The sequence below is a fragment of the Podarcis gaigeae genome, assembly GCF_964106915.1.
Source record: "Podarcis gaigeae genome assembly, chromosome: 14".
In the NCBI taxonomy this organism is placed as follows: domain Eukaryota; kingdom Metazoa; phylum Chordata; class Lepidosauria; order Squamata; family Lacertidae; genus Podarcis; species Podarcis gaigeae.
In genome coordinates, this window is record NC_139690.1 from 28,180,730 (window position 1) to 28,302,625 (window position 121,896).

The 121,896-nt window shown below is 49.4% G+C and overlaps 5 protein-coding genes and 1 long non-coding RNA gene across 11 annotated transcripts; 1 reads left to right on the forward strand and 5 right to left on the reverse strand.

Annotated features, from left to right (window-relative positions):
• Positions 1 to 27,336: 27,336 nt before the first annotated feature.
• Positions 27,337 to 28,681, reverse strand: LOC310830948 (uncharacterized protein). The gene is made up of 2 exons (XM_083710788.1): positions 27,951 to 28,681; positions 27,337 to 27,463 (listed from the first exon to the last, which is right to left on the reverse strand). The coding sequence occupies exons 1-2, from the start codon at positions 28,653 to 28,655 to the stop codon at positions 27,401 to 27,403; spliced, it is 768 nt and encodes a 255-aa protein (XP_083566914.1). The 5' UTR covers positions 28,656 to 28,681; the 3' UTR covers positions 27,337 to 27,400.
• A 10,934-nt stretch (positions 28,682 to 39,615) lies between these two features.
• On the reverse strand, positions 39,616 to 71,973 carry ANPEP (alanyl aminopeptidase, membrane). Of its 4 annotated transcripts, none has more exons than XM_083713108.1 (21): positions 71,791 to 71,973; positions 58,195 to 59,008; positions 56,949 to 57,091; positions 55,621 to 55,757; positions 55,325 to 55,451; positions 54,169 to 54,323; positions 53,702 to 53,815; positions 52,621 to 52,764; positions 52,219 to 52,284; positions 51,853 to 51,918; positions 49,188 to 49,360; positions 48,875 to 48,951; positions 47,443 to 47,582; positions 45,638 to 45,693; positions 44,398 to 44,545; positions 44,041 to 44,132; positions 43,100 to 43,210; positions 41,978 to 42,145; positions 41,237 to 41,377; positions 41,056 to 41,137; positions 39,616 to 40,194 (listed from the first exon to the last, which is right to left on the reverse strand). In XM_083713108.1, exons 2-21 carry the CDS (start codon positions 58,827 to 58,829, stop codon positions 40,045 to 40,047), a joined length of 2,925 nt encoding a protein of 974 aa, XP_083569234.1. In that variant the 5' UTR covers positions 58,830 to 59,008; positions 71,791 to 71,973; the 3' UTR covers positions 39,616 to 40,044. The 4 variants fall into 4 exon arrangements, with proteins under 4 accessions (XP_083569234.1, XP_083569232.1, XP_083569231.1 ...); XM_083713106.1 differs by having other exon boundaries at positions 58,195 to 59,001; positions 71,787 to 71,904; XM_083713105.1 differs by lacking the exon at positions 71,791 to 71,973 and adding an exon at positions 62,696 to 63,306.
• Positions 71,974 to 77,706: 5,733 nt separating this feature from the next.
• Positions 77,707 to 90,237, reverse strand: LOC310831943 (arpin-like). Of its 2 annotated transcripts, none has more exons than XM_083713288.1 (6): positions 89,947 to 90,237; positions 85,017 to 85,092; positions 81,125 to 81,257; positions 80,455 to 80,661; positions 79,889 to 80,052; positions 77,707 to 79,693 (listed from the first exon to the last, which is right to left on the reverse strand). In XM_083713288.1, the coding sequence occupies exons 1-6, from the start codon at positions 90,138 to 90,140 to the stop codon at positions 79,685 to 79,687; spliced, it is 783 nt and encodes a 260-aa protein (XP_083569414.1). In that variant the 5' UTR covers positions 90,141 to 90,237; the 3' UTR covers positions 77,707 to 79,684. The 2 variants fall into 2 exon arrangements, with proteins under 2 accessions (XP_083569414.1, XP_083569415.1); XM_083713289.1 differs by lacking the exon at positions 89,947 to 90,237 and adding an exon at positions 85,579 to 85,862.
• On the forward strand, positions 85,996 to 108,290 carry ZNF710 (zinc finger protein 710). 2 transcript variants are annotated; one of them, XM_083713145.1, is made up of 6 exons: positions 85,996 to 86,281; positions 89,237 to 89,408; positions 104,573 to 106,028; positions 106,456 to 106,647; positions 107,052 to 107,226; positions 107,459 to 108,290. In XM_083713145.1, the coding sequence occupies exons 3-6, from the start codon at positions 104,604 to 104,606 to the stop codon at positions 107,626 to 107,628; spliced, it is 1,962 nt and encodes a 653-aa protein (XP_083569271.1). In that variant the 5' UTR covers positions 85,996 to 86,281; positions 89,237 to 89,408; positions 104,573 to 104,603; the 3' UTR covers positions 107,629 to 108,290. The 2 variants fall into 2 exon arrangements, with proteins under 2 accessions (XP_083569271.1, XP_083569270.1); XM_083713144.1 differs by lacking the exon at positions 85,996 to 86,281 and adding an exon at positions 87,068 to 88,703 and having other exon boundaries at positions 88,762 to 89,408.
• Positions 96,008 to 98,484, reverse strand: LOC310831961. The gene is made up of 2 exons (XR_014558063.1): positions 97,251 to 98,484; positions 96,008 to 96,361 (listed from the first exon to the last, which is right to left on the reverse strand). It is a non-coding gene; the product is annotated as an uncharacterized lncRNA (long non-coding RNA).
• Positions 108,291 to 108,436: 146 nt separating the features above from the next.
• Positions 108,437 to 118,207, reverse strand: IDH2 (isocitrate dehydrogenase (NADP(+)) 2). The gene is made up of 11 exons (XM_083713210.1): positions 116,520 to 118,207; positions 114,861 to 114,952; positions 113,875 to 114,040; positions 113,321 to 113,481; positions 111,833 to 111,976; positions 111,518 to 111,654; positions 111,138 to 111,289; positions 110,257 to 110,369; positions 109,583 to 109,680; positions 109,007 to 109,099; positions 108,437 to 108,878 (listed from the first exon to the last, which is right to left on the reverse strand). The coding sequence occupies exons 1-11, from the start codon at positions 116,632 to 116,634 to the stop codon at positions 108,794 to 108,796; spliced, it is 1,356 nt and encodes a 451-aa protein (XP_083569336.1). The 5' UTR covers positions 116,635 to 118,207; the 3' UTR covers positions 108,437 to 108,793.
• Between the last annotated feature and the right edge of the window lie 3,689 nt (positions 118,208 to 121,896).

The window sequence follows — 121,896 nt, forward strand, 5'->3', positions numbered from 1 at the left end:
TGATAAGGGTCTGTGTGTGTGAGCTGTGCAACCCCTACTCCCCCGGTCTTTTGGGACTCTGCCTGGATGGAGCCTTGCGCTGAGATGGTGGTCTGCAGGTGTGGGGCAAGGACTCCTGCAGCCCTTGGTGGTAAACAGTGTGTTTTCCTTTGGTTCAGAAAGTGAGATTCCAAGGCAAGCAATTTTCTTTTCCTAATTGTTGGGGAGCCAGAACTATATTCTCCTTTTAAGCACCCTCATGCCCCTTTTCCCACAACAAAACAGTTACGGTAGCAATAATTATTTTAACGTTTTACAAAGAACAAAGACATTGGTGGTATTAGAAACATAGACAGACAGAAAGATAGATAGATGATAGATAGATAGATGATAGATAGACGATAGATAGATAGATAGATAGATAGATAGATAGATAGATAGATTAGATAGATGATAGATAGATAGATAGATGATAGATAGATAGATAGATATAGATAGATAGATGATATAGATAGATAGATAGATAGATAGATAGATAGATAGATAGATAGATAGATATAGATGATAGATAGATAGATAGATAGATAGATAGATAGATAGATAGATAGATAGATGATAGATAGATAGATAGATAGATAGATAGATAGATAGATAGATAGATGATAGATAGAGATAGATAGATAGATAGATAGATAGATAGATAGATAGATAGATAGATGATAGATAGATAGATAGATAGATAGATAGATAGATAGATAGATAGATATAGATAGATAGATGATAGATAGATAGATAGATAGATAGATAGATAGATGATAGAGAGATAGAGATAGAGATAGAGAGATAGATAGATAGATAGATAGATAGATAGATAGATAGATAGATAGATATAGATATAGATAGACAGACATAAAATATTGTCCTTAGGTCCCAGGGCAAGTTACAACATTAAAATATATAATATAATTGTTATGTTATGGAAGAAAGTTTTGTGGAGTTGAATTTATTTTATTAGATGCAGAAAATGTTCTCTGAAATTGGCAGCTACCTGTATATGAGTGGCAGGCTGGGGTGGAGGGAGTCAGCTCTTGCATTCTTAACCATTTGCTGGTTTTACTGGTGTTGCTAATTCTGCTATAACTTCCTTGAGATTCAGGCTGTTGGATTCAAATATCAACCTAAGGTCTCCTTAAGCGATCTTAAACATGTTGTTTTAAAATATGCTCCATCTTGAAAGAGCAGTGCTATTTAGAATGCATTCCCACTGCAAAATCCACTAAACAATGAGATCGGAACAGCAATTCAAGAAACAATCAAAGAAAAACTGTCCATAACTGCAAACACTCACATGTGTGCCTAGGTGGTAGTGGTATCAGTCTAGCTCTTAGACAGACACAATAGGCAGACAGACTTGCCAGTGCTTGGATGAATGTATGTGCTGCCAACTCCATTCTGAAATCAGGGATATCCCAGCAACAAGCCTAAAAATTGCATTTACCATGAACAAACTCCAGTGAATTTCTGAATGTTGTATATTGTAGTTTTATATCTGTATATTGGTCAAAACAAAATATGAACATTAAATATTTTTTGCTAGTCTAAAAAGAGCCCTGCATGTCATGAACACACAGAGAATACTCCATATGAATATTTTCACATTTGACTTCAAAGCGCGCACACACACGGTTAATATTTTTCCTTCCCTCTGCATCTCTTCTTCAGCCTCTCCCTACCAAAAAACCCAAAAAGGAGGGGGCACAGATTTATTTCAGCTGGAGACTCTTCCTCTAGCTTCAGGGTAACAGCTCTGTGTTCTTGGTGCCTGAAATGCTCAAAGAAAGTCAAGAAAACTTTTCTTTCTATCCATTCCACTGAATCATATCAAAAGTGATATTCTCAACCTGGTTTTTATTTCACCCTCCTTCCAAAAGCTCAGAGCAGAAAGCATAGCCAGCATCCTGCCCCCCCCCCAAAAAAAAATTACCCTTGCCAAAACATTACGGAGTCATGTAGCACCTTAAAGACAAACACACTTATTACATCAGACGCTTTCATGGATGAGAACCCTTTATTTAATGAACTAGACTCTATACTATGGAAGTTTAAGGTGCTCCAAAGTTTCTTCTTCTGTGAAGCTAGATAGAGGGATGTACCTTAACTTGCTCAGTAAGATTAGAAGGCGAAGGGGAGATTCAAACCCAGATCTCAGTCCAATGCTCTTAGTCACTACACCCAGGCTCTCATGTTTACAACCGACCTTTTCTAAAGCTCTCCAAGTATCATCTTCCCTTTGTCCTCACAACAACCTTGTAAAGTAGGAGACATAGCAAACAGAGAGACAGTTTTCACTGCATCAAATATTAGGGGGGTAGCAGTCATTCTGGGTGTATGGAAGTCTTCTTTGAGCAATGAGAGAGGCAATGCTGAAGCCAAGTTTGCAAACGATTCCTACTTTTTAATGGAATAACTTTTTCAGCTGAATGCACTGAGGCTTGAATGTGTAGCTGATGTTCAAGAATGTACAAGAGGGAGAATGGTTTGAAGGCAAAAGAGGGAGCCAAAACCTAGTTGCCCCTGCACTGTGGTTTTAGTGAAAAGTCAGCAGAGCTCACAGCCAGATCTAAAGTGGGAGGCAATTCATTCAGTCCCTTTCTGTGACCACTTGCCTGGACCATTTGTCGGAGTTGAATGACTTTGCTTCTGATTTTAAAACTTGTGTGCTTATGATTACAAATCTTTAAGCAAAAAATGTGGCAATAGATGATAGATCGATGATAGATAGATATAGATAGATGATAGATAGATAGATAGATAGATAGATAGATAGATAGATGATAGATAGATAGATAGATAGATAGATAGATAGATAGATAGATAGATAGATATAGATAGATGATAGATAGAGAGAGAGAGAGAGAGAGAGAGAGAGAGAGAGAGAGAGAGAGAGAGGATAGATAGATGATAGATAGATATAGATGAAAAAATCCAGGCCAAAAACTGTTTGCTAAAGATGGATCACTTCTTACAGATCAGAGAGAGGCAAAGTAGTATCGGTGGAGTGTAAACTGGGAAACTGAGCAACTGAATACACCCCCCCCCCCCAAAAAAAATATGCTCTATGTCAAACAATTAGGTAGCCAAGTGGAAACAACACTGAGGAGGAAACAAGGTTGTGTGTGAGAGAGGGTGCTCGGGTGTTTGTGCGTCACAGCTGAAGACCGTTGCTCCAAAGCGCCACAAAGCCACAATCTCTGACAAACATGCAGAGAGATGGGATAGAAGCACAAACTGACAACAAACACAGATGCAGAGCTAAATATCCACAAATAAACTAAAATTATTGTTCCAAACCTGCATATTCTCTTACAAGTCTAGAAGCAGATTGATGATAGGTACAAACGAGGCAAAAAGCATTCAGTAGCATCTGAAAATCTTATAAATGGAGTCTATAAAAAAGAGGGATGTCCATTATCTAATGCAAAGGAAAGATATGTATTTATTCATTTATTGCATGTATATCCAAACTTTTTCTCCAAGGAGCTCAAGGTGGCATATATGGCATTCCCCCCCCCCATTTAATCCCCACAACAACCCTATGAAGTAGGTCATGCTGAGAGGCAGTGACTGCTCCAAAGTCACTCTGTGAGTTTCGTGGCTGAGGGGGGATTTGAACCCTGATTTCTCCCAGGTCCTAGCTTGATGCTCTAACCAGTACACCACCACCGGCTCTAGTTTCAAGCTACAAAAAACTCTGTTATTAATTACAGACATCAATCCCACCCAGTAATATACCCTAGGACACAGCACCTTGAAAAGCAGATCAATATTCTTATCTCTTTTATTAATATAGTAGGAAAGACCAGAGAGAGAGAGAGAGAGAGAGAGAGAGAGAGAGAGAGAGAGAGAGAAGGCTGTCCCAAAGGAACTCAAAGCCATAGAGCAGGAAAGAAGGGGAACAAAATGTGCCAATCACTTCTGGCCTGATCTACACATGCCCATGAAACCCAGAGCTTCCATAATCAGTTTGCCCCCTTGAAGTCCCTACTGGACCTCGTATTCTGGCGTACATTTTTTAAAATGTGGAATTTCGTGTCCACTCCCAGGTTTTCCATTATTTGTTCCTTCCAGCAATGCCCGCCTGCCCCCAACACTTGTGTACCAACTGCCCACATAGAAGAAGCCAGGCAAAGGCATCCACATCCCCCATTCAGCAGTGGTTCTGAAGTGGGCCAGGTTTCCTTTTCAGATTTCCCAAGGCTATAGAGAATCTGGATTTAGATGAGAGACGGGAGAGCAGCTGTTTTCAAGGAACAACGTATGGATTGAGGGAATTCAAGGGTGCAAAGGGGGCACACAGTTCATTTTAAGCAGAAATATGGATGGGCCCCGAGAAGGCTTAAGATGTGAATCGAAAACAGTTGATGCCAAGGACCTCTGCACTAGAGCTATCTTGGCATAAAGGCATTCATCACAGCAGAACACATAAGAATTGTTGGGATAGCATGGCAACACCAGCAGACACTCCCACACTGCCCATTACAATGTTGTTCCCACCCATCAGTCATAAAGTCATGAACCAGAAAAACACCAACCACCCCAGTTGGCATCACACATTAGCCATTCCGGGAGAGTTCTAATCAGCAAGGAGCAATGGCAGAATTGCCACAATGACATCACCTTCCCCAGGCGATATCCACTTCCACACGGTGGACAAGCATGGCCCCAGGAAGAGCCCAATTCACCCAGCAAGTTGGTGAGCAGCACCCAATGCAGAAACGTGAGCCTCTAGCTCCACTAGCTGTGGCTTCTCTCTCCGGCCATTTTCTGGGACAGGAGCTGGGGAGGGGAGAGGGGCTTGTGCCCCAGCATTCCTGTTGGAGAAGGTGGTCCTCCGAGTACCTGTCGGAGGCAAAAGGAGGAGTAAAAGGGATGAGGTCCCAAAACCTTCACACACAAAAACCCCACTCCTATTTTCTTTTCTCTTCTTCCCTCCACTTTCCTCATCCAAGCAATTAATTTACAAAAATGATATGTATTTCATCAACAACCTTAATAGCACAATAAAGAGGGTGTGTTTATGCACAGCGCAACAGAAAGGCTGCTGCTTATCAAGGTGACAGGAGGTTGGGGTTTTATTTGGATGGTGGAGCTCGGAAGGAACCTAGAGCTAGGCCAGGGGTAGTCAACATGGTGCACTTCGGGTGGGTTGAGATCCAGTCCCGTTAGCCCTAGCCAGCATGCTCAATGGTGAGAACTGCAATCCAAGCACGTCTGGAGGGCAAATTGTTGACTGCCCCTAGTCTAGGCTTCCTGATTGCCTAGTCCTTGTGAGGCTGGAGGCTAATCTCCTTCTCTCCCCTCTGACGTCTGTGCTTTTTATCAGGCTCTTCTGGAGAGCTGCCATCACCTTCCTGAAAGGTGCAGAGAAAGAGCCACAGAAAAGGCACCAACCTCTGCAAGGAGAAAGTTAGCCTTTCACCTAACAGAAAGCAGAAAGAGTCAAACAATCAGGAGGCCGAGACAAGAGTCAGGATAGTGTGCTTTTAAAAGCAGTAAAATAGATCAGTGATATATAAAGAAAATTTAGAAAGGGACCTGAGAATAAAACGCAAGGAGGGCGTGAGATGAGAAGGGGTGGAATGAGTTTGGGCAGCTTAAGAATGGCAGTCTTAAAGATCACTGAGCAGATGTTTCAAGAGGGGAAGCCCAGCAAGATTGGTGCCCCAAGTTAGCCTCCCTACACCCATCACTGCCCTGCCTGTCCAAACAAGGAGGTTGCCTTTGTGTGCCAACATGTGCCTGTTTTGTTAACCATGAAAGGGTGGATTATTTCAAGCAGGGAAAGGCCTGAGGCAGCAGAACCATTGAGGCCAGCAGCCTGGCAGTGCCTGGGAGGGACAAAAAAAAACCTCCCATCCCTCCCTCCCTCCCTCCCTCCCATTCCCATTCCTCTCCCTTGCTGAGCACACAGTCTGACTGCTAAACCCATCAATAGGAAATTACACCTCTTTTGAAAGAGGGCAACAACAACAAAAAAGCAAAGGGAGTCCGGATATTTCATAAGTATCAAAGCCAGGCCAGGAAATTTCATTCCACTGCAAGATATTAAACAGGGGTGAGCTGGAGACAAGATGCTCTTTCTCTGAAAACAGTTGACTTCCTCTCAACTACTTAGAATCATAGAATTGTACATTTGGAAAGGACCCCCAAAGGTCATCTAGTCCAACTCCCTGCAGGGCTGGAATCACTTGCAGAGGTCCATCCCTCAACTTCACCTCTGAGGCCATGGCTGGCCTTATTGAGGGGAGCATTCGAGAGCAGAAGAAACCTGATGAGCCTCAGGCACATACCTACATATGGCAAAAAGGGTGGAGGAGTGAAGGTCAACCTCAAAATGTGGATCTTTTGGGTGCACTGCAGTGGTTCCCAAACTTTTTCAGGTCACTGCCCCCTTGGCTCCATAAACTCATCCCCAGTGCCCCCTACCCTATAAAAAGCATTATCCGGAATAGTGGTTTGCACAACCCTCTCAGGACAGTAATAAAGCAATAAAATTCAAAAGTGTAACAATTAAGTGCACATTCATTCAAAATCCAAGTAAATCTATTTACTTTAATTGATTCAGCAGAATGGATGCACTTGATCCAGTGATACCAGCTTTTCAAGGCTTGTATTCAGCAAGAGTCTTCAATACCACATTTAGGAACTTTTTCCCTGTTCAGTACATTCTTAATGCAGTGAATGGGCTTTACACGCTGATACCAGTTTACCAGTATCTGGTTTAAAGTCATTTTAAAAAGGTAAAGGACCCCTGACAGTTAAGTCCAGTTGCAGGCGACTCTGGGATTGCAGCACTCATCTTGCTTTACAGGCCGAGGGAGCCAGTGTTTGTCTGCAGGCAGTTTTTCCAGGTCATGTGGCCAGCATCACTAAGCCACTTGTGGCGCAACAGAACACCAAAACCAGAGCAGAGCACAGAAACGCCATTTACCTTCCCACCAGAGTGGTACCTATTTATCTACTTGCACTTTTTGGCGTGCTTTTGAACTGCTAGGTTGGCAGGAGCAGGGACTGAGCAACGGGAGCTCACCCTGTCATGGGGCTTCAAACAGCCAACCTTCTGATTGGCAAGCCCAAGAGGCTCAGTGATTTAGACCACAGCACTACCCACATCACTTAGCAGATGCCTTAAACCACCACCTCCAATGCCAGCCTGCCACCCCCTTGCCTCTTAGCACCCTGCTAGGTAATCCCCACCCAGGGAGCAGTACCACCAACTTTGGGAACTACTGTTGTGGTGCATGAAAATGGTCTACATCAGCCTTCCCCAACGTGATGCCCTCCAGATATTTTGCATCAGCCCCACTCAGTATGGGGGCTGTAGCCCAACAACATCAGGAGGGCGCCAGGTTGGGGAAAGCTAGCTTAAATCATTCCAGCCCTCTCACCAGAAACTATCTCCAACACTTGACTAGGCATAGGCAGAACTTGCCCTGAGTCTGGGCTGGGCATGGCAGGGGCCTGAGCAACCATTCTCGGCTTCTGCCCAGGGTGGAGCAGCAGAATGGTCGCGGAAGGATCCCAGAGGCTAGTGGAAGAATTGCTCATCTTCACGGAGGCAGCGTGCGAGGCTGCTCTCTCTCCCTCCGCTCCGGCCAGCCCCTCTGCTGACTGCGCCCCGGAGGCAACGGAGCTGGATGGCGAAGCCGCCTGTTTGCATAACCTCTGCCCGGGGTGTATAAACAGAGGATCAGCTCAATGTGGCTCTCATTAAAATGACCAGACAGCTCAGCCACTGAAGCATCAACTCTGCAATTCTGGGATTCCTCAGCTCGGCTGACTCAGCCCTTCGGCCCCACCTGCTTCCCAGTCGCTCTGTGGCAGGCAGCTCAGGGCTTCGCATGCAACAACCTGCGCAGGGTAGCTGCCCCGCTCTCTTCTACCCAGAGTCCTAGTCTGACACGCTAGCTGCAGCACCACACTGGCTCTCAGGTTGTGCCCACAGAGTTAGAACATGGCCAGAGGGGACCTGCTTATTGGCTGGATAGGCAACATTCTGGCTTATCTCAAGAATCACTTTTTAGATGTGCCAAATTGACTGCTGAGCCGTCCACAGTGGAAAACCCCAGATTTTTGCACAGATGTGACTGGGCACCAGCATGAGCACCCTCCAACAAAACTGTTATGTACTGAGTTGCAGTAATGGGGTGGGGGTGGGAGGCCAGTTTTCAATCCTTGCCTAAGGTCTCTGACTGGCATATAGGCTTGCCACTCATGGGGAAGGGCAAAAATATCCTCCCCCCTTGATCAATGGATAGACAACAACTCTTGCAGCCCACGAACGGGTCATTTTCAGATGACGATAATGCAAGGACAAATGTAATGTATTTGGAACGTATTTATTGAAACCACGGTGACCCATGAACCAATGTATACTTGAGGGAAATAATAAATTTATCTACTGTACTTACATACATACTACATAGTTATGTAACCTTAATTATATTGTAGTGTTACTTTGTTGTCATTTCCCCTTGCATTTAAAATGGTTTCTTCTTTTCTTTTCTTTTCTTTTCCTTATTTACTTGAATTCATTGTAATACTCTCAATAAAATATAAATAAATAAATATAAATAAATGATTGTTCCTCTTCTGGACAGGTGAAAGATGCAGCTTAAAAATGACTCTTGCACTCTACTGCCCCCTGCTGGCCATGACTCTGCCCTGCTTTAGTTGTTTGACAGGTATTGCTATCACAGGGCAGAATCTTCCTTATTCTACCGGCATAAAAGGGCTTGCACTCTTCCTATGGCCCTTCTCTCTCATTCATTCACTCTCCCTACCCGCAGAAGGCAGTGATGGCAGCCAACTTGAATGGCTTTAAAAGAGGACCAGACAAATTCACAGCTCTACCTCCACAGTTGGAGGCAGCAGTGCTTCTGAATGCCAGTTGCTGAAAGCCACAGGAGGGGAGAACAGGATGCTGGGCTAGATGGACCATTGGCTTGATCCATCAGGCTCTTATATTGAGTCAGACCACTGGTCTATGTACTTCAGTGTTGCCTACCCTGACTGGCAGCAGCTCTCCAGTGTTCAGGCATGAAATATTCCCAGTCCTACCTGGAGTTGCCATTGGGGATTGAACCTGGGACCTTCCACACAGCAGCACAAAGGTGTGCATTTTTTCGCCTTTCCTCCTCACCTTGCCCTCACGCCAGACACTTTGAGGACCTGGATCAGGTAAAATGTAGCAATTTCTAATGTGGCTATTGCAGTAAAGTGATTTGGGGCGGGGGGTTGCCAAGGGTGCAAGGGACTCCAGGTACACCTCTGCTGAAAAGCTGCTGCTCTCCCTCTGCTTCCTCAAACTGGGTTAGCTAAACAGAGACATGCTTCCCCAGGGACTCGAAGCTGCTGTCGCACAATTCTATTTTAGGTGGGATTTCTTTCTCTCTCCCACCTCTCCCCCCCCCCCCCGCCCCCTCTACTGCTGCATCTGAAGGGAAGTTGCTATGTTTGGAAACCTATTCTGGCTGCCTCAGCTGCCCCCAGCAACTAGGCAGGAATCAGTTTCTCCTGCAGGAAACAAACGGCCTTGCAAGAGCCATCCCTATTCCTCCCTGAGCCAGCAGCCTCCAGACATGAGTAGAGGGTGATCAAAGAGCAGGAGGGGACTAAAAGGGACAGATACAGTCAAGATGTCAAATGCAGGGCTCTAAACTGCTGTGCAAAGCATTGTGGCTTAGAGGGATGCTGTTCAGACTCCTCTTGGGAGCAAAACCAGTTCCACCCAGTTTACATGACTGTGTCACCCTCAGCTCCAGCCTGAGAAGTCCACGGGAAGGCCAGGTACTTCAAGAGGAAAGCATTAACTGTAATCTCTGTGAGAATGCCAACTCCTGTTGTTGTTGTTGTTGTTGTTGTTGTTGTTGTTCCTTCAATGAGCTCAAGGTGGCATACATTGTCTCCTCTTCTTCCTTCAACCTCTACAACAATCCTCTGAGGTAGGTTAGGCTGAGAGGAAGCGACTGTCCCAAGGCTGCCCAATGAGCTTCATGGCCAAGCAGGGATTTGAACCCTGGTCTCCCAGGTCCTATTGTGACCCTCTAACCATTACACCATCACTGGCTCTCTGCTTGACCCTCTGCAAATCTTTCCTGCTAAGGTCATATCCAGGATGCCAGGGAAATCTCCCTCAACACCCTTTGCCTAAAGAGGTTGACCTTCAAACTCTGGCTGCTCGACTGAGCAGTCTCCTTCACAACTTTGCACTTGCTCCATCTCAGCCTGAAGATCAATGAGAGGGAGGAGACTTATCCAGACAGCAACCAACCCTTCAAAGGGCACCAGGCAGGTCTTGAACCTGGGCGCCTTAGCCCAGAAGACCACAGGCCCACAAAGGATTTATTGAGAATAAGCCAGCTACACTTCCTGGAGCTCACTGCAGGAGCATAGCTCAGTATGTAGCTTGGTGGGGAAGCAGGGTGGTGGTGCTAATTGTGGGATGTGAAACACAAGAGCAGTCAAGTACAACATTCCTAGAGTGAACATGTTTACACATGGGGAGGAATGTTTGTCCAGCCAGCAGGTAAACTTACTGTTTCCTTCTGTGCTGGGACAGACTTCCTCTGCATGTGACTAGAGGTGGGTGTGGCCTCACCTGTGCAGGTAACAACAAAAGCACAGGGCACGGCAGCCATCTCTCTCTTTTTGACTACATGCATCGAAGAAACATCTGCTTATCCAAAGATGCTCTCTTGGCTCCAGACAAGAGAGGACAAAGGGACTGTCTTCTTATGGAATAGTTTCCAAGTGTATGTTACTTTTCTAAGCTAAGTCTGCCTTCTGGGATCCTATTGTGAACAGAATGATATTTGAGTAAACTTTTTTTATACTTTTTATAGAAGACTGTGTCGTGTCTTATCTTTTATGAGGGAATAAGGTGAAAATACCAGACAAGTTATTATAGAGGCTTTAGCGAGCCTGAGCAAACGCATCCGCTGCAAGTTTAAAAAGGGGAATGTTACTCTGCTAAATTGTGGAACTTGTTAACACAAGTTGGAAAACAGATATAATCAGATCATATATCCTCTCCTGCATCCCTGAACATTCCCACACTAGTTGCCTCTCCCCTGCCCCCTCCAGAGCACAGGCTTCTGGTTGGCCACTGTGAGAACAGGATGCTGGGCTAGATGGGACACTGGCAGGGCCGGCTCACCCATGACGCAAGATGAGGCAACCACCTCAGGCAGCAGATCCGGTCCCCAAGGAATGCATTTCCTGCTGCTTCTGCTTCTGCTATGGTGGCAGCAAGAGCTGCAGCATGCTTCTCGTTCATCACATTGATACCAAAATTGGAAACTGAAAAGACTCAACTTAAGAACTACCGCCCCATCTCTCTTCTAAATGTGGATTACAAAATATTTGCAGACATTTTAGCAAGTAGATTTAAAAAAGTTTTAAATCAGGTAATTCATAAGGATCAGGCAGGCTTTCTCCCAGGTAGACATTTGTTTGCTAATACAAGGAATATTATTGATATTTTGGAACTTTTGCAAACAAATATCAATACAAAAGCAGTGTTAATTTTTATAGATGCGGAGAAGGCCTTCGATAACATTTCTTGGAGATTTATGAAGGAAAATTTGGAAGGGATGGGAGTGGGACGGGGTTTTGGAAATGGGATAGACGCAATTTATTCAGAACAAAAGGCTAAATTGATAGTCAACAATGTGATTACAGAAGAGTTTAAAATTGAAAAAGGAACACGACAAGGCTGTCCTATCTCCCCATTGTTATTCATTTCGGTCCTGGAGGTGCTCTTGAACATGATTAGAGGGGACCGGTTGGTTGAAGGAATCCAGGTCGGAGCGAAACAATATAAACTTAAAGCATTTGCAGATGACCTAGTTTTGACCCTACAGGAGCCAGAATCTAGCACGAAAAAAGTATTACAACTGATTCAAGAGTTTGGTCGGGTAGCGGGATTTAAATTAAATAAACAGAAAACTAAGGTACTGGGGGAAAAATTGACAGTTACAGAGTCAGAACGGTTTCAGAAAGAGACAGAGTTAAATGTGGTTAAAAAAGTAAAATACCTAGGGGTAAATATAACAGCAAAAAATCTGAGTCTATTTAAAGATAATTATGAGAAATGCTGGTCAGAAATTAAGAGGGACTTAGAAAGTTGGACAAGACTGAAACTTTCCTTGCTAGGCCGAATCGCTGCTGTAAAGATGAATGTATTGCCAAAAATTATGTTTTTGTTTCAAACATTACAGATTGTGGACAAAACAGAGTGTTTCCGAAAGTGGCAGAGAGAGATTTCTAAATTTGTCTGGCAGGGCAAAAAGCCCAGAATTAAGTTTAAGATACTAACTGATGCGAAAGAAAGAGGGGGCTTTGCCCTGCCAGACTTAAGGTTGTATTATGAATCAGCAGCTTTCTGCTGGTTAAAAGATTGGCTGCTTCTTGAGGACACTGACGTTTTAGATTTGGAAGGTTTCGACAATGCGTTTGGTTGGCATGCATATTTATGGTATGACAAGGTTAAGATTCATAAGGCTTTCAAGAACCATATTGTCAGGAAGGCAGTGTTTAATGTCTGGACAAAATATAAAGACTTATTGGAAAATAAAACTCCAAGGTGGCTTTCACCATTGGAAGCTAAGGCCCGGAAAAGGCTCAATATGGAGGCCAATTGGCCAAAGTATTGGGAAATATTAGAAAAAGATGGGGACAATTGGAAATTGCAGAGTCAGGAGAAAATGAAAGACAAAGTCCGAGACTGGTTACATTATGCTCAGATTAAAGAAGTTTTTAAACTTGATAAAAAGTTAGGATTCCAGGTGGAAAAATCGAAGTTAGAAACGGAACTGTTAGAGCCTAAGACTAAGATACTTTCAAGAATGTATAACTTGCTGTTAAAATGGAACACAGAAGATGAGACGGTTAAATCGGCTATGATAAAGTGGGCACAGGATATTGGGTATAATATTATGTTTGAGGACTGGGAAAGGTTGTGGACTACTGGACTGAATTTTACTGCATGTAATGCTTTGAAAGAAAATGTAATGAAAATGATATATAGATGGTACATGACCCCAGTCAAACTTGCAAAAATATACCACTTGTCTGATAATAAATGTTGGAAATGTAAGGAAAATGAAGGAATGTTCTTTCACCTTTGGTGGACTTGCCCTAAAGTGAAGGCTTTCTGGGAAATGATATATAATGAGCTGAAAAAGGTATTTAAGTATACCTTTCTTAAGAAACCAGAGGCTTTCCTTTTGGGCATTGTCGGCCAAGGGGTGTCAAAGAAGGATCGAACATTCTTTATGTATGCAACAACAGCAGCAAGGATACTCGTCGCTAAGCATTGGAAAACTCAAGATCTACCCACTCTGGAAGAATGGCAGATGCAACTGATAGACTATATGGAACTGGCTGAGATGACTGGCAGAATCCGAGACCTGGGAGAGGAGACGGTAGAAGAAGATTGGAAAAAATTCAAGATTTATTTGCAAAAATATTGTAAATTGTACGAATGTTAAGCAGGATGTTTGATCATAACCAATTTGGCACCATTGAATCAGACGAAGCGAAGTATGAAGATAAGTTAAATTTATGAAAAAAACAAATTTTTAGATAATTATTAGGCTAAGTTTAATGTTTTAAAGAGTGAATTAAATCTATCTAAAATTAGGACATAACATTGGAAAATTAGATTTTAAGGTGGGGATAAGGGGATAAATTGCTGGTTAAATCTTTATAAACCTGGAACGCAGGAGCGGGAGATGTGAGGAAGTCCAAAGAAGATAAGAAAATATGTTATGATATGTAATATTTTTATATGTTTTTCTTTGTGCATTTTAAGCAAAAAATCCTTAATAAATATAAAAAAGAGCTGCAGCATGCTTCTTAGAGGCTGGATCTGCTGCCTCCTCACAGCTCCCCATCCCATGCCGCTTCTACCATGTCCTCCTGAAAAATAGGAGGCGCTGGTGGTCTCCTCCCACCCTTGTTCCCGATCTAGCTCTTTACTCGACATTTCTTCCTTAAGGCAGGTGCTGTTTTGTGGTTTGCCTCAGGTGCCAAAATGTCTTGGGCTGCCCCTAGCCGCTGGCCTGATGCAACTGGCTTTTCTTATTTTCCACGTTCCCTTCTCCTGGAACAGACAGCGCCACTGAAACGGTACAGCCTAGCCCAGGGAGAAAGAGCTGTTCCAAAGGGGTTAGGAGAAAAACCAGGGGGCTGCACAGATTTCGAGGCTTGCTCTGAATTATCTGCAGGGCTCAAGGTTTGAAGGAGAGGAAGAAAAACTCTGCCGTCTTCCAAGGACCATCTGAACATTCAAAGGGCTGTGAACCACTTGTGTTATATTGCATTTCATTTAGATTTTTGCTCTGCTGTTCAGAACATCCAAAACATGCTGAAGATATTTGTATTTTCTTATAAAAAGAATGGATTTGTAGCTGTACAGCAGTAGCAATCAGGTTGTTTTAAAAGCACTGGGGGTTATTACTGTCACTTAAGTGCTTTTGTTATACAAAATATGCTGCATTCACTGTAAAATATTTAAACTTGACATTTGTTGTTATTTCCCTTCCATATTATTGCAATTCTGGGCTAAGCTAGCACAAACGTCAGTGGGAGTTCTGCTGTCAATGCAGACTTAATCCACCCACTCCTCCTGCCAAGATGGGGATGATGGTGGGTTGAGCATGCTGAGTGTGTGTGGAGTAAGAGAGAAGAGAGAATAACCACCTGAGGACTCATGCCTCTGCCTCTGCCTCCGCCCCCGCCCCCCCCCGCCCAACACACCATGGGGTGGGGGAAGGCTTCAGTGACTGGGAGCACACTCACTCTGTCCTCCCTTGGAACTCTCTGGAACTCTCAGGTATGCATTGACAGCTTCTTCTTCTTCTTCTTCTTCTCCTCCTCCTCCTCCTCCATTAATCCAGCCTGAAGGGCAAAAGTCCTCCTTGTGGGGATTTGTGGTCAAAACAACAATACTGTACACCCAAACTCGGCCCTCCAGCTGTTTTGGGACTACAGTCCCCATCATCCCTGACCACTGGTCCTGTTAGCTAGGGATGATGGGAGTTGTAGTCCCAAAACAGCTGGAGGGCCGAGTTTGGGGATGCCTGCTGTACGTTTGCAAAAGAAGAATATGAAGGGGTTAAGACTCACAGAGTTCCTGATTACTAGAGAAAGCACTGCATGAGGTCATTTCCCTTGAGTTGCGGGGGGGGGGGGGACAAAAGGGTTTAATCTTTGTGCCTCTCACACAGGGTCCTTCACCAGCCAGCCATCACCTTCCTCTGAATTGATCCACCTCCTCGTTGACCCAGAGTAGAGGACATCAAAACACAAAACAGGAGCAAGAGCAAAGGAAGGGAAGTCAAAGTAAAAGAAAGAGAAAAATAATAAAGGAATGGAAAAGAGAAAAAGGAAGGGATAGAAATAGAAAGGACGTCCAGTTCTCCAGCTGTCAGATAGAGATAGAGAGATAGAGATAGAGATAGAGATAGAGATAGAGATAGAGATAGAGATAGAGATAGAGATAGAGATAGAGATAGAGATAGAGATAGAGATAGAGATAGAGATAGAGATGATAGAGATGATAGAGATAGATAGAGAGATGTGTGTGTGTGTGTTAATTATTCAAAATATTCAAGGTGTTTACTCCAGGGTGGTATCCAGCTGTTCTGTTGGGTGATGTACTTCCAGCCCTTCAGATTCGGACATCTCAAGTTCATTCATTTTTCCTTCCAAACCAAAAGTCTGAAAGAAGTTCTCCAGCTACTGTACTATTATCAATAAAAGTCAACAATAGTCTTCCTCCAATGTTGAAAAGCAATAAATCCTTGATATTTATTCCCACAGGAGTCTCTTCGTTGGGGTCATATATTAAAACAGTAATCCACAGTTATTTACTTACTGTATGTTCATTAATTCACACCCAGTTCCATATCTTCCGGTCCCATTGCCTGTTGGCTGTGCTTCTGAGGGGCTGCCAATGCCCCAAAATATCTCTGTGCCACCCCACCCCATGGCATACGGTAAGAATTCCCTCTGTGCAGAAGTGTCTGCTACAGACCCCAAGAGGGAGCTCTTTGCAAAGGACTTGCCACAAGCCATCTAGCTACTCAGCATTTATTTTTGTGTCCCTGTGCTCTTTCTCTGTTGGCAGAATAAAAACTCAGGTTCCACACAACATTTATTGCAGTGCAGTGGTAACCAGCTAGGGTCTTCCCTCTGACCAATATCCTTCTAGCTCATCTCAGAAAAAGAATTCCATTTGGCAAAAGTTCCCTGGAAATGTCAAATACAGTGGTACCTCGGGTTACATACGCTTCAGGTTACAGACTCCGCTAACCCAGAAATAGTGCTTCAGGTTAAGAACTTTGCTTCAGGATGAGAACAGAAATAGTGTTCTGGCGGCACGGCAGCAGCAGGAGGCCCCATTTGCTAAAGTGGTGCTTCAGGTTAAGAACAGTTTCAGGTTAAGTACTGACCTCCGGAACGAATTAAGTACTTAACCCGAGGTACCACTGTAAAAGCTTCTTGCTTACAAGCTCTACTATTTTTATTACTTCTTTATTAGCCCTGGTTGTTATATTAGTGCATAACTAAATAGAAAGTGAATTGCCATGGATCAGTTTCTATTTGTATGTCTTTAATTGCCAATTTATTTTCATTATTATTATTTTTAATGGCATTTTTTATTTTTGTTAAGCTATTATTTTTGAATTAAACTATAAAAATGAGAGGGGGAAGACTCTGAAATGGAGCAATTCAAGGAGAAAGGGATCAATTAAAATCTGCAAAATAGGCTGAAAGTGCAAAGAGGAAGGGCTTAATTTAAAGGGCCAGGAGCCCTGAAAAGCCTTTATAAGAATTGACTGACGGGTGGCAATCCCTAAGGAAAGGGCTTGTGTGGATGAAAAGAATCTGGTTCAAAAGTCACCCCCAATTCCACAATGATGGGTGGTTGCTGCAGCAGTAGCAAAGTCTGGAGCAGAGAATCCATTTAAGGAAACCCAATGAGAGAGTAAGCAGCAGAGAGCCGACAGGAAGGCTATTTTTCTCATTTCCTGCACTACCAGGAAGGGCCTCTAGCAACCAAAGAACTAGGATAAGGACCTTGGGAGCTCAGGATTCTTAATTATATCAAACAAATAATGCTTTTTGAATTGGTATTCAAGGTAAAGGTAAAGGGACCCCTGACCATTAGGTCCAGTCGTGGCTGACTCTGGGGTTGCGGCACTCATCTCGCTTTACTGGCCGAGGGAGCCGGCATACAGCTTCTGGGTCATGGGGCCAGCAAACCAGAGCAGCGCACGGAAACGCCGTTTACCTTCCCGCTGGAGTCATACCTATTTATCTACTTGCACTTTGATGTGCTTTCGAACTGCTAGGTTGGCAGGAGGAGGGACCGAGCAACGGGAACTCACCCTGTCGCGGGGATTCGAACCGCCGACCTTCTGATTGCCAAGTCCTAGGTTCTGTGGTTTAACCCACAGCACCACCCGCGTCCCTTAACAACAAATGTATACGCTACTTAATGCCAGACGTATACAAAACAGGAAAACCAATGACACAATTAAAGACACAACAGAGGGCCTTCGCTGTGGTGGCCCCTCAGCTGTGTCATCCCCTCCCCATAGAGATGTGTCTGGCGCCTTCATTGTACAGCTTTTGGTGAAGGCTGGAGACACACCTCTGTACCCTGGCTTTTGACACGGGAGCAGCATTCGAAATTCGCCAGGCGCACATGCAGCCAAATAAAGATGCCCAGGCACCATGATGGCGCCTGACCTCTCCACCACCTGGAGGTGTGTGCCTGGGGATCCTTGGATCTTGACTGTTTCCACACACCACATCCTGTAGAATTTCTACCTGTTATATTTTATCGGCAAAAGCAGAATAAATTTCAGGAACCAAAAAGTCGTATTGAAAAACACAACTTTTGAGCTGTGTCTCTGGCCCCCAAATGGCAACTAGGAATTCTGTTTTGGCGACTGTAACTCTGGTTTAAGAAACCATTTAGCGCCTAGCCTATATGCGGTATCTGAGTTTCTAACACTGCACTGGAGGTGCATGTTTGTAGCACTTACCTTATTCTTATGGATGTAATGTGTTTTAAATGGTTTTCGATGTTGTTCTTAATGCTGTAACCCACTCTGGGACCTTAGGGTGAAGGGTGGGTATTAAATGAATAAGCAATACACCATAATTAAAATACACAACAATCCCATGCAATAAAACAATACCACGACAACCTTTTATTTCATGGAAAGGGGGAGGCATGCCTCTGCGACAAGTGGGGAGGAGAAGAGCAGCAAGTGGGGGAGCCCCTGCAAGAGCCCCCAGAGAGACTTTGCTCATCAATTGCAGGGGAAGCAAGCTGTCGGCAGTGCCACTGACCGCCCTCACTCACAGGGTGCTTTGCTATTTACTCTTTACAGTCCTCTCTAGGAGAGAGATCGCTATTATTCTGATTTTGCAGATAGAGAACCGAGGCCAAGGGTCACAGCCAGCTTTTAGCAGGACTCACTCCAAACCAACCCTGCACCTCAAATTTTGTCTTGGACTGCACAGCGAGGGCAAACTGGCTTTGAGCACCGAAAAGCAAGGACAAGACCCTCTACCATGAAACTACATTTTCCAGAGTTCTTTGCACAAGTTACTGCTGGGAGTAGCTCCGTACTTACCTTAATTTCTAAGGGAACATGCCAGACCTCAGCCATGCTTATAAGTCAGAAGCCCCCACCATGACCCACCGCCTTTCCCCCTGATGGGGGGTGTGTGCCTAGGATGAGGAAATGGCAAGAGATGTCTCAGCTTGAGCCCTCCACTCCTTTACCTGCCCACTCATGATCTCCAGCTGCACATAGGAGAGCAGCGGCTGGAAAGGGCAGCAGTCAAGGTAGCTTCAGAGAGAACAGGGAACAGCAGGTTCCAGGAACAAACGCTCTGGGATTAAAGAGGCAAGAACAATGCTGCCCCCCCCACAGGAGGGGGTGGGTACTCTCGACTGCAGGGGCTCACAGCTGCTGTGCTTGGATTTCTGCAGCAGGCAAGGCCATTGTCAGAAATCCAGGCACCCTACAGGACCTACGAGGGGTGAAGGCAGGACCTGCAAGACATCTTTCCTTAGTCTTTCCTGAGCTCAAGAGGGCCAGGGAGATGCGGAGAAGGCAGCTGCAAGTCCCTAGCCATGGAGAAGGCAGGATGAGTGCAGTCCCACCCTTTCAAAATATCCCCATTGCATTGACGCATCAATCACACCCCACAGAACCTCTGGCCTCCAAGCACCAACGCACCTGAAATGACACCTTAAACCTTAAAGTTTATTCTGAGAAGAACTACATATATACTCTGGGATGCTACTGGGAATTAAGCCAGGCTTCCACAATGTAGGCATTGGACAATATTGGCTACATACATATTCATTTCACATGTAATTCTGTCTTACTATTTAATAAGTAACCAAACAAACCCCTGTGTTGCCAAGAAAATGTCAGCAATGTCTAGGCAACACGATGACCATCTTTATAGAATTCCTTCAAACCATAACATGTACAAAATGAAATCTAGAGTCCCAAAGTCTCTGAAAATCTTTAAATGAAGTGAGGTAACAGACTTTGTATGATGAAAGAGAAGCTGGGAAGCTTTGTGTATTCAGCAAATATGATGTTCAACACTTAACAGTGCCACTGTATTCTGCTCTGGTCAGACCTCACCTGGAGTACTGTGTCCAGTTCTGGGCACCACAGTTCAAGAAGGACACTGACAAACTGGAACGTGTCCAGAGGAGGGCAACCAAAATGGTCAAAGGCCTGGAAATGATGCCTTATGAGGAACAGCTAAGGGAGCTGGGCATATTTAGCCTGGAGTAGAGGAGGTTAAGGGGTGATATGATAGCCATGTTCAAATATATAAAAGGATGTCACATAGAGGAGGGAGAAAGGTTGTTTTCTGCTGCTCCAGAGAAGCGGACACAGAACAATGGATCCAAACTACAAGAAAGAAGATTCCACCTAAACATTAGGAAGAGCTTCCTGACAGTAAGAGCTTTTCGACAGTGGAATTTCCTGCCAAGGAGTGTGGCGGAGTCTCCTTCTTTGGAGGTCTTTAAGCAGAGGCTTGACAACCATATGTCAGGTGTCCTCTGATGGTGTTTCCTGCTTGGCAGGGGGTCAGACTCGATGGCCCTTGTGGTCTCTTCCAACTCTATGATTCTATGATTCTGGATATTGACTACTGTTTCATAGAATTCTTCGTCAGCGTAGTGGGAGGATATAGAATTGCTTCATAAACCCATCTTATTTTGATTGAATGTATGTAAATGAAAATATCAAATGCTGTGGAACAGTGCTCATGTAATAATGTAGTCACTGCTCATTATTACATTATAAGATGAGTTTATGAAGCAATTCTATTACTATTTAATAAACCATAGAATTGTAGGGTTGGAAAGGATGCTAAGGGTCGTCCAGTCAGTGGCGTAGGAAGGAGGGTGCAGTAGGTGCGGGCCGGCCCAGGAGTAATCACTGGGCGGGGGTGTGTGTGACAAAATGGCAAAAATATGTGTTTTTAAAATAAATTTTAAAAAATTGGGCTCACAACACTTTAAAAATAAATAAATAAATAACTCCCGCACCCCCCTTTCTACGTCACTGTGTCACTGGTAGCTAGGTGAGGGCAGTGGACACCACACCGCAGGGCCTGAGCCATGCATCTCTCCTGAGGGGGAGATGGCAGGTGGACAGCTTGCAAGCTCCTCACTACTTTTTCAAACAGTGTGGGGCTTATGTCTGCCCACCGTCTCAGCCACCCTAGAGCTGAGGGGGAGGCTGCGGAGAGGCTCCACACAGCCCTGCCCACACTGAGCACCCAAGCTGCTAGCTACACCGCTGTGTCCAGAACAACCCCCTGTGATGCAGGAATAACAACTAAAGCATCCCTGACAGCTGGGCATCCAACTTCTGTTTACAAACCTCCAGCGCAGAAGGTTATCTGCCATTTTCCTTCTCCTGTGACTTTGCATTGCACATCCAGGCCGCTCTCCAGACAGAGGACCCCGTGTTTGTGCTTGGGAGCTGGCTCTATCCCATTAAATACATCCCCCAAAGCAGCCTTCCTAAGCCTGGCCGCCTCCAAGTGTTCTAGGCTTCAACACCCACCATCCCTTGGAACCAGCACAGCTAGATGATGCTGAGCAAGTCGAGTGGGTGTCATAGTCCAAAACAGCTGGAAGGAGCCAGGTGGAGGATGTTGGGATACTGCCAGGGAGACAAAGGCCATCACTGCCTCCAGCCGGACTCCGGACGTCCATCGATCTCCCGTAGATACAGTATCAGCGATTAGCAACACCAGCTCCAAAAATAGATTGCCACATTCTTAGGCTGGTGCACACTCTGTCAGCAGAATTCACACAGCAAAAGTTGCACTCAGGAGGGTATCATTTAGAATGTTTATTCAGCGTTGGTCAGAACAAAGAACAAACATGACTGCCTGCCAGCGTGTTCTGGTGCAGAGAGAGAGAAAACGAAAGCAATAGCAAACATAAACATCCTGTGAACAGGAAATACGCAGACTCTGTGACTCACAAGCCTGCTCCCTTTTAAGGTGGAACGGAAATATCCTAACATCCTCCCCCTTTCCGTGTAACCTGTAGTACCTGTGGTTCAACCCAATTGCAATCTCTGTACGTAAACCTTAAGTTGTTCTCTGTTAACAACCTTAGACAACAGATCAGCAGGAATTTCATTTCCTGCCATGTAGGACACCTGAATCAGTCCTTTCTGAATACACTCTCTTGCACGATGTAGCTTAATCTGCAAGTACTTGGTTCTTTGCTTGCAACTCTCTGAGTTCAGCAAAGCCAAACAGGATCTATTGTCGTTGATACACTTGTATAGGACATTTCACAGAAACTCCGATGTCCTTAAACAGTTGCATCAACTATTCACAATCCATGAGTGAAAATGACAGAGCATTGAGTTCTGCATTGAGTTCACAGGAACTTAGGCTTTCAGAAGTATCTACTTGGCCAAAGGATGCAGGACGAGATGGGCCCAGCAGGCTGTTCTTATGTTGCTATACCACCACCGCCAGTCTTACAGGTACAACCTCTGAGACTAGGAGAAAAAATGTGTCTGGGGATTTTTCTCCTTCAGACTTCAATTCTTCCAAATCTTCCACGAGTCCCTCCTTTAGATGCTCTCCTGCTCACCTGAGTAAACCAGTCAGCAGCAGCTGTCGAGACTGCACCAGCTCCAACAGAAATCCCAGCAGTGACAGAGAAAGAGTGACTATCCAATCACCTGGAGACAGCTTTTACCAACCTGGTGCCCTCCAGCTGTTTCAAACTACTACTCCCAACAGCCCCAGTTAGTCCAGGTGGATGATGCTGGGGCTGCCAGCAACTGTAGTACAAAACATCTGGAGGGCACCAAGTTGACGAAGACAGCATCAGAGGCAGGCCTTCCTGGTGCCTCTTGACCAGGCCTGGTTTCAGCCCCCTGGCCCTCCCTTTAAAAATGCACACACACCCCCGCCCAGCAATGGTGGGAGACTGGGTCAGGGAGCATCACTCCAGGCCAATATGGGAAATGCTTATGTCACTGTTAAGTAGCTTCTCATGAAATATCTCAAAGTGATGTTGGTTGGCAGCTGTCTTGGGAAACAGAGGAGTGCATCTTTTGGGGGGAAGTCAACTTGTTGAAAGGTTGCAGTGCCTGAGACCAATATGGGAGAGACATGTTTTGTTGCAGCTGGGGCAGATGAAGGCATCCAGTTGTGCTGCTGCAGATGCACCATGGCATGTCTTCTCTCTGTGTTCCTCTCAGGGGCCATTCCTCCTCTGGTCACTGCTGTAGATACATGACCTAACTGCCCGTCTCCAGGCACTGCTATGATCTGCAAGGGATTCCCACAGAGCAGGGTTGAAGTTGCCAGCCTTCATGTCATGTTTGCAGACATCTTTGTAATGCAGAGATGGTCTGCCAACGGGTGGCGTCCCTGAAGCCAGGGCCCAGTAGAGCAAGACCTAACAATCAGTCATTAAAAGTGTGCACCAGTGAGGGTCCTGCTGCTGTTTGCTGCCACCAAGGGGAGCACTTTCGCATCTTGGTAGAAAATGAGGAACGATGCCAGGATTTGAGTAGAGGGACCCAGGCAGCTGCCTTCTGTCCAGGCAGACCCAGGGCTCCATCACAGCCAGCATGGTGTAGTGGTTAGGGTCTCGGGCTTGGACTCAGGAGAGATCAGGGTTCAGGGTTCAAATCCCCACTCAGCTAGGAGGCTCACTGGATGTGACCCCCCCAGCCACTGCCTCTCAGCCTAACCCACCTCACAGGGCTGTTGTGGGAATTGAACAGAGAGGGGTGGCGCACAGACACCACCTTCCGTTTCTTGGAGATAAAGAAGGGATATAAACGTAATAATAATAATAAATAATAATAACAGTAATAATAATATAGCATGGGATAGCCAGGGGGCAGGGGGGCAGCTGCCCCCTCTAAATCAAGTAAATAAACAAAAATACTTAACTAAATGACCAATTGTATCACAGATAACTTGGTTCTGCCCCCCAACCCTAAAATAAATCCTGGCTATGCCCATGCTATATATTATTATTATTATTATTATTATTATTATTATTATTATTATTATTATTATCCGTCTGACAGGCAGCGGCTCCCTAGGGCTGCAGGCGGGCCAAACGGAAACATGATTGTTAGCGAGGGTCTCTGGAGCCCCCGGGGGCTACCCTCACGCTGTGCTGAGAAGCGGAGGAGCAGCAGAGAAATGAGGCGACGGCCCGCAAGCGGAGCTGACTCCGACGGGGCGGACACGGCACTCTGCATCTCAAAGGCTCCGCCAGGACGATTAGCAAGTCCCTGCGCAAGGAAGGTGGGTTCATTAGGGGGCGGGGGAAGAGGTTCAAGCAGCCGCCAGGCAGTCGCCAGCAGGGGCGGGGTGCCGGGGTGAGCAGGACTCGAGAGCTCACGCAAATCCTGACACGCGGCGGCAGCAGGAGCACATGCCGCGGACGTCCAGCCCGCCCCGTCGAGTGTGGCTGCTGCTGCCGGGCCTTTGTTATGTACGGTGAGGCGAGGGGCGCCATCGGGCCGCCCTCCTGTCTCCCTCTGACTGGGGCCTGGCTTCTCTTCCCTCACCGCAGAGCAGAGCCCCCACCCCCATGCCTCCCATTCCTGCCCAGGATTGTGTTCATACGTGCAGCTTCTCTGGTTCTTGCAAGTCCCAGGAAGCCGAGGGCTTTGGTTTGCTGTCTTGTTTACAAACTATTGTATTGATTTTGTACTGTTCTAATCTGTTCCGAGACCTCTGGGGAAAAGCTGGTAATAAATATGCTAAATCTAAAGCGGATTTTATGTTTTGAGGGTTTTACAGAAGGGAAATAACGGGACTCCTCCTGGCTGAAATTAATAAATTCTGACTGTAAAAACCTTCCCTCTAGGTCTGGGGTGACCCTGGCAGGGGCACTGGGTTTGGAGGGGCAGAAACAGGCCTTAATTAACCCATTCACCCCAACTCACAAGGCCTCACCCAACTGCCTTTGCCTTACTGCATAGGGTGTTTTTTTCATTCACAGGATCTGTATATCGCTTTTCACTGTTAAATATTCTCTAATCAGTTTGCAGAATTAAGAGTTGGAACCAGTTAAATAAACCTCTAATAAACAAATAGGTTAAATTGGGATTGTTTATTTACAGTCATTTGTATCACACATGTTCTCTCTGGGTAAAAGCTACAACCAGAGGAGCTACAAAAATATTTAAAACATCAATTAATATAATAAGTATTGAAACAATATCATTATTAGAGACTCACAACAAATCAGGTGGAAAAAGCAGTAAAAAGAACAGCTCAAACTTATGTTTGCAACAGGAGCGGGAAACCTGATTTTAAGAAATTGTATTAAAGCAATTCAGTTTGATTTGTAATAATTTAGAAAATTAATAAAAATAAATGGGGGAAAACAGCTCAAGAAACATCCATAAAATAATGCCCTCAAACACCTTCACCTCCCTCTAAAAAGGAAGCAAAAGAAGAGGGAGGGGCCTCTCCAGGGTCTTGGGGGGGTGAACTATAAGTAAGGCCCTGTTAATCTAGATTAGAAAGCAGCACAACTTCATGTTAGATCTCAGAGTTGGGTGGGGTAGAGATATCAGGTGGAAGGCCAATTAAGGCTTCAGACAAGAGTCTTGCTGGACCTGGGAAGGAACTGGCAACCTGGGCAAAGCCTTTAGAATATGCAAAGTAAGTTTGCCACCACCTTATTAGCTGTGATTCCTGCATTTCAGAGTGTTGGACTTTGTTTCCCAACCTTGGGCCTCCAGCTGTTTTTGAACTACAATTCCCATCCTCCCTGACCACTGGTCTTGCTAGCTAGGGATGATGGGAGTTGTAGTCCAAAAACAGCTGGAGGCCCAAGGTTGGGAAACACTGGACTAGATGACCCTTGGCTTCCTTTGAATGCTACAATTCTATGATTGTATTATTCTACCCATCAGTAGCCTAGCTGTGTTCAGTACCAGGTTCCAGATGAAGCTTCCAGACCTTCAAGGGCATCATGGCCCATCACTTTGCAGCCATGTCATTGAGAAATTGCCAAAGAACAAATAACTCTGACCACGTGGGCTTACATCTTCCAGCAATGCAGCCAGACCAACCCCTAAAAGTGGACTAACAGACTCCAGGCCATATCCATTGCTTCCTAGGAGTCCAGAGAGTCATAGGAATTTCCAGGCCACAGAGTCCCCCAGATAGCCAGTGAGCCGAGGTGGCCCAGCCTACTCCACTCAAGATTTAGTCTACATTTATTCACCTCCGTCTAGTTCAGGGGTCAGCCAACTTTTTCAGCAGGGGACCGGTCCACTGTCCCTCAGACCTTGTGGGGGGCCAGACTATATTGGGGGTGGGGCAGGAAATGAACAAATTCCTGTGCTCCACAAATAACCCAGAGATGCATTTTAAATAAAAGGACACATTCTACTCATGTAAAAACATGCTGATTCCCGGACCGTCCATTGGCTGGATTTAGAAGGCGATTGGGCCGGATCTGGCCCCCGGGCCTTAGTTTTCCTATCCATGGGACTCTATTTCACCACTGGTCTCACATACAGAGAAGCCACTGCCACTTCTCTTGGAGAACAGAGCAGGGTGCCACCAGCAGATTCACGACACAACACTTCCTGACCCCAGATAGCCTTGCCCACAAGTGTCATGGAGATGTGGACTTGTGACAAAACAGATTCATGCATTGGAGGGGTTGAACTAGATGACCCCTAGAGTCCCTTCCATCTCTACAATTCTACAAAGGGCAAATGAAAAGCAACAGGGTTACCCCACCGACAGCACCAGCAGTCCATAGGGTAACAAAGGAGGCTTCTGTCCGCCAAAGCACCCAAAAAGACAGACAGGAAAAGATCCAGATAGGCTGTTGTGAGACAGAAATGCTGGTCTAGGCTCCTTGGGGAAGACATCAATAATTAACGCTAGATGTAGGGGGGGACGGGACTTGTTAGGGTCAGTGGAAAAAGAAAGCTATTCTGCACTTGCTCAGAGGCTCTGTCCCGACATCTTGCCCCCATGTATTGTTCTGACTTGGAGCTTGATTGAGTCATTGATTCACTGCATCTATATCTCCAAGGAGCTCAAGGTGGCATACATAGTTCTCCCCCCCTCCATTTAATTCCCACAACAACCCTGTGAGGTAGGTTAGGCTGAGAGGCAGTGACTGGTCACCCAGTGAGCTTCATGGCTGAGTAGGGATTTGAACCCTGGCCTCTCAGGTCCCAGTCCAGCGCACTAACCACTTCACCACACTGGAAGCAACGACCTCTTCTGCCCTACCCACAAAGCCAGCCCACAAAGAGCCAAGCTGGCAAAGGACAGAACACATCAGAACACAAGAAGAGATGTCCTGCCTCCATGGAGGCAGAAGATAGCTATTGTGGCTAGTAGCCACTGACAGCATTCTTAATCTTGAAACAGCACTGACAGTCTTAATTTTTTTAACCCTTTCCACGTTGGTGGCAATTACTGCCTCTTGTGGGAGCCATGCCAGTGACTCTTCCTTTTGTCTATCACAGCAGGGATTAGGGCAAAGTTTGTTCACAAATGCCACAACCTTGCCAGCTGCTCTTAGACTTCCAAAGCAACATGGAGTGAGGGAAGGCAGGGGCAGCTGGCAGCAGAGCTTAATTGGCACCTTGCTTCCTAGAAGGTCCTTGCCTCTAGGGAAGAAAGAGTCTTTCAGTTTGGGAGGGGTCTTTCTGCTCCAGAGCGCTTCTTGCCATGGTGATGTCCCCACTGGGCTCCTGAGCTTCCAGATGCCAGTCAGGCCAGTTGGCACAGGGCAGGCAAGGGGGTGTGAAGGTCAGCCTTGAGATGCCGGCGGAAGGAAGCCCTCCAGGAAAGCCACCAGCTCATCGGGGAGAATCTGGAAAGAGGCAAGAGAGAGAGAGAGCAATGTAGGGGGTCAGCATCAGTCAAGGGCAAGTGGTCAGGGAGGGGGCAGAAGGAGCACTCTGTTCTTGGCTGTCCCCTGCTTTGCCTTATGCTCAGCTGCCGAACAGGAAACTAAACATCTGAATTAGACCCACTGGTCCATCTAGCTCAGTATTGCCTGCACTGACTGGCAGCAGCTCTCCAGGGTTTCAGGCAAGGGTTTCTCTCCCAGCCCTATCTGGAAATCCCATCGGGATTGAACTTGGGACCTTTTGCATGTGTAGCTCTGAGCTGCGACGGTCCTTCCCGTTTTAAGGCTTCCCTTGAACCTGCCCAGGGGAGCAGAGAATAGCCGGAGTCGGAAGGGCCGTTTGCAGCTGGAGGAGGTCCAGAGCTGCATGCAAAAGGCCACATGCTCAAGGCGCTGCCAGTCCGCGCTGGACGGAGCTTGCTGCCCAGGTGTGGCTCGAGGGACGTACCTGCGAGGAAAGATCCAGCTCCGCGAGCTCCGCAGTCCAGGGCGGCTCTGTTCGCCCGCCTCCGTCGGTGGAGGACTCGGCAGGGGCCCCGGTTCCGGAGCAGGACGGAGAACCCAGCAGCCAGGGGGCCGACGGCGAGGCAGGGGAGCGGCAGCAGCAGGAGGAGGCGTCGAGGGGGTCCCGCTGGAGGCCGCGAGACCAAGCTAGGGGATCGGGCGCCGTCGGGGGGCGTCGGGCACCGCGGGCCAGCGCCTCTTCGCTGAGACCCAGCTGCTCGGAGAGGTGCGCGATGTAGCGGCTGGCCAGGCGGAGCGTCTCGATCTTGGTCAGGCTCTGCCCGGCAGGCGCCACCGAGGCCGGCAGGTAGAGGCGCAGCGTGTGCAGGGCCTGGGCCAGGCGCCGCATGCGGTGCTTTTCGCGCTGGCTGGCGCTCTGGCGCTGCCCCAAGCCTAGCCGGGCCCGACGGCCGCTGCTGCTGCTGCTGCTGCCGCCGCCTTTTCTGGCCCCGAGGCCCGCGCTGCTCCAGGGGCAGGGCGAGGGCGAGAAGCCGCAGGAGTCCGGAGAAGAGGCCGGGGAGGCGCTGCTGGAGCCGTCGGGCCAGCCCCACGTCGGGTGCTGGGGCTGAGGTTGAGGCTGGGCGGCCCAGAAGGAGGGCAGCTCCAGAGCTGGGCTCCCGAGTGGGGCAGTGGGATAGCCGTGGGCCATGGCTGCAGCCGAGCTGGCTCTGGGAGGACGCCGAGGCGGCCACCAGCCTTTATGCCGGCCCGAAGGTGTGAACTGGCACCTCCGCGAAGCCCAGCGGCGCATCAAAGCCGGGCTCTTTGAAGGGGGGGAGTACCACCCCGGCCGAGGGGGGCTCCTCTTTGGGGACGCCCCTTCCCTTCTCTAAGAGACCCTAATCCACCCGCAACAAGTTTCAGGAGAAAAGTGATTATTTTTTTCACGCAGTGCCTAATTAAAACTGTGGAACTACCTCCCGCAGGAGGCCCTCGTGACCACCAACTTTCGTGGCTTTAAAAGAATAATAGAATCATAGAATCACAGAGTTGGAAGGGACCCCAAGGGTCATCTAGTCTAACCCTCTGCAATGCGGGTATTTCAGTTAAAGCATCCATGACAGATGGCCATCCAACCTCTGCTTAAAAACCTCCAAGGAAGGAGAGTCCACAACTTCCTGAGGGAGTCGGTTCACCGTGGAACAACTCTTACCAACAGAAAGTTATTCCTGATGTTTCGTTGGAATCTCCTTACTTGTGACTTGAATCCATTGGTTTTCGTCCTAGCCTCCAGGTGCCACATGCAAAGGCAGGCATCAGGGTTTGCAGCAGCCCCCTGCCCCGCCACAGGCCAGGGACAAAATGGAGCGCCTCCTCAGGCAAAGGAGGACTAGATCAGCCTCCCTCTATCTGGTGCCCTCCAGAGTTTTTGGACTACTACTCACATCAGCTGGAGGGCGCCAGGTTGGGGAATCCCAGGCTTGGTCCAAGGACTGATAGTCACATGGTTTGTGCTCCCTGCCCCTAAGGAGTGTGATGCAAAGCAAGTTTCTCTCCTAACTAGTCACTCTTTGGCGCATGTGATTTAGCCTTTCCTTTTTCAGGGTAGAGTCAGCATAAGCATCATTTGCCCTTCCAACACCCTTGCAAGGTAGGCCTCCCAGTGATCTGTATGGCTCTTTGTGCATGGCACACACTAGGCCCCCAAGTCACTTATGTTCTGTTGTGGCTGGAAAATGCCTCCAGTACCAGGAACCTGCACGGTATCTAATCCAGCCTGAGGGCCTCAGCTGGACAGTGCCAGGACGGATTCCCCTCCAGAAGCCCCTCTTTGCTCACTGGGAGGACCTACCAGCCACTTGCACAGGGACTTCTCTGTAGTAGCCCCAACCACCTCTGCATATATAGAATGCTCTCCTCCAAAGAGGCCCACCTGGAGCCAACCTTGCCATTATTTTGCCATCAAGCAAATACATCTTTTGTGTTCTTGGGCAACACCAACAATATTTGGATATATTGTACAATCTGTTTCTAATCTGTTTTTGTCATTTTATTATTGTATTTTCACCTTGGTTGTAAATCAGTTCAGGACTTCTTTATTGGGGAATGGCATACCGATTTGCCAAACCAGAATCAGCCCTGACCTCAAGAATCAGGCCTCTTCTTATCCAGCGTAGTTTCCCAGGCTGGAGACCTGGCACCACCAGGGAGGTCAGGGAGAGGCCTGAGGAATGTGCCCAGCAGGCCAGTCACACCCTCCCTCTAATAAACCTTGGGTCCCCTCCTCTGCCAGCCAGCGGAGGAGCAGAAGGATGCCTGCTGGTTGCCCAGCTCACAGGGTAAAAAGGTTTGCCACTGGCATATGGGCACATGCACTCACTCAACCCAAATCTTGAGGGGCACCAGGAGGTAGCAAAGCAGCCTCTAGCATACCCAAGGGTTCAAACTTCAGGTGGCAAAAGGGAGAGGGAGAGAGCTGGAGTCTCCTTCCTCAAGGTTGTTGACTTGTTAGGAGTTTCCTTCAGTTTAGTATCAGTTATTGCATAGTATTCATCCCCAGCCCAGATGGATGGATGCCGCTTGTTAGGAGGATGTGGAATGAAACTTACTGGCCTCTCTGTGGAGCGAGATCTCATGATAATAGTGGCCATCAAGCTCCTCTGGGTGTGAGCCAGAGTGCGGGTGTCTGTAATACCCCAGATGTGAAGTAGGGTGGGCCCCTGGATCTATGAAGATTGAGCCTTGAGTCCAAGCAGTGTGGTGTAGTGATTAGAGAACTGAACTAGGACCCGGGAGACCAGGGTTCAAATCCCTAGTCAGCCGTGAAACTCACTGGGTGACCCTGGGCCAGCCACTGTCTCTCTCCACCTAACCTGCCTTGCAGGGTTGTTGTGTGGATTAAACAAGTAGAGGGAGAACCATGTACACCATCTTGAGCTGCTTGGGGAAAAGTTGGGATAAAAACACAGTAAAAAACCTGTTGGAAATAGATGCATCTAGAGCAATGTGGGAGATTTGTACACTAATTTTTATTTCTTTGTTAGGCACAATCTTATCTCTTGTTTAGATGTAAGCTGTTAAATTAGGTTGGTTTATTTGTATTGTTTTATGCAAACTTGTGTGGATTGATTTTTAAATATTATATATATTAATAGTTGATGTCATTCCTAATTTTTGCTAATCTATCTATTGAATGGCTATACTTGTTCCTTTGATATGTTATGAGTCGCTTTGTGAACAGTTTTGTGGGAAAGTGGGATTCAAATAAACAGATGATGGTGTTGGTGACTTTCCATTGCAGGCCTGATTGCACTGAGTTTTCCAAACTGAGCAACACACACACACACACACACCCTGCTCCCCCATTCCCAGCAGATTCTGCCTTGAGCCCTGGACTAGGCTCTGGAGCCCTCAGTCCCAGATCCCAGAGTGTGAAACAGCTGGACGGACTACGGCGGGGCCAGGGGAGGGCAGCTTTCCCAGGCCCTGCCCAGGAGGCCCTTGACACCCCTGGTGTAAAGGTTGCCAGGGAAACACAGCCTTGCCGTTCTGGGAAACAGACCTTTTGGGGAAAGATCCAGAGGGAACACAGAGCAAAGGCAGCTTCTAAAATACCGACGTGGGCGAAGTGTGATGAGACAACAAGAGCTGAACACAAACACCAGCACACCTGGGCAAGCACTGGTGGGCTCAGGAGAGACCCCCATGCAAGCGTTGCATCCTGGGAGCTGGATGACGGGGGGGGGGTCCCTTGTGGAGGATGGAGCATAGGGCATCTTTATGGTGGTGGCTGCTGCCACATCAGGTATCTGATGAGTGACAGCCTCTTACCTGCACAGGAGGGATGAGCCCAACACAGGGGAGCAATGGCGAGATATTTTCTCTCTCTCTCATAAGCCTAGAGCCCAGTGGGACGATCCAATGATGCTGAATGTTAGCAGGTTTAGAGCAGAGGGGGACCGCTTCACACAGCACAGAGGAGGACGGCTTTACTATTCGACAGTTGTGCATTACTAGAACTGGTGGTTATCGAGTATTGGACTAAGACCTGGGAGAACAGGGTTCAAATCCCCACTTGGCCATCGACCTCACTGGGTGGCCACGGTCCAGTCACTGCCTCTCAGCCTAACCTACCTCACAGGGTTGTTGTGGGGATTAAAGGAGGAGACCACTATGTACACTACCTTGAACTCCTTGGAGAAAAGGTGGAATATAAATGAAAAATAAATAAATGCCCACCATGGGATCTTCTGGTGAAGGTCGGGACAAGGAATCATACGAATATAGTTCTATGAATAAAAGTAATGGAACTGTGGGATTTGCTACCATGGTCATAGCATGGAGAGTCTTCAAGGGGTATTGGGAAAATTCCTTCCTTCCAGTAGCACCTTAGAGACCAACTAAGTTTGTTATTGGTATGAGCTTCTGTGTGCATGCACACTTCTTCAGATAAGGTGCTACTGGAAGGAATTTTTTTATTTTGTTTAACTATGGCAGACCAACACGGCTACCTACCTGTAACTAGGAAAATTCATGTTGTCTTTAGTTACTCATTTATTTATTTTATATTTATTTTATTACTTTTATATCCCACCTCCTTTCCTCCAAGATGAAAGCATAGATCTCCTTTTCCCCATTTTAACTCACAACAAGCCTGCAAGGCAGCTTAAGCTGAGAGTGAGTGACTGGCCCAAGGTCACCCAGGGAGCTTCATGGATGGGCAGGGATTTGACCCCTGGTCTACCAGGTCCTAGTCCAACACTATAACCACTGCACTACCCTGGTGCTCATAGAATTGTAGTGTTGGAAGGCACCTGACCCAAGGGCCATCTAGCCCAACCCCCTGCAATGCAGGAACCATGGCTAAGCTGTCAATCATGAAGGCTGTGTCATACCATCACCAGCAGGAACAGGAGGCACCCCCAGTGGCTGGGAAGCAACAACAGGAGATGGCTATAGCACATGCGTGGAGTTACGTACTATTAGGTTGGCCACCATGAGCCCAGGATGCTGAGCAATGTGGGCTTTGGCCTTGTTCCAGCTGCAGGACTCTTCTGAACCCCTTCACTTTGGACCTCTGCTGCCTGCCATTGCCAGGCAATCTGCCTCTGCCCTCCTGCAGCAGCAGGGCCCACGGATTCCCCCCCCCCCTTCACACCTTGAATATCATTAGCTGCGGTGCAGCTAAACTGATCCAAAGCTGGGATTGAAATCTGCCCGGGGGGCCTCTTCACACTTCCCCAGGTCCTTATTTGGACAAGTGGAGGAGAGAAGGTCTTCACACTCAGCCCCCTTGCCCTGAGAAGCTGACCCACAAACAGATTTCCCAGCGCTTGGGAAAAGCTGCCAGAGATTGGGGTCCACAGTGTGGGAGGTGGTGTGGGAGAAAGCCAGGGGACAGGGGACGGACCCATACTCTGCAATGATCACTGGAGGCCTTTTCATCTCCAAATTGGACATTCCAAGCTGCTCTTTATCTGAAAAACCTTGGATTTGCACATCTTTAGCTGTTCCTTAGCCTTAGTCTTTTCTATAATCAAAATGTACCTGCATTGCAGGGGGGTTTGACTAGATGACCCTTGAGGTCCCTTCCAGCTCTACAGTTCTATGATGACAAGGCCTCCCCAATTCAGCAGTGTCCAAACCCTGACCTTTCCTCCTCTATACAGAACACCATGGCATAGGTGCCAACTCCCTTGGCCCCTGGATGCCCAGGCACCCACAAGATTCCTCATGAAGGGGCCAGGCACCCACAAATTTCAGTGCCAGGGCCGTGCATGCTCTCACATTCCACAGCAGGTAGAGGAGAAACCAGTGACTGACAGACGAGGTGACACGGGCATGTGCTCTCAGGAAGGCAGTGGAGAAGTCCTCTTTAACTTATTTTCATGTATTTATATGTCTCTTATTGAAAATATTTGTATACTGCTGGGTCATGAAAAATATATCGCGGCAGTTTACAGCAATAAAGCCATATAAGGAAAAGTTAAAAACAGACATCAGTTAGCCTGGTGGAACACATAGGTTTTCGCAGGCATTTAAAAGTTGGCACAAAAGGCGCCTGCTGACTCACAAGTGGCAGAGAGTTCCACAGGACTGGACCTAAGCGCTCAGTTGCTTGTTTTTGCCAAATAAGCCTAGCCAATTTGAGGAATGACCAGTGATGCTTCTGCAGATGATCTCAGTGATCAAGCTGGGATATAAGGGTTCAGGCAATCCCCAAGGTAACCAGGACCAGTCTCTCTGACCCCAGCACCAGGTGCTTCCCAAACAAAAAGATGGTGCTCCTATAGACAACAGCAACACCCCTGACTCAAACCCCCAGTCTGGCTTGGGGTGGGCAGGTGCTGGGTGACGTCAGGTTTGCCCGGCTTCCTCGCCTAAGCCAGATCAGCCCGCTCATCCACAATCACAGAATTGTGGAGTTGGAAGGGACCATGAGGATCATCTAGCACAACCCCCTGCAATGCAGGAATCGTTTGCCCAACGTGGGGCTCAAACCACAATGCTGAGCTCAATCTATCCCAACATCAAATTGTGAATGAGCATGGATTTATTACAGATTGATTTGGCGTACAGCAACAGCATCACCAGGCCAGAGGGCTCGGCAGATATGCTGCCAGTAACCTCCGGTGGAGTGAGAGGGCTAGAACGAGGAATGGAGGCCAAACACCCAGGCCTCTGCCCCAGATGGTGGTCAACCCCACCACTCCCACTGTGCCTTCCCCTGCCCATCACCACCACTGGAACTGGGGCACCATCTTGAGCACTACCTGCTACTTGCCCACCTAGAAGCATTAATTAACACACCACCATTCATCTGCTAGGTGGCGGAGGGAAAGAAAGGTCCAGTACTATATGCATCCCACATGATGTTACTCTCCGGAATACAGTGGTACCTCAGGTTAAGTACTTAATTCGTTCTGGAGGTCCGTTTTTAACTTGAAACTGTTCTTAACCTGAAGCACCACTTTAGCTAATGGGACCTCCTGCTGCTGCCGTGCTGCCGGAGCACAATTTCTGTTCTCATCCTGAAGCAAAGTTCTTAACCCGAGGTACTATTTCTGGGTTAGCGGAGTCTCTAGCCTGAAGCGTCTGTAACCCAAGGTACCACTGTACAGTACTATACAAGGAGAAACAAGAGACTGGGAACAGCATTTCTCCCTCTCCCATGAAGGCCATGCTGTCTGGGGCTGATAGGAGGGAACCAAGTCAGGGAAGGCAATTTCTCCCTCTCTCTGAATTTGTGGAACCTTCCTGGGAAGAGAAATCTACAAGTCCTGCAGCAAACAGCTTTGCACATTTTGGGGTGCTGGGTAAGTAACTGCAGGAGGGAGCAGGATGGGTCTCCTTGGAGGCAGGTCAAGGTCCCCTCATATTCGCTGTGAGGGCAACTACTCAGGTGCCCTGGCCAAGGAGGGGAGGCAGTAGGAGCCAAGAGAGGCTTGGAAAGAGAATTAGCAGCTGACAGGACTGTGTGAATTGCCTTCTGCACACTTCCCAAGCCCAGGGTGGCAACGATCAGGAGCAGAGCAGCGAAAAGTCACACCTTTGCAAATGAGGCTGCCTTTCCCACAGCTCAGGGCTGGGGTCCCCCCTGTGGCCTTTGACCCCTCCCACAAACCTGCGAGGTGCCACTTCACACCTCCCAGGGCAGCATAAAGAGGACCCCTCACGCGTCCAGGCCAAAGTGGCCGCTGTCCTCCACTCATGTCCGGCTCTCCAACCCATCTCTTTGGCCAGGACCTCCTTGTCCCCAGCTGGGCCATGACGTGGGGCCAGGCCGGCTCCTGCTCTGCCCCCTACACTGCTTACAGCCAGAGCCTGGTCCCAGAGCAGGCCCACCGCTGGCTCCCAAAGGCCAGGGCACCCCAGAGGGCATCATGCCTCGCTGCCGGCAGCCAGCGCCAGAGTGCCAGCCAGAGAGAGAAGCACCGCATGCGACGCCTGGCCCAGGCCCTGCACACCCTGCGCCTCTACCTGCCCACCTCGGTGGCACCCGCTGGGCAGAGCCTGACCAAGATCGAGACGCTCCGCCTGGCCATCCGCTACATCACCCACCTCTCTGAGCAGCTGGGCCTCAGTGAGGAGGCGCTGGTGCAGAGGAGGGCAGTGCTGGCGCGGCCTCAGTGCCCCCTGTGCTTCTCAGGGTTTGGCTGCTGCCAGGCAAGGAGGTCAGACCAGGACACCACTGAGTCCCCGGCCCAGGACCGACCAGCCCCTGAGACTTGGTTGGCCTCCCCACCCTGCCTGATCGGAATGGGTCAGGGGGTCCAGGTCCCCGACTCTAGAACCTGGCCATTGCCTCCTTGTGGCCTCCAGGATGAGACTCCTGCTGCCGTTGCAGAAACCTGGGTGCCTCCAACACCCTCTCTTCAGATCCAGGCCTCTCCTGAGCTGCAGAGGACTCCTTGCCCTCCCTCACCTTGCATGAGGTCGCCCATGGACAAACCAGGCAGAGTCTGGCCTGGGCCACAAACAGCAGCAGATACCCCTGTTGTCACCTGGGAAGGGCCAGCCTGGGACCTTGAAGAGCCACCTGGCTGCAAGGTAGGTGCTGCATGGGGGTGCCTCTCCTCCTGTCAAAGTGTCCCCTCCCAACCCCTGCCAGGGCCTGTTGTCCTTTTGCCTCCGTGGGGCTTCCTCTTTACCCTGCTCAGGACCACATTCCAGGATGCTAGACTTCCTGCAAGTCCCAAACTGCTGCTCACCTTGGCACCAATGCTTTTGAAAAGCATCTCCCCAAGACTGGCAGCACATGCACAACCCCCACCCCCCTATCAGGCACGGGAACCTGCCTTATGGGACTGGGGAAGGGGGTATAGGAGCAGCCCAGGGTGCCTGCAGGCAGGCAGGCTGGCTTTGGGAGAAATCGGATCCTCCCAGATTGTGTGGCTCTGCAGTGGTACTCAGTAGGGAGAGAAACACACTTACTGTCAATGGACAAGAACACCTCATTTCTCCCTTTTCTCCACCATTGTATCTCGTTGGCTTTGTTGATTTTTGCACACAAACGCTGATTTGTGCATTTGGCTCTGATGTTGTTTGTCAGCTGCCCTGGGTTGCAATACGAAGAAGGCTGCTGGGATGTATTTTTAATCAATTAATATGTCCAAAGACATTCTCTCTTAGTGCCTTCCAGATGTTTTCAACTGCAAGTCCCATCAGCTCCAGCCAACACGGCTGTAGGATGACCCAGGGGCTGACGAGAGATATAGACAAAAATATTTGGAGGGCTGCAGGGTGGAGAAGGCTGGCCGGAGACACCCCCCCGCCGCGCGCGCGCGCTGGTTTATTTGCTGTAGCAAAGAGAGCAGGCTGCCCCCTTTTGGGGGGGAAAGTCCTTTGCATATCCTGGTGAGCGGGCGGACGCTGTTGCGCCAGGCGGTGATCGCCACGTGGCTTTTGACCTCCTGCGGGTTCCCCAGCTCTGACTGTGGGTTGCATATGACACGAGTGCCCCACGGATGGGAGTGGGAGGCTGCTAGATCTCTCTGAAGCAGGCAGAGGGTTGCTACGGCTTTACTTGTTTTCATTTCGTAACTGGATACCGTATCGCTGGAAACCCACCCTTGGGAACAATAAAAATGTTAATTAATTAAAGATACAGCCAAGGGGAGGGGGATTTGGCTTCCCTGCCTCCCAGGTGCAGTCCCTGAACTACATTTGAGCCAGGACTGGCTGGGATTTGAATAAGAAGTTCCAGCTCTGGAATATATGGAAAACATGCATTTCCCTGAGCAGGTGCAGAGTAAACCAGGCCTTGATGGTTTCTAAATCCAGTACGTGTGAAATGATGAAACCCTATTTATGATTTGCATGCACCCTTTTTTATAAAGGGTCTTTAGCCATGCCTTTCTTAAGATGAACAGTCCTGATCTTTTTCTATTCTCCTTGAATGAAAGAGCCCTCAATAATGGTTCTTACCCTTCTCTGATATATATATCTAGTTCTATGTTATTATGTGTAATGGAACAGTCCATATTTTATAAGGTATTGACAACTTGGTGTGCTTTTTGATTTACTTACTTTTCTGGCGAGTGCATCTTTAAAAAGCATGGAATATTACTATACACTGCAAAGTGCTCAGTATAAGGAATGTAGAGGGAAGATGGATAAACAACAAAGGGTCCTAGTAACTGCAGTGCATTTCTATGCGCAGTGTGCATACCCCAGTGTAGGATAATGGTGGAAGTGTCAGACTGGGACCTGGGAGATCAGGGTTCAAATCCCCACTCAGCCATGAATCTCATTGGGGGACCTTGGGCCAGTCACTTGCTCTCAGCCGAGCCTGAGTGCTGTTGTGGTGAATAACCGAAGGAGAGAACCATGTACGCCTCCTTGGGGAAAAAGGTGGGATATAAATGCAATTAATATATATTTATAATTTATAAAAATAACATCAATAGGTCCCAGAACTAAGTTCACCCAAAAGAGTGCTGCCTGATAGCCAGTGGCGTAGCGTGGGGGGTGCAGGGGGGCCGGGACGGGCGCAACATCTAGGGGTTAGGGTTAGGGGGCGCAAATCCACGGGTTAGGGGGTGCAAATTACTTGCCTTGCCCCGGGTGCTGACAACCCATGCTACGCCACTGCTGATAGCTGCTTTTCCCTACCCATCTGTGACTCCTTTCTTGGCTTCCTCAGGACGGCACCTACAGAGCTACTTGGGACCTCCCCACCCAGCACCCTTCCTGTGGTTTCCTGTGGAGCAGCCAGACCTTAAGAGGGTGAGCCTGCTGGGTGAGAAGCAGCCACAGAGGAGAAGCCACAGCAAAGGAGGTGGTCCTGTGGTTGTCCTGAGCACCCTCCACCTGCCCTGAAGGCATCCTCGTCCCCATCAGCAGGAGATCCTCTTCTTCAGAGCTCCCAAACGCTGGGGCACGATCAGGACAGTAGCATCTTCTCTCTCTGGAGGTTTCCAGTCCAAAGATCCGCTCTGACTGCAGCAAGCGCAGTTGGGGACTTGGCTCCCAGGGACCTGCTGGGTTCTTCAAACCTTTGCTCAGCCACAAACTCATTGAGCCCTCTCTGTCTGGCCATTGCCCTACCTCACAGGGTTGTTGTGAGGGTCCACAAGGCCACACACTTAAAAGTAGCAAAAAAAAACCTTGTATGATTAATAAGCGGCAGTCTTCTTGCTTGAATCCAAGGTTATTTTTGTTTGTTTTAGACCAGCGGTTCCCAAAGTAGGCAGAGCTGCCCCCTCCCCAGGGGGCTGCTAAAAGGCAAGGGGGCAGCCAAGGATGCTGGTGGTGTAAATGACGACCAGACTTTGAAAAACTGGTATCACCAGATCAATTTCATCCATTTTGTTGAATTAATTAAACTTAATGGTTTTACTTGGATTTTGAATAAATGTGCAATTAATTGTTACTGCTTTGAATTTTATTGTGTTATTATCTTCCTTTGTGGGTAGTGCAAGCAGCTTTTATAGGGTAGAGCAGGGCACTGGGGATAAGTTTATGGAACCAAAGGAAAGTGGCCTGAAAAAGTTTGGGAATCACTGATTTAGGTTATCTCTCTTTCTCTTTCTCTTTCTCTTTCCCACTCCCCAACCCCAAAGACTTGGTCTCTTTCAATTCACAAAGATATTTTTTTAGGGGGGGGATACACAGAGCTACAGAGAACCCCACCCCTCCCACTGATAAATTAAAGAACAGCCTGGGCATATAATTCAGGATACTATTTTTAATTTATAAAGTTAGGGTTTAAAAATTTATAAAGTTAGGGGTATAAAAATATACAGAGCTTTCTGGGTGGGGGAACATCACCATGGTCGAGAGAGGGACCCCTCTCTCTTTCCCCTCCCTCCCCCCTCCCAGGACCCCTGAGGCAGATGTGGAAACAGGCAGTGCAAGAGAAGGGGCTTCTGGGCAGTGCGAAGAAGCAAGCGTGGCCCGTTTGCCCCAGGGCAGAAAGGAATCTGGGGTGGTGGACGTGGCCAGACCTCTTCAGTGGCCAGGAAGGAGCAGGACGAGGCTCACAGAAGGATGGGGGAGAAGAGACAGCTTTGGCAGTAAAGGGAGACTCCAGAGCACCGTGGAAAGACAGGCAGCAAAACTGCTTGCGGACAACCTCAGCCTGATCCCCCAGACCTTCACAGCTGGCTCTGGAACCACTTCAGGGCAGGCTCCTTGTTCGCAGCCACCCACTGGATGTTGGCCTTCGTCTTCTCCAGGGCCTGCTCCAGTGCTCGTGTCCCCGAGCCAAAGCCCACATCCGCGTTGTCTGCCTTGAACTGCTCCAGCTGCCGGGAGGGAAAGAAAGCAGGCAAGGGGTCGTCACTGTCATCATCGGAGAGTGTGAGGAAGTGGTCAGAATGCTGGACTAGGACCTGGGTGACTTGGGTTCGAATCCACACACATCCACTCAGCCATGAAGCTCACTGGATGACCTTGGGGGCCAGCCCCAGTTTCTCTCAGCCTAACCTACCTTGCAGGGTGGTTGTGCTGAGGAATTATCTATCACATGTACGTATATTCCACCTTGGAGGGGAGGTGGGACATAAACAAGCAATTGTGGATTTTTAACTAAAAAGTGCCATGTGCGTTACACTGGGGTAACCAACACCATCCTTTGCTATATTAGCAACCCATATGGAACAGAACCCATTTTGTTTTGTAAAGAATTGGCCCACTTCTTAACACTTAATCTTAAATTTTTGCAACCTGCCCTGGGACCTGCTAGTGGAAGGCAAGGAATATATTTTAAAAGAAAAAGAATGAACACAACAGTAGCCATAGGGGTGGGCAGAGGGGCAGGGAGGATGGGTGAGCAATTCACCTGAGCAGCCCCTTTTAAAAAAAAACTGTTTTAAAAAAGTCAGTTGTTTAATTTATACTATAACCCTTATTGATTAAAGTATGGCTGCCCAGGGCAGGTTGGAAGGCCCCACTTTAAACAAGTCTGGAACTGGGGGAGGCTGTGGCCCAGATCCATGGGGTGGTCTTTCCAGCACCCCACCAAGCCTTGGGTGTTCTGAGGAGTGCCTGGCATCCTTTGGGTGGCCTGTGAAGGGTCATGGCTTCTGGCTCATCAAGGTGTTTGCCCCCCACCCACACTCCGCATGGGCCTCCCTCCTGCTCATCCGACTGTATACGGTCCTTACCTGCTGGAGCTCAAAGTCAGAAGCAAATCTCTGCGTCACTGCCTGGATCAGGTTGGAGAAGGAGAAGGAGCCTCCACCGTACCTGGTTCGGTGGGTAGGGGGGTAACAGGAGGAAAGGGTGAGCCTGGGCACACACAACCAATGCCCCTCCCCTGTCACCAGCTCAAATCACCCCACTCACTGGTCAAAGAGCGTCTTCCAGTTGGCCCGGACAAAGTCCCACACAAGGCCCTGCCCAACCACGTTGCGGGAGATGCTGATGATGGTGGATGTGGCATCCTGACGGCGGATCTTCGTGGGGTCCAACGAGAACTCAAGGTACCTGTGGAACCGGATGGGGGCAGGTCCTTGAGTTGGCACCACTGGCAGCAACTCCTGGGGGTCTGGGCACCCACAAAACCTCACCCTTGCCCAACCTCCCCACCACCACCACCACCACCGCTGCCTTACCTCTGGCATTCAGGCGCCCCAGTGGCAACTGGGCCAGGGCCTGCAACTCTGCCATGGGCCTCTGTTGGGGCCCACTGCAGCTGTGGGTGGAGGCCGTGTGGCAGACAGAGACCCCACGGTGGAGGCTCAGGCCCTGGTTCAGGTGCTGCTGTGGCTCTCTAGCGCATGTGCTCGCACTGCGCTGCAACGTCATCCCATCGCAGTGAAAGCGGGCCCAAGTTGGCGCCACTGGCTAGCATGAAGAGGCCCTCTCCTGGCTGAAACCTGGCCCTCTCTCCACCTTATTCAGTCCTTGAAGACCACATCTGCCCCTTGCTTCCTGGGAGTGCATCTCCCAGGAGAAAGGGGCCACAGGCCTGACCAGAGGAAGGCTGGCCCCTGCTCATCCCTAGGTTCTGAAGAAGCCTGGCGCATCCTCTCCCCATCCCCACCTCCACCCTACAAGGGTCTTGTCCGGCTGGGGCCACCTCACCTCTGGAGGATCCAGGGCTCCTGGCTGCAGGCCAAAGCAGAACGGAGCTTGTCAGCCTCAGACACCACGGTGGCATTCAAGAACATCTGCCAGCCAAAGTCCCAGGCCTCCTCCCCACCTGTAGAAATGGCACTGCAGTAGATGGCAGAGCGCAGGTTGGGTGCGATCCTGAAGGCGAGAATGAAGAAACGATTCATTTTTTGCATAATTTTTAATAAATTTTCTGTTTTACAATTTAAAATACTCATTTTACGCCCTTAAGATATGCATTTACACCCCAGTGAATATTTTATGCTACTATTTTATTGCTGTTATTAACAGATCCTATTTTTAATGGATTTATTTTTATATATACTGTTTTAATCCTATTGGTGTTTAGTTGATTTTTAATGATTTTTAGTTCTTTTATTTTAGCTTTGTTCCACAATTTTTATTTGTAAGCCACCTTGAGCCCTGGTCCAGGAGAAAAGTGGGATATAAATAAACAATAATAATACTGGTCTGCAAACCACTCTTAGAAATGTATTTGTTTTTGATTAAGCGGCATATAAAACTTGCTAAATAAATAAACTAAATTTATGATTAACTGGCAAAGCAGCAGCTGAGGACACACGGATCACTCTTGTGTCCTGAGATCCCGCAGGAGTGGACTTTCTCTGCAAAATGAAACAGAGATGCAAACTTGCCTGACTGGCCTAAAAAGGCACTGCTGTTTCACTTTGATCTAGAGGATTTGCCTCTCCAATGCAACCATGTGCATGCTTTCTTGGAAGTAAATCTCTCTGTGCTCTGTGGGAGTTACTGGAAATGATGTATCTGATTGCAACCTTTACATCTGGAAAAAGCGATGGTCACTTCCACACTTAAAGCACGTGACTTCCTGCAAAGAATCTTAGGGACTGTAGTTTCTTAAGGGCAGTGGGAATCATAGCTCTGTTGGGGTAAACTACAATTCCCATGATTTTCTGGGGGAAGCAGTGACTGTTAAAGTTCTACAAATGTGCTTTCATTGTTTGGTGTGGATGTGAACCCAAACCAGCCTGAGGGATTGGCCTGCTCAAGGGGTGGACGGCTCCCCCAGAGGTCTGTCCTGGACCATCAGGCACAGCCACAAACACTTACGGGTTATTGCTGGGATTATTCATCCAAGTGTTGAACAAGTCACTGGCCAAGTTCTGGCACTCAGAGATGCCAAAGGAGCAGGCTGTGTTGATGGCGGAGATCTCGTTGTACCTGGGCAGGGAAAGGAAACTCAGGGGGTTGGACTGGATGAACCTTGAAGTCATAGAATCATAGAATATTGGCGTTGGAAGGCAAGTCCACAACCTCCAGAGGGAGACCATTTCACTGTCAAACAGCTCTTAGTGTCAGATAGTTTTTCCTGAAGTTTAGTCTCCCTTCTTGTAACTTGTAGCCATTGGTTTGAGACCAACCCTCCAGAACAGGAGAAAACAAGCTTGCTCCATCTTCCATTGACAGCCCTCAAGGTATTTGAAGATGACTATCATATCTCCTGTCAGTCACCTCTTTTCCAGGCTAAACCTACCCAGTTCCTTTCCAGCTCTACAATTTGGTGATTCTATGACTTGGAGAGAAAAGCAACTCAAGAGGCCTCCTGGCTGCAGCTTGGACCTGGAAATCCCAGCCACAGTGTGTTCCCAGCATATCTGTCAACGTTTCCCATTTTTTAAGGGAAATTCCCTTATACTGAATAGGACTCCTTGCAAGAAAAGGGAAAAGTTGACAGCTATGGTTCCCAGCTTGGAGCACTATTCCTCGGGCACAGAGGAAGCCTCTCAGCCTTTTCCCTGCCACTGTGAAATGATGGGATGGAGGCTTATCTTCCCACCTCCCCCCTGCCCAGGGCCAAAGTGAGAGCTGGAAAGAGGAGCAAGAGGCAACAGACACCGCCCCCACCTGGTGCTGCATTGCAGAGACAGTTGGTCAGTAAGATTAGCCCCCTCCTTTGAGGGTTCTCCTGCCCCAACCAGGCCAGTTGTCAACCCCAGCCTACCCCCTCCAGTGCTCCCCCAACACCTTCCCCTCGGTCCAAGGAAACTCACTGGTCCATCAGGCCATCTGGGATTTTGGTCCAGTTAGCGGTGAGGTTCTTATAATAATTGAACAGAGGAGTGACCTGCTTCTGGATGTATTTCTGCAGAGGGAGAGGAGAAAAACGCAGCGGTCATTAGGCAACGTTCTCTCTAAGAAAGAAATGGGCCGATGCCTGCCTTGTAGCCCCCTGCCCAACTCCATCCCTGATTAGCATTGGCTGGGAATGCCCTTCGCCATTTGTAGGGTGAGGCTGGGGGGGGCTCTCCGAGGGTGCAGGAGTGACACTCTTTCCTCCTCCCTCCCAGCCCACCTGAAGCCCCTCGTCCCTGGAACCCCCACCCATGCCCACCACGACCAGAGCTCACCTGCATGGGCCCATACACCTGGCTGCGGTCGAACATGAGCTGGAAGTAGCCCAGGTTGCTGAGTGCTGCACTCCAGGGCAGGTAGTCTCTCTCATTCCCCAGGTAAAGGGTGGTGTTCAGGGCCAGCTCCGTGCTGGTGTAATTTGCCCTGGAAGATTGAGACCGCTTTGGGTGGAGGGTGTGTGTGGAGCAGGCTGGTGGGGCCCCTCCCATCCCCTGCACAGTTACGCAGCCCTGCATTTAAGGCCACCAAGACCATAGGAAGTAATTGCCCACCCACACCCACAATTCTTGGATCAAAACCTAACCCAGAGTCCTGTTTGCAGTACCAGCAGTAAGACATATGCAGCCTTTTGCAACCTAGAGCCCTCCAGGTGTTTTAGACCAGTAGTTCCCAATGAGGGTGGTACTGTACTCCGGGGCAGGATTGCCTAGGGGGTACTAAGCGGCAAGGGGTTAGGGTTAAGTGGGTGCTGAAGGTGTAAATGACTATCAGAATTTGAAAAGCTGGCATCACTGGTTTGAGTCCATCCATTTTGTTGAATGGATTAAATTAAATAGTTTAGACTGAATTTTGAATAAATGTGCAGTTACTTGTTTCCTCATCACTTCCCTTCTTGCAAAAGGCCAGTTTCTTTTGGGAGGGCAGCTTTGGTTGTGCAAAAGTCCCAGTTAACTAAAATGAGGCAATCCAAATTTGCAAAGATGTGACTGAATCCCATGCAAAGGCTGCAACAGTCTGAAAGTGCCCGTAATCCAAAACATCCAGAGGCATCAGGATGTGGAAGGCTGGCCCAGGAAGATGTGAAGCTCCTGAGCATGGGCAAAGTGCCCTGCTGTCACTATTAGGGGACCCAATGGACCTTTGCAAGGGGAAATTTCTGGGCAGACGAGCTCAGGCACCTCACACTCTTTCGATTTTACACAAGAGCAGCAGTAAGCCTAGGTGCCTTGGAAAAATCAGAGCATGCACACTCCACATAAGTGGGCGGGGGAATGTGCGTCAACCCCAGACTGGCTCACTGGTTCCAGAGGCCAGCCCAGGAAGGACCAGGCAGGTTGGACCTGAGAGCACCGACAATAGCCACTTCTGCATCCAAGCAGCACAAGAACCCTGCTGTATCCTCATACGCCACCAGAGGGCACTTGGACAGAGGTTCGGCCTGAATGGGGTTGCGGGTGTATATGGAGATTAGTGACTCCCAGACACAGGGGAGCTGTAGGTAACCCAAAGTCTCACCTGGCCAGGTTGAAGGAGTCATCGATCAGCTGAGCACGGTTAAGAATTGGGATTTTCTGGAAAACAACAGAAGTTGCTGGTCAGGATGGGAGGAACAGGAGGGAGGGGCAGGCTGGTAGGAAAGGGTGAGGGCAGGAAGGGAGCTGAAACGTAAGACCAGTGGTTTTCAACCAGTGTGCCGTGGCACCCTGGGGTGCCTTGAAAGATGGTCAGGGGTGTCGTGGGCAACACTGGCCTCTGTCTCTCTTTCCTTTCCTCCCTCCTCTGATGCCCTCTTACGTCTCTGCCTCCCAAAGGCTTGCACAGCTGTTTGTTGTAGCAGCCCTGGCTCTAAGCTTCTGGGGGGCACCTCTCTTTGGTGCGGGGGCAGCTCAGAGACCAGGCATGGCAACAGCAGCTGCCCTCGGGACTCCCAAGGAGAGAGGAGAGGAGAGGAGACGAGGCTGAGGGAACGTTCCACAAGGGAGGGTGTGTGAAGAAGGGTGAGAGGCTGTCAGCTCTGCAGGCAAGGGGTGACATAACTGGGCTCCTGAGCCCCACAGGGGTGCCAAAGAAAGAATGTACTGTAGTTGGTCAAGGGAGCTGTGGACTCAAAAAGATTGAAAACCTCTGTGTTAGACCAAGCCAAGTCCAAGCATAGGGGAGCCCTGCCCCACCCGCCTTGCAAGGCCAGGTTCCCACATTCGCCCAAGACTCATGATGAAGGCAGAACACTGCTGACATTTCCTGGTAGTTTGGAGTTGTGGACCAGTCCTTGGTTTAGGGCTCCCAGTCTGTCCGAAACAGCCCATTTCCTTTTGTGCTATGTCACTTAGATTGTAACCCTGAGAGCAAAGTCAGTCTTATAGTACTACTGGTTGTTGTCAGCCACTCTGGGAGCCATTTTCAGCAGAATAATTCCCTCCCACCCTTGATTTTACTGTTTTACCTTTTGTAAACCACTTTGATGGTGTGTGTGTGTGTTTTACTTACTTACTTACTTATCAAACCTTTATTAGGCATTATACAAATAAAACCATAAAAGAGAAAATAACATATAAAAGCCTTGAAATATATATAAAAAGGCTGCAGTTGGCTACATACATATATATATATATACGTCTAGAATCAGTGGTTTTCCTTGTTAACCTGCTCCTTGGAGGACTGCTACCAAAAACTCGGCTACCCCCGCCGTTACCCTTTGGTCAGCGTCGGATAGGTAGAGTCCCACACATTCACCTTGCTGGGGTTCCAGACCAGCCGAAAGAGGGGACAGCACGCGTTGACGGAGCGTACTGTGCAGTGGGCAATGAAAGAGAATATGCTCAACAGTGTCCGGGACATTCATAGAACATCTGCAGAATCTCTTGTTCCTAGGAACGTTTTGATATCTTCCCCTGACAAATGCTGAGGGAAAAACATTCAAACGGGCCAGCATAAAAGCCCTACGTTGGGCTGGAATTATTAATTTAGTGACGTAATTGGCTCTGCTATCTAAGATATTTAAATCATAGAATATGGGGGAGCAAATTTTGTTTACAGCTGCCATACAATCAAGTATTGTATAACTTTTATGAAATAAATAAATAAATAATACTGAGACAGGAACAGTATTTCCCCCACACAGATCTCCATCAGTCACCAAAGCGAATGGTATTTCAAGGGCTGTGGGGGCGGGGGGGGGCAGAGAAACCTTTGCCTCACAGACTCTCCAGTTAGACCTTGGAGAAGTTGAACTGGAGGAAGATGGAGACCTGGCTGTGTTCAGATGAATGGGACCCTGGTTGTGTAGAGAGGGGGAGAAGGGAGTCCAGGTCTGTGGCTACCTGGTGGTCTGTCTTCAGCTGCTCCAGGAGCCTGTCCCAGTTCTCCTGGTCATAGTTCACCCGGAAATATCCTGTGACATTAATGTTGAGGAGCAGCCATGCGGTAGGATCAGTCCGAATTGAGAAGTTGGAGTTCTGAGCTGCAAAAAGAGAGAGAGGGGTGACCTTGCGTGTGCTCTAGAGCCAACTGCCCTCCCCCTGCCAAGGTGGGCTCAGAGTGGCCCAGCTACAATGTGTGGTTCTAGGAAAGATGGCTAGAAAGGCATCTCTTGGCAATGGGGATGGCTGTCCCTCTTCTCTAGCTAGCCAGGGAATAGTATGGTGCACTTTTGCCTACTTGACTACAAAACTTACTTAAAAGCCTCAACCAAGCAAGGTTGGGGTGACCCAGTACTTTGGTCTGGATATAATCTGTATATAAGGCCTAATATATTGTTCCCTACAGACCCTCCCAGGTGCTAAGATCAGCAGAGAGGGCCCTCTTGGTAGTTCCTCCACCCTCAGAAAGTTGTGGGGGTGGCCCAGTGTGTTGAACCAAAGGTGAACTGTTCTGGACGCTCTGCAAACACCATCTCAGTAGTCAAGATAACCCCATAATTTATTGGTAGTTGTAGCAACGAACTCATATATGTTTATATTTTTTGCTAACTGGCTTGCTTTGATGTTATCCTTATCTATGGGCTTGGGTGCTGGGCTCTGAGCCCAGAAAGGGGAACTATCTGTAAGATTTGGGTAGCTGCCACCTGTCGTCTCCTCTAGTCAGGTGAAGGGATGAGAAGTCCTAGACAAAGTGACATATACTGCTTTGTGTATTAAAAAAATGTATGAATATTTGCTTAGGTGAGGACAATCTGTCCCCTTGCTGAGGTGCCCGTCCCACGTCTGTAAAGGCTAGGACACCTGGCAGGCTGATTTGCTGCAAGTCTACACCCTGCTTCTTAATAAAACACTAGAACTGATCATTGGGCATCCTTCTTTGTTATCCTGCACCCAACCACTCCCATGAGGCCTACTTTGGGTCTGCGGTTCAGAACACCTGGGAGAAGAAGGCATTCTCTGTGGCATCCCTTAAGTTGTGAAGTTCCCTCCCCACATGTATGCTGAAGACGAACCTCTTTACTCTGGCCTTTCACACCCAAGATACATGTTTTCGTCGTCGTCGGAGGAGGAGGAGGAGGAGGAGGAGAAGGAGGAGGAGGAGGAGAAGGAGAAGGAGAAGGAGAAGGAGAAGGAGAAGGAGAAGGAGAAGGAGAAGGAGAAGGAGAAGGAGAAGGAGAAGGAGAAGGAGAAGTTGTATTCAACAAACTTTTACCCTTTGAAAATTAATGGTCCTCAGTTAGGTATGGCCATGAATTTCAGTGGGTATATTTTGAGTAAAAGTCAATTGAATGAAATAATAATCCCAGAATGAAATAATAACAGTGAAGGGTACCTGTTCTGCTTGTGAGCCAGTACAAGGGTATTGGATTATCTGACTTCATCGAGGAGACAGGGATGATCCAGGTGTAGCTGCAGAAAGAGACAGACAGGTGTGTCCTCCCTTGTCCTGAATCAAGCAAAAGGTCTCTTGGCTTCCATGAAGGAGGAGGAGGAGGAGAGTGCACTGGCCAGGGAGTCTAGTGATGCCCTCCCAGGAACTGCCAATGGCCACAATGCTCTGGACACAAGCACACTCTTTCCTCCAGGTCTTTCTGGACTGGATGTGGCCCTTCCATGGAGTCTGTGGCTCAGGGCTCCCTACTTACTTGAATTGTGAGGGTCGGTCAACAACAGATGTTTGGTCCAGCAAGAAATGCTTCTGAGTGAGGCTCCCAGTAGAGGTGTCCACAGTCAGCACTGGGAAGCCCATCTGCAAGGTCCACCGGTCCATGATTTCTTTGACTGTGCCAGGGAGTTCAAACCTGTCTTCATCTACTGCCTGTCCAAGGGAGGGAGTGTTAATGAGGCACAGGGATTCATAGCAAAAAATAATAATCAAGAAGACTTGTGGCAATGTCAAGCCTACCAAACGCATTATGGCATCATAAGCTTTGTCAGATGCAATCAATGCAAAACACTCAGCTGTGGCTTCTGGTCACAGTCACACACCCCTTGCCAAAACTCTATGTTGCTTCAAGGTGCCCTCCTAGGGCTGAGCCCTCCAGCCCCACATAAGGGTTTAGCCCTCATAGCTATGGATGGACAACCAGGAAATAACCCAGTTCTGTTGAAAACCCCAAAGGTAATATTTAAGGGGAAAGGGCAAAGCTCAGCATCAGATTTGCATGCAGAAGGTCCCAGGTTCAATTCTCAGCTGGGAGATACTTCCCTCCTGGAAACCCTGACATGCTGCTGCCAGTCAGTGTAGACAGTACTGAACTAGATTGACCTAGACTCTGACTTGGTATAAAGGAGCTGTTCCTCCCCTTTTCAGCCTCCTCCATCAAGTCGTGTGCAGAGGTAGAAGGAAAGGGAGGGGAGCTGTTGGCACAGGGTCATGCCAGAAAGCAAAGAGTGCCCAAGAACAAAAGCTACCATGAAAAGCTCTCTTCTTCCCTCCCTCCCTCCCTCCCTCCCTCCCTGGAGAATGAAGTCGGTCCGGTATTTAGCATAGGAGACACTGACTTGTTCAGCATCACAAGCAAGGGAAAGGAAAGTCTCTGCCCCCAGCAGCTTGCAGTCTAAACTTCAACAGTGAGAGATGCGACTGAAGGAGGGGAAAGGGTGGCAAAGAGAGATGGAAGCAGGTCACGGTCACTGAGGCTCCTGCAGCTGGAGAAGAGGCCGGTGGGAGCGAAAAACCTAAGGCCTGGAAGAAGAGGCAACCTTTGAGGGAATATGCAAAAGCAGAGTGGGCTGGGGGGAGGAGGTGGAGAAAAAAAGAGAAAAGGTAGAGCCAATTAAATAAGCAGGAAGGGTGAAAATCATGGGGTGGTGGATAATGCAGGAACAGAGCAGAAAACGAGGAAGGCTGAGCTATACTCAGATCCTGTGCATTTCCCTCTTCAGCCAAATTTGACACCCGTCTAAGTGGGTAGTGCCCAGGGCAGGGGGGCAGGAGATGAGCTGACTCGCAGCCCTGATGTAGGGGGACATGCTTAAAATCTGTTGACAGCAAAATGCCAGCAGGAGAGGAGGATTCAAAATGAGCTCAGGGTTTGAGCAACGACTGTGCCGGGTGATGCCAAATGCACAGCTGTAAGTTGTTACACACAGGGAAGCAGGGCTCAGCAAAAAGCCCAAGAAGGAGATCGTGGACTGAAAGGGAGCTGCACTGCAAAGGAGCCAACCGGGCAGAGGGGACATTTGGGCCCAGGGAAGTCAATCAATGCAACCATCCTGAGGCAGGCAAGTCCAAGACCCAGGCAGCTGTTGGACCAAGGCACAGCCAGCCTTGGCCAAGCTCATTCAAAGACCTGAGTTCCTGGCATCACAGGGCTAAATGCATGCTTGCTGAGGAGAAGTCAATGGCTTCAAGGAAAGCTCCAAAGATAACCCAGAATCTAGAAAGCCCATCCTTGAGGGTGGGGGGAGAGGCTGGAGGAAGGCCAGGGGAAATATATTTGGCCAAGGAGTGTGTGGTGTGTGTGTGTGTGTGTGTGTGTGTGTGTGTGTGTGTGTGTGTTCACAGTTTCCAGATGTTTCTGAGAATTCCAGAAATTAGCTAAGAGGATGACGGTTTGCCTGTTGAAGACAAAAAGCAATTGTGTTCTTATAAATAAGGATGGGCTTTTGAAAATGGATTAGGCAACTTCATGCAAGACAGCAAACAATATTGTGTCTTAACAACCTTGTGTATATGGACCCATCCAGACTTGCTCTTGCCCCCGCTGCCTTTCCCCAGGGAAACCCAATCTCTACTGCCAAATCGGAGCAAACGTCAATCAAGTTTTCCCCAGATTGATACTTGCACCAATCTATTGCTAATGAGGGTGTTTTCTGGGAGAAAGCAGCAAGAGAAGGGCAAAACCTCTCAGACCTGTGCCTAGAAAGTGCAGGACAAATGGGAAACCACTCAGTTCCACAGGAGAAGGGCAAGTCTGGATGAGCCCTATCCCACTGAACAAACCATTGTCTAACTAGGGTGCAACAATGGTTGGGAGACCTATGAAAGCCCCTCCTCCCCCTTGGAAGAAGGCTCACCCCCACCTGCAGCTGAGAGAAGTAGCCTCCAGACACTGCCTGGCCAGGAACACAGGAAGCTGCCTTTTACTGAGTCCATCTAACTCAGTATTGTTTACACTGACTGGCAGTAGCTCTCCAGGATTTTAGGCAGGAGCCTCTCCCAGCCCCTCCCTGGAGACATCAGTGGGTATTGAACCTGGGGCCTTTGACTTGCAAGGCAAATGCTCTTCCCACTGAGCTATGACCCTTCCACCCTAACTAGAAGCAGCCACTGGCATTTTAAATGGAAGGAACAACTGGACGTACCAACTGGAGGTGATGCCAGAGGTCATCGTAGACGGTGTTTCCATATGCAAAGGCCTGAAAGTATGACTGCAGAGAGAACAGAAGGTGAATGAGAGAGGGAGGGAGGGAGAGAGACTGATGCCCCCCACCCCAGCTGCCACTGGGCCCTTGGGGAGCCCATGCCTCCTTGGTGTGCAGCCCACATTGCCTTTGCTCCATTAGAGTTTGCTGGGGAGGTGGGAACACACAGACCCTCCCCTTTGCTCACCCAGGTCTCTCCCCACTCCACACACCCCACCCCACGGCAAAGCAGGGGGAGGAAGCGCCAGCCCAGAGCAGTGCAGGTATCACTATGAACGACCCAGCACTTGCCAAGACAGGCCTTACCAGCAGCCCCTTTCTGAAGCGGTCCTCAGTGAGGAATTCGGAGAGCATCCGCAGGACTGAAGCTCCCTGTGGAGAGAGGAGAGGGCAGTGAAGTGAAGGGAGAGGCCACAGGATGTCCTCTCTCAACCCCCCCCCCCCCTTTGATGGTTCCACACCCAAATGTAAATCCCAAAAGCCAGGCTTGGATAATTCCATGAGCCCCAGTAATGCAGCTGATCCTCTCAGAACCACCAGCTTTTCATAGGTGGGTGGCCCTCTGCCAGTCTTAGCTTTGAAGTACCAAGGGAAAGGCGGCGGCTGCTCCCAGCTCAGTTCTCTGCAGCCAAAGTTGCTCCATCTGGGAAGGGAAGAGAGGCAGGCACTCCACCTTCCCCCAGACCCAGCCACCCAAGGCACACTCACCTTGCTGTAGGCGATGGCATCAAAGACTTCGCTGATTTGTGCTGGTGTGTTGATCTCCGCTTCGGGGAAGGACAGCGGGTGCGAGGAAGCCAGTGCATCAATGGCCATCACACGGTACATTTCGCTGGAGACCATCAGGTCTTTCTGCAAATCAGTTCCCCAAAATCTCATGGTCCATCCTCACAACAAACGCTCTTAGGTAAGAGTGTGTGGTGGGGGACAGTGACTGGTCAAAAGCTGTATGGCTGAGCAAGGATTCAAATCTAGTTCTCCCTGGTCCAAGCTCACTGCCCGCTACTGTATTTACATCCCTTTCTACCTGGAAAGGGGACCCATCATGCTCTGGAGGCTCTTCCTGTGCCACACAGGAGCCCCTTCCAGTGGCAACCGCACCATTGCCACAACATAAGACCAGCTCTTCCCTCACTCCTACATGGACCGCATCCACACTCTGCCTCTGTGTGGGTTTATTTTCATAGAATCATGGAGTTGGAAGGGACCACGAGGGTCATCCAGTCCAACTTCCTGCAAGGCAGGAATTCTTCTTTTCTTTTTCTTTTTTTTGTCCAATGCAGGGCTTGAACCCTGAGATTAAGAGTCTCATGCTCTACCAAGTGAGCTAGCTCTCTTTCTCAAGCCAGCTTAATTCTCAGAAGCCATGAAAATTATAGTTTTGTGGGGAGACCAGGGTTGTGTACACTATGCATTTAAAGCACACACACACACCAAAAATCCTGAGAACTGTAGTTTGTTGAGAGTGCTGGGAATTGTAGCTCTATGAGGGGTAAGCTACAGTTCGCAGAATTCTTGCAGTGAGGTGAAGGTGCTTTAAATGAGTGTATGAAAGACCTTATCAGCACCTTCAGAGAAATCCAGGGACCTTGAGATCACTTGGAAGCAGCCATCTTTGGTTTCCAGGGTGAATATGTCTCCAAAACCCCCACTACCCAGCCCTCTCCTTTTGCCAGCTACCTTTGCAGAGCTCAGGCTGCCTGAGAAGGACTTGGGTCAGGAGCTGCATTATTCCTCAGAAGCCTCCCAGCACCATCCAGCCCTGTTCTATCTCACAAAAGCAACTTACAATATCCCAGGTGGGCTCCGCTGCATCGGCACCAAGATATTCCACATAGGATGCAAAGCCCTCGTTCAGCCACAGGTCATTCCACCAACGGAGGGTCACGAGGTTCCCAAACCACTGGGGGTGGGGAAGCAGGAGGTTAGTCAGCCTTGAAGCCCCCTCAAATACTCCCTTGGTGCATGGTATTGGGTGGGTTTGAAGTGTGTCAGGTGCCCAGCCAACAATCAGCTCATGGGCTGGGAGAAGGCTTCAGAAAACGGCCAATGAGAGTGAAGAGGGCCTATTGACTGAGCAGAGGTTCCTGGGAAGAGCCCTGCAGCTAGACCAGAACACAGCCCATCCTGTCCAGCACTCGGATCTCCCAGTGGCCAACCAGGTACCCCAGGGGAAAGCCCATCAACAGGACCCAAGTGCAAGATCCCCCTCCCCACTCAAGTGGGCCGTGTGGTTCCAAAACCCGTAGAGAGTACCTGATGGGCCACTTCGTGAGCGATGACGGTCAGCACCCGCTCCTTGTTCCCAATGGAGGAGAAGAGCGGGTCAAAGAGCAAGGAGTTCTCACGATAGGTCAACAGCCCCCAGTTCTCCATGGCGCCAGCATTGAAGTCCGGGAGGGCAACCTGGTCTGGAGAGAGAATGTCCCATGAGCCAGGCTGGGACCACCAGCCAGGCTTCCACAGCTGGGAGTCAGTTGTCACTCCTAGGACTTTTTACAAGCAGTGCTGTGTATATTAAAAGCCACTTGTGAACAGCATTATCATACTGTAAAGAGTTGGAGGGGCTGCAGACCTGCCCTATCATTCAGCCACAAGGAACAGAAGTCCCAAGCCAGGTTTCCCCACCTTGCTGCCTTCCAGGTGTCTTGAGCTACCTCTGTGATTAGCTGTGATTCCTGCATTGCAGGGGCTTGGACTAGATGAGCCTTTGGGTCTCTTCCAAAGCTACCATACCGTCATCCTATTAACTTCCATCAGGCCCAGCCAGCATGGTTGTATTGTCTACTCCAGCACAGCCAAGCTGGCTGCGGCTGATGGGAGTTGCAGCCCAAGACATCCAGAACATCCTAGGTTTCTCTAAGCATGGTCTGTGGAAACAGTTGAACAGTCAGGAGAAGAAGGTTATAAGAACCAAGGAGGGCCCATCTGGTCCAGCATCCGATCCTCCCAGAGGCCAACCAGATATCCCAGTGTGATGCCCAGAAGCAGGACCTGAGTGCAACAGCAGCAGCAACACTCCCCACTAGTGATTCCCAGCAACTGCCATTCAGAGGCATTTAATGTCTCTGACAGTGGAGATCAGGCTTCAGAATAAGCAGGAACAAATCATAAGAGCAGAGGCGGATTTAGGGCAGTGTGAATGGTGTGGAGGTACTGGGCATGCAGCCAAAGAGAGGGTCTTCTCAAAGCCCAAGAATCGCTTGCCCAGCTTCGGGAAGGAGGTGTGAGGGCTCTGAAAGGGTCCTAGAGCCCTCCTTCCTAAAGCTGGGCAAGCACTCACCAGGCTTTGAGAAGGAGTAAGGAGGGCTCTAGGACCCTGCCAGAGCCTTGCATGCCCTTCCCAAAGCCCACTCCTTGTCCACTTCCCACCCAAGCTTGGCTCAGCCCTCCCTCCTGCTTCTGCACCAACCTAGTTTGCTCAGCGGGTAAGGTGTGGCGTAATGCCCCTCAAAGAAATCCAGGATGGGTCCAGTGACTTTGATGCCGTAGTCTCCCTGGCCCTCTGCAATAGCTTTAGGGCGGCCCCAAATTCGCATCTGAAACGGAATAGGGATGTCTCAGCAAGGATTGTCAGAGGAAGACCAAGCCTGGGTGGGAGCAGGGCCTGGGGTCCCTGCCTGGAATAGGTGCCCAGAAATCCCTCCGAGCAGGGAGAGCTCCCGAGGCCCTAAAGAAGGAGGTGGTCTCCCCCACTGCCACGCCTACCGAGACGTTATTCTGTTGTCCCTGCACATAGTTAAACTGGCTGACGATGAAAGCAAGCAAGTAGGTTGACATCTTGAGTGTGGGTTGAAATACTGTCCGGTTCCAAAGCTGTCCGTTCAGCTGCATCTGTGTGGTGCCTAGAGTGCAGGGAGGAGGAGAGACCATAAACCTGCTCTGCTGATCTTGCCTAAAGTCAAGACCCAACCATCACCCCTGTTTATCTCCAAAACCCCATAACGTTTTGTCTGCATTTGCAGTTTCTGGAGTCCAAGGGTCCCAATCCCAGTGCAGTTGGTAGACTACATTGTTGGACTGAATGTGGCCATTCACCTTGTGAGTGTCATCAGTTAACACCAGGCAAACAGGCATTGTTACCCCAGAGAGAAGGAGGAGGCAAGAGGGTCCTGCCCTCAAATGACAGCACCCAGCTCAATGCTGTGCATTGCTCTCACAGTTCCTTTGCTCTGTGGCTGAGTCCATTCTGAAGCAGGATTCTCTCCCTCCAGTTGCCCTCACTTGCTTCCTTTTCTCTCCCAACAGTGCCAGCCCTGATGGCTGAGGTGGAATTACTGTTAAGCCTACTAATAGTGAGGCCAGTGTGAACTGACCACAAGCCTGGGAAGAACCAGTTAAAGAGGAACCTGACAGCTGACTGTTAAAGGGGGAAAACCAATTCCATTCAACATACAAAGAGGGGTCGGACAGGCACAGTAAAAAAGGGGAATGGGTTGAGTCACTTGTGGTTGGATGAGAGAGGGCGGAGTGCTGGTGTGGCAGAAGGTGATTGGGTAGAGGATGAACAGGTAAGATGACATATCTGCCTATATAGCATGCATCCTAATGGACGCTTTGGACTCTGGCTGGGAATTTGGTGTGAGCCTCTGTACTTGAGCTCTCAAGGGAAATCGCCTCCCTCCTCCTACACAGGCTTCTTCCCTTCAGGAAGGCTGATTCAGCAGCTCTTGGATCCCAAACCTCTGGTGATTCAAAGACTTCTCTCCCCCATTCCACTGGACACAGACCCCCCACCCCACCCCAAGCATGTCCTGACTCCAGACTCTGCATAATGGGAACATCATCCAGTTCCTGTGGGAAGCAAGAGGCACTCAGTGTGGGCACAGAAAGCTCCCCCTCAGTCTCCTCCTGCTTCCAGTCTGGCTCTTCCCTCCTGCCTTTCTACCCATACAAGGAAAGAGCCGCAATCTCTTGGGAGAGGAGGGAGGGGGTCATGAACACAGATGGAAACTGAGGAGGAGGAAGTGACAGGTGTGCTTCACCACCACCACCAAGGGGAGTCCCTTTGCCCCACCCTCCCTTCACCCCCTTACTCTGCACAGGCATGTTGGAGAGAGCCACATGGTCAGATGGGTGGATCAACACGATGGTGAAGGTGGCCTTCATGGCCGGCTCATCAAAGCAAGGAAAGGCCTTCCGGGCATCAGCCGCCTGCATCTGCGTTGTGGCCACCACCCTGCGAGAAGGACAGAGGCTGGTCAGTGCATGTTCCCCAGGTCCGTCCACCCACCCACCATGCCATGTCTTCCTGATTTATTAAGAAAAGGGGGCTTGTGTCTTCCAGGGTCTGCCCTGCTTCTTAGCTCCCCAGATATTTTCAAGGCAAGTTGCAATGCAAACACCCACCATGGGAGGAGGTAGGTGTGGGTGAAGCTCCCCAGGTTGGGTGCAGGTGGAGAGTTACCTGGAGCTCTTGAGCAGGGGCGTGGGGGGCATAGCCCCTTTTATGAGTCAAATAGCAACAGTCTCCATCCCAAAATCAGAAGTTCCAGGCCTGATTTGGCCATTACTCTGTCCTAGAACGGGAGTGGGGGTGGGGGTGGGCACTTCATGGGGTGGGGGCAGTCCCGGAGCTCAACTCTGGAGACTCTCAAGCAATGTCACCTAGTCACTCACCACAGTGGCACCAGGTCCCTGCTAACGGTGTTATGTCACATCTGTCCCACTTTGCTCTCCTGTAAACTGGTCTCCTCTCAACATAAGGCAAGCAGGAAGGAGTGGCAAGAGGGCTATGGGGGATCAGCCACCCGGGGTGGGGCACCTCCACATCAAACTAAACAACAGGTTGTGGTTTGCGGTTCTACAGAGGCCCTAGGGAGGACACATCAGGGACTTACAAAAGGGAAAAAGCAGCTGTGGGCAGGGAGGAGAAGCTTTGGAGTCTTACAAATGGCTGGGGAGTCCCTTGCCTTCATCCGCAGCACCACCCTTTGCTGCAATGTCCCACTCTGGGTGGATTTTCCTCCAGGTCCTTGCTAGGGATCTCTGTGGCTGCCCCAGAGCTGCAGGGTTGGTGACCTGGTGCCAGGTGGGAGGAGAAGCCCAGCCTGTCGGGCAGGTGGGTGCCAGGCAGCAGAGAGGGATGGCTCTGGCTTCCCCCCTGCTTTAGATGCTGATAACACAATCCAGTGTCTATAGCCTCCCCAACTCGCACCCTGCCAGGCTTGTCCAGAGATCTTCCCAGACACAGAGACTGGCTGCAGGAACTGTATTTTTCTTAGAACCATAGAACTGTAGGGTTGCCCCACCACACAAACACACACACACAGTTCCACCTACTTGCGAACCCCATCCTCCATGTATTCACTGCGATAGAAGCCAGCCAGGTCATCCGCCAGCTCCCCACGGAAGCTGCTCAGCAGCTCATAGGACGCATTCTGCTGGAGGCTTCCAGTAAGCTGCACCACCAGGTATTCAGTCTTCTCCTGCAGCCAGGTCCGAGAGATGGCTGGTGCTGTGGACCCGTTTACCCCACGCAGAGAGACCAGGTTCCCCGCTTGCTCGATGTAGCTGAGCTTCTTGCTGTGGATGAGGATGAGGTCGGTGGGCTGCAGGCACACAAATTGCACTGTGCTGTTGCCCGTGAAGACATAGAGTCCTTGAGCATCCTGGGTCAGGAAGGGTTGCAGGGTGACATCATAGTGCACGGGCTCGAGGGTCTTGGGTAGCCGCATTTGATTCCAAGGGTCGTTTGGGTTGGCCGTAGTGCCAGGAACACTGGGGGTGGTAGCACTGGTGGTGGTAGTGGCAGTAGAGATGGAGCTAGATGGGGTTGGGTCAGATGCATCATTGCTTGACTTCTGCTTCTCCTCTGCATAGACAACCGCCAGAGCAATGATGGTGGCCACAGCGGCAACCGCAAGAACAATCCCAACTATGCCCAGCGTCCTGCTGATGAAGAAGCCTTTGGCCATGGTTGAGGATGGCAGGAGAGTGAATCTGTGAGAAAGAGAAGGCAAGGACCTGCAGGCCTCTTATATGTGGGCTCTGGGGTTTTACTGATCCTGGTTCATTAGTTAATCATCAAGCAGCTGAGAGATGGGCGAAGGTCACTGAGGCTTCCCAACCTTGCTGACAACTTCTTCCCTTGGCCCTGTGGGAGAGTTAATGGGGAACTGAGAGCCAGCAGCTTCAAAGTGCATGCAATCTTTACCTGCCTCTCTCTCACTCCTGGAGGGTGGGGCAGGGTGGGTGGGTGTGAATCCTTCCTTTCATCTGCCCTAGAATCAGGGCAGGAATCACCTGAATCACCCAACATTGGATAGAGGTCATCCATAGATTTTAATGCTATTGCCAGACCAGGTGTAATTTCATATATACCTCTATCATTCCTCTCTTTTCTCTCCTTCCTTTTTCTCTAAACTTTCTCTACAAAGCCCCAACCACAGTAATCTTCCCTCATAGGGATGTTGCTCCACCCCCTCAATCATTTTGATTGCCCTTTTCTGAACTGTTTCCAACTCTACAACAGCATTTTAAGGTGAGGTGACCAGAAATGGGCAGTATATTCCAAGTGTGGTCATCCCATAGATCTGAATAAAAGCATTGTTATATTGGCAGTCTTTTTTTCATAGCATCATAGTTAACTCCCTCCAATGCCGGAATCACAGATAAAGAGTCCCCAACCGTCTGTTTAAAAACCACCAATGAAGGTTTGACTACCACTTTTCGAGGTAGTCCTTTCCATTATCAAACAGCTCTTACTGTCAGAAAGTTATTCCTAATGTTGGAAAGTGAGCAAGGTCCCAGGTAAAGAAGATTGTTAACTTAGGGTGCTAGAATATGCAGAACTTGCAGGTTTAACACATAGAATAAGAGAAGAAAAACATATATTGTAAGAAGAGTAGAAAATATTTATTGAATATATGGAAATAATTGCACGCCGCTGAAAACGCTGGCAGTATTAAGATAAATTCAACAGTGTGATTAATGTTTGAACAATGTAAAAATGGAGAACTGATTTAAACAGTTATAGCAAAATATGCAGGAATGGAAGATTTGTACAATGAACCATGGAAGGAGGAGAAGGGAAGTCACTGGATATTTAAAAGTATGTAAAATGTTTATTCTGAAATGTAAAAATTGAAAATTTAATAAAAACTATTTTTTTAAGAAAAGAATGTTATTCCTAATGTTTAGTCAAAATCTCATTTCTTGTAATTTGTAATTTCTTGTAATTTGAATCTATATTGATTCTGGTCTTACCCGCTGCAGCAACAGAAAACAAGCTCACTCCATCTTCCATGTGATAGCCCTTCAGATATTTGAATATATTTGATATTTCAATCCCTTTCTTAGCATGGAATTTGCCTTTTTCTCAGCTGCCACACAATAGGTTGACATGTTTATCACATTATCTGCCAGAGGCCCAAGTCACTGCTGGTTCAGACCCCATAAGCAAATATATTAAGTTAGGATGTTTCCTCCAGTGTTCATCTTTCACTTACACCGAATCACATTTGTCATTTTAATGTCCTTTCACCTAGTTTTGCAAAGATTCTTTCGGAGTTCCTCGCAATCCCTTCAGTGAAGGAAAAGCTGTTTGAAAGCATAAGTACACTATGTCTACAGGATCACCCCTCTCTGGTGCTTGCCCTCAACAACTCTGACAACATTATTACAGGACCTAACTATGTCATCTGCAACATGAGGGGTTAATTCGCCTCTTCTGGAGCGATCTGCATATCATCATCTGCCACCTGTGCCTTTCTAGAGTCTGCATGGGACAAACAGGCCAGTCTCCACTCGGAAGAATAAATGGACAGAACTCTGGTGTCAGCAATGGCAATAACTAAAAATTAGCAGGGGGACATTTTCTCCTTCCAGGACACTCTGTAACTGGCTGTAGAGCAGCTACCCTTAAACAAAGGAGTTTCAAAGGAACTGCCTGCAATACGAAACCACTGAATTGCAGTTCATTAAAGGTGCAGTGCTATCACTTGCTGTGACAAAGGTAGTTCTTTTTTTAGATGAATGGCATGTGCTGATTGGCTTATGAGTGCCAAGATGCCTGTGTTATCAAGAACTTTTTGAGTGAATAGCCTCTATTAATACTTAAACCGGTAATCTTCTGTACATTTTTTGTTTGTCTAATACTTCCTTCTGACCTCACTGCTCACAATCCCCTTTTCAACCTCTTATATATGTGCCTGCAACTCAGGGTCATCCTTCTTTCATGTATCTGACAAAACGAGCTCTTTAGTCTTTAAGGTGCCACAAAACCCTGGAGCAGGCAGAAGCTAACCATCTCCTGCATAGGACAGTGTCAAAATTGGCCAGCTGTATATTATTATTATTATTATTATTATTATTATTATTATTATTATTAGTCCTCCACCTTTTCTCTGACATGGACTCAAGGCAGTATACAGCTAAAGTAAAAGGTAAAGGTACCCCTGCCTGTATGGGCCAGTCGTGTCCGACTCTAGGGTTGTGCGCCCATCTCACTTAAGAGGCCGGGGGCCAGCGCTGTCCGGAGACACTTCCGGGTCACGTGGCCAGCGTGACGAAGCTGCTCTGGCGAGCCAGCACCAGCGCAGCACACGGAAACACCGTTTACCTTCCCGCTATAAAGCGGTACCTATTTATCTACTTGCACTTGGGGGTGCTTTCGAACTGCTAGGTGGGCAGGAGCTGGGACCGAAAGACGGGAGCTCACCCCGCCGTGGGGATTCGAACCGCCAACCATGCAATCGGCTAGTCCTAGGCACTGAGGTTTTACCCACAGCGCCACCCGCATCCCTCGTATAGCTAAAGTAGAAACAGCTAAAAACATAGAACTTAACAATCATTTACAAAATAATTAAGATTTAATGGAATAAACACACACAGAGAGATATCACTGCAATAAAAACATTATAGCAGCAGGGCTTTCCTTAGAAACATCCAGTTTCCAAAAGCCTGTTGGAAGAAGAAAGTCTTCACCTGTCAAGCAGAAGGACAAACAGGAGCAAACCAGTCTAATTTCCCTAGGAAGGGGCACCCACCAAGGACTTCTCCTGCATCCCTACCAAGCATTCCTATGAGGGTGGTGGGACCAAGAGAAGGCCCTCCCCTGAAGAGCCCAGTCAGGTTTGGATGAGGGAACATGGTCATTCAGACAGCCTGGACCTAAACCATATATGGCTTTATAGGATTGAGAATGTGAGTTGAAAAACAGTCAGTTCCTTATGTATAAGAAAAAGCTATAAATGGTGGGCACAGCAGGGTGGGGGACAAAGCGGGGTGGGGGGCAAAGGACATCTCACTTGGGGCAGGAACCCTCTTCTCTTAGTAGGAATGTATGCTTGGGGCAGTCCAAAATTTGTTTAAAATCTCAAGTTCCTTATTTCTCCCCAAAACCTGGGAGAAAGATGTTTCAAGCCACCTTTCCCAGTCAGTTCCCCACCAGATGTTTTGGACTACGAATCTCATTGGTCCCAGGTGTCGGTGTCTGTGCTAGCTGGAGCTGATGGAAGTCCAAAAGACGCCGAGGGCACCAGGTTGGGGAAGGCTGTGTTCAGGCATGTTGCAGGAAAAAACAGCATTTCGAAAAGCGAGTGTTGTGCCCCCCCCCCCCCCAAGTGCGCTATTTAAGAGTTCCGGGGCACATAAACACTAGCTCCTTCTCCAGGCTGCTCCTGCAGCTGCGAATAGTAATAATAATTTATTATTTTGTACCCCGCCTATCTGGGTTGCCCAGGGGCACAGGGACCTGGGCGCCCACGTCAGCCTTTCGGAGACCACATCATCGTCATCATCCGCTGGATGATCCCACACACCCCTCCGCTTGCCTACTCACCTTGACTCCCCCATCCCCAGGCAGGATCTCCATTCACAGCCGAGTTCCTAGTTGGAGCAGGCTGGGGCGTTCTCCTGGCCCACGGCGCCTGGCCTGCTCTCGGCTGCTCTCTCCAAAATCAGTCACAAGGAGAGGGCTCTTTCCAAAGCTCCGAAGGAAGTAGCCAGCCCTGCGCTGATCCCTCACCGTCTTAACCCCTGGGCTGCTGGGCGGGACAGAGGAAACCAGACTCAAGAGAGGGAAAGGAGCGAGGAGGCTGCCTCTGTCCTGGCCAGTCGCTCTCTGTCATCCCACACTTGTCCCAGGCTCCTGCTGCGCCTTCAACTCTGCCCCACAACGCTGGACGCACAAACACACACCCCGGGCCCACCTCCTCTCCAGCTGCCCGACCGTCACATCTGGAAAGGATTTCAGCGGGAAGCGGGGTGGAGGCTCCTGAGTGCTGAAAGCAGGAAGGGGAAGCCTGGAAGTGGAGGTCCGTTTTCTGGGGAGGGGACGTTGGGAATCCTCGGGGTCATTTTGCAGGGCCTCTGACTGCAGGCTCCGGGGGCTCCGAGCTGGAGCAGCTTTCGCTGCACACCCAGGGAGAGCTGGAGAAAAGGAGCCAGCGGAGGGATTCGCCTCTGGCTCCTCTCCCTGCTCAGGGCCCAGTTTCGGGCAGGCTACACCAGCCTTGCCTCCAAAGTGCCAGAAATCACAGCTCCCTGCCTTGATCTACACGTTCCTTCTGCCAGGGACTCAGTGGCAAGTTGCTTTCTCCCAGCTTGAAATCCTAGTCTGTGAAATAGAGATGCTAGCAGCCCACCTCGCAAGGCTGTTGTTACAATAAACAACAGGTAATGCTCTACTTATTTAAAAGGTTGGATTAATGGGAAGGAGGAGTGCTGTCACCACTAGAACCCACTCAAATGCACTAGAACCACTGAGCGTTGGAACTGACTCTTCCCCCAAAAAAGGGCTATAGGGAAAATGGACAGATCTTTCCCTGGGGGAGTCAAAAGAGCTCCCTCCTAAGGCCTGATTCCAACACACACATACACACACACACGTACCTGGTCTAAGCAAGATTGTATGGCAGGCAAGAAGGCAGGTGGGTTGGTGCTCCCTGCCCAGGACACAGCAGCTCCTTCCTAGCTGGTGTCCATGGCTGGAAGCGTTATTCTTATCCCTTGGCAGGAAAGTGGGGGAGCAGAAGGTGACCACAGGGAAATTCCTTCGAAGCCCTGTCATGCCGCGAACTGTGAGGAGGACGTGCCCCTGGAGGGAGCCTGGCCGGCTAGCGGAACAAGTACAGGCTGTGAGCCTGATGCTGGTGACTAGTCCCCAGTTCCTCATTTCCATGAAAGCTTGAAACACAGCTCAGTCTGTAAAGAAGTCATTTTCTTCTTGCTTTATTTTGTTTAACTTGCAATTTACCGGCACGGCCAGAAGCAATAATGCTTCTGAATACCAGTTTCTGGAAACCACAGGGGAAGGAAGATCTGGGGCAAAGCTTACTCTGGGCTGTAGCCAGCTAAGTCCTGCGCAGAGTATACCTGTTGGAATCAGTAGGACCAAGTTGTGTACATTAATTTCAATTAGCCTACTTTGAGTAGGACTAGCACTGGCTGCAGCCCTTTTGTTCCTAAGTTTCTGACCAGGCTGAGTTTCAGACTTCCATGCACATCAGGAGCTGGGAAATAGCCACCAACTTAAGCATCTCCTGGAAGCCCAGCCCTTGGAACTGGAGCCAGGATGGAAAGGACCATTGACTGGCTGGATTCTCACAGCAAGGTTGGGGAGCAGGAGATGGAAGTCCCCCCCCCCTTTATGCCAAGTGTGCTCACACCAAGAAAAGTTACAGAGCATAGGCAGAAAAGGCTTTAGAGCATGACAGCCACGTTCTTCCACTGAAGAACAAACAGAATCCAACACTTTGTTGTCACCTAACTTTTCAAAAGCTTAAAGCTTTTGAAAGCTTAAATGGCTTTTTGGAGGGAAGGGAAGACTAGACAGATTTGTGGAATAGAAGGAGAGCTCTCTCAGGTCCTAAATGGAGCCCCTATTTTCAGAGGCAGTCTACTTCTGAGTAGCAGGTGTGCAGGAGAAGCACCAGGGAAAGCCTTTGTGTTTATGACCTACTTGAAAAATCCCCCAAAGCTCTTGCCTGGCCATGCCACAGCTGGAAGAAAAACTGCTGGTGAACTATGGAGAGGGGGATCCTGCACCCATCAGGCTAGGTGACTCTTGGGGTCTTCTTTACTACTTGTGTATTTAATGAGTAAGTAGAGAAGATAGCAGAGCATAACCAAAAGTCAAAGCTGTCACCACTTTTCTTGTGTGTGGGGGGGGGGGGTGGCAGAGGGAATAGATTTATTCAAAACTAGTTATTTCAGGCCCAACCCTCAAGTGGTTGGTTGTGGGAGGCCAGTGAATGGTTGGTGAGTCATTCCAGAACTGTGACTTAGCAAAAACTCTGATGCAGCTGGATATAGGAAATGATAACAAGGTTGCCTCTCTTACCTGCCTACTTCTATGCAAATGGATATCTTTAGCAACTATCTACAAAGCAATTTTCAGGTGCATTATGTCAGTGGTCCTAACCACCACCTTTTAAGGTAAATAAATATTATCCTCCCCAGAATGCTGATGGGGAGGCTGACGTGCTTAAAACCTGGTGAGTTCATGACAGGGGTGAGATTTCACTAATTGTTTGCTTTATCAAGGGACATGATGCCGTTGAGAGATTCACAAGCAAAGGGTGTCTGCACCCAAGGAGCCTACATTCCAGAAAGATGCAGACTGCAAACCTTCAATAATATGCCCCAGCCCTGGCTAGCTGTGGGTCCAGTTCTGTTCCCTATATGGGTGCTGAGTTAACTAAGCATGTTTAGCTCCCTGTAATTAATCCTACGACGGTGTCTGTGTTTTAAGCACCAACAAAAATTGTGGTTAGTGTCAAACTTGGCAAGGCATGAGAGATCTATGATGAGATTCCTTGGCATTTCCTTTGAAGAAAAATATTTGTGGTGGTGACAGCGCTTGGATAAGAGCCACCCATTCAGAATAAATAAATAAAAAATGCTCGCGCCACACTGATTTTTTTAATTGATAAGAAATACATTGGAAACCAAAAAGAAACGACTCCTATGTTATAAACCAAGCACTGCTAGAACACAAGTACTTTAAAATATTATCATAGGACATCCAGAAAGTATAAAACAATGCAGCTACACAAGTACATGCATCATTCCCAAAATATAATTATAAACATGCCTCTCACATATGTACGTTAAGTATGTATACAAACTCAATTTGCTTTTGCCAGGTAATCTCATTTATATCAGGTCTAATTTGAGACAAACTCTCCTCATGAACACACTACTCTGCTACACTGAAATGTTTCAAGGTTTCCTTGGTTTCTTCCTGCCACGCTTGCCATTCTCTCCTGTCACACCAGTGTGGCACACCACCCCCTCTGAGAGCCACTGCCCTAACCCCTATGCTGTGCTCAGGATGAAGATGCATGAGTTACTCATGGGTTACTACTCATGCATCCATGCATCCATAAGTAACTCATGGGTTACTACTCATGCATCCATAAGACACCTTATGGGTCAGTTCTTGTGAGATGCTCCAAGGAAAGTTCTCTCTGCAGCAGAGAGATGAAGGGTTGGGTTAGAGAAAGGATGTGGGGAGAGGGGAACGACAGCCCAATCCATTTGACCGCTCCTGGGCTTCCCTCGCCCCCTTTGAGATCCAATCATAACTCTCCGGCTATGTCACCTAGTTTAACCCTTTCTGTCTCTGTGAAGTTTTAGAATAGAATTGCTTTAATGTAATTATTGATGTTTTTTTAACAATCAAGCAGTGTGTAAATTTTGTGAAATAAATAAATAAAAATAAAATTTCCACCATGAGCGCGGACTACCTAGCAGCAAAGCCACACCAGGGCTAAAGCATTTTCAAGAGGAACAGAGACTGAGGGAGGGTCCCACGCAGAAGGAGGAGGAGGCGGGGATGTGGCAAGAGGCCGGGTGCTGTGCCCAGCGCTGCTTTTGCAGAGCCGGGGAGCTGCTCGCTCGGGGTCAACGGGAGAGAGATCACAGCCTGAAAAAGTAAAAATCTCCCGGCCTTTAGCAGGCGAGGAGTTAACCCAGGCTGGGAGGCGGGTGGTCCTGCTGCAGGTCCGGCCTTCCGGAGAGGCGGCTCGGAGGGCTGGGCCAGGCTTGCTGCCAAGCCCATGGGAAAATCTGTCCCGTGGACAGGATTTCTTCTAACTCCTTGCTCTCGGACTAAGTCACACAAAAAGAGCGGCCTAGATCCTGGGGTAGACCCCCTCCTTCAGAGCAGGGGTGCAGAAGCTGGGGCGGTTCGCTTCGGGCGCTGTTGCTGCAGCACGGTTGGGTCTGAGGCCAGGATCGAGACCAGGAGAACTATTCTGAACCAGCAGGAACCGGGTTGATGGACACAGCATCCTTGATCCCAGTCGGTGGGCGGGGGGCATAAGAGCATAAGAGGCAGGAGGGCTGTTGCCTCAAGCTCTGTGGCAGAGCAGCCCCCCTGGGATCCATCCACCCAGGAATAGGCGCCCCTGCAGGCGCTCCAGACACCCTTAGGATGGAGGCAGAAGCAGCTTCGGGCAGGGGTGAATGAAGGTGTCATAAAAAGGGACAAAGGTCCCACCCGAAAACAGGTAATCAGCCCAGCCGTGTTGGCTGGGAAAACACCAGCCAGACTTGGCACAGATTTGCTTCCTGCAGCTCTCCATAAGCACTGGAGAGAGCGAAAGAGATGGGGCCCCCACCCTGTGTGCCAGTTCCAATTTGCAGCCTCCCAAGCCCTCCTGTACTCTCAGCAAGGAGGGCTGGGCTTGAGGGGCAGGTGCTGGGAGTGGGCCTGATACCTAGGCTAGGCTTGGAAGTTGCACATCCTTTCTGGAAGTGCTCTCTCCAAGGTGGCGTAGTGTCACAGCCTTTCCTAGCCTGATGGCCTTCTGGTTATTTTAGACAGGCAGTGGCCAGGGATGATGGGAGTCTCATGACTGGAATGCAGTAAGTGAGGGGTGTAACATATTCAAAAGAAATAGGCCAAACAAGAAGGGAGGGGGTAGCATGATGTGGAAAGGTGGATCAGGGCGATGCTTTCAGTAAGGCTTTTGACAAAGTCCCCAATGATGTCCTTGCAGAGAAGCTGGCAATGTGTTATTGTTAGGTGGATTTGTAGCAGGTTGACTGACTGAACCCAAAGAGGGCTCAGCAGCAGTGCCTTGTCATCCTACAAAATGACAAGTGGGGTGCTATAGGATTCTGTCCTGGTCCCAGAGTTGTTAAACATCTTTATGAATGACTTGGATGAAGTAATTGAGGAGATGCTCCTCAAATTTGCAGATGACACCAAACTGGGAGGAGTAGTTAATACCTCAGATGATAGAAACAGTACTGCTCTATTCTGCCATGGGTCAGACCCCACCAGGAGTCCTGTGTCCAGGTCTGGGCACCACAGTTTAAGAAGGATATTGACAAGCTGGAACATTATGCAGAGAAGGGTGAACAAGATGATAAAGGGTCTGGAAACCAAGTGCTATGAGGAATTATAGCCATCTTCAAATATCTGAAGGGTTGTCCCATGGAAGATTGAGCAGGTTTGTCTTCTGCTGCTGCAGGTTGTAGAACTCAAACCAATGGATTCAAATGACAAGAAAGGAGATTCTGACTAAACCTTAGGAAGAACTTTATGACGGTAAGAGCTGCTTGACCATGGAACAGACTACCTCAGAAATGGTGGACTCTCCTCCATTGGAAGCCTTTAAATAGAAGCTGGATGGTCACGTGTCAGGAGTTTTTTAGCTGTAACTAGATGACCCTTGGGACACCATCCAATTCTATGATTCCCAACATTTGAAGGCATTCGAGGGCACCAGGTTGGGGAAGGCTGACTAAGGACAAGTCCAGCCAGTGGCCAGATTCCCCATGCAGCACCTTTATTTGCTTGCTTGTTTAGATTTCCGTCCTGGTTCAACTTTAAAAAGTGATGCACATTGGGACAAAACATCCTAATTTCACATAGATGCTTTGGGGGTGACTGACCAGAGGATCTTGGGGTCGTGGTGAAAGTTCAAAATGTCAACTTAGTGTGCGGCAGCTGTGGGGGTGGGGAAGCAGCAAAATGCTGCTCCTACATAGGGGTCATTAAGATAGGGGCTGAAAATAAAACTGCTGGCGTCATAATGCTGTTATACAAATTTATGCTACAAACACACTTGGGATACAGTTCTTGTTACTGCACTTCAAAAGGGATATTGTAGAGCTAGGAAAGGTTCAGAAAAGAGCAGCTAAAATGATGGTGGATGTTGGACTTGGCCCCATGCTCATGGCCCTCCTCTTCCCGAAACCCTCAGCCAAGGGCACTCTAGGGCTCTCTTGCAATGAGTGAGTGCTGCCTTCGATTTCCTTGTTCAAACAGAGCAGCTCCTTTCCTGGCAGCCCTGACTCAACATTCATCTGGGGCAAGCAGGAGGAAGGGAAAAACCCTCTTGAACCTCTTTTTCAGGACCTCCCCACTTTGCCAGGTCTGCTTCCCTGTCTGTGCTTAGCCCTTGCAGGGACGCAGGATGCCTCCATTCTTCACACAAGGACCACAGCTCAGTGGTCACCCAGGTGCCTCCTCCAGGATTTCCCCCCTCTGCCTCTGGCTCTGTAGGGATCCAAGCCAGTCTGTCAGCTGACCGCTCTAGTGTTTCTCCCCCTTCCCTTCCCCCAGAGCTCCTTTTATAGAAGGTTCTGAGGCACTTAAGAACATAGAACCTAAGAATAGCCTTGCTGGGTCAAGCTGTGGCCCATCTAGTCCAACATCCTGTCCTTTCAGTGGCCAACCAGATGTCTCGATGGGAAACCTGAAAGCAGGACATGCATGCATTCCCTTGCAGCTGCATATAACTCCAGCTGTTTGCTGTCAGGGATTTGCTCCCTGTAGAATGAGGCTCTGACTCTGCATCCAAGTAGGTGGGAAACATAGTGGGATATTCAACCGAGTTTTAGTCAGAGCAGACCCACTTCAATGAACAATACTAGGTTGTCCATTAATTTCAGCAGGCCTACCTGAAGAAAAACATAGTTGAATACAACCCATAAGGGTGCAGCAGGCTGGTCCTTAGCAGCCCTTCCCTACAGGGATACAGCAAGTCCCCTATAGAATCATAGAGCTGGAAGGACCCTGAGGATCATGTGGTCCAACAATACAGCTGCCCCATACGGGGATCAAACCTGCAACCTTGGCATTATCAGCACCACGCTCTAACCTGCTGAGCTATCCATGAGGAAAGGCTCTACATTTGGCTTCTTTTTGAAGAAAATGTGAATAAGAAAGGAGGAGATGAGTGGCATAAGTCATGAGTGGTGTGGGGGAAAGTGAGCAGGGAGTTCTGAAAGCTGGGATCATGAAGCTGATTCAGGACAGACAAAAAGGAAGGACTTCTTCACACAGCATAGGGATGCTATGGAATTTCCTGCCAGAAAATGTAGTGATGGTCACCAACTAGGAAGGCTTTAAAATGAGATCAGAGGAATTCATGGAGGACAAAGCAATGCAGTGGCTACTAATCATGGTGGCTAGAAGCAGGAAGTCTCTGCATACCAGTTGCTGGGAATCGTGTGTGAGGAGAGCTGCTCCTGTTGCACTCAGGTCCTGCTTGTGGGCTTCTTCTATTTGAGGCATCTGGTTGGCCATTGAGAAAACAGGATGCCGGATTAGACTGGCCCCCTTTGACTTGACCCAGAAGCCAGCTCTTCTTATGCTCTTATGCATCATCAAAACAAATAATAATAGGTTCCTTAATGGTCTTAGAAGAGAATGCTGAATCAGGCTAATAGCCCTGCATCTAGCCCTGCATCCTGTTCTCACAGGTGCCTGTGGGAAACCAACAAGCAGGAACTGAGCAGAAGTGCACAAGCACATCCTGCGGCAACTGGGATTCAGAAGCATTGCTGCCTCCAACGGTGGAGGCAGAGCATGGCCATCATGGCTAGTAGCCACAGATAGCTCTCTCCTCCGTGAATTGGTCTAATGGTCTTCTAAAGCCATCCAAGTTGGTGGCCATCTCTGCCTCCTGTCGGAGCAAGTTCCACAGTCAGCAGCCTTTGCCCCACACTCAACACTTGCCAAGCCTGCAAGATAAGATGTTCATCAGGAGAGTATATATGTTCGTGATGCAGTTGATTATTGCTGCTGAATTGTTTTATGGGCTTCCTCAGGGTCACTGGCAAATCGGGAACCCACGAGGGCAGACGGCTCAGGGAAACAGCAGTTGAACTATGCTGAGATGGCTGCTCATGCCTGCTTGCAGCACTGATGAACCTGCACCCCACAAGGTGCCAAGAGAACAGTTGGCTATCCTGTTTTAGAAAAAGCAGCTCTTCCCCACTCTGGGACGTGTCCAGGGGGTTTGACTGCCTGTAAAAGGGCTTATCCTCTGCTTTGAACATTGCTCAATTGTCACCCTGGCTGATTCAGATCAGGAAGTGCTCAAAGTTTTTTTCCAGTCATCCATCAATGCCCTGTTATCACGGCTGAACAAAATAAAGTAATACAACGGGGAAACAATAGTTGGCAGCAAAAGGAGGGCACTTATGCCACCCCGACCTCAGCAAACAGCCAAAGGCGTCACAAGTCTGAGTGGCCCAAGCAACTGCTGAGAATGGCCATAGCTACTGAGCTTGCATGCAGGAGGTCCCTGGTTCAAACCCCTTTAGCATCTCCATGTAGCAGGGAAAGGAAAGGACAATACTCAGCTGGATGAGCCATTGGTCTGGCTTGGTATAAGACAGCTTCCTCTGTTCCTCTGCTGACCATCAATTCCCACACATCACACCTGAGCAACTCAGAAGCTTCTGCATCCTGCAAGCTGCTCCAATGATTACATTTTAAAATGTGCTCTAAGTTGCTCATAGGGCTTTGGGTAACAGGCAACTAATGAGTCAAACAAATGAATAAATAACCCCAAATATTAACTGGCCAAAATAGGAAGCACGATAGCTTCACATTTTCCAGTCCTGACAACCCTTCACATTCCATTTATCCACTCTGATTTACTAGAAAAATGAGCAAAATGAACCAACCTGCAGCTTCCTGAGGCAGAAGGGAGAGGTCTGTGCCAGATGACCAAGAAAAGGATCCTAAAGTTCGTTAGGTGGAAGAAGTCATGGCTTGTAAAGTGAAAATATTTTTGATACTTCCAAAGAGTATCAAATTGGGCAACCTCCTGTGGGTGTAACGTCCCGCTATCGGACTTGCTGAGCTGGTTCTGGGAGTGCCACTGTGGTTTTGAGGAAAGGGAAGCTGATGGGTCTACGATGTGCCAAAACAAGGTAACCACTGCCTCCACCCACCCAGAGAGGCAGATGGGAAGGGAGTCCTATGCCCAGCAAGGGTTCCACCATTACCAGGTGCAGCAGAGAGGAATTAGGCAAGCATGGTGGTCACAGCCTGGAATAAGGGAGCCTTCTCTCTTCTCAGTCACAGGGTGGGTGGGAGCAGCAAAAACAGCAAAGTATTGTGCCTCCTTAAAGACCAACAGATTTCTTACGGCACAAGCTTGTCCTCTGCAGTCCATGGAAGCTTATGCTAGAAGAAATGCTGGTCTTCAAGCGGAAAACAATATTGTTTTGTTACTATTTAGGAATATGACCCTCTTGTAGGACTGGGGGTTGGTCTGGATATTATTTTTGGGTCCCCTCCAAGCCTGTGGCTTGATATCTGTCAGATGGGATTCTGTAGAAGGAAGTTCTGAAGTGGTCAGACTAGTCTCTTTGTTAAAAAGCTGACAGCACTAGCCAAGTCTCTTAAGCATCTTTTTTACATGACAGAAGAGCTGGCCAAGTACAGGTTCTTTGTTGCCAGAAACACCCACCTAGCGGGGCTTCCACAAGGAGGGGGCAACTCTCCCTCACTCGCTAGGACTACAGAGAGCAGGTTCAGGCCATAGTAAATTAAAAAAAAACACAGTTTGAACCCCACAGCAAGGGCAGATTGGCTAAAAATCTTTACATGGGATATACAATAAATGTGTTCTCATTTTTATGTTAATAATAATAGATATAATAATATTCATACTTGCTGAGAGTATTAAGATCCTAATGATGTCAATGACGTAAGCAGTCAGACAACCATTGCTGAACCAGCCATGCACTTTAAATGTTTAACTTTTATGTGCAGCCCACCACAATGTGTATCACACAACAGCTTTGTTGTATTTGCACAGTGTTCACTAAGGAAAACATACTAACGAGACTAGGCATAATACAATGAGACTGCAGTCATACTGCCAAAGCACAGCAGTGAATGTTCATATAGAATCAGAAGTGCTTAGTTCACGGCGTAAGTTTGCAAGCCATTATACAGAATTGTGCGTGCATCGATCATGAAATATATACTTCGTTAAGAATTACATAAAACCAGTGCTATTTTTCTAGAAAAAGAGGTGCTGGAGCTCATCATGAACTTTTCCCTTGTTCTCTTAAAATGGCAATGGCACCCAGTTGAGAGGTGTTGGAGCTGAGCTCCAGCTGAAAAAAAAATCCCAGCATCAAACATAGGCAAGGTACGGTAGTTGGGCCCCGGATCCCCTTTCCAGATCTCCAGCCCTGGTAATTTGTACCAGTTCCCACCCCACCACCATCATACTTGTTACCTCTGCCCCTCACCTGGCTGGAGGCCACTGCAGCCTAAGCATAGGAGAGCAATTGGCCAGAGGCCAATCTTGGCTTGAACTGGGAAGGTACAGCGGCTTGACTCTCTCTCTCTCTCCTCCTCCTCCTCCTCCTCCTCCTCTCTCTCTCTCTCTCTCTCTCTCTCTCTCTCTCTGCTGAAACCAAAATGAGGACTTTGAGATCATCCTGGTAACCTAGCAGGGGAGCAAAATCTGCTGGGGGCAGGGAATGCTGTGAGCCCTGCCATCTTATGCTCAGCATAGACATATGTGTAAATAAACCTGTATCTCACCAAGACACTACCTTCTCCGGTGACCTTTGTTCCTAGGAAACCTAATCCGAGGTGGGTGCTGGCAAACCTAAAGCCTCCCACCACTTGAAAAGATTTAGGACGCTCACTTTGTTTTGTGTTTACTTTTCTCATAGATCAAGAGATGGGGTGTCAATGCTGTGTCACATGCTATATATTTGTTTTCCCCCCTGTAGTAGATGATGTGATGTCCCCTGTAGTAGGTGACGTGGGTGGCGCTGTGGGTTAAACCACAGAGCCTAGGACTTGCTGATCAGAAGGTCGGTGGTTCGAATCCCCGCAACAGGGTGAGCTCCCGTTGCTCAGTCCCTGCTCCTGCCAACCTAGCAGTTCGAACGCACGTCAAAGTGCAAGTAGATAAATAGGTACCGCTCCGGTGGGAAGGTAAACGGCGTTTCCGTGCGCTGCTCTGGTTCGTCAGAAACGCCTTAGTCATGCTGGCCACATGACCTAGAAGCTGTACGCCGGCTCCCTCGGCCAATAAAGCGAGATGAGCGCCGCAACCCCAGTCGGTCACAACTGGACCTAATGGTCAGGGGTCCTTTACCTTTAGGTGATGTGCCACCTCCTTGACTTTGCAAGCAAAGTTGGGGGAATCTTTCAGGGTGGGACAAAGCCTGGTGAGAAAGTGGGAGGGTGGTCCTGCTGGACAGCCCATGGGCATGGTGTTCCTGTCCCTTGTTTCAAAGAGCTCACAAGCATCCTCCTTTACCTCTTTAAGACTTAAAAGACCAAGGGACAGAGCATCATCCCCATACTTTTCTTGAGCTTCAAAAACAGTCTCTCTGCAGCCTCAGGGGAGTGAAGTCCAGAGGCCTGGGCAGAAGGTTGCCCTAGAGACCTGCCAACGGTTAACTCTTCTGAGGCTTGATGACTGTTTCCCTTCCCCCTGGACACTCCGCCCCAGCTGGCCACACACAGAGACCCCTTCCAGCTTCGGGTTTTCCCAGAAAGTTTCCCATATTTCATGCTTGTGGAAGTTTGTGCACAGCTGTTCTGTGCTGAAGGAAATTGCCTCACCCAAGTGACACAACAGATCACTTTCAAGAGGCCTCATCTGGGCTACCCTCTTCCTGCTGAGAACCATGGCCAAGGCACAGGGAAGACAATGAGTCAGCCAAGCCAGGCAGGGTTTGAGGCTACAGCCAAGGAGCGAGGAGCAGGCATGTGGGAACTAGTCCTCAGTGACAACCAACCCTTATTTAATCCGCCTTGAGTTTGCACCGACACAGCATTCTGCTTGTCAGCTGCAGCTAAAACAAGTCTCTTGCAGCACCTTATAAACAAGTGACAATAAAACAACTTGTCTTTGAAGTGCCAAAAGGCTTGCTTTTGAGATTGTGGCATTATGAGGGAAGGGCTGCCAAACCAATACACAGGCTTAATTGCCGCATACAGGGCTGCCCCTTGGAAGAGGCTGGCTGGTACAGAATACCACAGGCAGATTACTTATTGCCACTGGCTGCTTGGAAATACACTGCACTGGCTTCAAAACAAATCCAAATTGGCTTCAGCTGTTTCCAGGCACAATTCCAGGTGTTGATTTTTGACCCCTAAAGCTCTGCATCGCTTGGGATGGATCTGAGCTCCCAGGAGAACCTGCCTGTTTGTTTAGAGTTCAGTCAGAGGCCTTGCCACAGGTGCCCTTGGCTGCAGGTGTCAGATGAATGCATGACAGCCAAAGACACCCCCCTAAGGCATTAAGCCCTCCCCCAACACACATCCCAGTAACACTTGCCCTGACACTCATATGATCAGCTTCCAGCCACCAGGCAGTGGTTTATTCTCCTAAGCTTTTAAGTGGAGCAGTCCATTTGGGGGGAGGGGGGAGCCTTTTTTGACGTTGCAATGGTTAAAGGGGTCAGAAAGCCTTTGCCAATCAAACACAAATCTCCCCAGAGAACTACCAGGAGATCCTCTCCCTTCTGACTGCCTATGTCCTGAAGACATGCAGGCAGAAGCCCTAGCATAAGTTCCTCTCCAACCACCCTTTGCAGAGAGATGCCCAGGGCAGAATTTGCTGCACTTCCAAAGGCTTCCTTTGCTTTGAAAGCTTATCCTAAAGGCGCCACCTTCTGGCAAAACCAGGCCAGTGAAGCAAAGGAAGAAAAAAAGGGGGTTGTTCTCAAAGCCTGCCCAGTCAAGGAGCCTGAGAAGAACCTGCTTGGTTGGGCCAAAAGGGTCACATCTAGTGCAGCAACCTCTCCCCATAGCGGCCAACCAGATAACCCAAAGAGAAGAAGCCCACAAGCTGGTCCTGAGTGCAAGAGCAGCGCTTTCCCCATTTGCAATTCCCAGCAGCAGGCATTCAGGAGCATACCGTATTTTTCGCTCTATAACACGCACCTGACCATAACACGCACATCGTTTTTAGAGGAGGAAAACAAGGGGAAAAAACATTCTGAATGAAACAGTGGATGTATCATTTTTGTGCTTCATGCTGTGGCCACAGACATGTGATCTGATGGTGAATTTGGGGTGACCCAATGCAAAAATCCTGAGGATCCATGTGGATCCATGTTTTGTAACCACGTTTTTGCACCATTGCAGCCCCAGGCAACAGTGGGTGCGTGATTTTGGGGGGGCAGGCTGTAGCCATGGACATGCTGTGCTCTGATGGTGAATTTGGGCTGACCCAATGCAAAGATCCTGAGGATCCATGTGGATCCATGTTTTGTAACCACGTTTTTGCACCATTGCAGCCCCAGGCAACAGTGGGTGCGTGATTTTGGGGGGGCAGGCTGTAGCCATGGACATGCTATGTGCTCTGATGGTGAATTTGGGCTGACCCAATGCAAAGATCCTTAGGATCCATGTGGATCCATGCTTTTTAACCACATTTTTGCACCATTGCAGCCCCAGGCAACAGTGGGTGTGTGATTTTTGGGGGGCAGGCTGTAGCCATGGACATGCTATGTGATTTGATGGTGAATTTGGGGTGACCCAATGCAAAGATTCTGAGGATCCATGTAGATCCATGCTTTGTAACCACATTTTTGCACCATTGCAGCCCCAGGCAACAGTGGGTGCGTGATTTTTGGGGGGCAGGCTGTAGCCATGGACATGCTATGTGCTCTGATGGTGAATTTGGGCTGACCCAATGCAAAGATCCTGAGGATCCATGTGGATCCATGCTTTTTAACCACATTTTAAGTGGGGAGGGAAGGAAAAACACAGAAGGGACAAGGAGCAGGAGAGGGGTGTGCAGAGAAGCAGCTGGCTAAGAATGCAGGAGAGGGGTATAACAGGAGGAGGGAGGAAAGGAAGGCAAAAGTTTTCCCTCACCTACCCACCCAAGTCAGCCAGCTCGCGCGCTCTCTCTCGCTCTCTCTCTCTCCCTCCTGCACTGAGCACAGAGACACACTCTGCTTTCCCTCTGCCTGGAGGGGAGGGGCTTTCCCTGCTCTTTGTTCCGTTTGAGCAAACACAGCAAGGAAACAGAGCAGGGTGGGCATTAAGACCCTGAGGCAGAATGTCGGAAAGCAGCCGCTTCCTCTTTTCAGATTTCCCTTCTAGGAGACACGCGATTTGATTTTTGCCTGCTTTTTTTTGCCTCCCCTTGCACCAATTGGCTCCAGGGACCACACATTCGCTCAATAACACGCACAGACATTTCCCCTTCCTTTTTAGGAGAAAAAGTCTGTGTGTTATAGAAGGAAAAATACGGTACATCCTGTTCCTGACAGAGGGGAAATAGGCATTGTGGCCAGGAAGGGCAAAATTAAGGGATGGGGGGGCAGCTAATGAATGCTGACTTTTTAGCCCCCAGCCTAGTCTATGTTGCCATAATGATTCAACCTTTCCACAACAATACACCATTAGGGGCCTACAGCCAACAAGGGGCTTGGCTCGTTGATGCAACAGTCTAGAAAATCTCCCCCACAACCACCTGGTGGTCTTTTTAGGCCCAGAAGAGAGATATTTAGATCAGGATGGAGGCTGGTCGCAGGTGCCCAAGAAACGGCCAAGGAAACAAACTTTCCCCACACGCCCCCCGCAGAAAGAGGCAGGCAGACTGGGGGGAAATGGAAATATTTTATTACAGAATGTATACAGAGCATTGAGCAGAGCTGAGGTTCTTCTACCAGGCCTTTCCCAGCTCCTGCCTGCTTAGTGCAGGCCCAGAGGCCAAATGGCAACTGTTTAGGACTTCCTCCACCAAGCTGCTGCTGCCCCCAAAGAGAGCAGCTGAAGATGGCATCCTGTAGCCACCTTTTGGAAACATCCAGAAGGAATTAGGGGAGGGGCCACAGCTCAGTGGTAGAACATCTGCTTTGCATGCAGAAGGTCCCAGGTTCAATCCCTGGCAGCATCTCCAGGTAGGGCTGGGAATGCCCCTGCCTGAAACCCTGGAGAGTGGCTGCCAGTCAGTGTCACCAAAACTGAGCTAGATGGACCCAAGGGCTTGACTCAATGTAAGGCAGTTTCCTGCGTTCCTATGTACTTAAGGAAAGGCCTCCACCCACCTTTCATCTTGTACATACAGAGAGATGACCAAACTCTACCACCACAATCACATGTAAATCTCTAGTGTGAAATGGGTAAGTTATTATGCTCTATGGACTGTTTTCAGTATTGATGGAACAACCGTCAAGTTGTATTTTGTTCAGTGTGTTTACTGATTTCACACACACAAAAAAGTTATTTACGAAATGGGTCAGCCTCCATCGATAAGGGTTATGTTCCATCTCTTGGTACAATATATGACAAATCTATCCAGCTGGCCCAGAAGGATCAGAATGAAGAATGGGCGATTATTTATGCATGCAACGACAGCAGCGCGGATACTATTGGCTCAGAGACAGAAAGAAGATGAAGTCCCGACCAGAGACAAATGGTTGATAAAGATGATGGACTACGCAGAAATGGCGAAAATGACCGGGAAAATCAGGAAGATAGAAACTTTAATAAGGAATGGGGGGAAATTACAACACTGTAAACAACTAAAAACTTTGGCAGAATTTGAGTAATGTGTGTAATGTATAAAAAACTAAGGTAAAAAATGGACTATTTTAAGAAAAATAGAGAAAATATAGGATGCAGCAGGAAAAGTTTGATAATGGAAACCATGGAGGAGTGGAGGGAAGTCTAAGGGTTCAAGGAATCCTAAATGTTGATAGTTATGATTAATCTTTGAATTCAAATGTACAGTGTAAAAGTAAATAAAAAAGTTTTTTTTAAAAAAAAGAAGAGTGGGCTGAGCATGGGCAGGAATACAGGAGAGAAGCAGAAGGAAGGAAGGTGTTGTCCAAGCACCAAATAAAAGCCCCATGAAGCTAAAACCTAGGCTGCCCCTCAAATCACCAGCACATGATGGTGAATCCCGCTGCTGGTCTGAGGAGGAGGAAACAGTCAACTGAAAGGTAAGGCATGTGGCACCAAATGAGAACACAAAGAAGACCGGACCAGCAGGCTGCCTTCTGCAGTTGCTACCACTAGCCATTCAAGCTGCTATGGTGACACAGCCATCGGCTGCTGCATTTGGTACTCAGAGATGGAACCTCCCTGTTCCAATAGCCTATTTCAGCACTATGGCCAGAGACACTGACCAACCTGTTCTCCACACTTGTGGCTGGTCAAGCTACCTCTGCTGCTCCTGGTGGTTCTCCCACTGCGTGGCACTCAGTGGCTGGCGGCCATTACTTTCTTTGGTCTTCCTGAAACTGCTACCAGTAATTTTTGGTATGCTGCTGAAGGGCTGAGGCTTTTGCTCCAGGGGCTGGGCAGGCATGACGGGGCAGTGCCTGCCATAGAAGAGCCTGGGGTAATGTTTAAAAGTAAAATCTTCTGATCTGCCACCCTCAGGCACCCAGGAAGAATCATGTAAAGAGATTCAGGAAGGCTGCAGGAATCCCAGCCCTGCTGAGAGAGCACACACCACTCCCTCCCCACCCCAAGTGTCCCCCTCCTTCCCCATAAGCTTTGGAAACAGAAGAATAGAGATGAGTCCTGGAGCTGCAGGGAGTCATTTGCTTCCTCTCAGTTCTTCTTGCCTTAGTCATCCTGCAGAGAACAGCAGCAGTTATTCCAAGGGACCCCTAGACAGGCTTTGTTCCCACCCAGGGCTCCAGGCACAGGACCCTGAAGTCAGCCCCACCAGAACAGGGTCAGTCTGGCTCCTGGACTGGAGCAAATCCAGCTCATGCCAGAGAGAACCCACCGCCCTGGCTGCTCAATCTAGAGTGGTCATCCACATACCCATTCGGCATCTTCCGCGCCATCCCCATGCCCTCGGGGTTCATTGGACGGCTCCCCGTGATCCTTGAAAGCCAAGATGTTGTCTGTCCAGGAGGCCCCAGCCTGCTGGTCACCAGCAAAATTGCACTTGGTCACTGTCCCCACATCCAGCTTGGCTAAGGAGACTGGAAAGGAGAAAAAAAGTGGCAAGAGCTAAGTGGCAGCGCAGCTGCTTGACATGGGGGTTCAATTCCCCATGGCACCTCCAGGTAGGGCCGGACAAAAGACCCCTGTGGAGAGCTGCTGCCAGCCAGTATAGGCAGTACTGAGCTAGATGGACCAATGGCCTGATTCAGTTGCAGGCAGCCTCCTACGTCCCTGAAGTTTCTAATGGAATATAGACTGGAGGAAGGAGTCTAGTCACACCAGGGTGTCCCATTCCAGAAAATGTTAATGCTTTGGCAAATCCAGGTCCTAGCATGAGGAAGGCTCATTCCCCAGGCTGGCCCAGCAGGGATGGCAAATGGGTAAAGGGGTTGACCAAGGAAAAGAGGCTTTGTGGCAGCAGCTCTGCCTGCAGCACTTACAGACAAAGGGTCCATCTCCCAGAGTCCTCAGGCGGATCTCCATCCCCACCTCCAGCTCCATCTTCTCCATCTCACTCTCAGGCAGCCAGAAGGCCATAGCCTGGCTGGGTGTGTAGGGCTGCGTCACCTTCACCAACTCTGGCTTGGTCACCAGGCATTCCAGCTCTTCTGGGGTGAGCCTGTCGGTCTTGCCCTTGGCCTCCACCTCTGTCCATCACAACACAGAAGAAGGAAAAAAAGACCGATGTGTACAAGGAGGGCCTTACCCAAAGGCCCAGGCACACACACACAGAAGCCATCAACTCCCAGCTCCTGGTCTTAGCCTGGGGACCACACCTGCCGCCCTTGAAAAAAGCCTCCTACACCCAAGCAGATCCTAGAGCAATCTTCACCAACTTGGTACCCTCCAAATATTTTGGGGCTACAGTTCATATCAGCCCCAGCAGGGCACCAGATTAGCAAAGGCTGTTCTACAACCATGCTGGACATGTTCTCAATCTCCCCACCCCACATGGCAGGGAAAATTCATAAGAGGAAAGGCAGATCACATGCTGAGACACCCCAGTTCACTACCCAGGAAAACAGGGCAACCTCCCAAGTTTGCTCTGCAGGAACACTACCCTCTGCTCTGCTAAGGCAGACCAAGGAGAGGCTTCTGAGCAAAACTCACTGTAGGATGCCATGAGGAAGCCAGTATTGACCTTCCGAGTTTCGCTGAAGTTGGGCTCCACCTCCTTCCCCTTGGGGTCAAATTTGCGGCGATGAACAAGCCTTGGCCTGATGTATAGCACAAAGTAGCGTTCCTGGGGTTGGGGAAGGACAGAGAATCTGCTCACTCTGAGTCTTCAGAAAACACCATCACTTTTGACTGTTGTTACCACCTACCAGTGCTATTGCCACTACATTTGCAACTCTGTATTACTGTGGATGTAAAAAAACTGGAGCATGTTGGCGTTCACCAGCCAGTGTTGACAATCCCCAGCACCAGCCATTGTCAACAATCATCATGAAGAAGACAGACACAAAAACTGCTCACTTCTAGTTTCCAACAGTCACAGAACCAATGCAAAAATTACAGCGGGTTGCGCAAAAAAAAAATCACACTCACAGCTAGCAAGAATGAATTACTCTATATTTCTCCCTCTAGAACAATATGCAGGGTATCAGTGTCATACTGGATGAGGGTGAGTGAGCTGGAACTTGAACCAGACAAGGCAGAGCTGCTTCTGGAAAACTGAAAGTCAGATCAGAGAGTTGGTTTTGCATGAGGCTGCACTTCCACTGAAAAACCATGGGGTTCCTTGCTTAGCTCCCTAGATTCTTTTCTAGATCCCTAGAGGTGTTTTTTATTCAGCTGAGACTGGTGCATCAAGCCCACCTCTGCTGCTCCTGGAGGTGTCAGCTCTGGCCCTGGTGAGACATGCCTTCGTTACATCTTGTTTGGGCAACTGCTACATGGGTGACTTTACGTGGAGCTGTCCCTCAAAGATTGTTCAGAAATTGTTTCTGGCTCAGAATGCTGCAGTTAGGACCTTGACAGGGATTGAGAGGAGGCCTGGAACTCCAAGGTGACAACAGCTACCATTGCCTCCCAGACCATTTTCAGCACAATTCAATGTGCCAATTGTGACTTATAAACCCCTAAAAGGCTCAGGGTTAGACTTCCTGAAGGTTACTCTACTGCACAGCCCTGATCTGGTATTGCGGTCTTCAAGAGAGGCCTTTCTATCTGTCCAGCCAACATCTGATGCACACTGCTGGGAACTCGAGAAAAGAGTTTCCCCAGAGACTGCATCCAGAGGCAGGGGGAAGGCCATATAGTCCCCTTGAGGACCGACTCTATTTAGCTAGGATAAATCATCTTCACGATGGGACACGGGTGGCGCTGTGGGTAAATGCCTCAGCGCCTAGGGCTTGCCGATCGAAAGGTCGGCGGTTCGAATCCCCGCGGCGGGGTGCGCTCCCGTTGCTCAGTCCCAGCGCCTGCCAACCTAGCAGTTCGAAAGCACCCTCGGGTGCAAGGAAATAAATAGGGACCGCTTTCTAGCGGGAAGGTAAACGGCGTTTCCGTGTGCAGCTCTGGCTCGCCAGAGCAGCGATGTCACGCTGGCCACGTGACCCGGAAGTGTCTCCGGACAGCGCTGGCCCCTGGCCTCTTGAGTGAGATGGGCGCACAACCCCAGAGTCTGGCAAGACTGGCCCGTACGGGCAGGGGTACCTTTACCTTTACCTTTAATCATCTTCATTCAAACAGGTGTTTGGGTCACTAGGCTGGTTTGTTTGGCTCTGTTGCTGTGTCTAAATATGTACTTCTAAGTTAACTATGCTTTCAATTAACTGCCTTTTTCTATATGCTTTTATCCAGTTTTATTGCCATGTTGTCTATAGACTGATCCTTTTTTATTGCGGATTTTATTACTGTTGATTACCTTGGACGAAGTACTGTTAGTTACCTTTTGATGGAAAGGCAGGATGTCAAGGTAACAAATATCGAAGGAGAAACGTCAGCAATGCAATCTGGCTACATGACATAACCTTCAGATTGTGTCAGTCCCCTCCCTTCTCTCCCCATCTGGCAAATAATCCAGTCCACCAGCAAGGAGGATCACCTGCTCATCCTCTCAGGGTGGGGCAGGGCAGGAGGCTTAGGACCCAAGGGCCTCTCCTGTTTTGGGGACAGACTCCAGTTCCTAATCTCCCACACACACAAAAAAAACCCTTGGATCTGCAGGTTATTCAATATTATCCTCAAAATGTGCACTATGAAATATTCAAGGCAACCTAAAAAATAATAATATGCACTAATAGCCAAATCTGGTGAAAGCAGTAGCAACAAAACCATCTTTTTGGGGAAAAGTCCACTGAAGCAACGCTGCCTTTACTGCCCTTCTAAAAGTGATAAGAAGCAATCTAGTCAGGCCAAGGAATTTCTGCAGGAAAGTTGTTCCAAATCTGGGTGCCACAACCACAAGGTACATACTGGCTTTATGTCTGAAGACTGTGGGACTCCCAAAGCAGAGTCTCGGCAGAGGAATAAAGTTCTCAACCAACTTGCATACATGGAGGCATTTCTTGAGATATTCCAGTCCTGGGTGCTTTAGGGTTTGATGATGATGATTTATTATTTATACCCTGCCCATCTGGCTGGGTTTCCCCAGCCACTCTGGGCAGCTCCCAATAGAATATAAAAAAACAATAAAACATCAAACATTAAAAACTTCCCTAAACAGGGCTGCCTTCAGATGTCCTCTAAACGTCAGCTAGTTGTTTATTTCCTTGACATCTGATGGGAGGGTATTCCACAGGGCAGGCACCACGACCGAGAAGGCCCTTTGCCTGGTTCCCTGTAGCCTTACTTCTCACAGTGAGGTGAGAACTGCCAGAAAGCCCTCGGAGCTGGACCTCAGTGTCTGGGCTGAACGATAGGGGTAGAGACACTCCTTCAGGTATACTGGGTCGATGCCATTTAGGGCTTAAAGGTCAGCACCAACACTTTGAATTGTGCTCGGAAACATGGAAGCAAGTGGCAATAAATGCAGGTGGAATGAGACTGAAGTTAATTTGATCAGAATGACTAGCCCCATCAAAACCATAGCAGCTGCATTCTGAAGCTTCTGGAGGGTCTTCAAGGGCTTCCCCACATACAGCACATTACAGTACAGTGGGGCCTTGGTTTATGAACTTAATCTGTTCCGGAAGTCTGTTCTTAAATCAAAGCTGTTTTTAAACCGAGGCGCGCTTTCCCTAATGAGGCCTCCCACCACCAGTGCCCTTCCACCGTTCGGCTTCTGTTTGTAGACTGAGGTAAAGTTCGCTAACCAGAACACTACATCTGGTTTTGATGAGTTCTTGTACCGAATAGTTCGCAAACAGGGCTGTTCTTAAAGCAAGGTACCACTGTAGTGTAGTTTGGAGGTGACAAGACCAGCCCTAGTTTCTTAAGAAAAGAGCACAGCTGGCATTTAAGACACAGCTAGTAAAAGAAACCACTCCTGGCCACTGGTGCCACCTGGCCATCTAGAAGCAAAGCCAAAGCCAGCTCTCCCTAATTGCTGTTTATTACCCTCATCCAATCTAAAACTGCTACTTAGCAGGACCCCTTCCTTCTCCAGTTCAAGGCACACAGGACCTGCCAGGAATTGTGAGAACTGATTTTTTTTGTTATGGCAAAGGAGGTTATGTATCTTTTACTCCCACACCAGGATTCCCAGGTGGGATCATTGTATTTGTGGTGCAGACACATCTCTTCATTTCCCACAGCAAAGGCAGCATTCTGAGTGGTGCAAATGGCAAGGAGAGGGGTCACATGAACCGCTTCAATGCAAACTAACTCTCAATGTAATGTCGTGAACAAGTGAGAACTAATTCATGGAGGATAACACTATCAATGGCTTTTTGTCTTGATGGCTGTGTCAGACCTCCAGCACCAGAGCCTCAGAACAGGCTATGGCTTTCCTGCCCTGCACTTATGGGGCTTCTCAGAGGCACCTGTGGGGGAACAGGAGGCTGAGTACTGGTCCGATCCAGCAGGATCGCTCTTCTGCTCTCATTAGAAGCCTCACCTTTTTGTCAGCATCATCCAAGATGAGATGGCGGGACACGTTCAAGAGCTGCCCCTCCACAATCACACCGTCACCACTGCAGGGGAGAAAAGTTAAGACACAGGGGAAGAACCCCAAGTGAAGAGTTTATGTCAATCGCCCCACAATCCCCTGGGGTTATACCGTTTCAGGGAATTTTGATGCCATATATGGGAAACTTATTTTTTTCACTTCTCCATCTATGCCATTCCCTCTCTGCCTGACCTACCTTACAGGGCTGTTGTGAGAATAGCATTAAAGGACCCCACAGGTCTCCATGATTCTGTTCTTGGGTGGTCCAACTTCCTAATTGTCCAATATTCAATGGGTGGGGGATTCATTGATTTCTCTCGCTCTTAAGGGGCCCCTCAAGGATTCATTCTTGGTGCTCAGCTCTTTCCCCTCCACACAAATGTCCCTGGGCGACCGCATCAAACCCGACCCCTCGACGCTGCACTCCCTCAGCCTGCAAGGGCGGGAAGCGTCACTGCGCACTCTGCACATGCTCAGGGGCCCCTCCCCGCTGAAGCGGCCCACCGCCTACCGCTGCCAGGAGGCGGGGTCCCAGCGGCCGCGCAGGCGCTCCGTGTGCACAGCCTTGGTGCTCAGGGCGCCCTGGTCGTAAATGCGGCTCATGATGGCGGCGAACGCAGCAGGGCCGGGGGAGGTGGGGCTACGGGAGACAGCGGCTCCGCCCACACTCTCTCTGCACCTGCGCAGTAGCGGCAAAAAAAAAAAACCACCGCCAAGGACAGCACTGTGATAGCCACTTGAACTGCGTCAGGGCTCGGAGTGTAACTGCGGGAGGGAGAGTGGAAGGATAGAGGCGGGTCGCCGTCGCCGCGGGGTTGGCCGATTCCGAGCCAGGCATTGGTCCGCGGTTCGGCCGGTGAATGCATTGATTGGGTGATTAAGAGGGAGGGCGGATGGACGAAGCCCCGCCCCCTGCACGCGAGAGGAGGAAAATGGCGGGAAAGAAAAGGGGGGAGGAAGACAGGGGCGACCACGCGCTTGCGCACTTTCACTTACGCGTGTTTCCCGTGAGGCGAGGCACCCATAACGCCCCTGCGAGGGAAGCCAGCTCAGGGAATGTTTCAAAGCACGTAGCTGAAAGCAGCTGCCTGAGGCACCCCGTTGAGACTGCCTGCCTGTGCCTCTCCTTGTAAGGCTGAAGCGCCCGAGGGGGGCCGTGGGAAGGCCCCCCCTTCTATCTTGCCTTTTTGGTAATCGAGGCCCTGTGGCCGCAGGTGAGAAGAGCAAGGGGTTGAGAGGACTCAGAAAGTGGCTCTGTATAGCCAGGAGGCTCAACACTGCCAGCTGCTTTTTGTTTCAAGCTCTCTGGCCTCCATAGTGAGAGTGAGCAGAGAGGAAGGGGATGGAAGTGCTTTAGGAGCCTTTAAAACCTGGCAGGATGGCAGATGCAGAGGTGCTGTGCAGAGCACAGAAAAGCCACATAAGGATCCTTTCTGCACGCCCACCCCGAGCTCTACTATTATTACTGTTGTTATTATTATGCACAATTTATTTATATCTCACCTCTTCCCCAAATTGGGGTTCAAGGCGGCTTCCACAAATCAAAACAACACAGATTAGATACAAAACGCTAAAAATATACAAAAGGCAGTTGTTAAAAAGCAGTTAAACTCTAATAGAATTCAAACAATATGAAAAACAAAATAACGATACACTGTTAAAAGCTCTTTCCTTAAAAAAAAAAAAGTTTCCAAAGGCCTGTTTGAACAAAACAGTCTTCACACGCTGGCAGAAGGAAAATAAGGAGGGTCGTCCCTCCCTGGGAACCTAAGCAGAGGCTGCTGGTGAGCTGATGGTCCATCTGGTCTGGTATCCTGTTCTCACAGTGGCCAACTAGATGTTTTGGGGTCATTGTGGATCACTACAAGGACATTGCCCCAGAGTCCTGTAGCAGTAGAAAAATGGATTCAGTGGTAAGATGTGGGAAAAGCCTGGAAGCAAGGATCATGTTGCTCTTATGTCCATCCTTGGTGCCACCGCATCTAAAAAAAAGAATATTGGGAAAATGGGAATTGCAACCAGAGGGGTCACCCCTTACTTTCCGTGGCAGCAGCCCCCTTAATATAATGTTCTTAAAAAGCCATGGCGGGGCAAATGTTTGACTAAAATTGAGGGAAGTGGAGTGCAGTTTGAGGATTTCACTAAGGCAGTATTTGCCAACCTGGTGCCCAGCAAGTCCAAAACACCTAGAGGGTACTATGTTGGCAAAAGCTACCTTAAGAGCCTATTAGCTCTACAGTTACAAGTACAATTGCTTTGTCGAGTTATGCCCACTGGATGGCAGGAAATCACTTCTAAAGCCCCTTGCACTACCAGAGGGCAACATTCTGCCAGCAGGGAAAAGTGGCACCCACATTAAGGTCAATAGGGAGCCTCAGATGGCTGCCACTCTGCTCTTCCTTTCCCTACTCCACCTCCCTTGCTGCAGTGCAGATCTCTGCATCCTCCATCCCTCATTACTGCTGGTGTGATGATCAATCTAAAAATTGGGACTGCATGAAGTGGAGAGTGGGAGCAGCAGGTTGGGTATGCAGCTGACCTGGGATAACAACCAGCAGACATTGGAAATTAAAAGGAAGCTGTATGGCTGTTTGAGATTAAGGGGGCTACACAAAGTGAAAGCGTCCTGAGCCTGAATGTGATTATTGTGTCATAGGCCAATTACACAAGCTATTAGGCTGCCTTGATCCAGATACATGCACATGTTTTTTGCAGCTATTTTCCATGGCAGTCCATAGCCAGGGTTTGAACTCAGGATGTATGCTGATTCTCTGCTTTTTCCAGCTTAGCTATGGCTACATGCAAAGCTGGTCTACGGGTCTGAAGGAGAAGAAAAGAGGGGGATACCCTAGGAAATTAATACAATTGCTCCATCATGGCACTTCTGTGTCCGGCTGCCTGGAACAAGGGGCCAGGCCTGCAGTCTTGCTGTGCCATCCTTTTCTCACCCAAAACTATTCTTCCCACCCGGGCCTCCAAAATAGGAGCTTTTACATCTCCCTAACGTCCAGGTGCTGTATCCTTTTTATGATGTTGCTACTAATCCCCACACAAGGGGGGCGGTGCCAACCACAGTCTTGCCACTGTCAGCTCCATTATTCCCCCTTTATGTGTGGCATCCCTTATCCCCTGCAAAAGGCTTTTCCCAAACACTTTGTGCATGGCTGTTGCAGAGGAAGCATTGTTTTGCCAGCAGGGCTTAAATCCTGCCTGGGGCAGAGAGCTCTTTGCACAGGCTTCTTCTCCACAAGTACCTGGTTGGCTTGTGCAGGGAAAGACAATATAGCTTGTTCTGGTAGCATAGCCAGGGTTGGGTAGCCCCACAAGGTCACCTGAAAATTCTGTGCAGTGCTAGGAGCTTTCCTTGCCTGGCTGGAGATGTGTTGTTGGTGAGCATAATCTTTATGGTTGGTGGCAGAATTGCCAGGCCTGCTGTGGTGGGTGTGTCTATTCAGTGTTGCTGTTGACTCTGCTGCTGGTTCACCAGAGGAGGAGCGTGACTGTGTTATGCTTGGCAGTAGCTGTGGCCTAGCAGCTGCTGGGGGAGCACAAGGGCCATCTGATGGCCCTGCGTTTGGAGCACTTCAGTGTAGAGGTTTATAAAGCTATAAATGCGAAAAGCATGAATGGAGGGTAGTTTTTCTTTTCTAGTAAACAGAACTTGCAGGGTCATCTATTGACAGTGATAGCCAAGCAGGATCAAGAGGCAAAGGCTTGTCTCTGGCTGCCTCACACACAGAACCCATTAGAAGTCCCACCTAACCCCAGACATGGAAGGTTATTAGAGACAATTAGAGGGGCCCTTTTGGGCCACCCCTCCTCACCTGTGCAAAGGCCTGGCTGGGTGCACTTGCACACCTCGCTAAGAGAGACCAGGGTGGGAGATTGGGGGGGGGGGTTCTGTGGTGCTGGGAAAGGAGGGCAGAGAAAGAGAGGGAGAAGCTCTGTGGGGAGGAGGGAGAGAAAAGGAAACTTGGCCAGGGCCGGAGAGAGAGGAAGTGCGAAAACAAAAGCGAGATAAAAGGGGCTGCTGCTGTGCTGCTGCTCTCGCTCTCCCTCCTCTGCGCCTTTCTTTTTCTCTCTCCCTTTTTCTCAGAGCTGGGTTAGGAGGGGCTGTTTTGCATCCCTTCACGTCAGCCCTGCCTCATTCCCTTCTTCCTTCCTGCTAGAGAGCGAGAGAGAGAAAAGAGAAAGGGAACTGCGAGCAAGCGAGGAGCCGGCAGCACCCAGACGAGGATCTGCCCCAGAAGGAGAGGTGAAGCGGCCTCCCTTGCCTGCCTGCCTGCCTGCCTGCCTACCCGTTACCCGCCCCCCTTGCCAAGCCTCTTCGGGAGTCCCAGGGTGAGTTCGCCTCAGCCCCAGCCAGCTGAGCCAAGCCCTCTCTTCCCGGGCCGGAGAGGAGGCGGGCGCCGAAAGCCCCGCGGGAGGCCCGGTGGGCTGCCCCAACCGCCGCCGCCTCTATCCATCCCGGCGCTCTAATGCCAGAGCAGGGAGAGAGAGAAAAGAGTGATGGCGTCTGGAGAAGGAGGGAGGGAAAGAAGGAAGGAAGGAAGGATAGAAAGAAGGGGGAGGAGGGAGAGGAGGACGCACAACTGGGCTTGGATTGCGGCGCTTCTTGTCTTGCTGGGGCTCACAGCACGTGGGGGCTAACACTCGAGGAGCCTCCCCCACATCCTTGTTGCTCGCTTGCAACTTTCCCCTCCTCTTGCTGCTTTACAACACAAAGTTTTGCTCTGCAGGGAGCCGATCCGGGGAGGAGGGAGGGAAGCAGGCAGCGGCAACAGCGGGAGGGGAGTCTCGGGAGGTGCCGGCGTGGAGCTGATGGAGTGGACCCCTCTTCGGTTGGTCGGCTTGCAGGAGGAGGCAGCCGGTGGGTTACCTGTTGCCGTCTCTGCTGTGCTTGGCCATAGGGGGACGAGGCCCTCGTTCTCGAATCGCCCCTGGAGAGGGAAGTGCCGGCTGGACTTTCCCATTCTGTGCCTGGCCGCGGTGAACTTTCCCTTTAACAATCCTCCGGATAGGATTGGAGGGGACGGAAAGAAACTGGAGGGGGACGGACCTGGTCCCTTGCATGCTGGCGGAGGCTCAGTAGTAGCGGGGTTTGCTCTCTTGGAAAGCGCGCCGCCTCAAACTGCAGCCTGCGGATAGTGCCTGAAGCTTCTCTGCCTGCTGTTGGCTGGCCTTGCCAAAGAGCTAGGAAGCAGCTTTCCTGGAGCGGTGGCTGCAAAGGAAGGGAGGACTTTGCTCTTTGTCTGTCCAACCCCTTTGCCTTCCGTTAACTCTAACAGATGAGAATGTGTTTTTCCTTGACTGATTCTGTGGACTCGCATGTGTTGGGATCTGCGCTGTGCAATGGGAGTCATTCTGTGCAGCATCTTTGCTTTCTCTCTCCTTGACTGCCCTGCTGAGGTCTGTGTCATTGAGATGGTTCTTAAAAATACTCAGAGGTGTTGCCCATAGAAGCTGCTCTTGCAGAGTGGGCTGGTCTGTGCTCTTGGGCACCTTCCTCAGCCCTGTCCATGGGCTTCCTCTCCCACTTCCTCTCCCACTTCCTCTCCCACTTCCTCTCCCTTCCTCTCCCACTTCCAGAACTATCTGAAGAATTTAGTACTATCTAGATACTGTGAGGAAACTAGTGGTGGGAAAGCAGCAGATGATTCTGTTGATGGATGGTGACCTCTCCAATGATGATACCCCCCCCCCCGCCGTCGCCACCCCCCAAAAACCCACTGGCAACATAAAATGTTTATCTCAGAAATGCTTCAGCTGCAGTTGTCTCCTTGAATGGAGGGTATAGTCCTTGCAGTATAGGCTAAACGGTGTGAACAACAAAAACTCACATCTAAATTCTAAAGTGTTGTTGGCACTTGAGTATCAGGTATGCACTGTGTGGGGCACCCCAGATGGATTGCAGCAGGCAGCACAGAAAAGGTTGCTTGCTTGCCATCTTCCAAGGCAACTCTGTCCTGGCAGAAAATCAAAGATTCACCTTTTAATCAATGCAACCTTAGACTTCTGATCTGCTTTTGGAATGGTGTCTGTAACTCTCTAAGCTACATTTGCAACTGGCTGTGACTGTAAAATGACTGCCTGGTGAAGATGGTGCCTCCTTCCCGACATAGCTTGAGAGGAAAACTCTAACAAGGGAGAGTGTTTCATAGGAAGGTAGCAATACCTATGGTATTAGATAAGTTACTAGATAATGTATACCTCTAAAGCAAGGATTTCATTTCCCCATATAGAGTATGCTACTGTTTTTGTTAATAATCGTCATACTTGTATGCAACTGTTCCTAAAGCACTTTGCATATATCAAGGGTGGGGAACCTGTGGATGTTCTGGTCTTAAGAACATAAGAAGATCCTGGCTGCTGGATCAACCCAATGATCCATCTGGTTGAGCACCTTGTTCTCACAGTGGCCATCCAGATGCCTCTGGGAAGCCCGCAAACAAGACCTAAGTGCAGCAGTGCTCTCCCAGCTCTGTACTCCCAACTCCCATCATATTTGTTCCTGCCAGCCAGAGCTGATGGGAGCTGCAACAACATCTGGGGGCTCACAGGTTCCCCACCCCCGACATACATTATCTCAGTAATCATTACTCCTTTATGGAACTGAGGCTCAGAGAGAGTACCACAGGTCGGCCTCAAGAGGTCAGTGCCTTTTCCTTATGGAGCTCAGAGATGTTATACTGTGTGGAATAGCTTGCTGTTTAATAGCTTTTCATGTCATTGGAAGGTGACGTTCCTATGAGAAATGCTTAAAATCATAGAACTGTAGAGTCGGAAGGGACCCAGTTGTCTAAAATGGTGCATCACTTTTCTAAGAGAATGCACACACCTTTCTCTCCTTTTAAATTTTTCCTTTATTCTTGCAGTAGAATCTTTATAATTGGAGTGTGTCTAATTAGAAAAGATGTTGAAAGTTCACTGGAGACTTTTGAATTTTTTTTTCCTGTTTGGGGTGCTACAAAGTTTTATTGGTATAGAATTTAAGGTTAACCAGAAAAGGGGAGAGAGAGATTGTTCAGGGCTAAGCTGTAGGGCAGTGGTTCTTGAACTGCTGGGGGGAGGAGGGCCATACTTCAGTGGCAGAGCATCTGCATTGCATGCAGAAGGCATCAGGTTCAATCCCCAGCATCTCCAGGTAGGGCCAGGAAAAGACCATCTCAATCTTTGAGAACAACTGCAAGTCATTGTAAATACTGAACTACATGAACCAATTACCCGGCTCACAATAGCGAAAGGCTGTAGCTTACTGTATAACAACTGTTTTGCGTGCAGAAGGTCCCAGGTGCAGTCCCCAGCATCTCCAGATAGAACTAGGAGAAAACCCTGCATGAAAGCCTGGAAAGTTGCTGCCTTCCAGTGTAGAAAGTAGTGAGCTAGATGGACCGATGTTCTCTCAGAATATGGCAGCTTCATATACCTGGGTGGTGTGGAGAATGAAGTTCCAGGAGGAATAATAGAATTGTAGAGTTGGAAGAGATCCCGAGGGTCATCTAGTCCACACCCACCCACCCTGGTAATGCAGGAATCTCAACTAAAGCATACACGACAGATGGCCATCCAACTTCTGCTTAAAAACCTCCAAGGAATGAGAGTCCTACCACCTCCTGAGGCAGACTGTTCCATGGAGCCCAATTAAACTTTTGAGTATACCTGCAGAGCATGAGTTCTCAAACTTTCTACCTCCAGGGCCCACTTTAGACATCTGAAAATTACTGAGACCCACCAGTCACAAAGTGGTAGGAGGTGGAAGCCGAGTTTGGCATAGCAGTTGCAGACATTTTCTGGTATCTAATCCATATTTGGAAATTGCTAGATTCTATGCCATTGACATTTCCTCATGGAAAGAAGTTCCACAGCTCAGTTTTCCTTAAACTAAGTACTGATATTTGCTCTGGTGAGATTGTGAGGGCTTCTCTTTTTTTAAGGCAGAATATGCTAATCTAGAGGCTCTTAAATGCAGAATACCTTCCCTTTCCCTTTCCCTTTCATTTCTCCTTCTGCCCTCACATGCCTCTGAGTATTTTTACTCTTCTCCTGTAATTTTATTTTCCATTCTCCTGCCACACTCAACTTGAACCCTATTCCTTCCTCTCCCCCACAAAAAGTGCCATTTTTAATCTCTCTTCTCTAACCCTGTTACATCCACTCTAACATTCCTCCTCTTACATTCCTCCTCTCTTATCCCCTTCCTTTCTATTCCCAGTTATCATCATCATCATCAGTAATATGTAATTCTGTAACAACATTTTATCTCACTAGCTGATTTCGTTCAACACCTCCTCCGGCTCTTTCCCATCAGAGGAAGTAAGCATTCTTCCTTCCTCCCACCCCCCTTTCCTGACCACCTTTATCAGCATATAAGAAGATGCTGGTGCTAGTCCAGCCAATTACCATACTATGGCATGGCTAGGGGGCAGAGGGAGGCAGAGGAGACAGTGGGCAAGCTGTGGCTGTGAGGCCGACCTGGAACTGCTCAGTGTAGCAAGAATGGCTTCTGTATGGAAAGGGTTGACAGTCACTGCTTCTTGCTTTGATACCATTATGCTAGGTTCTCCCAGGCAGGAGTTTCGCTTTCTTTTGGTCCTCAAAGCAGCTACAGCTGCAGCTTCAAGCATCAGTTAAAGATGGGGAACCGTTATCAAGAATTCAGGATGTGAAACTGTCTCATAGAATTCCACTGACTTAGCTTCAGGAGCAGAAACACACAAGCATGTGATATTGTAGTTGGTTTCCCAGCAAAACATTTAAAATGCTTTCAGTGTATCCAAGAAGATAATATTGGACCTGTCAGTGAAAGTCTGGTCTGCAGTTTTGGTGGCTATCCCAAGTGATCAAATGCAGGAATGAAAAGGACGGAAGGAAGGAAGGAAGGAAGGAGGGAGTGCTAGAATTACAGAAGGAAGAATGCTAGCTTGTTCTAATTTTATCTTTCCTGTTTCGCTGTCTGTCTTGTGTTGCTGGTGCATGTACTCAAATATTTTACAGTATTCCTGCCACAGACACATTTTCTGTCTTTCTGTTATCTTCACAGATACGTACTTTGGTGTAATTTCCTTCAAGTTGCATAGACACTAGGTCTTCTCAGTCCCATCAGCTTTGTAGCTGTTTTGCTCTGAGGTTTTCCTTCCTATCCCTTCCCCCTGCCTGTCCAGCTGAAAAATGTTGAGAACTGCTATACAACCGCCACCCCCCAGTTCCTTAGCCATGTCTGCTGTGGGGGGGGGGGAGTGTTTCCATGGGAGCTATTCCCCTCCCAGGATCCAGTGTGCCAGCTGTTCTGTGGATCTTCTTACAGCCCTTGAGATTAAAGGCACTTTGGCTTCTGTGTGTTCCTGGGTAACAACACTGAAATTAAAAGAAGTGAGCGTATGGGAGAACAGAGCAATGTTTCCCTTGCAGAGGTCTTTGTTCACTAAACTTACTCTGCTGCTTTCTTGTTCTCAAAAACTAAAATATGGATGTTTTCAACCTTGCTGTCACATATGCACTCTGTTCTTTGGATGCTGAGTATTATTCCCACCTCTGCTTCTTATCAGCCTTTTGAGTTAATTCCCCTGTCACACCTGTTCCTTTTTTAATATCTTCTTCTTGCCTGCCATTCTGTGGTCTGCAACCACTGACCAATATTTAGAAATATAAGCTCCAGGAGTATTCTGGTCTCAATATCATCTCCGACTGGCTTCCCGTTGCATGTGAACTTCCCTTCATTTTGAAAAAGTTTGATAATAAAATCCAACTTGGGATGGTGTGGAACAAGCAAAAAAAGTTCCATCAGAAATGTTCAAAAAAGTTTTTAACAACCCAAGACAGAGACTCTCCTACAGTTCATGGTTGTTGATCATTATGCCTCTGTTGTTTGAGCATAGTTCTTTAGTGCTTGCACAATAGAGTGTGAGCAGGTTGTGGTCTATTGGGGTCGCAGAACTATGCCCCAGATTGTGAAATCTGTGTCCCTGGAGGAGTTTGGAACCTCAGGAAGGCCTTGCTGGATTGGACCAAGAATTCACCTTGTTCATCATCCTGTCTCCAGCAGAAGCCGCTGCCAAACAGATGTTCTGGGGATCCCAGAAGCCCAGAGATGAAGGAAAGAGACCGTTCCCACAGCTATGTGGATCCTTTGCCTCTTGAACATGGAGATACCAGTGGTTAATAACAGTTGATAGGCCTCTCTGCCATGAATTTGTCATTGCTACATCTCGAGGCAGCAAAATCTATGGATTAATTATGTGTTGTGAGAGGAGGTACTGCTTTCATCTATCCAGGCCCTACTGTCAATCAGTTTAATTGGTTCTAATCTTGTGGGAAGTTTTCCATGAAATTTCAAATTTTCCCACTCCCCTAAATCACTTGAGATCTGACCTGGCATGTTTATTGGTTCATATTTAGGAAACAAGTGAAAACAAAATGCCATGTTAAATTTGTGTGCTGTAAATACCTCCAACAGTCAAAAGTAGTTGAACTGAAATATAAGGGTGAGGCAAATCCACAAAACACACTTGCAGCACAATCCTATAATCAAGTTAGGCCAAATGGGGGCTATAAGGTACAGTGGAAGCCCCACTGTCCTAGCATAAGTTGAAGATAATGTCTGATGGACTAGAGATAACAGCAACACACCTGCAACACCAGCAGAACTCTTCTAGCATAAGCTCAAAAGAATGCTGAGATGTGGATGGAACTGGGGAGAAGCAGAATTATGCCGAACCTTGTAGTGCTTCAGATGTTTTTCCTGCCCCAACACCAGAAAAAAGTCCTGACCTCCAACGCCAACTACAGAACAGCTGTATGTGAAATATCATCCACTCAGTGGACTGGAGTAAGAGCCACTGTTCCCCATACCCTCCTGCCCTACTCATGATGCCACAGAATCTAATCACAGCACACCAATATCAATGTCAAAATCCCAGGAAAAAGAAAGACCACAACTCAGATGACGGGGCATGAGACTTTATTGCTCTGATCTCGTGTCATGCATATATAGAAAGAGCACATTGGTAACACTTCATTCCCAGACCTCTTACAGGTACTTTGTCTTGGGACTTCAGGTCAAAACACTCTACTCCCTCTCTCAAACTGGGGAGGCCAGAACAAAGCATCCCCACAAGCAAGCTATTAAGTTTATGTGTTGCAGCTGTCTTCATCACCTCTTGCTGGAAGCCTCATTCCTCTGGACCAGCGGGGAGCAGCATCTCCCACCCAGGCAACATGAGGGTCAGCATGCAGAGGTGTTCTCTGCTGGAGGATGCTGATCCTGCCCAAGAACTCTTGCCTTGCAGGATCACAGGCTGAACATAGGGAACAGAACAAACAGCCGCTGCACACATGCTGCAAGCCCCTTGCAGGGGAAGGGGTGTGTATTGCCTACTTCTTAGGGGAAACTGAGGCAAGGGGGCTGGATGAGTGCTTAAGTGGCACCACTCCCTCTCTTGCTGTCATCTTCACAAGCACCACCTCTGCATCCAGGGCCCACTTGTTCCAGTTGCTGATCACTGCTCATTACTCTCTGTGTGTCTCCCTTCACAGCTCTCTAACAGAGGAAGAGGACCTTCCTTATGCCCAGCTACATGCAGGCTTCCAGGAAAGCTGCAGCTGCTGGGATTATCCTTTCTACACAGCTATGAAGCCTTGCACACTTCCCCACCTGACCACCCCACACTTCCAGTTCTTCCTCTGTAAGCAGCACAACTCCTGCTACTCTGCTGTCTGTCATGCAACTTTCAAAAGCACAGGAGCCCAGCTGGGGCTACCAGTCTGAAAACAGGCCTACGTTTGTTTAGGCCTCTATCTCACTCCCCACTTCCCCAAAGGCTATTCAATAAAGGCTATAACTTTGCCCTGTGTGGTATTTTTTTATTACTAGGGCTTCACCATGTCCTCCCAATCTCAGTCCTGTTAAGCTGGCCTCAGGACGGGAGGGGGACTAGGAAGCATGTTCCTGTGGGATGGATTTTAATGGATAGGAGAGGATATATTAATTGCAATTTATCTATCCAGGCACCACATGTGTAGGTTGAACAGAGTTTCAAAATCCCATCCTTGGCAGCAAAATTAAAAGCATAGGAATTAGGCTGCAATGTCTTATTTTGGGCAAGTCCAGCTGGCTTCCCCCTTCTTAACCTGTTTAGCAAAGAATCAGCCAACAACTTGCAAAGTTTAAAAATATAATTTACTCACATAATCTTGCATTGGTTCACAGCAATGGCAGTAGTAAAAACTATGCAGGAAAAATATATATATATACAATACAACGAGCTTCAGGCATGTGCCTAAAGCTGAAGCAAGCAGAGGCATGTCTGCATCCAATGCTGGTCAAAAGAAGGGAGGAGAGAGGAATAGGAAACACTATATGCCCTTTCCTGTCCAGGAGAGGAAGGGAAATGACACCAATTGTCCTGTCTACCAATTGTATTTCGATGGTCTGAGTATCTGCCTATCAGCAATACAGCTCTGTGGTATTCGCTCCTTCTTTTGCTAACTAGTAAGAATATGCTTTTTTTTTTAGGTTTGGCTGCTAATCTCCCACAGTTCCTGCAAAAGCTCAGGACTAATGACCCTTTCCACTCTCTGCCTACTTAGACTCCAAGCATCATTAGGGTGGCAGACCTCTCAGACTGTACTGAGGTCATCAATCAGTGGTAGAGAATTCGCTTTGCATGCAGAATGTCTCAATCTCCAGTATCTCAAGGTAGTAATTGGAATGTCCCCTGTCTGAAACCCTGGAGAGCTGCTGCCAGTCAGTGTAAACAACTCCAAGCTGAGTGGATCAAGGTTGTGACTCAATATAAGACAGCTTCCTATGTTCCAACTTGGGTTGAGTGCTGCCACCATGATGTATGAGACAGTCAGTTGAGGTGAAAGGACTGTGAGACCTGCTGGGAAGAAAGCCAGAAAACTGGGTCTGTCAGAGAATCAGTATAGTGGCAGTTGCTTGGGTTGAGCTTGACATATTCATTCAAAATGCATATATTCTGCTTCATAGCCCTTAAGAGGCTCTCAAAGCAGTTTACAAAAGATCCTCTCATTCAAGTAAGTGTGGTACCAAGGAGCAGAACTAACATGTCCATGCAGACCCTGTATGATTCAGTATTTCGGCTAAGGGATGACAAATGTCCTGTGATGTCTGCTCTGTCATTCCTCCTGGTGCAGTTGGAAATCACACGTTTCCCAAATCCATACCATATGCCAGAGGTAACCAATGCAGTATCCTCCAGAAGTTGAATGGCCAGTGGTCAGAGAAGAGTCCAGCAACGCCTGGAGGACACCATGTTGGCCAGGCCCAGGTGGAACTTGTCCTGTTAGAATAAAGTTATAAACTCAAACACAAAAAAACCTGCTGGTCATTGGCGGAGGGCCCAGCCAGCTTAGCCCACTGTTACAACCACCCCAACCTCAAGCCCTCCAGATGTTTTGGACGGCAACTCCCATCAGCCCTCAGAAGTTATGAACTGAAACTCCTATTAGCTTCAGCCATCATGGCTGTGCTCTCATCAGCTCCAACATCCTACAGTTGTGGTGGCTGGAGCTGAGATGGGAATTGTAGTTCAAACCATCTGGAGGGTACTGGGTTGGGGAAGGCTACTCTTTTATGCATTTCTCAGTTTTCCAAACTAAGCTTTTATGGATTCCTTTTAAAAAGAAAAATTTTGAATACAGCAGATATAGGAAGTGTTAGTTTGTGCTCTTGGAAAGTCCATTGTGGTGGCTGCTCCAACCTGCTGAACTTGGCAAATCCTTTGTGTGATGGCTTAAGTTGTTGTGCAGACTCTTGCTGATTTGAAATGCATTCCTCACTCCTATCTTTCTGCAGAGGGGTTGGTTTTTCAAGTTTGAGTGCATGCAATTAATTTTTAAGATAGGAACTTCAATCTCAATGTCTTGCTAACTTCCATATCAATCAGTTACCTAGAAAATCATTTGTGTGCTGGTTCTGATGCAGTTGACAATATACTGTATTGCAATGGGTCAAACTGGGACAGTACACTCCAGCTCTAAAACATTTTCCACTTATTCCTTCACCTTCTGTGTCGTGGAGCTTACCTGAGGAAGCTTGGATCTCCCTGTACTCCCCTGCCCCCTCAACTCCTGTATTGGGTTTCACATTGTGCAGGGAGGAAGTCCACTGTTGTGAAAGGGGAGAGGCGTTTGCTGGTCCACAGCTGTGGCTGGTAGATCTGGCTTCAGATGGCATTCCTTTGCTGTGCATGTTTCTAACACTGTATCACAGAGAGTTCAGCTCTGGGAAATAAAGCTCAGACATTCACACTGGAACATCCACAGGAAGTTAAAATGACGGTGTGCCTTGTAGGTCTGACCTGCTGCAGGTTAGGGCTGACACACCTGTCTGCCTTGAGAAGCATTGACAACAATGCTATGACTTAAATAGACAGCAGAGGGGTGGTTGTGTTGTGTGAACTTCATTCCCTCCCAGTCATTGTGTAGCATGCAGAGCAACTGAGCAAGGAAATCGCAGCCCTTAGCAGACTAGCTTAGCAATGCTGTGTATGTCAGAAATTACTTTTAAATGCTTTTGTAAACTTACATAGCCTTGTAGGCCAACTAATGATTTACTATTTCCTTTTAAAAACAAATCCTCAGTTGTCTTTAAAGATACTGCCTTCCAAGTGTGTAATTCTTCTGAGTTATGATTTTCATTACTTGAGTTATGGACCCTCCAAGACCCTATCCCTGCTACTCCTGAAAACCCAATGCTTTTTTATTCTGGTGCTCTGACTCTAGCAATTCTTGGATGGAAGATGAGCCCTGCCAGCATTAACCTACCTGTGAGGAAGGTGACGCAGAACCCTTCCAAAGTTGGCCAGTAGACCACAGTTTTCTTCCTATTGACCAACCAACACTTTGGTCCAGTTGCATTAAATCTGAAATGTTGAGAGGTTGTTGAAAAATATTTGAGCTGTTTTGGCTGCTTGAGGGTTTCAAGTTTATTCTCATTCATTCTCTCTCTCTCTCTCTCTCTCTCTCTCTCTCTCTCTCTCTCTGTGTGTGTGTGTGTGTGTGTGTGTCTTTATGGCATGGGACCTTTGAGGACCAGGCAAAGGGCCTCATCTACTCACCAACACACATGCCCAGACAGACACTCTTGTTGTCTAGTTTGGAGGTTCAGTGGAAAGCAACTTGTTCTCTGCCAGCTCCAAGGCTGGGTGTTTCTGACAAGCAGGTCCCTGTTTCTTTTGCCTCTGAATATTTTCCCATAAGAGAGAGCCCTTCTCCTAACCTGTAGGATGCTTTGTTTGTTAAAGCAGAAGCTTTCCTCTTAAATAACCTATTTATTTTTCATTGGACTTTGTGTGCTTTTTTTCAAACAAGGATACTTACAAGTCGCTTCACCAACCATTTGGCCAGATTTATTTTCTGCTAGGTTGAGAATCAAGTCTCTCCCCCCCCCCCCCCGCCTCCACTGGAAAGAGGGAGAATGTGGGGGGGAAAAGAAAAAAAGACTTTTGCATTGTGGTGATTGGCACAGCCTGTGAATCAAGGGTCATTTTGTGTAGCTGTTTCTTTTCAAGCATTCTCTCTCTCTCTCTCTCTCTCTCTCTCTCTCTCTCTCTCTCTCTTTCTTTCTTTCTCTCTCTCTCTTCCCCCTTCCATGCACAATCTATTCAGGCTGGAAGCATTCTTTCTTTTCAGAGTCTTTTCTGCCTCTCTCTCTCTTTTCCCCCTCCTTTATTTTTCATCTCTTTTCATTCTGTTTCCCTCCACCACCCCCCTAGAGGCTCTTTTTTCCCCTTTCCTCATTCCTCTATTCAGTTCCCTTTTTTTTTTTGGGTTGCTTCTTTTAAAATAGCTTTTCTATTTTCAGAGAGGACAGGGAACATGTAGGAAGAGAAGTCGTTTCAGAAAGGAGGAACCTGAAAGTCTTTCTCCATTTATTTCAGCAAACGTTGTTTTTCAAGCAAGAGAACCAAGGGCGACAAAAAGAAAGCCATCTTTATTTTGTTCCCACAAACAGCGCAGCCCCAAACACCCCCCCAAAATATTCATAAGTGGTCACATCTCCAGTAATATGCTAAAATACTAGCAGCTTTGCTTTTTTATTATGTTGCCCTGGGCATTTTGGTGCAGAGACTAGAAACACAAGAGGCATGGCTGCTTTCCTGGATAGACCCCATTGATGCCCCTCTTTGCAACTTCAGACATCACCCATTTCTTTTAGCTCTGCACCAAGAGTTGTGGGGTGCAGGGCCCACTTGGATGCTGCCTTTAGAACAATCTGTCCTTCATGGTGAACCTTCAGCAGGGAGCTTAGGAGATCTCTGTGCTAATGCAGAGAACAATTTTGTGGAAAGCAGCAGTGAAGACTTAAAGTTGTGTAATCTCAAGTTTGTAGATCTCTAGATGTGCATTGCTTAAAGCATTGACTAGACCCCAATAGCCACGTTAATCAGAATTTTTGAGCTCTGGCAGGATGCCACGAATACAGGCCCTTTGTTCATTACGACTTCCCAGCCTCTTATCTCCTGAATTTCATTGTTGAATTAGTGCCTTTTAGTAGTAATTGTCTTCTGTAGTATTGATAACACTTTGCTTTGGGGAAAGAGTGTGAATTCTCCAATCCTGCTGGAGAGGATCAGACTTGCAGGTGGTGGAAGGAGAGGTATAGCCAAGGGCAGAAAACTGCAACTCAAATACTTCTTCCTGTGCCATTAGAGAGAAACTGAGTTCTTGTGTGAAAGCCTATGATACAAGAGTGCCTGGCCCTTTCTCAGATGGTTCTCCTATGACAACCTTCCCTAAATCAGTGGCTTCCACATGCCACCTCCCATCAGATCCAGCATCACATGGCTGGACTGGCTGGGGTTGCATTCCAAGGTCAATTCCTCAACAAGAGATGGTTGGTCAAGAAATGAAGACGGGAGTCATCCAGTAGACATGGATTTCCAAAGAGAGAAGTGGAACAAGTCTTGAGAGCCAGAGTGTTGGGCTGGATGAACCTCTGGCCCAGTCCAGCAAAAGCCAATTCTCAGGTGCTTATGCTTTCATTCATGTCAGGGCATAAAAAGTCTGAGGGGGGCTGATGAAGATGCTTGTTTTCTGTGATGGAGATGCTCTCAAAAGTAGGAGGGTTGAGAGAACCTGCTTCAAATGAAAGCAAAGGTACAGATGACTAGGGAATAGGGACACACCTGTCTGGAAGCCAAACCTGCACCTGAGTTGGTTGTATGGTGATGGTGATGTCCCTGCTTCTGTGGGAAGCAATCCTGGCTGTCCCTACGTAGCAGTTGAATCTGGTTGGTTTCTTGAAGGTTGGCTTGGTGTGAAGAGTGTCCCCTTCAGGTAGGAAAATGGGTCTTGGTGTGGGTGGTCAGCCACACACTTTGGGGATTAAAGAGGGAGGTAGCCAGTGAGAAGGGACTCCATCCAAAATCCATACACCTTGCAGAGCCTGGCTTTGAAAGTTTCTTCCACCCACCCACCGAAATATGTGATTCAAATCTAATGTCACCTGGAAGCTGAGATGGGACATTAGAGGAGATGGAGGTGGGTGAGAGAGCGGGGTTGGAATACAGAAGGAGATTAGGAGATTGATGAAAGTGAGAGAGAAAGAGAGAGAAGATAAGAGAGGCACACAGGACTGAACTATCAAGCTGAGAGAGGCGTTGCCAGGGTAACGGAAAGAATGAGGGAGAGAGAGAAAGATGGAGAGAAGAGGCAAGAATCAGAAATGGAAGGGAAGTGAGAGGGAGCGAGGGAGGGAGGGAGGGAGAGCAGGCAATGGCTTTTAAAGGGTGAATGAGAGAAGCAGATGGATTGTAAAGGCTGAAGTGGCTGGACAGGCTGACACCCCCCCCAACCAAAAAAAAAAAAAGCTGCCTATGCCCACAATCAATAATTCTAGGTGGGCTCCCCTCTGGCACCTTTGCTCAGGATTGCTACCATTCTGTGCCCAGGACATGCCGGCTGGCACAGAAGTGGCTGCCATCATGGCCAGTCTCCAGCTTCAAGGCTGCCTCCTGTGAGGAGGGAATCAATACTGTTGTTCCCCTTTGCCTCTACACCCCATTGACATGAAAGTGTGCTTAACAGGGGCCTTCCTTGCATTGTGGTGGAGCTTGCATGCAAAATGGGTCAGGCACGGAGGCCAGCCTGCGGGTCACCACATGGCCTTCTCCTGCCTGTCTCTGGGGGACCTGATGGGCCCCTACTTGGCCCTGCTGCGCTCATTGCCGCCTCCGCCTCCTCTAATCCTCCCCCATACCCAGCCTCCTTCCTTCCTTCTCTCTTCCTTTCTTCTCCTATGCCTGCCAGCCCCCTCTTCTCTTCTCCTTCCTCCTCTCTCCTTCCTGCCTCCTCCCCTCTCTCCTTTGTTTTGGCTGCCTCCATACACTGCTGTCTCCTTCCCCTCCTCCCCCCACCTGCCTCTTGCTATCTTTCCCCCCTCCATTTCCTCTTTTTGTCTTCCCTTGTTCACATTTCTTTTCTCTGCACCAGCCATCCTCACCCGCACAGGGTCTAAGAGCGTGCAGGCAGCTCTGGCGGAGAATGAGGTTCATTTATTTCCAGTGGTTCAAAAGTGGGAAGTTCTGAGGTTGTTCTGTCTAGCTGTTCCCTTTGCCTCGGGGTTAGTCCAAGCCTGGCTTGTCTTTCTGCTATGCACCCAGGAAGACTGGCTTTGTATTTCAGGCGAGAAACAGTTATTCTGGCTCTTCTGGTCCTGCTAGCCCCATAGGGGGGGGGAGCAGTATCCCCATCCCCCATGCTCTCCTCTCTCTGGCTTAGCTTTCTGGTGCTTCCCAGTCACACCAAAAGCACACACTGAGAGGGGAAGTCCTAGGGTTCTAAGGACTGCCTCCAAGGTCTGAGTCCTGCCTGGCCCTGCTTGCCACCTTCACAACCAAGGAGGCTGCTGTGCCCTTTCTTGTAGAAAGGAATCCATCCCAACCTGGTGGGTGACAACATCCCAATACTTGGGGAGGTGCAGCCATCAGACTGCCTGCTCTTTCTAGAAGTGCAGAATTTGTCAGATTTGGGGAGGCTCCTGACCTGGCCTTCCCCCCCAGGTATTGGATAGAAGGCCACAAGATTTTGCTACATGCTGAGCCCTTTACAATAAAGAATAAACACAGCGCAACTGAGCCATTGTACAGGGCTCTATGGAATATTTGGTTTCTGCTAGTCTTGGGAAATGGTAAGGATGAAAATGTCTGGCCTGTCATCTGGCCACTAGGCATTCCCACCACCACCACCCCTCATTTTGCCAGTGAAGCACACCCATGTTTAGATTTCAGGTTTTGCTCCAGTTTCAGGAGTGCAGAATATTTGTTTAGCTCCAAAACATGGGATGCTTTCAGGTTCTAAGCTCTGCCCTTTGGTGTTCCTTTCATTTTAAAGGCTATGTCCAGAGTAGATGCCACTTTCCATTGCCATGATTTTGGAGCTGCCAGCTAGGGCCCCTGCCGGCCAACTGGGTTCTCTCAGCCCACAGCCCTCTGCTTGGCCAACAGGGTAATGACTTCTCTTTCTCCCCTTTGTTCCTGCAGACAACAGAAGCTGTGCTTGATGGTATGAGCCATGGACCGCTTTGCCCACTCTGGAACACAGACAGATGCCGTGGTGGTGCTGTCTCTAGCCCAAGCAGCCGTCCTGGGCTTGGTGACTGAGAACGAGTTTTTTGGTGCCACCGTCAGCCCCGGAGGTTTCTTCTCCAGCTTCGCAGGCAGGCTTGACGGCATGTCCATGGTTGAGTTGAAGCAGCCGGAAAGCCATTGCCCTCTGGAGAATGAAGGCCAAGGTCACATCGAGCCAGCAGAGGAGGATGAAGCAGCAGAGGCTTCCTTCGGGAAACATGCCCGGAGGAGGAAGCGCCCTCCTGTGAGGCTGGTGCCAAAAGTGAAGCCTGAGAAGGGGGAGTGGGGGCAGGAAGACGGCGCTTATGAAGCATCAGTAGCAAGCGAGGGCAAGGAGGAGCAGATGGGCAGCCACCCTGTGAGCCTGGAGGAGTCCCCCTGTGAGCAGACAGTGCAGAGCAGCGCTACCAAGATGATAGATCTCAGCACATTCAACAGGAAGCCTCGACTCCTGCGGCACCTGCGGCAACAAGCTCCAGAAGAGCTGTCCCTGGGCGGGTATGAGGAGAGGCTCCCAAGCACCCCACAAGCCAGCCTGGACAGCACTCCGGGGAGTGCAGAGGCCTTCTCCAGTGACTGCGGCTTCCAGGCTGGTGCTCCTCCTCCCTTGATCAATCTGGAGCATCCTGTACCACACTCTCCTCCAGGGCAGGGCAAGAGCGAGCTGGGCTTTGTGTGGCAGGAGCCCCTGGACTTTGAGGCGGAGGCCCACGGTGAGCACAGCAAGAAGGTTCAGCTGGACCGCCTGGACATCAACGTCCAGATAGATGACTCCTACCTGGTGGAGAAGCGTTGGCAGTGCCGCCTGTGCGAGAAGTCCTACACGTCCAAGTACAACCTGGTGACGCATATCCTGGGCCACAACGGCATCAAGCCCCACTCCTGCCCGCACTGCAGCAAGCTCTTCAAGCAGCCCAGCCACCTGCAGACCCACCTGCTCACCCACCAGGGCACGCGGCCCCACAAGTGCCAGGTGTGCCACAAGGCCTTCACCCAGACCAGCCACCTCAAGCGCCACATGCTGCTGCACTCCGACATCAAGCCCTACAGCTGCCGCTTCTGTGGCCGCGGCTTCGCCTACCCCAGCGAGCTGAAGGCCCACGAGGGCAAGCATGAGAGCGGGCGCTGCCACGTCTGCGTGGAGTGTGGCCTGGACTTCTCCACCCTCACCCAGCTCAAGCGCCACCTGGCCACCCACCAGGGGCCCACCCTCTACCCCTGCCCGGAGTGCAACAAGTCCTTCCATTACCGGAGCCAGCTGCAGAACCACATGCTCAAACACCAGAACGTGCGGCCCTTCGTCTGCACCGAGTGTGGCATGGAGTTCAGCCAGATCCATCACCTTAAGCAGCACTCGCTGACCCACAAGGTAGGTCAGGCAGCAGAGCACCAGCCTGAAGGGCTGGGGGGGGTGTTGGGTAACCGAAGCCTTTTCCCATCCGTGGCTCTAAGGGCTTTTATAGAGGAGTGTGTGTGTCTACCTGCAGTGTCCTGAAGGGGTACCCAAAGGGCTTCAGCTTAGCTGGCTTGCTCTTTTTGTTGTCCTTGGTCACCACAGACCTGGGTTCTGAAAAAAGAGGCCTTGTCACAATTTGGGTTAAAACAGCTTCCATAGGAGGGAGGGAAGGAGTGGGGATCCAAAATGCCCTGGTCTCTTCCCCCTTGCTCTGAAATCCCCCAAACACTACTGAGCATGAAATCACCATGGTTAGCCCTGTCCTCCTTGGCAAAGGTGGGATGGGGTGGTACCTCTTGGCTGCAGTGAAGCCTTGTTACCTGCTTGCTGTTGTCTCCAGGGCGTGAAAGAGTTCAAGTGTGAAGTGTGTGGGCGAGAGTTCACGCTGCAGGCCAACATGAAGCGCCACATGCTGATCCACACCAGTGTGCGCCCCTACCAGTGCCACATCTGCTTCAAGACCTTTGTGCAGAAGCAGACACTCAAGACCCACATGATCGTCCACTCGCCCGTCAAGCCCTTCAAGTGCAAGGTAGGTGGCAGAAGTGCAAAGAGCAGAGGCTGCCGCGGGTGGTGGAATATGAAGAGCCTGAGATCAGAGCTGCTGCCAGGGCAAAGCGGAGTGGCAGAGTCTGCAAAGACAGGCCAGACTCAACTCCCAGAGGGGCAGTGGTCATTTCCAGAACACACTTCCCACATGAGCAACTGGATGCCCATATATCCACCCTCCTCTCAAGCACAGCTTAGTCATTCCGGTTTTGCCAGCTGCCTGGACTGAGCTGAATGTGGAGTGGATCTTGGTTCTTGGCCATTGGCCTGGAAGGGGAACTGGGGTGGATGCAAGCAGGTGAATCCCTCCCCTGCTGCCCACAGTCCAGGCTGCCCCAGCCTCCACCAACAGGTGATCCTCTCCTTTTCCCACCCCACCTTCCGCAGGTGTGTGGGAAATCCTTCAACCGCATGTACAACCTCCTGGGCCACATGCACTTGCATGCAGGCAGCAAACCCTTCAAGTGCCCTTACTGTTCCAGCAAGTTCAACCTGAAGGGCAACCTCAGCCGGCACATGAAGGTCAAGCATGGGGTGATGGACATCAGCCTGGACAGCCAAGGTAGGTGGGGAGGGAGCTGAAGGGATGGGCCTAAGGCATTCTACCCCGCCCCCCAGAAGTCCTGAAAGGCAGAGGCAGCCTTCTAATGCTGAAAGGTGCACTGCAGCTCCCTCTGCAGGCTGTCTTGGCTTGCTGGCAAAGGAGGCTGTGATGGCCAGTGCTGAATCCACACTGCCTGCCATTGCAGCACTACCGCCCAGGTGCTGCTCATTTCTTGTCCTGTTGTCCCCAGATCCCATGCTGGAGCTGGCAGGTGATCATGCAGAGCTGGACGGACAGCAGGAGATGGAGGACTACGAGGAGGAAAACTCGTATGACTATGGGGTGGTGGGGAACCCTGCCAACGAGTCTGCCTTGACCGAACACACCATGAAGGGAATGGCCTACTACAGCATGTTGTAGCCTGGGGCAGACTGGGTGAAGAAGGGGACATGCAGCTGCTTCCACCCCCTCCGAAAAGCTCTGTTCGGGCAGCACAGAATTTGATACTCTTGCCCTCTTCAGCCGTTTAGTCCTGCACTGGATCTGTGGAAGTCTTGTTGCCACCAACCCTTGACTGGGCTCTGCTGCTGGGTTGGGCTGGCAGTACTTTTCTCTCCAGCTTCAAAGGACCAGGAGCAGGCAGCACTTGCCTTAGACTACCTCCCACAGCACCTTGCACCCAGCACAAAGAAGCAGAAGGCCTTGTAGTGGTGCTGATAGGCCAGGACCAGCCAGAGCTCAGTGCTACAGACACCAGGCTGTACTGCAGAGCCAAACTGGATCAGCTCCTGCATGTTTCTCTTACTAACTACCTCTGCCCTGCGCAAAAAACAGAGGGGGACACACAGCAGGGTCTCTGCCCCAAAACCAAATGGGTCTTGAGTGCCCCTTTGCCCATCCCCTATCCCTGGCAGAGCAGTTATGCCAGCCTGCTGTGGAGAACATCCCTGTGCAGCCTGTGGCCATCTTAAATTATTATGTCATTTCCACAAGGTGGATTGTCCCACTTGTGCATAGATCTACTGTGTTTATTTTCTGTTCTGAAGAAATTCAGCAATAAAGGAATACTCTTTGGAAGAAGGGCCAGATGGGTTGGTGTTGAAGCAAAAGACAGGGTGTGGGGGGGGGGGGAGAGGTTCAAGGGGGGCTGAGACTTGCCTTTCCCCAGAAAAGAGTCACCATAACAGACAGTCGACACTGGGAAGCAATAAAAACAACAAGCCATGTGTAAAAGCTATAATTTAATAGCTCTATTTGGCACCATGAGGCCCAAACCACAGTACATAAATTACAGCACAAACCATTATGACCGCCTGGCAGGGGGTGGGGGATCCAGCACTGAGACCTTCCCCCAAGCCAGCAGTAGCAGCAGCTGGGACATGTTATTGGAGCCCAAATAGGGCGGCTAAAAAGGTTTTAAAAAAACAACCAGGTTACAAAAATGTCTCTGGTTGACAGTACAAACAGCCATAATTTGTTCTGTTAAAAATGAGGCAATCCCCTTTCCTTCATCATGTGCCTCCATGCTATGCTGTGCCCTCCTCCACCCACTACCAGTACGTTCCAGCGCCCCCTCCAGCTCCTCCTATTTGCCCAAAGCTTTGTTCAGGTTGTTCTTGATAGCTTCCAGGAAGTCGGTGGTGTTCAAATAATGCTTGTTGAGCTTCACACTGAAAATGCAGAAGGTGGGGTGGGGGAGTATGAGAAGCCCAAGCCGGTGGCAAGTTGTGCTTCCTCAACTCGTGAGAGAGAAGGTAGGAGCCACAGGCTAGCCCTGCAGCAGCCCAGGAATACTCACTTGTTTAATCCATGAATGCAGCCAGCCAGATCCTTTGTCATGGCACCACTCTCCACCGTCTCAATGCAGACCTTCTCCAGAGTCTCACCAAACCTGGCCATGGAAAAAAGAACAGCCTCTAGCACAGGAGGAAAAACAGCAAGGCCCAACATCTCCCTGCAGCATCTGACTGACAGGCCAGGCCCAGCCTCACTCTCGTTTTGCAGGGAGCAAAGCTTGTTTGTTTTCTCAGTCTTGCTGTGCTACTGCCGTTACTTGATTTGTGCATCACTTGTTGAAGCAACTAGCAGATGCAGCGATATGCAATATGGAGTGTGCCAACAACACGCTTGACGCTCACCTTCAAGCAGGTCTTTCACAACACCTTCCAGGAGCCCTGCATTTCCTTCTTCAGGGTCCCCCTTTTCCCCTGGGGGGCCCAGGGCACTCTCCCATTACAATATCTGGGTCATTCTTATGCCTGTACTTCAAAAATCTCTGTCGTGACCCTGACATAATTGCAGCCCTATTCCCTCCCCGCCAACTTGCTCTCCCATGGCAATGTTGTATTTCATGCTGCTGGACAGTGGCCCTTACTTGATGAGGTCAGCGTTGCTGTCCAATTTGCCTCTGTGCTTCAGGCCTCCTGTCCAGGCAAATATGCTTGCGATAGGGTTGGTACTGGTAGGATTGCCCTGCAGGGGAGAAAAACAGGTAGGCACAGTTAATTGCCAGCCACTGCTAGAGGTAGCAGACCAGCAAGCATTTAGCTTGAGAGAGGGGGAGACCGGTGTCCCTCCATGGGCTATTGGACCCCATCAGTCTCAGTTAGCATGGACAATACTTAAAGAGACTTAAAGCAACATTAGAGGACTACAGTTTCCCTATCCCTAGTCTGGTGAGAACGCAGATGCAGCAAGTTGGCCAGAAGAGGGCACTCACATCCCTCCCACTGGTCTATTTCATTCATTTATTTTATTGGCAATATTAATATCCTCCAATCACAGTGTTCACTGGGCAGCTTACAGTAATAAAACATTAAAATAAAATGGCAAAACTATAATAAGCAGCATATTTTCAGCAGCAACAAGCAAACTAGCACTTCTTCACTAAAAGTACATGGCAAATCTAAGACTCAGTAGATTAAAAGGGTGAAGCTATTTAAAGCCTGGGAAGCTGAAAGGGTCTTCACCTGGTACAGAAAAGAGTGAGACAATATGCCTAAAGAAGGGGCCAGGTGAGCTCCCTCCACAGCCACCCAGTTGACCCACCTTCTGGTGCTCCCGGTAGTGGCGTGTAACAGTGCCGTGAGCTGCCTCCGCTTCGATGGTCTTCCCATCTGGGCAGACGAGGATGGAAGTCATGAGGCCGAGTGAGCCAAACCCTAGGAAAAAAGCCAAACTCCTGTTGGCTGTCTCTGCAACAGCAGCTTTCCACACCTTCCTCTGTGGGGAAGGGGAGGTCCCTGGGCCCCTTTGTTCCTGTGCCTATGAGGTACTCCCCTCTGGAGCATGGGGTGCCTGGCACTCTATATCAACAGAATAAAGCCAAGTGCTCAGCTGACTCGCAAGGAAGGAAGAAACATTTGAATTCTCTAGCTTCACCATCAGCGGAGCATCTGATCTGCCAACCCACTCTGCAGAACAGACAACTGCAGCAGAGCTGGAGAACAGCCACGGAGAGAAAAGCCCATCTCCTGAAATGCTAGTCAGAAGGGCTGGAAGCGGGATGTGAAATGGTCTGGCCTTGCCTTGTGCAAGTCTCCCTTCCGAGAAACATCAATCTCACGAAGACCTCAGCAACATTGCTTCCCCCCTTGAGAGCAGAAACCTGCCCTTTTGAGTGCTATTCAGTCTTGGAGAAAGGCAATAGCTCAGTAGCAGAGTGAGTGCTTTGCGCATACAAGACCCCAGCTTCCATCTCCAGAGAGGGCTGGTGAGGTGCTGCCAGTTAAGATGAACCAGTGGCAGCTCTCTACATGGGAGGGTCTAGCCCCCTGAAGTGCCCTGGTCACACAGGAAGCCATGTTCTGCGGTTCTATTGTAAGAATAGAGCAAACTCTTTCCCCCTGCTTTCCGGTCCCTACAAGTTGCAAGCCCACACACCACTTGCAGCCTTTCACAGCTGCCCTCTCCCCAGCCCAGCGCCGCACCTTGGGCCAAGATGTCAGACTGGACATCTCCATCGTAGTTCTTGCACGCCCAAACAAAGCCACCTGCGGATTTTATCACCTGGGCCACCATGTCGTCAATGAGACGGTGCTCGTACCAGATCTTGAGCTTGTCAAAATCAGTCTTGTAGTGCCTGGCAGTGGAGAACAAGAGGTTACTTATTCATGCAGCATCAACCCTCTAATCCTCCTCACACAGCACCTCCAACCCATCCCAACAGGGAGGTGCTCTGGCACTTAGGATCTCACCTCTAGCACTTAGGATCTCAGCAGGAAATGCTGGGTTTTGGGGAAGGTGGGAGAAAGCAACTCCCACCCACAGCTTCCTGGCTTAAGCCAAGAGGGGGGTCAGAAGGGCTCACTTTTCAAAGATCTCCTGGAAGGTGTCCTTGAACCGTCCATCGTAGGCCTTGAGGATGGTGTTCTTTGTGCTCATGTAAAGGGGCCACTTCTTTTGGATGGCATACTGGAAGCAGCTGTGGGCAAAGCCCGAGATGGACTGCAAAAGGAAGACAGGGCCCTCAGTGGGACATCACCCAGAAGCAGCAGCCTGCAGGAGCTGCCACCCTGCTATTCAAAGGGGAGCAGCAGGTCCCCAGGATGCAGCAACCAGCCTCACCCCATGGAGGGGACCCAGGAAGCAACTAATGCAGGGGTCTAGCTGGCATTGCCCTCACCTCATCTGTATTGTACATGCCCATGCCGACGCCTCCACCAGGGAAGTTGTACACCTCCCACTCCTTGACTCCGCTGCCATCCTTGGGAGTGAAGACCATCTTAAACGTCCCAGACTTGTCCACAACGAAATCTGTGGCTCTATACTGGAAAGCAGAAACCCAGATGTTAGGAGAGCCCAACAGTATCCAAGTGTCTCAATTCCCCCACATCAAACCCCCTAATTAGCCCCATGCTGGGGCCTGCTCCCTCCCAATGTATTCTGTAGCTAGGATCCACAGTACTGTCCTGTAGAAGAGCAAGGGGGGAGCCTCTGGAATCCTTTGGGTTTACCCCCACCACCTGTAGGAGGCAGGGGCAATTTGAGCTGAACTTCTAGCTTCTAGACTGGTCCTGTTTCATGAGCCCCCCACTAAGGGATTGGGTTTTTCCAGTTAATTTCGGTTTTTATTTTTCTCTGCTTACAGCCACCCACCTCCTCCACACACCCTAGAGAGGGACATAGCTTTTTTAACCACATGGGTGAAGGTGGAGGAATTTGGGGGCAAAGATGCTTGTCCCCCCCCCCAGTTATGACCTGCCCCTGGGAGGTTCAAGGGAAACTGAACCAAAGGAAGTTATGGCAGTAGCTGGGCATTTACAGTGACCATCTCATCACCCACAGCAGGGCTTTCCAGGCTGCTAAAGTCTGAGTAAGGGCCTGTTTGTTCCCTGCACATTTTTTGCAAAGTCTGCTTTATAGAGAGCATGGAGGAGTCAAGTTCAAGGCAGCTGGTCTCCCCTCCTGAGGATGGGAGGAGCCAACCCCAAAGGATTCCAAATGTCCTCCTCACTTCACTGCAGAACAAGGCATTTACTATAAGAAAATTCTAGCCTTTTCTCTTCTGATTCTATTCCTATAGAAGATTATACAGCACTTGAATTTAGGACAGGTATTTAAACCAAGTACAGTGGTACCTTGGGTTACAAACACTTCAGGTTACAGACTCCGCTAACCCGGAAGTAGTACCCCGGGTTAAGAACTTTACCTCAGGATGAGAACAGAAATCGCACGGTGGCGATGGCCCCATTAGCTAAAGTGGTACCTCAGGTTAAGAACGGTTTTAGGTTAAGAACGGACCTCTGGAATGAATTAAATTCTTAACCCGAGGTACCACTGTACCTGGTACTCAAGGATGAAGGAGATTTATCAGTGAGGTTTTTTCAAAGCTTCCTGTACTCTTGCCATCACTTCCTGACTCAGCCAGCAGGATTCCAACAACATTCCCCCTGCTACTCCTGACTTTGTGCATGCCTGTCCGAGGTGGGGAGCAGATTGGAGCCAGACAAATAATCAAAACACAATTGCCAAGGGGTAAGAGAGACTGACTGGCCCTGCTCTATCCCAGAGGGTTTGTAGAGAAGAGAATGCTCTACTCTCCCAGTTGTACATCCCACCTTGTTCCCAAACCAGCTGCCCATCCACCCACCCACTCTCCCTTCCAACCCACCTGATCACCATGGGCATGCCTGCCAATGACAATGGGCTTTGTCCAGCCGGAGACCAGGCGAGGAATGTTCTTGCAGATGATTGGTTCTCTGAAGACTGTCCCACCCAGGATGTTCCTGATGGTGCCGTTTGGGCTCCTCCACATCTTCTTTAGCTTGAATTCTAGGGGAAGTGTGGAGGGGAAGAAGAGGTAGTTAGGTGCAGCGCAAGAGACCAATGGTGGCAGTTCAGCAGAGTGCATCTGCTTTGCACATAGAAGATCCCTGATTCAATCTCAGGCTCCATCTCCAGGTCCGTTGCCTGAAACCCTGGAGAGCTGCTGCCAGGTCAGTGGAGCCTGTTACAGCAAGAGTCTGACTCAAACAAGGTAGTTTAATGGCTCCTTGCCAATCCACTGCCTTAGCACCAGCCACTCCAAGAGAAAAGAGGAACATTCCCCACAAGAAAGTGAGCTGCAATCTGCTTTGGGCTGAGGGACTTCCTCTTGGGAGAGGGGACCTGGAGCGCAGGTCATACCAGATTCCTTTAACCCTGCCATGGGCATTTCCCATGTACCTTCCACGCGGGCTTCATCGGGGGTGATTGTGGCACACTTGACAGCCACGCTGTATTTCTGGGTGGCCAGGGCAGAGTCTATGGTGACCTGGTCATCTGTCTGGTCCCGATTCGGCAGCCCCAAGTCAAAGTACTTCAGCTGGACATCTACGTTGGGCAGGATCAGCTGTGCCGGGATGGGAGGAAGGCAGTGAGGACAAAGGTATGTAGATGCAGACCCCACAGTAGAGATCAACACACCACCGAGCAAGTGCAGAAGGCCCATCAGAGACGTGCCCCAGGAAGCTTCCACACACTACCCTTCCCGTGCATGCAAAAAGTGCACTTAAAAAATTAATAATAATTACATGTTATTCACACAATTTCCCTCCTGTTGCAAGGATGGTGTCTTCTCCAAGCTCCATTTGGTCTGTGGGGAAATGGGACACTAACCTGCCCCAGCCTCCCCACCTCCAAACCTGGTGCCTTCCAGATATTTTGGACTACAACCCCCATCAGTCTCAGCCAGTATAGCTCTGCTTCCATCAGCCCCATCATCATACAGCCATGTTTGCTGGGACTTAAGAGAGCTGTAGTCCAAAAGAACTGAAGGGCGCCAGGTTGGCAGGGGCTGCCTGACTTTATATTCATTGCTGCATGTGGAATACGGCTGTGTTAAATGTCATCATCTGGTTTACCTAAGATATATCCAAGGATGTTGAAAATTGTAAGGAGAAAACCCTGGCTCTCTCCCCACATCATTCATAATGTTATAAAACTCTTATCATACTTCCCCTGGGAACTTTTTCAAAGCTGAGAAGCCCAGACCGCCTTAGCCTACTGGAAGAAACACCATCCAGTCCTCTAACTTTCTATTGCCCCTTTCTTCACCTTTCCACAAACTGTGAGCATTTTAGAAACATGACTGTGCTACCAATGTACAGGCCATCAACACGTGGTCCTTGCTGCTTTATTCCCAGCCCCTCGGATCCAAAACTTCCAGGTACCTTCTCCTTGATGCCGGCCCAGATGATCCGGGTCATCTCGTCACCATCCATCTCCACCACAGGGTTGGCAACTTTGATCCTTTTGTCAGCATCTGTGGAGAAATGTCAGAATGCTGAAGAGACACCAGAGACAACCTCCAGCACCCAAACAATTGTGTGATGTGGGCTGTGCCAGGGTGCAGCTGCTAGAACCACTGGAAGAAAAATCCCAGGGCCTTGGCGTGTGTCTCTATCCCAGCACACCACTCTCAAAACAAATCCTTGTTGGGGTCTAGAGACTGATGCCTCCCTTGTGGAAGCTGCCTGCGCTTCTCCTGCAAGCCTTTCCCCCTTTGTGTATGTAAACAGCAACTGACGCCGGTGCTTCTTAAGAATCTGAAATATTTCCCCAGCTCTACTGCGAATAGGCACAACACAGAGTGGAGCTAAAGCAGTCAGGCCAAGGTGCCTGCTGTGTCTACCCTGTGATTGACCCTGGCAGGAGAGAAAGTGAATTAACTGCTGCCCAGTGGCTCTCTAACTAATCCCAGCTGAGCCCAAAGCCCTGCTGACTTTCACAAGCCATAATCCAAGCACATTCGCCTGGGGTGAGGCTCCTCCACTGGGGATCTGCCCGCAGCCCCTTTTCCACAGACTGGACCTGCAACTCCACTGCTCCAGCCAGCTGGTCAAGGGACAAGGTCACCCTCAGAGGACAGCAGGGGAGCAGCAGGCACACCCTCCCTCTGCGGCTTCCTCCCTGCCCCTCGGAGAGTGAGCTGGCTGGCACGGCTCTCCAACAGGTCCTGGAGCCAGCTGCTAGCTGTTCAAAGCAGGAATGGCAGGGCAGGGGGCAGCCAAATTCTCTGTTCGAGATCCACACACAGAGGAAAGAAAAGGAGTCTTGGTCAAGCTGGAAAGAGGCCTCCTCAGGGGCTTAGCCTTAGGGTGTGCATGGGGGGCTGCGGGTGGGGGGGGAGGACTTCCATGGCGACACAGAAGCAAAGCAACTGCCGGCCTACATTCCCAGGCCTGGCACAGCCTCATTGAGTCAAGCACGTATATGCAGACAGGGTCTTAATGCCCCCTCCAGGCCAGCTGTGTGCTGTGCCAGTTTCTGCTCCATGCAACAGGATCCCGCCAAGCTGGCAAGCCTTCTGCCCGCCAACCCCCCCCCCCCACCCGGGCCACTTTCGAGACGGGGCAAAAGAGGGGCTGGCATGTGGGCCTCGCGTCCCCCAGCTGCAGGTCTCCCAGGAGAGACAATCTGCTCTCCTCCTCCAAGTCTCCCGGTGCCCCGAGGCGGGCAAAGCCGCCTTGGCCGCCCCGGAGTTGAGCGGGAGCGGCTCCACCCGAGGCGGCTCTAAATATAGTCCCTGGGGAGGCCCAGCATGGCAGGCGGGGCCGAGCGAGACCAGGCGCAGAGGAAGGCAGCCGACGGGGCCCGGCGGGGCATCGCAAGGTCACCGGCGGACGGGGGGCCGGGGCGCTCCAGGACCCTGCCACACAAGGGCACGGCCATGGCGCCGGGCATCTTGGAGGGGGCAAACGCCTGGCCGGCTTCCCCGGGGCTAGAGAGGTGGCTCCCGTCGACAGGCCTTGGGAGGGGGCAGCGCCGGGACCCTCTGCTCTAACCACCCCTCCCTCTTTCCTCCGCTCCCCCCCCCTCCCGCCACTCACAGTGCCGGTGCGGCGGGCGCTGCGAGACGCTCAGCACAGGGAGCAGCGCGGCAGGAGAGCGGCCCAAAGCTGCCGAGGCGACGGCCGGAGCAACAGCGCGGAGGTAGTGGGCCATCGTGGCGGCGGACGGAGGAAGAGGAAATGGAGGACGTGCCGGCGGCAGTGGCGGCGGCGGCGGCAAAGAGGAGAAACCGAGCAGCCCAGGCGCGCCAGGCGGAGCAGATGGAGCGGCCGCCCGCCTGCCCTGCCCCCTAAGTCCCCGCGCTTTGGGAACCTCCCCGTCGGGGCGGGGCGCCGAGGTCCAAAGCGGGCCACCCGGGAAATGGACACGCAGCGGCAGCAGCCATTGTTCTTTTACTGCCCCTTTGGCTCCCGTGAGTGCCACGCTCTTGCCCTCCCTTGGGCGACAGCATCTCCACTGCTTTTGTTGACCCCCCCACCCGCGTTACAAATGTGGCCTTCGCGGGGGCGCTGGGCGGCGGGATGCCCTAGACGCCCAGCTCGGAGGGCTACCCAGCTCACTTCCCACTGCTTCGCCTTGTGCTTGGGTAACAGTAGCTGCAGCCGCCAGACAGGCGGGCGGGCGGGAGCGCCAAGGCCAGGCCTGGCTGCTGATAAAAGACATCCATCGAGACGAGAGGCGAAGGCCAGCTTCCCAGGATGTGCTCCTGTGCTGGACGTGGCCTGCCTGAGCCGCCGTCGGGGCTGAAGGGCATTGGCAGAGCCGGAGGGCATTGCGCCATTTGTTTGCACACTGACGGCAGCCGCCGGTCGCTACTAATCCAGGAATAGCCCCGGGGAAGAGGGCCCGGAGCAGAGCAGATCAGGGTCTAGGTTGGTGCCCAAGAGAGAAACCCCGTGGGGACTTCCTACGAGGGCCCTTCCTTCCATTTCGCCTGGAGGTGCAAGAAGCCCTCTTGACAACCCAGCGGGGGGGGGGAGCCCCTTTGGGAAGGCAGGCACTGGGCCTGGAGGGTTAGTACCCATGGGCATGGTGGGGGTCGGAGCAGGCACTGAGCACAGTGCAATCCAAGCAGCCCTTGCTTTGCTCTCGGCTTGAACCACCCAGGGTCAGCACTGGCTCAACACAAAAACAGCCTGGCTGCTGGATCAGTCCAAAGAGGGGCCACCCAGAATGGTGGCCAACCAGATACCCCAAAAGGAAAGCCACAAGCAGACCATGTGTGCACTTGTGATCCCCAGCAGCTGGCATTTAGAGGCACCCTGCCTCCAGCAGTGGAGGTAGCGCAAAGCTATGCTCCTCTTCCTTCAATTTCTTTAATTCTTGTATCTGTGGTCAGCCTCAGTTGGAAGACATCACTGTTAAACATCTGTTAGCTTGCCCCTTATAATAGAGACCCAAAATATCGTTTTCTGAAACCTTTGTTCACAGAAGCAAGCAGGTGTAGTTTCCTTTGGGTGACAATAATAGCTTTGTAACACACAGTGTGGCCCTCTATCCACCAGCTGCAAATAACTATCAGGAAAAGGGAGTTTGATAGAACACTATAAAGTTGTGGTGAGGTTTAATTTGAAATCAAACTGGATTTGAGTTTGTGGGTGTATCTGGCAACCTCTGTCTTACATCACTGATGTTGCCTCATATTATGGATGTATGATCTCTATTGTTTTATTGGGACTGTGGCTGCAGGTTTCTAGCCTTTGGCTAGAACAATAAACTTCGATTGACTGACACAGCCGGGACCTGACATGCTCTCAGGGCAGAAACACAAGAAAGGAGTCACACAAACACACTCACCAGCAACACCGCCAATCAGGAAGCAGCCTGCCAAGACCACCCCAGCTTGAGTTTGGGGAGAGAGGAGGAGTTGCCCCTCTGCCCTTTTGGCTGCAAGGCCTCAGCCAGCAGAGCAGTTGGGCAATTTTAGACTTTGGACTTAGTTCAATCCCTCAGTTTAATTCTGCCCATCACCCCCTTTAGAGTTGTGTGCTGGTTGTGTATGGGGTGGCGTTGTCCTGCCATTCCGCCAAGTGGGGGCTTCTGCCCCAAAGCTCTGCCTCAAGGGCACCATATAGCTGACCCCTACACCTCCACCCATCAAAGTTCCAACCAAACGGGAGCTGGGGAGTCCAGCAGCACGTAGAGGGCCAAAGGCTCGCCCCACTCCAGTCCTGGTGGAGGTGCCACTAAGTTTGATGGACCAATGTTCTTGACTAGATCAGAGGCAGCATGCATGGACTGCAACTCCCATCAGCCCCAGGCATAATGAGGCAACAGTGAAGGATGATGGAAGTTGTAGGCAAAGGTCTGCTTTGGAGGTTCCCCCTTACCCAGCCTTGCCTACCCAGTGGTTGGCCAGTTGGACATCCCCCTGGGGAAGAGAGAAGAGGGGGGCAGGAAGGCTAGGGGGCACCAGGGCAGAGCCAGGGTTCCCTGTGTGTGAGAGAGAGGGAATCTCCAGGGCTGTGGGGGTCACTCAGTCTGGGCTGCACTGGCTCATGCTGAGTGTGAGCACTTGTGACAACAGAATATAACTGCTTCTTTCATACATGCTCAAAATTCCTTGACCTTTTCATGCATGAACAAACCAGCCATCTGTTCTTCAGGTGCTTTCAGTTCTCTGTAATGGATTCCCATCCTTTAGACTACCTATCTGTGAAATGGGTAGATGTCTTCTACAATGACTGTGTATAAGACAGCACTGGACCTGTAGCTTGACATGCTATTTGCCGCAGGGCTCACCGGCTGCTTGAGACACCTGCACTGGGCTCACTCATAGTTGCTACTCATGAGACAATTGGCATCTGAACTGTGTTGGGAGGATGTGCTTCTTGGCCATTGGAGATTGCACATGTAGCAGCTGTACATTTTGGACAAAGGGAGCGTTTTTTGGCAAACTTCATCCTTGAAGCACCAGCCTCTGCTTCTTGCCTCATGGGCATGGCTAGTTTGCCCTGAGCCACTGGGCTCCTCCCCTGGTAGCATGCTGGCCTCCAGCATGCTCTTGGCAAGAGCTGGCCGCTCTGGCCATGACTGGCTTCATCTTGGAGGAGGCCTCCTTGGTGCTGGACAGGCTTAGGCAATGGATCCAGGAGGGGAGAGGGCTCATGTGCTCGAATCCTGCTTTCAGGTTTCCCACCAGCATCTGGCTGGCTGCTGTGAGTACAGGATACAGGACTATCATTTGGCCTGATCTGGCAGTTTCTTCTTATGTTCCTAGTATTCTTTGATTGACTGAGCCAAGGAGCCAGACCCAGAGGCACTCCAAGAGGCCAGCCTGTTTACCTCCCCTACTTGGGAAGAGGCTTAGTACTGCTCTCCTTCTCACTTGGGCCTCCTTGACTCTGCTTCCCACAGGGCAGGAAAGGGTGTCAGTTTGGCACCCTGGTTGGTTGCAGGCAGGGTTGGGCACCCTTCCATGCAAACTCTGCATTTGCCCAGGATCCCTTTCAACAGCAGCTGTGATCTTCTGGAATTGCCAGCCTCGCCAACTTTCAGACAAGATCTTTTAATTGAGCGCAGACTTGATGACTTAACAGACATTAAAGCACAAAGTTTCCTCATAATTACGGCGTGTAAAATCTTCTCATGGGTTGCAAAAGTTGTCTTGTTGGATTTAGGCACCGCCTAGACTGTGGTCCTTTGCAGACCGCAATGTGCTTTTCAGGCAGGCCTGGAGAGACAATACGTGTCTCTCAGCTCCAAGATTAGGCATATTGCATGTTTAAGGGAGGGTGAAAATGGAGTGGCTCTGGCTGCAAAAACAGCCCACCCACCCCCCTGTGCCTATACACAATGTGTGGCAATGCACAAGTGGCTCTTCTGACATCTCTCACAGAATTAGAGTGAGAAAACGGAAAGAGAACTTGAGTGGAATCTACACACATATTAAAAAAACACACACTGTGAAAATGCTTTTTTAAAAAAACGTTTTGAAAAATACATTGAATTTGCCATAGCTCACTGTCACCATCTAGTGTCACACAACACACTTAAGATGTTTTATTTGCAGCTGTGCAGCTAGAGTCCTAGCTCTTGGCAGGGCCCCTATTGTAACAGCCTGCATACAAACCCCCTGCTTCTGGGCAAACCGAAAACTCAAAAGTGTCTAAATCTGAGGCCCGATTTGAGCTTGAGGACCCTGGCCAAATGGCTATCCTGCCTGCCCCCCCCCCCATTGCCCTAATTGGCCCTGACTGTAAAAAGATGCAGCCACTCACCAGTAGCAATGAGGGCTAGATTCTGGCATTTCTTCTTACCTTCTACTTACCTGTGGTGCAAATATCTTCTGTACCGAGCCTGAAGTTGCATCTGCAGCATGGACAGATCTGCAGGGTCTGTAGGTCCATATGTGTTTATGGTACAGAAGCAAATACACTAGCTTAGATCCAATGAAACCATGTTTGTCTCTTGGACAAACGACGCAAGATTGCAACTTTTTTTATGTGCAGATATTTATAAAGATTCTCTTTAATGTATTTGTTGTCCCCCACCCCGCCCAGGCTAGAGAGCCAGTGTGGTGTAGTGGTTAAAAGTGGTGGACTCGTAATCTGGTGAACCGGGTTCGCTCCTCCACATGCAGCTGCTGGGTGACCTTGGGCCAGTCACACTTCTCTGAAGTCTCTCAGCCTCACTCACCTCACAGTGTTGGTTGTGGGGGAGGAAGGGAAAGGAGATTGTTAGCCACTTTGAGACTCCTTGGGGTAGTGATAAAGTGGGATATCAAATCCAAACTCTTTTTCTTCTTCTTCTTCTCTCTCAAAAAACCCCCCACCTATGCTGCTTGCTAAGGCTCATGCCCATATGGCAATGCTTTCAAAAGCAGGATGGTTTAAACAGAAATGTTTCAACTGGATTACAGGGGTTGGATGGCCTCCTGTCAGGGATTCTTTAGCTGTGATTCCTGCATTGCAAGGGGTTAGACTAGATGACCCTTGGGGATCCCTTCCAACCCTACAATTCTATGAGTCTATGATCTGGGCTTGGAAAGTTCAGTTTTGGTCCCATTATATAAATGAACCAATTTATTTGGGATTGGTGACTAAAAATTGCTAATCTGCATTAGAGTCTTCTTGTGGTTCGTACTGTGTTTTATTGCTGCATGGTGATTATATTTAATTTTTGTCATTGCTGACTGTGTGTTCCAGACTGGACGAGAGGTGGGAAGGAAAAGTCACAAACAAGCAGAAATAATCTCAGGAGCTTCATGGTATTGACCAGTGAGAACAAACAGGCACCCAAATGCAGAATAGCCAATGGTCAGGGGAGATGGGAATTGTTGTCCACAAACATCTGGAGAGCCCCCACACGATACCCCTTCCTACTCAAAAGGCTCCCCAGACAGAAAGGAACACCTGAAAAAAGGAGAAACTAAATACTTAGTGGGACAGAATGGGACATAGCATCAGTTGGTGA

Bases quoted from the DNA above. Each gene is read 5' to 3' on its own strand.
- LOC310830948 (XM_083710788.1), bottom strand. From the start codon at position 28,655: ATGGCCCACGGCTATCCCACTGCCCCACTCGGGAGCCCAGCTCTGGAG. The intron at 27,464-27,950 runs GTACGTCCCTCG...GCCTCTTTCCAG, and splicing joins AGCTGGATCTTTCCTCGCAG to ATTCTCCCCGATGAGCTGGT.
- ANPEP (XM_083713108.1), bottom strand. From the start codon at position 58,829: ATGGCCAAAGGCTTCTTCATCAGCAGGACGCTGGGCATAGTTGGGATT. The intron at 45,694-47,442 runs GTAGCCACAGAC...GTTGTTTTCCAG, and splicing joins AGCTGAAGACAGACCACCAG to AAAATCCCAATTCTTAACCG. The intron at 41,378-41,977 runs GTGAGGTGGCCC...CCGGTTCCACAG, and splicing joins GAGCCCTGGATCCTCCAGAG to GTACCTTGAGTTCTCGTTGG.
- LOC310831943 (XM_083713288.1), bottom strand. From the start codon at position 90,140: ATGCAAGGGACCAGGTCCGTCCCCCTCCAGTTTCTTTCCGTCCCCTCC. The intron at 80,662-81,124 runs GTGAGTTTTGCT...TGTGATGGACAG, and splicing joins CTTCCTCATGGCATCCTACA to AGGTGGAGGCCAAGGGCAAG. The intron at 80,053-80,454 runs GTAAGTGCTGCA...TCTCCTTTCCAG, and splicing joins GGGAGATGGACCCTTTGTCT to TCTCCTTAGCCAAGCTGGAT.
- ZNF710 (XM_083713145.1), top strand. From the start codon at position 104,604: ATGGACCGCTTTGCCCACTCTGGAACACAGACAGATGCCGTGGTGGTG. The intron at 106,648-107,051 runs GTAGGTGGCAGA...CACCTTCCGCAG, and splicing joins TCAAGCCCTTCAAGTGCAAG to GTGTGTGGGAAATCCTTCAA. The intron at 107,227-107,458 runs GTAGGTGGGGAG...TGTTGTCCCCAG, and splicing joins CATCAGCCTGGACAGCCAAG to ATCCCATGCTGGAGCTGGCA.
- IDH2 (XM_083713210.1), bottom strand. From the start codon at position 116,634: ATGGCCCACTACCTCCGCGCTGTTGCTCCGGCCGTCGCCTCGGCAGCT. The intron at 111,977-113,320 runs GTGGGTTGGAAG...TCTGCTTTCCAG, and splicing joins GGCATGCCCATGGTGATCAG to TATAGAGCCACAGATTTCGT. The intron at 109,681-110,256 runs GTGGGTCAACTG...TCTCCCCTGCAG, and splicing joins ACTACCGGGAGCACCAGAAG to GGCAATCCTACCAGTACCAA.